This window comes from Pantherophis guttatus, chromosome 1, assembly GCF_059756535.1.
Source record: "Pantherophis guttatus breed Tessera chromosome 1, ASM5975653v1, whole genome shotgun sequence".
In the NCBI taxonomy this organism is placed as follows: Eukaryota; Metazoa; Chordata; class Lepidosauria; order Squamata; family Colubridae; genus Pantherophis; species Pantherophis guttatus.
In genome coordinates, this window is record NC_142063.1 from 163,458,476 (window position 1) to 163,572,346 (window position 113,871).

The following is a 113,871-nucleotide window of genomic DNA, read 5'->3' on the forward strand; positions in this document are numbered from 1 at the left end:
ATGTACAGTATTCCTGGTTTTAGACTGAGTGTAAATTTATCAGGTATTCATTGCCACAGTATGCTGTTAAAGCAATCATGCTCTAAAGCACTATAGCCCTCTGAAGGGAATCAGCAGGAGCAAAGAGCAGCCCCAAATTTGCGGGACACGTCTCTTGGCTCCGCTCTCGCTCTCGCTCCCCCTCCCCTCGCGCTCGCTCAGCAGGCCCAGCTCCAAGTGCGCCACATCTTCCAGTCTCTGGGTTGGGCGGGGGGGAGGAATAATAATAAAAAAAATTCCTTCTCTTAAACGAACGTGCCGGATAGCCAATCGCCTTGGAAAGCGTCCGACGGTTACAGCCGCCACCGCCCAATGGGGTGGGTCTTGAGGCGGAGTCCGTGGGGTGTGAGAGCAAAGCGCGGTCGACTGGCGGCGGCCGAGGCACTTCCCTTCTTCGCCGCCGGAGCTGCGAGACTGCCGGGAAAGGCGGAGAAGACGAAAGGGCTATTATCATGATGCGGCTCCGCAGCCCTGCGCTGCTGAGGGACCTGCTCTGGCTCAGCCAGACCGGCACCGGCGCGCTCAGCTGTTGCCATCGCTCGGCGCTGAGATGGCTCCATCCCGCTTGGGCCGGCGTGGCCGGTGGCCGCTTGCCTTTGCGGCTCATGCCCGGCGCTGCCGCCACCGCCACCCGTTCCTTGTGCACCAGCTCCGAGGGCATCTTGCAGCAGACTGGCAAGGGCCCTCCTGCCCAGCAACCGCCGGCACCCACGACATCCGCCGAGATGCCCGCCTCGCCCCCCGGCCAGAACAGCCACAACGCGGCCGCAAGCAAGGAAGCAGGCGTCTTGGGGGAAAAGTGAGTGGCGGCAGCGAGGGCGGGCTGGGGCCGTTGGCGGGACCGAAAGCCAGAAGCCTTGGGAGGCAGACAGAAGGAAGGATGCTCCTCCGGCTGCCGGCTGGTAGTGGGCGCATGCCTGCTGGTGCTGCCGGCGTCTTCCTCCCGTTGACATGTGACAGGATGCTGCTTTGTAAATGTCAGGACAGGACAGGGCTACCCCACGTGCTGGGTGGATGTCTAGGAAGGCAGAGCTGAAGATGGGACTGGGAGGTTGCCAGAACAACCGTCCCTGGCCCCGCGGAGTGGCTGGGAGGTTCTTTGCCATCCCCTCCTTCCTTCGATGCATTTTGTCCCAAAGGTGCTTTTTTTTCCCCCAAGAGGCAACTGGACTTTCTGGTTTTTACTTTGAAGACGTTTCGCTTCTCATCCAAGAAGCTTCTTCAGCTCTGACTGGATGGTGGGGAATGGAAGGATCCACCGTCCAGTCAGAGTTGAAGCTTCTTGGATGAGAAGCGAAAACGTCTTCAAAAAAAAAAAAAAAAAGACGTTTTCCAGTTGCCTCTTGGAAAAAAAAGCACCTTTGGGACAACCGTGGCTTGGATGACTGAGAATCTCCGTAGACTTCGATATATTTATTTTCCTGAGATTAAATTAGCTTTCACTCTCTATTGAAAGTAAAGTGTGAGGGGGAGGGGGAGGAAGGGATGCCTTTATTGTGTTTTGGGCATTGTAGCAGAAAAGTAACCATTGGAAGGACCCACTGGCCACTGATTTGGGTGGATTTTACTTAATCACTGGATAATTACAGTTAATTTATGTCTTAAGTTAGTGGGTGGTAAAATTGGAGTTTGGGAAAGTGTCAGCGATGCTTTAGTCTTGCTAGCTTTCATTTTTAAAATTAAATGCTGCTATTTATTTGAGAATTTATATTTGAAGCGTGATTTACTTAGAGATTTTATGTCTTTCAGCTAAGGGTCATAAGCTGATCCATGAAACAGGCCTGTGAAAGGGTTCTACTGTTTTCAGTTTTCACTTATTTTATTGGAAGTGTTTATTAAATGATGTACAATTTCCTTTTTTTGGTACATATTTATGAAATGAGATCTGGGGAGGGAGAAACATTTCTGCCATGCAATGTGTAAAAGGGAATTCAGGAAATGTTCATCTAAAATATTATGTTGGCGGAGTTTTTTAGAATTTTCCTGTCCAGCATTTATATCTAAGAATTAAAATCTAGAGTACAATTAAACAGTTACAAAGGATTGTATCTGAAATATTGAATGTAGCTTTTAAAAATCTTCTAGTTGAATTACTCATTTATTAACAGTCTCATTTACAGAAGAGATAAGTAGTGAAATACACTTAGGTGAATAGAGTCATGTTAAAAGTGCTCAGAAGTTTTCAATTTTTCTTCCCAGGAAAGCATTTTATTTCAGTCAACGTTTCTGAATCTTCAATTTAATTATTTGTCCCTTCATATAAAACCACTGACAATTGACAACATGAATACTTGTGATCAGAATTTTTTAGGTAATACAGTTTAAATTTAAAAGAAAATTGTTTTTACTACTTGCAGTGAATCTACTGAAGTATGATTGCAGCTGCTATAGGTATTTTTATGATTCATCTTTAAAATGATTTTCAGGCCAATCAATGAGCAATGTATCAGGGTGGTGGGGAGGAAGCTATAGACTCAGTTATTTCAGTGAAATTAATGATAGAAAATGGTTTGCCTGCAGTTTTGAGAAAATCATAAGGCTTAAGGAATTATGGTCTTTGATTTGATTTGGTAATTGGATGTAAAATTCTGGCAGGGAAACTTAGAATTACAAAGTTGGAAGAGGCCATTTAGGCTATTGAATCTAATTCTCTACTTGGTATGGGAATCCAGTTACTATATATATACTCAGGAATAAGGCTATCCTTAAATTTTTTTAGTGTTTTAATTTTCACAATTGGCTTATCTATGGGTAATTCATGAATTATTCATTTTTCATGGTATTTGGGTCAAAATCCACAGATGGGCTTATCCATGAATATATACAGGATATATGGATATTTTAAAAAATCTATTATAGTACTTATGTTCTTGCAGATAACTCCAATCCATTTTTGTGTGTACTTTGGCACCTAAAATTCTTAGCTGATCTGCACATGAGAAGAAGAGCATCCCATCTTTATGTTTTATTATGTTGCTTTAATAGAGAAGTGTGTATGTATGTATGTATGTATATGTATATGTATAAGGTATTTCTATTAATGATAATACTTTAGAAGCCTCGGTTTGCTACTTATATTATGGATTGTGAGTTTGTTTGGTTATCTGCCATTTAGAGTTATTTTGATAGATGGAAAACCATTTAAATGTGTTAAATAAATAAATAAAACCCAATATCAACAGAAATAATAAAAAGTGGTAATTATACAATGGAGGTCCCCCCTTTGTGCCTTCAAATCAATGTTGAGCCTGTTTTACTAATCTAGATGAAATGTTAATATATATTGCTGTTCCATGTATAACAAATCCTTTTTGCTCATGCCCAGGCTGGATAAAGCCAAACCTCTTTGTGAAACAATGACATTCAACATTGCATCAAGGTCCTTAACTATAATATTTCTTTCCAAAATTGTGTTGATATATGTAATGATTTGAAATCAAATTGAAATTGTAATTGGACGACCAAATTATATGACTTAAAGAGCTTTTGAATTTCATACAACACACACCAAATCTAATATCCAACTTTTTAAAAAACATTTTCAAAAGGGTTAATAAAAATATTTTCTGATAAATTAGTTTCCTTTTTAAATCATGTCTGTGGAGATTCTCAGTCATCCAGGTCATGGTTGTCCCAAAGGTCCTTTTTCAAGAGGCAATTGGAGTTTCTTTTTTGGGGGGGAGGGAGGGGTTCTTCTTTTTTAAATCATGCAGTTTTTCACCTGGACCCATTTATCCTCCAAAATTGAATATTCTAGTTCTTTATTCCATAATTCAGATATAAAACTAATAGAACTTTTACTTTTTAATTCCTCATAAAATTAGATTGTCAGTTTTTGTTCAAGTGCTGCATCTCTTAAACATTTTAAACTTGTTAGTACCTTGCTGCTGCTAAAGCAGCCAGGCCATTCTGTTTAATACATTTCAGTTATATATATTGCTCAGCAAATCTTGTAAAGAAATTATACTCAAAACACAACTCATTAGTAATCAATTGATTGAGAGTACTGATTTATTGTTTGGTCCAAGCATTCCAATAAAACATTTTCCCTCCTATTTTCAGATTTGGGTTATTCCACAATAGCAGTTTTTCATGGAATTTTGGATCAAAATGTACCTAGTAAGCATTTAATGACCAGATGCATTTGGCAGTTTTTGAGGCTGGAAATGAAGATACTTGTTTGATATCCTATCCTTAGACCTAAATTTCAGAAGTGTTTTACCACTCTAATCATAAGGCAATCTCATATTCTCCAAGGATATTCAATAGCATACCAATAGAGGAGAATATTTGTAGCTCAGGATTGAAATGAGGGGTCCCTAGTGCTCTCTGAGCTTGGTCATTTTTTTGCAGACATTTTATTACCCAAACTAGGTAACTCAAATGAGCAGAAATTAACACCAAGATTAACATTAGGCCAACAATCAAGAAGCAAACAATACCCTAAACAAGGAACTGTCAAAGAAGCTAACAGTAAACAGCCTAACCAAAGAACCATCAAGACCACTCCCACCAAAACTGTTAGGGCAAGCCACTAGAATATAAAATGAGAGTAAACCCCACTCCCTACTAGGAACTTTCCCTACTAGGAAATTTCATGGACAAAGAAAATTTCATGGCTTTTGAAGAAAAGCCTTAGATTTGGTGAAACGCAAACACTGCACTCCAGCATAAGAACTTTATGCCATCTGTGAAATATGGTGCTGGTATCATGGTTTGGCCTGCTTTGCTGCCTCTGTCTCAGGACAGCTTTGCCATCTTCAGTGGAACTATGAATTCTAAATTGTCTCAGCAAATTCTACAAGAAAGTGTTAGGCTATTTGTCTGTGAACATATACTCAACAGAAAATGGATCATGTAGCAAGATGACAACACAAAATACACAAGTCGTACAACCTAAGAGTGATCAACAGTTAAGAAGAAAGTTAATATTTTGGATTGGCCAAGTCAAACTCCTGACCTTTATCCTATAAAAGGGTAGAAGGACTTGAAGTAGGCAGTTCATGTGAAGAAACAAACCAACATCCCTGAGTTAAAGCTGTTTAGTTAAAGAAACAGGCTAAATTTCTTAAGTACAGGCCTGATCAACCATTATCAGAATGTTTAGTTGTAGTTATTGCTGCCCAAGGGAGGGCACACCAACAAAGATTATTTTTTTAACCTTTAGATATAACTTTAGATCATTTTCCTTAATAAATAAATAAATGAACAAATATAATATTTCGACTCATTTGTTGAATAGGGTTCTCTTTATCTAGTTTCAGAACTTGTGTGGAAAGGACATTTTAAGGTATATTTTATGCAGAAATATTGAAAATTCAAAAGGGTTCACAATGTTTAAATACTACTATATCTATCTAATCTAAGTATTTAATAGATAATACTTGTTAAACATTAATCTCAAGGTAATACTCATTTTGATAACTTTAAACTTGCCCCAGAGACTTAATGGAAGCTTTAAACATTGAATTATGTCTACTGAAATTACATCTATACATTTAAGCATGTTTTATTCAAATTATTAAGATATTTTTGAGAAAGATATACATCCAATTAGTTTATAGAATTTTTTTAAAAAAGCATAACTGCTAATCTCTTGCAGTAGTTTACGGATATACTGCGTCCTAAAGAGAGTAAATTAGTTTTGTTCCCCAGTTAATAGTATAATCAGGGTATAAACCATGTTACTTTATAAGATAAATAAGCTTTGGTAATGGCATGAAGAATATTGAGAATAGCCATAATATCAGCAAATAAGGGAAATTTATATCCATTGCCATGTGTCACCTTATCTTAATATCTTTAGGGTCACTAGTACTGTAGAAGAAAATCAGGGAGGCAAGAGGTAATTGTCAGGTCCCAATTTCAGTTGATAAATTGAGAGATAAATCTACTAGGTGAAGATAAGAATTTGAAATCCTGTGAAAAAAATATGCCCATATTTCTTGAATGGCTGTAATATAAGCCTCATAAAATGGTAAAGGTAATATGGAAATAAAATGATTGATCGTTGACCTGTAACAAGTCCTAGTTTATGAAAATTATGTACTATTCAAATGGAAATTTGTATCAATTGTTTAACATTGTTGTTAAATATAATATATGTAAAATATAATATTGAAAACTAATGCAGTTTTCAGCAGTTCAGTTCTTAGGTTACAGAAAAAGCTGTTTCTTGCAACATGATATCAGACTAATTTTTACAATTTGTTGCACATTTGTCTCTTTTTAAAAATCTGAATCAATTTACATACCGACTATTATAAGTACTATGCCTTCTTGTACGCAAAATATTTTTCAAGGCTGCTTTCCCAGGGTTACAGATGTCTGGAACTGTAATACGCTTCCTAAATAGGAAGTGCACAAAGAAAAAAAAAAGATGAATATAGGTTTAAACTGAAAGAAGCTAAATGTCCAAAAAGTGAAGTACTCAATCTAATTGTGCAAAAGAAAAGTATAATTGTTTTGAATATCCAATAAGGCTAGGGTTATTGCCCTCCACTTTCCACTTTCCAACCCTGGGAAGAATTACATAGAATATGTAGAATATGCTAGCGTTGATTATTAGAGAAAAAGTAAGATACGGATAAATCATGATTTTGAATCTATAATATTTTCAATTTGGTAGCTTTCTCAAAAGTTGTAAAAATGGTCTATAATACTGGACTTCAATAATTTAATACACCCACTCACATAAATACATGCCTGTGAAGGATTGCCGCTTGTTTTTAATCTGTAAGTATCCGTTATTTCAAATTTAAAATCAACTTGCAATAAGAAGACTTCCTGAATATATTATTCCTTATAGTTTAACAAAACCTTCTGCCACTCAGCAATTTGAAAGTAAGTTAATATTTAAATTATTTCTGGTCAATTGCCCATGCACTTGAAGTGGTTCAGTTTGTAGAGTAAAATGAAGGTCATCTAAAGTCTTAATTCTGGTTCATGAAAAGTAACAAGGAGTCTCTTCAGTGTTTTCAGATTTTTATGAAATGTAAAAGTTACCATGTATTCCATATACGCCAGTTTTTAAACTTTCAATTTTACTCTTGTTTGGAAATAGACTGTCGTTTAAATATTAATTCAAAGTTAGTTAATTGTTACTGGGAAAGCAATACATTGGAATTAATACAGAATTTTTATCCAATCTATTGGAGTTTGGAGGAGTGGCAGAAGAATGAGTCTTTAGCTCTTCTTGACTGTCTGGGATAATCCATCTTTTCCCCCTCTCCATTTTCTGGAGAGAATCACTTACCTTGAGATGATTTAGAGAGAGCCATCCTCTTCATTTTATGAGGCAGATGGCTAAAATATTACATCAATGTTATTTAAAGTAACCTAAAAGTGTTTGAGCATAAATAATTTACTATTCAGCTATTTATATGAGTAACTCCATCCATAGGATCAGAGTGGAGTAAAGAAAGCATGTAACTAGATTGCCATGAAAGCTGGAAGACACCTATTTGTCCCATAGACACGTCCCCTATTTCTTTGGGTAGTTGGTTCTGTTGTCAAAGTCTTCTTGTTAGGGTTGCCCCCCCCCAACAAAAATTGGTTGCAATCTGTCTCCTTGTATCTTAAATCCTTTTTTCTGTGCTGCGTAATGAGAGAATGCTGCAGATTTTGACCTTCTGAATGATAGTTCTCATCCTCCCATACCCAGTTGTCTTTTGTCAAGGCTAAATATTCCCAGCTCTTTTAATCCGTCTTCATAGGACTTTGTTTCTAGCCCCCTAATCATCTTTGTTGTCTTCCTTTAAATCCTTCTTAAAGTGTTGTGCCCACACAGTGTTCAAGTTGGGGACTAGTCGAACCAGAATAAAGTATAATGATTAATTCTGCAATTTTTAACTTGTATGTTTGTAGGTGGTGTCTAAGCTAGCATTTACCTTTTTACAATCACATCACACTGCTAAGTTTACAAACAAATATTAATCTGTGTACTTTTCACAAGTACTGTGACTATCCTATATTTCTCATTTTATACCTGTGCATTTCATTTTTTTACTAAGTGAAAAACTTGGGATTTGTATTTATTAAATGTAATTCAACTGGTTTCTCTGACTTGTCAAGATTATTTTGAGTATTGTTTCTGCCTTCTAATACATTCAGTTTCTTATCTAATTTTGTGCTGTATGGCAAATTTGATAAACATTCCCCTATCTGTTCATTCATGGCGGTAACAAAAATATTAAAGAATATTGAAACTATTCTCCAATGCAGAGAAAAACTACTGATGAGCATTTTTGAGTATGATTTGAACCAGCTGCAAGTTGACTGAACTATCATTCTATTAAGCTGACAAATACATAAATGGCATTTTTATTGAAGTCCAGATATACTATTTCTATAGTACATTATCCACATATGTTAAGGAAATTGGTAGCTAATTAAACATTGAAACGATTTGTCAGACAAGATTCATGATGACTCCTTTTATTTATTTATATGTTCTATTGATTATGATCTGCTGTAGAGTCTTCCCAAATACTGTTTGGATCGGGGTCCCCAAACCCCAGGCCATAGCCCACTACCAGGCCGTGGCCTATTCACAATCAGGCTGCATGAGCAGGATGCCAGCATGCGCATGCTTAATTCAACTTGCGCGAGTGTGGTGTGTGTGCACATGCAGACACAGCTGAACTTGCGCAAGTTGAGCTGCATGTGTGTGCGGGCCAGTCTGCCACTTGTGTGATTTGAACTGCACGTGTGTATGCTCTGGCCCAGTGCTTGTGTAAACTGCACCTGTGCGTGTGCCAGCCTGCTGCTCGCACGGCCCTGTTCCTCTCTCCCCCTCACCAGGATGCCAGGCTGCAAAGGTTAGACCGCTGGTTTAGATGACAGGCTGACTGACGACTAGTTTGCTGCATTTTCCTTTTCCCCGAGAGCATCTTATTTGCATTTAAAATGCATTAGTAATGAATTGTGTTTTAGATGTACAGATATTTTTAATTACCATACAATGATTTTGAAAAAAAATGAATTTTGAAATTTTCTAGTTTAATATTATATCCATATATTGATACTAAATTTTTTGAAAAAGTACACTTTTAGAAATTGACAAATTTCAATATAATTTAATAGTACCAGTGAAAGCTTTTCAATGTCTGTGAGCTCCCTAGTTTCCTTTTCCATATGTATAAGAGCCTTGGTGGCGCAGCAGACTAAAGCACTGTTAAGAAACACCAGCTGCCTGCAATTACTGCAAGTTCAAATCTCACCAGGCTCAAGGTTGACTCAGCCTTCCATCCTTTTGAGGTAGGTAAAATGAGGACCCAGTTTGTGGGGGCAATAAGCTGACTTTGTATAAAAAAGAACACCGCTTGGGAGGCCCCGAAAGCCCTACTAAGCGGGTATATACAAAAGTATGAAGGCTATTGCTTAATGCATTGTAAGTCCCCCTGAGTTTCCAGAAAAGGGCGGCATATAAATCGAACTAATAAATAAATAAATAAATAAGTAGATGTAAATGTTGTACCTACTTTGTACTGTATCCTTTGCTGTTGGTTCTATTATGTTCCTCAGTGGCAGCACGTATATAAAAATAATCTCTGCTGTGGTTTGTGGATCTCTCATTCACAAGTTCTCTAGAAAACATCCTTTTACACTTCCATTTTTGCTTTATCAAGCTTTTGTATGCACAAAGGCCAATCAAATGGATTTTATATGCAGTGGAACAAATTTGCAATGCATGGTTCTGTCTGTGCAATGGTGTTTTTTCTTCTATGGAACCCTGTGCTACTGCTCATCTTCCTCCTCCTAAAGGCAGCGATGGGAGAAAGGAAAGAGATCCTGAATTGTCCCTTAATGTTTCCTTTGTTCACGTGCTCTGCCATCTCCATGCCATTTTCTAAAGGCAAAAGTCTGATACCTTCCATTCATTTCATTTGACTAAAGTAACAATGGAAAAAACTAGCTTTCTTCTTCTTCCCCGTCCCACATATTTTTCCTGTCATATATCCATCTAGATTTAATGAACATTGCTTGAACAGCTGTCCCTTTCTTCCAAATGATCTGTTGGATTGTGGTTTCACTTTAGCAAGTTTCAGAATTAGCCTGGATTGATATTTACATTAGAATAAGCTACATCGTAAATTTTGTAATGTAGTAGTTGTTTATGGTGCCAGAAATTTATTTAGCATGTTTACTGCAAATATTTTGCATGAAATTGTACATAGATACAGTAAACAGCTAAAATATCCCCATAAAAATTATTCTAAAGTTTAAAAATAATATCACCACCAGCAACCCTTCTTGCTTACCATCAGGTGGGATCAGGAAGGGAAATTGCATTAAAAATGCTAAATTAACCAAAGAAAAAAAAAGTTGGCTTCTATGTTTGAAAGAATATGTTCTCTAGTATTGAATATGATTCAGGATTCTTTCAATTGCATTCTTTGACAAATCATTGCAATTCTAATAAAAATTTTTACAGTAATCCTTCTAGTATTCCTTCCTTTTAGTTTCATCTCAAATAATTAATTTTATGATGAAAGCCCACCACATTTTTGCTGTAAACATTCTTTTGTATGCATTTTGTTTCTTATCAATCATTTCTTGCAGTTTATCAGTCTATTAAATATCCATTTACATATTTCTCATTAATGTAACTCCACTCACTTAAGTGACCCTCTTCATTTAATTATTTTTATGCTGGTCCAGGGTATTTGTATACATTCATTACATCCTGTTTCTACTTGTTCTGTCGAAAATTGAATTCATCTTCCAATACTTTTTTTTTCTTTTGTATTTTTCATTTTCTCCAAGATCCACTCGACATTCCTAAATTACAAACTCATTGCTGTAATTCACTCATTCTTTCAGGTTTTTTTATCATAAACAGTCACATTTATTTATTTATTTATTTATTTATTTATTTATTTATTTATTTATTTATTTATAATATAAATACATAAATAAAAGCATATCTTAAAACAGCACTAAGAACAAGTTAAAACTTAGAAGTAAAATTAAATCAGGTTAAAAATTCAAAGGCTAACAAAACAGTTGGACAGTTTTCAGGTCACCAGCCATCCCCAGGGCTGTTGCAACATACCGTATTTTATACCCCCATGGTATAATAGGGAGTTTCCAAATGGCTTCATTGAGCTTTCATTCATTTCATCCTTTTGTCTCATCCAAACCCATCTATCTGTCACCTAATGTCATTTTTTCTCCAAATTGCATGTATTCAGAATGTTGCATATTTTTTCTAAAACTTAACTGTGGTTCTTTCATTATCATCATGCAACTATCATACCTCTGTGGATATGTGCTTTTATATGCATCAACTGCAACATTCTTTTTCTATTCCATAATGCTATATCGGTTTTTATTTTCTTACTTTGCCAGCAGACATCTGGAAGTGGGTAACAATTGTAGAAAAGTAAAAAAGATAAAAAAGAACATTTGTGTTATTCCACACTAAGGTTTGCTACTCTGTTTCTCATCTTTGTCCTTATAAAATGACAAGGGGAAAAGAGAATGAATGCTTTTTCATTTCGTGTTTGCTGAAGTGTCATGGAAATGTGGATAAGAGTAACATGGAATGGAGGGGACAAAGAGAAGTTAAAGTTACTCAGTTGTTGCTGCCATTAGTAAAACCGGAGAAGATGGGAAGGTAGAGGGGTATACAGTGAGAAAAGACATTTGTCTTTAATTACAGTAATTGCAGTATATATGCTGGTCTTTAACTGTAATAAATATTTGATTTGATGTGTACTTTATTAAAACATTAATAAGGTTACTCTTCTATGTAGTATTTTGAGCCAGATATCTCCTTAGAATTCCCAATGTATTTATGAGCCAATGCAGTTGTCTAAAAGCACTCAGTGTGCATGTTGTTCAGTTGCTAAGTTGTGTTTGTCTCTTTGCGGCCCAATGGACCATAGTATCCAAGACTTTGTCCTCCACTTTGTCTCTTGGAGTTTGCCCAAATTCATGTTCACTGTAGCAATGACGCTATCTAACCATTTCATCCTCTGCTGTCCCCTTCTCCTTTTGCCTTCAATCTTTCCCAACATCAGTGTCTTTTCCAACTCAGTGTGCATACTGTTTTCAAAATACAGGTCCGTATAGTTCCAGAATTTTGTAGTCTTTCCTTTTGGCTAACCTTGACAGCTTACCTACAGATCTTGCTGTCTCAGTATTAGCTTAATCAGTCTTTTGTTGCAGTCTTGTCATAGGGCACAAACTTATTACTTCTTTTCTAGCTAATGCCATACTTCAGATGCTCTCAACTTGTTTAAGCAATGTTATTTCTTAATATAAGTCAAATTTGATATTTTGGAACTTGATTTCAATGTAAAGTGTTAGGTCACGAACTTCATTCAGAACTGAGATTCAGAACTTCTTTAAAAGTCACTCTATGGCCTTGTAATAGATGTTTGAAGGACAACATTATCTTTGTTGTACCAAAGTGACTTACCGTGTCTTATGGCTTCAAATGAGCTTCTCTTTATTTTTTCAGTACAGACTTTGCAGTGAATAAACACTCACTTCCACATAGTAAAGATAATGGTGACAACGCCATGTCCACTTTCTGTCTTAGTTCTTTTTGGTTATGCTGAATATGTATTTTTCTAAGTATTTAATGACGCTAAAACGCTGCTTTTAGGCTAAACAAATATTACATAACATTATTGAGCTGTGAAATAGAGGGAGAAAAAGCTTATACCGCAGTTTAAACTGATAAGCTTTATCCAAGAATAGTCCATTTGAGATATTTTCTGTAAGTAAATTAAATGTTTGCCATGCTTTCTGTATCAGCTAGTTCAGTGCCATAGCTAAATACTGGGCTAATCTGGTTGATTTAACTGCAACAGATGTCAATGATAAATAATCTATAAAGTTATTTAAAAACTACTTTAAGAAGTTGAACTAAGCCTTAATGTTTGAACATTTTATGTTTCTTAAAAGTATAACCATGTTAAATGTTGTATGGAATATAAAGTTTGCAAATTAATCTTATATTTTTCTGATTTTTAGTCACAAATTACCACCTGTATCAGTTTTTCTTAAAATTTTTGGAGAGGAGTTTGTTAAATTTTAGTTTTAGCCTTATGTTTTCTGTAGTTGGAAAATGTATCTGAACTCTCTCTCTCTCTCTCTCCCTCCCTCCCTCCCTCCCTCCTCCCTCCCTCCCTCCCTCCCTCTCACTCGCTCTCTCTCTCTCACATACACACACACAAGCAAACACAAAATTAAGAAATATTAATACACCAAGAAGAAAACTTGTTTAGTTGTATTTTTTCAGTTATCTAGCAAGGAGGCACTGATTGAAAGATTGAATTTGTGTATTAATTGGAAATTTACTATATAGCAAAATGTTGTTATATTGGCATATACGGTTACTTGTGTCCTATTTCGATAGGAAAAATAAATAAAAATGTCCATTGAAGAACAAATACAGTGCTTAAATAATAATAATTAATGACACACTATGTGTATGTGAAACTTTCACTGTCGGATTTATATTTCATTGTGTATGTATATATGAAACTATGTTTCACTGTAAGATTTAATTAAGAATAGATTTTCATAGGAGTATATTTTATAGAATTACATTGATTTAAGATCGTGACAAACTAATACTTGGTTTCCCCCCATACCTGTGTTCTCTCCTTAGTAAAGGAGGTTTGTTGCCTAGCTTGGAAGATTTGCTCTTCTATACTATTGCAGAAGGACAAGAAAAAATACCAGTTCATAAGTTCATCACAGTAAGTTTTTTATCATGTTTCTAATAAATTATGTGCTAAGTAAATTAGCCTTATATCTTTTTATTTTTGAAAAAATACAGGTTTGGTAATGATCAGGTTATGGGAAGGTTACTAAAACTCACAGAAATTTTAAGTTTTAAAGAAGGCTGCATTATCATTTTACTCACATTTAGGGAGTGTGGCTATACGTATTTAAAACAAAGCACTGAAAACAGAAATGTCTTGTGAGCTATCTATTGCAGTCTATTGGAAAAGAAGATCAGATGGGAATCAGAACCAATGTTATGTGAATTAGTGTTCAGAAGAAGAAATATCTTTGATGCCTTTTTTATTTTACAGGCTTTAAAATCTACAGGTTTACGAACAGCTGATCCGAGACTGAAAGAATGCATGGATATGTTAAGATTGACACTTCAGACAACATCAGATGGTGTCATGCTAGATAAAGAACTCTTTAAAAAGTAAATACCTTAACTGATTTGCTACAACTTGTTTATAGTATAGAATAATGAGGCTAGTACAAAATGATGTAAATGAACACTGCTCAGAAATATTTTTCAATATGCAATTCCCCCACATCTGATTTCACGGAAGGAGGAAGAGCACAGAGGAGACCAAAAGTGTGCATTATGTCAGTAGTTGACATATTAGCTTCACTAAATAATGTCTTTGGATACAATTCTATTCTTTAGATTTCAGAAGCACTTTTATTATTTCTGTGAAAGACATATGGTATTATCACTCATGTAATAATAATTTTTTTGTATTTCACAGATGTGTCCAAAGCAACATTGTATTACTAACTCAGGCTTTCAGGCGAAAATTTGTCATTCCTGATTTTATGTCATTTGCCTCTCACATTGATGAGTTATATGAAAATGCTAAAAAACAGTCAGGAGGGAAGGTAAGTGTCTTATTAAAAATAATTGGTGGCAATATAGAGATGGCCAGCTGCAGTTCATAGTTGTTTGTGCCCTTCAAGTCATCCTGAGATCATGCCACCAATCTTGGTGGAAAGATATAGAACAGTGGTAGTCAACCTGGTCCCTACCGCCCACTAGTGGGCATTCCAGCTTTCATGGTGGGCGGTAGGGGTTTTGTCCGATACTGAAGCACTTTCCTTTTTTTTAATTTAATTGACTTTTAAAAAAAAAATTTCATAGCATTATTTAAAAACATTTTCATTAGGTTTTCATAAAATTCCCCGTGACAATTTAAATTTCTGAAAATATACTATTTTATTTATTTATTTTGCTTTAATTTATATGCTGCCCTTCTCCGGAGACTCAGGGCGGCTTACAATGCATTAAGCAATTTGTATCTATTTGTATCGCCTGCGCATAAGTTTAGTTCATGTTACGTAAGTGAAACTAAATGGCGCTATAGTGCGACCGCAAACAAAAGAGCCTTGTCCCAGAATAGCTCGCGCATCTCCCCCCACACCACCCAGCTGTAACAGACAAGCAGAACTGGTAGCCGGCGCACCCCCCCAACCCAATCCATGATGCGCGAGAGGCATGCGCAGATGACGATACACGCCACAGGCTCTTTTGTTTGCGGTCGCACTGGTCAGTACGCATCATAAAACATTATCCAATGAGGCAATGAAGCCAAGTTGATTGCGAGAACATCTTTCTACAAAGCATCCAAATGATAAGTACAATCCCATTGAATATTTTCAGGAAATATATAAAAAATTTCAAAATTGTTCAACAGTCGTTGCATAATTTAAGAAACAACATGCTGCGAACAAAGATGGATCAATTGCCGCTTATCGCATTTCACAATTAATTGCAAAAAGTGGTAAAAGCTATACTATTGGAGAAACTGTAATAATACCCTCTATAAAAGAATTTATCTCAACAGTAATGCATCAGGATATACCTGAAATTTTAAAAATGTTGCCCCTAAGTGATAGCACAGTAAAACGATGAATTGAAGAAATGGCAGTTAATGTTGAAAAAAAACCTTATAAGTATTCTCCAAAACTCTTCATTTTCCATGCAATTGGACGAGTCTACCATTGCAGATAATAATGCTTTATTGATGGCATATGTACGTTATTTTGATGAAAACAATACATTACGAGAAGAAATGCTGTTCGCAATAAATCTCAGTACAGATACAAGAGGATTATCTATATTTAATACTGTGAAATCATACTTTACAAAAAATAATATTCCTTTGAATAATATTGTTGCTGCGCTACTGATGGAGCACCATCAATGGTAGGTCGCTATCGTGGATTTGTTGCTTATCTGAAGGAAGAAGTGCCAAATGTTTTATGTATTCATTGTGTGGTGCACAGACAACATCTTGTAGGAAAACATCTAGGTACAAGTCTCCATTCATCATTAACTATAATAATTCGAGCCATAAACAAGATCAAATCCAATGCAAAAAATGATAGAAAGTTTCGACAGCTTTGCCAGGGCAATAATGAAGATTTTATTACGTTACTTTTGCACACAGAAGTTCGGTGGCTGTCAAAGGGTACATCTTTGGCTCGTTTTGTAGCATTATATGATAGTATCATACAATTTTTTGAGAGTCATAATGAGACCAATCTGTGTCAACAGTTAAAAACAGTAAAGAATGATGCCTTTTATTTGACAGATATTTTCAAGAGATTTAATGATGTCAATTTGCAGCTTCAAGGAGCTAATAAACTCTTATAGGTTGCCAAAGTATTGTGTCATTATTTATTGACAAACTTGAACTACTTCGTTATAATCTATTGAAGAGAGAATTTCATCAGTTTCCTGAATTATCATCTATAAAAGATGATATAAGTCCAGAGGATATTGACAGATTCAGTAGCCACCTCAACGAACTTAAATTGGACATGGAAAAATGATTTGAAGATATTTTGAAATTGAAGGTGTATGACTGGATGAAAAATCCTTTTACCGCAAATATTGAAGAGGCTGATACAACTTGCCAAGAAGAACTGTTAGAAATTAGATATGATGAAGAAAGTAAACATAAATTTGATAGTGGTGGATATGAAAACCTATGACAAAATAAAAAAATTCCTGTCTTATATCCAAATATGTGGAAAATGATATTCAGTTTATTGATACCTTTCCCTACCTCATATCTTGTGGAATCAGGCTTTAGTACTGTTAATCATATTATGACCAAAGAAAGAAACCGCCTGAATATTTCCGAAAGAGGAGACCTTCGTTTGTTCCTTACAAAAATTGAGCCAGATATCCAGTATTTAGTTTTGCAGCATCAGCCTCAGGGATCTCATTAATAATTTAATTAATTAAATGTAATTTCATCAGACTTCATGCTTCTATGTATGCAAAATATAAATAAAAAGATAGATTTAACTACAGTAAGTTGTTTTATAAAGATTTATTCTGCCAAACTTAGCGAAAGTCCGACATAAAGTATTTGGTAAGTAATTATTATTATATGCTTTAACTTGCTGTAACTCTGCTTTATAAATTTTATAAAGTAAAGTTACTTCCCTACTTTATAAATCACCATTACTGTAGAACCGGTGGGCGGTTAGAAAATTTTACTACTAACAGAGATACAAAAGTGAGCGGTAGGTATAAAAAGGTTGACTACCACTGATATAGAATGTTCTCCGTGTGATTTTCATTGATCTGTGGACAGAAGGTTAGTTTTAAGTACAAATAATCTTCACTTACCAATTGCTCATTCAGCTTCTGTTCAAATTTATGGCAGTACTAAAAAAAGAAAATTACAAATGATTTTCAGAGTTGTTGCCGTTCTAATGTCTTGATGGTTATGTGATTGCGATTCGGCATTTGGCAGGCAATGCATGCAATATCCCATAATCACCATTTGCTTCTTTCAGAGCTGGCTTCCAAAAGCAAAGTCAATGGGGAAGCTAACAAGTCATGTTCAAGTGACATCATTCTTGAGGACCCACAGTGATTCACTTAATAACTGCATCTAGGTTTGATAGTGTAAATCAGTACAGTCATGTGGTATTTCACTTTACAACTTTCAGTAAGTGAGGACTATCTGAATAAGTTAGTGATAGACTTCTGTGAGATAAAACACTCCCTATTTTTCACAACCTGCTAGTTCCCCAAAACGAAAAACAGATCAAATTTATTCTGTTGTCATCTGTCCAAAGCTTTCTATAGGCAAGTTCAAGCCTCTGTTAAGAGATACCTGCATTCTCTCTCTCCCTTCCTTTTTTTCTTTCTCTTTCTCTTTCTCTTTCTTTCTTTGTCTCTTTCTTCTCTCTCTCTCTCTCTCTCTCTCTCTCTCTCTTTCTTTCTTTCTTTCTTTCTTTCTTTCTTTCTTTCTTTCTTTCTTTCTCCCTCCCTTTCTCTTTTCTCCCTTTCTGTGAAAAACCCCAGAAGGTCTTTGGTAGGAGGAAGAAAAGCCAGACGTTTTGAAACTCAGAACATGCCCATTGATAATCTGGCATTCTTAGAGCTCCACTATTGATTAGCTTAGCCTGAGCAAGGATAGCTAGCAGCCACTTAACAATAAGCTCTCAACTCAAGCTCAGTGCACGTGGGGATCCCCAAACAGTGAGGATGAAGTGTGAGTAAAAGGGTTTACCCTTCCCTCCCTCCCCCCCTCTCTCTTTCTTTCTTTCTTTCTTTCTCCCTCCCTTTCTCCTTTCTCCCTTCCTGTGAACAACCCCAGAAGGTCTTTGGTAGGAGGAAGAAAAGCCACGTTTTGAAAGTTTTGTAGTTTAGCCTGAGCAAGGATTAGCTAGTGCAGGCATTTACAATAAGCTCTCAACTCAAGCTCAGTGCACATGGGGATCCCCAAACAGTGAGGAAAAACATTTTGTAGCTTAGCCTGAGCAAAGATAGCTAGTGCAGGACTTACAATAAGCTCTCAACTCAAGCTCAGTGCACCTGGGGATCTCCCTAAACAGTGAGGATTTTTTTGTTTCTTTCTCCTTTGAAAGAAGGAGCCTGTTTTTGCTTCCAGGGGGCTGCAGGGAGTCTGGCTGGGCACCCCCCTCATGCCCCATTTTGGCCTTAGCAAGCCTCCCTGCAGCCCCTGGGAGCCAAAACAGGGTGTGGGAGGGGGGACGCTGCACCCCTCCATGCCCCATTTTGGCCTTAGCAAGCCTCCCTGCAGCCCCTGGGAGCCAAAATGGGGCATGGGAGGGGGGGCGCCACACACCCCCACGCCCCATTTTGGCCTTAGCAAGCCTCCCTGCAGCCCCTGGAAGCCAAAACGGGGTCCGGGGGAGACTCCTGTAAGGGGCGGGGAAGGTAAGGTCGTGACCCTGTTGGTGGCGCAGCATGCTCTGGGGGGAGTAGCACGTCTTACCTATAGGCAGGAGGCGGCAGCTCAGTTGGGGCGCAGGGCAGGTACCACGTGGAAAGGCAGCTTAGGCAGGCAAGCCGCTCGGGTGGTAAGGAGGAAAAGGAAGTGACTGGGTGGGGTGGGGACTGGTTCGGGGGCGTGGCCAGCCAGCAATTAATACCGGTTCTGTGACCCTCGCCAATTTATCGCTACTGGTCCTCCCGAACCGGTGCGAACCCGTAGCAACCCACCACTGCCGCCCACCCTCGGGCCCCCACCCTCCGGCCTCTGCACATCCTCTCAAACGGATCATTTGGAGCCTCTCAAACAAAGAGCCTCTCAAACAGCCTCCAAAAAGTCCGTTTGCAAAGGAGCTTTTCTTTGCAAAGGTAGGCTCTCAAACGGAGCTTTTGGAGGGTGAAAAAACAAGGCGCAGAGGCCAAAATGGCAACCCGGAACAGCTGCTGCCTTGTTGGACCAGTTCTGCGCTTCCCCTGCTGTACTCACTGGAGTGCCCTGCGACGATCAGCTGCATTTTTGAAGCTGTGTATCTGCCCCAACAAGGCCCGTGCACGCTCACAATCATCAAACTTGTTGCTAAAGTTCACCTCTGGGAACAGCTGATTGGGGGTATTTCAGGAGGCAATCCACCCGCCAATCAGCTGCTCATGCTGAATCAGGCTAATGTATTGAAGCTGACCAGGCTGTTTGCTAAGGACGCTAGCCAGATGGATGCTGGTAGGCAGAGGCAGAATTTTTATTTTCTTATTTTCTTCCCCAAAACTAAGGTGCATCTTATACTCTGAAGCATCTTATACTCCGAAAAAAATGGTAACTTTGTCATTTCAGTCCTTATGTCACCAAAGTCCATTAAGATAACAACATATCCATTTTAGTTTAGATCTAATGAATCAATTTTCTATTCTTTCATTTTATTTCTAACAATTTTAGTCCATTCAAATAATGACATAGATCTTGATTTCTTTTTTTCTTTGTCCTTTCTCACAAGATTCCTCAAAACTTTAACAAATCTCTTTTGTCAATGCAATATAGGAAAATTATCCCAGTCATTCCCTTGGTTTGTTATTTTTATATAATTTTTAATTATTAAGACATCCGCTGGATTCTTTTCTAAAATCATTTTTAAGATTCATGTAGCCTATCATTTTAAAATATACTTTCAAATCAATCTCAAATGTGTTAGATAATACATGTTTCTCTTCTATAGCATTTTTAAACACTATAGAGGCAGACACTCCTAGATTAATTTCTAGGTCCATTGTTCAAAAGTATTGTTCAATATGTCCATAGTTAAAATATTTGCTTCATTCCATATTAGTCAAGTTTGATTCTTGTTCTTTAATTAATTAATTAATTAATTAATTAATTAATTAATTAATGTTTTAGTTAGTTTTTTAATTCTTTAATTAAATCCTCCCAGTTTCCTTTGGTATGCAATTTTTAAGTCTTATCTTACTATATTTTTTAAAGAATTCAAAATAAAAACAGTGTCCCAAGAAAAGGATTTTTCATAATTAATTTCAAAATCTTATTTCAAATTTATATGAACTCTTAGTCTATTTGTAATTTTCAAATCAAAGTTTTAATCACCCTTTTTGCTGTTTATTCCAGGAAAAATAAAATAAGTCCTTCAATTTGTATTTAAAACTTATTTTAAGGAAATTTACCCGTGGTGTAAAATTTGATGACCCAAAAGTATCTAATAGCTAGATTTTAAGCTATTTCCAAAAGTGATTAGAAAAGAAAATATGCAAACTTCTGTCTACATGATAACTCTGCAACTGATAATGCGTGCTTAGAGTGGTTTGGAATTAGCATGCTACATTTTTATTATGCTTTTAGGAAGCTATTTTGGTCTATTCACATAATGTTAAACTATAAATCATGCCTTATAAAATATACTAGTTGGGATCAAATATTGACAGTGCCAGTATCTAACAACATTATGGCTTACTATGTTGTGTACAGTAAAACTAGTCCTAGAGTGGCAGACCCAGTTGTGCTGATAATAGAGACCCCAGAGATTTGACCATTTGCAGATTATTCATTGATACATTTATGAAAGAAAAAGTGCAGCTAACCTTGAGTGAATTCTTAAAAATAGTTTTTATGAACTACCATTTTTTATATAAAGTGGACAAGAACAAAACTATAGTAAACCTGCTTTTTGTTTTTATTTGTTTGGTAGATCCTGTTTTTAAAAATTTGGGATAGTTTGGGGGAGAGGTTAGATAAGTGTCTGTGCCTTTTATTATTTTACTAGCTTTTTACTAGCTGGGTTTCATGTATTTATTATTTGTAGCTATATAATCTAATTCTTTTATATTGGACTTGTTTTGTATAGGTTGCGGACTATATCCCACAACTGGCTAAATTCAGTCCTGACTTATGGGCAGTATCTGTTTGCACAGTCGATGGGCAGAGGTATTGTAGCTTAAATATCTGAACTGATTAAATAATTTCAGTTGTAGAAACAGAAGCAGAGACACCCTTTGGGGGGTTAAATTACAAATACAAGATAGTTCTGCTTAATCTATGTATGTTTCTTATGGTACTAGAGAAAAGATAGGATTTTTAGTTCTGCTTAGGGCATTCCAATTTTTAGTAGAAAATAGGATGATGTTTCAGAAGTTGAGAGTTCCTTTTTTGAAATGATTCTTTTATACCCCCTGTTCCTCAAAACAACATCACTGATTATAGGCTTTTTGTGCATTGAAAAATCCTAATTTAATTACCCATACTATGTTACAATGTTAATATAAATTAGAGTTTTATAATCCATTCCTGGGTGTCATGCAAAACTCTTCACTTTTTTCACCCACCCATATATGGATTGCCATGAGCCCCTTCTTGATTTAGTGATATTATAGATATTACTGAATTTTATTGACATGCCCTGTTTCTCCAAGGCTAGAAAGTATAAAGCTACATTTTCACAAGGTAAAATCCAGTTTTGGCAAGAAATGGATTGTTGCAAATAATTACCTTTGGAAAATGTTATTCTAAAAAATAAGAGATACAATAGTATTAGAAAGTACTTGTTAATGAATAGTTATGGCAGATTTCTATGAGAAATTAAAATTTATCTTGTCCACTTAATATTTTTAGATATGACCTGATTCACAGGCCTTAAGCATGTTATCTTGGCTCATCAGAACAGGTCTTGAAAATGAAAAGGGCATCAAATATATAAGTTTAAAGGAGAAATTAAAGTAGGAATTAACATGAATCTAATATAAATGCTCAGTGTTATGCAATTCAACATATATTATGCAATTCTTGAATTGCCATTTTGAAACCACAAAGTTTTGTTTCCATAAAGATTTGAAATAGCACAAACTTTTTAGTTTGAGTAGATAATTTGTACAATTGGGAGAAATTCATTTTTTCTATAGGTTTTAATTATAATGCTTATATTTGATCTTATTTACACAATTTATTTAAAATGTTTTTGATATTTGCTGCTCCATATAATATTGACATGCATGCTTAGTAAATATAAACAACAGTCAATTTCCTCTCTGGATATGGTGCAAACAAACAAATAAATAATTGGTAACTATTGAAAGCATAACTAGTTGTCACTGAGGTTCTCCGTGGAATTGTCTGATCTTTCTTATAAAGTAAATGCTGTATCTTATGAGAGAAATTTCATATTGTACTAGAATAAGATCATATATAAAAAAATAGTTTTCATTTACTGGCTGAAGCTGTTCAGCTTCATTGAATGACCATAGTTTCTGATAATATGATAAAAAATAATAACAATAACCTTTCTCTGCATTATGCATGCTTCCATTGAATGATACAAATTCCTTATTCTGTTTACTAACATTTTTTTTTGTTTTATTACTGAATGTATACCCTGCCTTTCAATTTATACCATCCAAATACTTTGGATGTTGAAATATTTCCATATGATAGTTATATCAATTCCTTGAACATTTAGTTTGTGTAGCTATTTAATATTAAGAAGATAACTTATTTATTTCTAAACCTATTTGCTTATGTTTACTCTGAGTATTGCAAGTCTCTCAAATAACTGTTCAGGATTTGCTAAGTGGTTTTTCTTTTATTTTTAATATGGTAGAATGTGTTTTCTACCATATTAAAGATGAAATAGACTCTTAGGTGATCTTTTGTATAGCAGTGGTTCATAATAAAATCTTTTCCCAAAGCCTTTGCCTTAAGATATATATTTTTTATTTCTCAGAAAAAATGTGAGTGAATGCAATAAATAATATAGTATTTATTTTACAGGCATTCCATTGGAGATACCAAAGTTCCATTTTGTCTTCAGTCCTGTGTAAAGCCTTTGAAGTATGCTATTGCTGTTAATGATCTTGGCACTGATTATGTACACAAATATGTTGGTAAAGAACCTAGTGGATTAAGATTCAACAAACTGTTCCTCAATGAAGATGGTAAGTTATGTGTGCAATTATCATTTCTTAATATGGTATCTAGTGAAATAGATTTGTGTGACAGAGAAGTTAGTAGGTCTGGGCATCACACGTTAAACTATTATTTTATGCCTTACAAGTCATTGTTGACTCCTGGTCATTACCAGGACAAGTCTCTGCAGTTTTCTTGGTGAAATTTCAGAAGTGGTTTGCCGTTGCCTGCTAACTAGGGCTGAAAGCGATTGATTGGCCCAAAATCACCTGATTGGTTTTGCCTAAGGTGGGACTAAACTTCACAATCTCTTGGTTTCAGGCATCTTATCCAAATTGGCTGTCTACACCTTAAGAAGAATTTAGCAAATTGAAACAGGTCTATAAAGGATAATTGGGGGGCTAAAAATAAATCCTATAAGGAGAGATGGAAGCAATGGGGAATGCTTAATATTTACCAGAGAAGACTTGAGGGAGTGACAACATTTTTAAATAGCTGGAAGGATGCTGCGCAAAAGAAGGTCACAGGAGGGAAGATTCTGATTGAATGCTAGAAAAAAATCTTGAACAGTAAGAGCAGTTACTGAGCAGGTACTAGTGGAATCTAATACCCAGAGAAGTAGTCAGTTCTCCTTTGCTGGATGTGTTCAGCTAGAAGCTAAATGAACTTTTGTCAGAGATGTTTAATATAGATTCCAGCACCCACCAAGGGTTTGGACTCGGTGGCCCCAAATGGCCCATTTCAGTTCTCATTCAGATTAATTGGTTACAGTTATGACAACACAGTGTTTCAGAAGAAGGAGGGAGTCTGTGGCTGGTCATATTTCCTAACTACCACCTTAGCAACCCAGGCCAGAATGGCAAATGGTTGGGAATGCTAGGTTATTTTCTTTATAACATGTGAGGGGGCAGACATAAATCATTCCAAATGAAACGCAAACATAGATTTGCGTTTGAGAACTAGCATTTGAGAATGCATTGCCACATAGCATGTCATGTTGTTGCTGTTCTAAAATCAATGGGTATTGTGTATGGTATATACCCGTGATGGCGAACCTATGGCATGCATGCCCAAAGTGGCACATGAAGTCAAACGCCTGGCACGTGTGGCCTTGCCTGTTTGTCTTCTGGGTTTCTGGTGATGATCAGCTGTCCTTCGCGCACACAGCAGTGCCAAAAATAGGTGTGCGCATACACGCCGGCCAGCTGATTGTTGGGTGCGCATGCGGGCCAGAACCAGGAAGTTTGGCTTTTCCAGAGTGTGATCCCTTTGTGCACAAGGCAGTGCCGAAAACCAGCCTGCGCAAGCTGAAGTAAGAAAATAAACCAGGAACTAAAATTGTGATAAATAGAACTGTGTCTAGCCACACCTGTGATTATTTATACATATATGTTCTTAAAAATGTATTTGTGTTTAATGTGAAGAAAATCACATTTTTTTAAAAAAAAAAATCTTACTGTCAGCACTTTTCCCCACTAATTCATCCACTGCAGAGAACAGTACCAAATTAAAGCATTGTAAATGTTTTTGTAGTTGTTTGGAAACTGGTTCTGCTGTTCTGCAATTATTTCATAAAGTTAATTTGGGATCTCATTTGGTTCTGTTCAGTATAATTCTGAATAGTATATTGAATGGGATGGTGAAAAAATGTGCATACAGTATTTCCTATAATTTTAATAGGATAAAATTAAGAGACTGCATTGGAAGATTATGCAGTGTTCCACCATGCAGTGGATTTCATTGTATATTTAACAGGAAATACTGCTGATTCAGAACATTAAAATGACTCTTATATTAGGTATTTGATCTAATAATAAAATTAATTCAATGAGTTGCTACCTGCATTTTACATCAATTTTATTTATGCTCTGTAAATACTGTAAAGGCTCAAGAAATGTTTTTGGATTTTTAATGGATGTGTAGTATTAGAAATATTTTCTTCCTTTCCTGATGACTTTCTCTTTTTGTGTGAGAGAATTTTCCTATACTTTGAAATATGCGATGTATCGATTTAATGGAACACTGGAAATTTTCATGAATTAGCTTCCAGAGATATCCCCATACTGGTAAAATGAATCTGCCACTTCTTTTTTTTTGTAACACTGTATATGTATTCTTGGCAGATATTCACTAGTTCTATATTTTCTTTCTTTTCCTTTACCCCATACCTACTCTAAGGGTATCATTAGCTGTTGAATATAAACAACTGTTCCAAGCCTTGAGTTCCAAGTCATTAGTTTCATATAACTAACTAAGCTTTTGAAAGCTAGGATACAGTGACACCCTTGGCAAGATTCCATGTGTGCAAAGGTTTGCAGTCTGTTCCAAAAGACATATGCTTCAAATGTTATGTCTAAAAATTACTGCCACATGCTAGCTCATAATTTCATTCAGACTAGCATGCATACTCTTTTATTGACTAAATAAAGTATATTGGTATTTCTATATTGAAATGTCACCTTAGTTTTCAAAATACTGACCAAGAACGCAATCTTAAAAGCAGCTGAAACTCAATTTCTCTGCATTTGAAACCCTTTTAAATATTTTTGAACCCTTTGATATTTTTTTTCAAGGATCCTTGAACCCATTTTGTACGTGCTCTCATCTTAACTATTGATTACCAGCATTTTTATAGGAAAACTAGAAGACAATAAGTTTTGTACTTGATATTGTGTTCTAGGTCAGTAGGAGCTCTTTTTTTGCATACAGAATCATGTCTAATTGGTACAATAAAGCTCCTTCACATTGTACCTTAACTGATCCTTAGCAGACATTCCCTAGTTGACTGGGTAGGGACAGGCAGAAACAGTTTGGAGAACTAGTGATCCCCAAGATGCCCTAAGCCACATATAAATAGTGACAGCACTTTGGATTACATTTGGAAATCTACTGCTCACCAGTGCAATTTCTGCAGCAGAGCTCTGACATGGCAGTTCTATGACTAACCAGTGAGCACTCATGCCACTGCATTTTGGATGAGCTGCTATTTCCAGATGGTTGTCAAGGGTAGACTCATGAACAGCAAATAATGATTAGTAATCTAATCAAAAGTTAGCAGGGGGATATCTTGTACCATGAAAGGCTGTAGTTGGCGCACTAGCCAAAGTTATGCAAAAGCCTAGCCATGATCACCATCTGCTCTTTCTGAGGGAGCACAGCTTCTACAAAAGCCAGAGATGGTACAGATGGCCTCTGACTCAACAGCCATTCCACCTTATTTGGACTGAGTTTGTGTAAAAGATAAATCAGAAAATCGATTGAGTTTTCAAACAGCAAATTTTCATTGTTGATTTCAGATGATGAATGTTAGTAGAAATTGGATGGTGAGAATTGCCACATTTGATCTTTTAAATGAGCCTATAGTGTCCTGGCCGTATGTGTTTGCATAATCATGTGCAAGTACCTAATGTAATGGAGAAAAAAAATTGTAGATATTTAATTATCTAAAGGTGAAGCATTATTAAATTTAAGTGTATCTGCAAGAAAATGTACATCTGAGAAGTGGATTAAGTGTTTCCCTTCACATTTGTGATTTCAGGTTTTTTTTAAAAAAAACCTAGTAAAATATGGGATAGTATGTGGAGATGATTTAGGTTAGTGACCCCAAACTTTTGGGCACCAGGGACCGGTTCTGCGGAGAAAGTTTTTTCTGCGGACTGGAGGGTGTGTGGTTTAATGTGCTACTGCATCCTGCAGATGGGGCTTCATTAGTTTGTGTGGTCTGGATTCTGGCATGCCATGGACCAGTGACGGTCCACATACCAGGGGTTGGTGACCCCTGATTTAGGTTGCCATTACCATGACCTGAGTTTGATAACAACCTCCCTTATTTTAACCAAATGACAAAATTAAAAGGAAAAAAATGTATGAATTTGAAATATTTATGAAAACCTGAATTGGATTGAAGTTGTCCAACTAATTGTTATGAACAATCATAGTTGCTATTTCAGGTTGGGATTGGATATACAGTAATATAAATGATAGAATAAAACTGGAAGATGATGTAAAGAATGGGCAGAAGTTCATGCGATATTGGAAATCAGGTTAGTATTAAGCAAAGAAGGAAAACATCAGTATTCAACATCTTATTTAGATGGAATATATGGCATCAGCTGACTATGAAAAAGATAGCCATAAATAGTACGACTAATTTGTGCTGAAGCTTTGTTCGTTTAATTTATTGGAAGATACATTCCTGTGATTAGATCCTTTTTTATTATTTTACAGACAAACCTCATAATCCTATGGTGAATGCTGGAGCAATTGTGATCACCTCTTTGATCAAGGTAAAATATGTACAGTGAATATTTTTGACAGCTGCACTGTAAATAGTTTGTAAGAAATTATAATCAGAATTAGATTACATATAGACATGGGAATTTTTCCTATATTGCTTCTTGCAGACCATAGAAGCATGTAGTCATTATCACTTGTGTGCCTCTGAAATTGTTTTCAGTGCTTGTTTTTCAGCTGCCTGTTGCTCCCCAAATTCAAAAAGGAGTTTTGGGATACGGAGCAAGATAATGTTTAAGGGGGAATGTTGCTGGTATGTTTCTATTTCTCTTTCCCCACCTCCTTCCCTTTTACTTTACAGTTTGAAACACTTTAATAAAATCCCAAGCTGCTTTTGAAATTGGGTTTGATAAAAGTTTCTTTCTTTGAAAAAAATTAAGATAAATATACCTTTCTAGATTGTGGAATGAGATATTTTGATGTGAAAATATTGTATTAGACAAACTTGGGAGGTTTTTTTTAATAAAGAACACCACTCACTGATAAAGTTATGAATATTTTAGCAGTTTTAATATGTAGTGTCATGTTTTGGTAAATTTATTTTAAGAATGAGTTAGAGTTATGCTTCCATTGAGAGAACTATTTTTTCATTAAATAATTCATTTTATATTTCAATTTATGCATTCACCAGATATAAAGTTAAATCCCCTGGCATTTCTTTAATATTAAATATTGTTACTTTTGGAAGTAATACTTTTTTCCTTAGAAAAATATATTTTTAAAATGTTTGGCTTAATAATTAACAGTGTAGAGTTTTTAGACAGATTTCCACAATTAAAGAATACATAGTTGGAATTGCAAGTTATTGTTAATCCTTAAAAGTATATATTTATATACATTTATATATCATTAAGCTATCTCAGAAAGAGTTTTAAAGAAAATTGTCCCTTCTCCTTAATTTTGCAATAGAGAAATCAAAATTGAGATTTTAAATATTTGATTACATCATATCCTTATAGCTTTAATTATGAACGGCTATTTCATTTTTGGCTCATGGTTTTCTGCTTCTGTGTAAAAAAAATTCCTGCTTTAAACATTTATCTTTAATAGCTGTAGGTGAAGGAAAATGGCCTTAAATTCGACAGGTAAATTTATTCATGCTTATTTTTTTTTCTGGAGGTTTAAATAATTTAAAATTCAGCTTGGCAATAAGATTTTAAGATAAGCGGTTGATAGTTCATCAAACAGCTCAGTGCATTTCTTGTTCACACAATAGCCTTTTATACAGTACCCAATATATCATATGAAGTGCACACGTTTGGAAATTCATTTTATTAAAATTAATGAATTGCCAATCAAATGCATATTTTATTGGCAGGCAAAACCCCACTTTAGGTTTCAGGCCATTACACTATATTGCAGTTTTCCTTTTTACTGCATGCAGTCGTAATATAAAAACACAGCAACAATGTTACAAGTCAGTATTGATTGCATTGAAACTTTGCATGTAGTATCTGCATGTCTAGCAGACATGAACCACCATATTGCATCATTATTTGTTTATAGTGATTGTAAGACATTTATGTGTTACATCTTCTGGGAAGCTATTTTATTAAAATAGTTTTATGAATTGGGAAATCCAAGAAATTAAATTAAAATTAAAGTTTCTAATCTTTCCCCTAAATTGATTTAAATCTTACTCTCATAAATTAGATATATTTTGAAGTGCTGTAATGTGTGCGACATTTTAACGGCCTCACAAAGTTATAGAACTTAGTTGTCTATTTTCATAGGAAACACCTTTGTAAATCTTCTCTTTTTAATTAATTAGCTGAAAGTATTTCTGTCATGTTCATGCACTGGACAAGTAAACAGTTATGTACATTTTGCATCTTCAATTGAAGATTAAATCCTAGAAATTCAGTAATTTACCTGGAAGAAAGGCAATCCTGAATTTATACCAATCCTTCCCAAAAGAAAGAGTAGACTCTGTGTATGTGTATGTGCACACATACACACACATACATAAATTCTGTGCAATACTGTGTCTTCTCATTGTATCGACCTAAGGTCCATTTTCTGTGACCCTTCCTCCCTAAAGCCTTATTCCAAAAAAAGGTCTAGACAGGAGAAAATGAAATTCCTGCAAACGAAATTAATTATTTGTTTAAAAAATATGGTCATGTATAAAATTTACTTACTGCCATCTACATATAGAACCATTTCCTTTTTCACACTGAAATTGCGGTTATACATGCAAATAGAATTTAGGTGAGGTGAACTTGTGCCAGAAAGCAAAGACCTCCTCCCCCCTCCCCCCTCCCTGCAAGCAGTGGGATAAATTTTAGGCTTATCTCCAAAGGTATTCATGTTTTTAGCAGGAACTTCTGCTATTATTTATATCTTCTGCTTTTCATATTTTATTTCATTCTTATCACTAGAAAGTTGGAAAATCCCCTTAATTCACAGATATGCAAGAAACCTGCGACCATTAGCTATGTCACAAATACAGATGAAATTCTTAGGTGTGCACAAATATTTGATACTAATTCTTACCATATTAGTGCAACTTATTTTTATTTCATGATAGTTTTTTCAATCAACTGATATTTAAAAATAGCAAAACGAGGCCTGTTAATTCTATTCATTTTGAATTGCAATCCAAATAGTTATACAAAGACTTTAAACATGAATAGCTAAATCATATTCACCTATGGCTCTTTTATTTGTATTCCATAATATTACTAAAGAAAAAAATAAGAATACATTATGTAGGGCATGGGTGAGGAATCTTGTGGTTTCTCACTTTTGGATTATGCTTTCATCAACTTCCATAGTGACCAAGGCTAACAGGATATGGAGAGCCACAGGTTACCCCCACTGTTCTATAACATTATTCTTGTCTGTTAAAGTGAGGCTTACATGCAGAGACACATCTTCTCCCTTACATGTTTCTTGCTACTATTCTGGAAAAGGGAGTTTAAGATTTCTTTCTGGCAGCTTGCCAACTAGCTGCCTGGCAGTCTTTTGGTGAATGATATAACTGGTGAATGATATCACCGGGATAGTGGTACTAAACGTCTCATTAAGGCTACAGCAGAAACCTCCTTTTTCCAATGCAATTTGAGCCAAAATACCAATTGTAATTGGCATGTGGAGGATGTCCCATTGGTGCCAATAGCATTGCTTCTGTTTAGGATTGTAGCTGAGACAGGCATAAAAGTCCCTCTTTTCTAAGTAATCTTTTAGAGATTACTTAGATGGGCCTTTGATTTTAATCTGGAAAGATGTTCTTATTCTTTTAGTGTTCGGCATGCTCTGTATCATTTATTGGTTAGTTATGGTAGTACATGGTTTCAGTCAATTAAGAGATTTGGATAATAAAAGAGCTCAATAACATAGAACATAACTTTTATATTGGCATTTGAATTCCAAAGTTTAATATATAAGCAGCCTCACATTCCTTGTGACAACTGTTAACAAAACAATATGAGGTGGTCCAGAGAAGATGAACACGTGTGAGGTAGAAAAAAGTATTACTCTTAAGGATTTCTGCTGAATAGAATTACAAAACAAATATTGGCAAGGAATGCCATCTTAACTAGCATTAAGAGTACATTACCCATAATATTACAGATGAATCCTTCCTTTGATTTGGCTTTACAACTCTCTTTTAGTTGCGATTTATACATATAAATTTATTCATTCATTCAATTTGTGTCACTCCCCCTCCCCATCTAAACAAGTGACTCTGGGTGGTGAACATTCTTAAAAGAATTCCTGTCATAAATACAAAATTAAAATGCACAGCAGCCAAGGAAGATATCACAATTGACTATTGTTAACACAACCAGAAGAAGGGATCCTTCATACACTCTGGGCCCTGGGCCCCAGACTTGGGCATTGAATCAGGCCTTTAGGGCCTTATTGATGGGCCAGCAGGGTTGGGGCCATTGTAATCTCTGCAGGGAGATTTTCCATAGTCCAGGTGCTATGGCAGAAAAGGCTCATGTCCTGGTCCTGCTAATTGTCATTTCCTGGCCAATGGTACCCAGAATATGCCCATTCTGCTGAAAAGAAACACCTGGGAAAAAATGGTCCCATGGATAATGTGGTCCAAAGCCATAAATGACTTTAAAGATGACAACCAGCACTGATATATTTGATATATAGTTGAGTTTTTTTTCTTTATCTGTGTTACTAGGTAAACAAAGTTGAGAGTATTTAATATTTTTATTCTTGGCTTCTTAGCATACAGTTATGTTATGGCCATAGAGTTATGCCCATTGCTACCATCTCAGAATATAATTTCCTATTTTTTTGAACAGGGCTTTTAAGATTTTCTTTTCAGTCTCTGGAACCTGTGAACTATCTTTCTTGTGGTCAAACATTAGTACAAAATAAATTTCAGTAATTAAAAAAAGCAGATTGCATATAAAAAAGAACAAGTTGTAAAATTAACTGGGCTTATCAATCAATCATCTGTACATTTTGCATATGAAGTAGCAGAATTTAGCTACACTTAGGGTAACAGTCAGGAGTATCCAAAAGGAGAATTTGTAATAAAATTTCTGGAATGACCATTTAAGCAGGAAATACGTTTAAATGTGGGGTTATGAACTCTGGCTATGTACCAGGATAAAACAGGTAATATATTATAGTTTAGTTTAACCATTTCAATAACCCCTTTGCCACATGGGCAAAACCTTAGAAAGCCATGCAATTTTTTTTCTTAAAAAATCCCAGAACCTCTGATCAAGAGTCAAAGCTGTATTGATAGAAGATTGGCTGTGCTTAAGTTAACTTCTTTTACCCTAAGTCTCTCATAGAATCCATCAAGTTTTCATGGGACCATACAGTATTATGGAACTGAGTTTGAAAAAAACATTCTTCTAAGATGTTCACCTCTTAATTCATATGTGGAATCCCAAGCTATACACTGCATATATGTGCCCTAATCAACTCTGTGCTCTGTGCTCTTGGTGAATTCACTGTGTTATCTCTAGCTATATACAGCTTAAATGAATGTGAAATAATCACTAGCTTTAAACACAAATATTGTAATTAAAAAGAGCAGTTGGAGGTAAACCACTGTTGCTAAACACAACACTTTCTAAGTGAGATTGTAGAATAATGTGTTGACTAAATCAAAGTGTCTGAAATATGGTGGCAGAAAAATAATTTCTTGCAATGTTCTGCAATGGTATTCAAGTATGATATGACATAGTACTCTATAAAAATCATGGGATATATGATGCTATTAGAGAAAAAATTTCGGCACTTTCCGTCAAGTCTTAAAATATGGTGACTCCATATACTTATCTATATAGCTTTCTTGTGATAATAAGGAAGTGGGTTTGCCATTTTTATAATTTTTGTCTTAAAATTATGTTAATAATAATATTTGATGTAGTGAATTAATGTATACCCTCCCTTTAAAATATATTACTTTTTCATTGTACTTGCAACCAATAAAGGAACTGTTGCTTTACACTATATATTTTCTCTCTATATATTTTCTTATATAGACGTAAGTACATCTGTATAGAATTGAATCAAATGGAATGGTATAAATTATATAATAAGACATGGGGTTTTAAAGCTGTTCTTCATTGAACAAATCATTGTGGTTCAAATATAGCAAGTCATAAATAATAATTTAGAAACAATGGGAAATAGATCCATAGCTGAAGTGATACTCAACCTAAATTTAGACACACAAATTTTAAATGCATGTAAAAAAAGTGTTTATAGTATTAAAGGTGAAATACAGTACAAAAATGACACAATGTAGTCTTGTGTTATTGAAATGTTCTAGCCCATAGCTACAAAACCATTTTTAATTGGATTTGAGGCTTATTTCTATGCTTTAAATGTCCCAGCCAAATCCTGAACATAGGTCATCTTATATAGTATAAAGTGTTGGTGTCATTTTTGCGGAAAGCACCAGTTCATACACTGTTTTTGAGACAACCTTCTGATACTGAAATACTACCAGTATCACATAACTCCATTATGCCTTTTTATTAGAGTGGTGATTTAAAATAGGGTAGGATATACACTATTTTACTATAATAAAACTAATTTGTTGAATAAGTAACTCTTCAAAAATAAGTTGACAATTTAGAAAATCCACACAAACAAATCATATGAATTGCTTAAATCAGCAGTTCTAAGCTCAGATCTTAATATAATTTAATGTTTGGTATGTCTATATTAGTGACCTAATATCTTAAAATTGAAACATATACAATTATTTTATGATTTTTAAGTTTCGATTGCATGCTGGTAGAATTTTGGCATACATAAAATATGATCCCAACTTCTTATTTAATGTTGATATGTGTATAATTATATAAAATATGCATGTGTGATGTGTCATTGGATTGTTACAGTCTTAAAATATTTTGTGTTCCAAGGCTTATATTTTGTATATACGCAATAGTGTGCATATACACATAAATATACATGCAAGCATGCACACTATAAGTGTATATATGTATATATTATGTTTGTGAAGTTAAATATTGCATGGAACATTTGTAGACAGATTAATTGCTTATAATTTTATAAGTAAGTCTCAACAGATTGGAAAAGTAGCCCTTTCAAAATAAAAGTTGCTTTTGTTCTATCTCATATTCCATCTTCAAACTGAAGACATATTTTCCATATTGTTAAGGCGGGGATGTGGAAAAATAACTTGCAATATTTAGTATCTTGTTTTAACGCTGACTTTACTTTTATGTTTTCTTAAAGAAAAATGTGTCATGACCAAATGAAATGACATTGTTAAGAACATGGATTTTAAATGCTATTGGAAAAAATCCAGTATTTAAATGTTTAAGTATTCTTATTCATAGTTTTATTAATGGAATTGTAAAAAATATTGTTTTCTTGGGTATCAAAATACTCTGGAGCTTAAAGCCAAGAAAATTCTGAATATGATAAATGCTGAAATAAGTTTGCTTTGCTTATATGCTCAGACTCTTGCTTAGTTTATTGATTCTGCTAATGGTGTCAAAATAGTGAAAGCTTTGGGTTTTATTCTGGTTTTGTTTTGTTTTTTTGGAGGGGCGGGGAGAGGATGAGATGTTACTACTGTCTTGCATTAAGCATCTTTCTCCTTTTGTCAGATGTAGGGGAGAAATGCAAAACTTGTTTCAGTTTAACTGTTTTAACCATGCAACAATGATCAGTATAGCATCCCATAACTAATGCCGACCCCCTCCCACTTTCCCAAGCAACATTCACTGTGCATTTAAAAGGTTTTTGTGGTTTAAATGTTGTTACATATTTTACAGCATTAGGATCTATGGAATATTTTGACAACTGCAACAGTTCAATGAAGTTGGTAATTTCTTCTTTTAATTATTTTTCATTGAACAGATTTGGAGTTACACTTTTTTTTAAAAAAAGTTTGTTTTTCTAATGCTTTTCAACACATTGCATAATCTTTTAGCATATTAAATAGCCTTTGACTCTATGGGTAGCAGCATTTTAACTTGATTGATGTTGACACAATAGTATGGTATTCTTTCAGCTGGTGATCATACGTGAATGACTGTACATCACTAGATGAGCTGGTGCTTGTGGCTTCACGGATTGTCTGCAAGGTCCTAATCCACTGTAGAATGGGAAATGAGGCTGGCTTTATACATTTCATTGAGTAGAATGCTGGTACATACAGGCTTTAAGGTTTTTTCCCCCCTTAAACTAACATTGTGAAAGTAATGTTTCGTGGATTGTTTAGCTGAGGCCTTTAAATTTGAATTTGTCTGCTTTAAAAAAATGGCAATTCCAGTAAATACTTGTTTAAATATCTAGCAGTTTAAACATTAGGGATACAGATAAAACTGCCAGAATATTCTTATAATAATAAACAAAGTTTGTTTGCTGTGTCACCGTAATCTCATTAAAAAAAACCCCACATCTGCCTTGTTCAGTCTCATCTTTATAGAACCTTTTAGCTATGATTTCATATTACTTATTTTTGAAATTTTGGATCTGGAAACCTAAATGTTTCTGAAATTAAAATACCAAATGTAGAAAAAAAATTGCACATGCTCTTTAGGGTATATTTTTTTTACTTGAAGAAGTATCCTTTTCAGTATCCAGGTACAAATATAACAAGATTTTGATCTTCTGACCTCAATGTAGGCATTTAAGCCCTTTCCCACTTTCTGTTAAAGGCTTGCTCCCTCCCAGCATATATTTTATGCAGACTCTTTGCTTCAGTCAAGGTTCATTAATACACAAGCATGCTTATATGCACACAATTTTAAACTTTACACGTTTACTATAGCAATAATCAATTTGTAATGTTTTCTTAATATAATCCTTTGAATTTAAGAACAGCAGTATGTTAAGTATACCAGTCTCTGTGGTACCAAACTGGCAGTCAGTAAATATCCATTACGTTGTGTTATTCTTTCTACTCTTAAGTGTTCAGTTTTGCGAACTAAAAAAAATGAGCATTTTTGTTATCCCAGTTTGTTAACACTGATGGCTGAAATATAAAGATACTAATGGAGGTTTTTTTTAAAGTGTGAGAAGCATGCACATGCAGATGCTCCTATCAGCACATTTAGCCATACCCAAACTTTATTTTAATGCAGTTGTCTTTTTATTAGTTCTACCTAGCATTTAAAATTGTTCTACCTAGCATTTAAAAGCTACCTCCACAAAGCAGTATTAACAGTATTAATTACAAATAGCTTGAAATTCAGCAATTTTTTAAAAAAAAATCATGGAAAATTAATGGATTCACTAATTACATTTTAAATAAAACTAAGTTCAGCTCTATTGTTTTACATGGTAACGTTTTTAACAGACAATGTTAAAGTATTGTAATGCTTTGTATAACAATTCAGTAATCTAACTCTAGGAATATAGACTAACAAATAAAACTCTAGTCTAATAATACATAATAGCATTTAAGTAACAATGAAACAAATTAGTCTATAATTAAAGTTCCCTAGTATTAATAAACTTTGTAAATGTTTCTTCTTTCCTTTCAGCAAGGAGTAAATAATGCTGAGAAGTTTGACTATGTAAGCAAACCTTTTGTTACAATTTATTTTCTATAATTTTACAAAATAGAGTGTTGCTGTTTCCCATATTTTCACTTCACATCTTTTTATTAACTGAACTCAAAATCACTTGAATTGGAATTGGACTCTACTACTGATTGTAAGAAACAATTTAATTATCTGTTTTATATTTTAAAAATATTATAGTAAATATATTTTATATTTATAAACTATAATGTAGCAACACTGGAGACACGCCTCACTCATTTTTACAAGTGTTTTTTCTCTTCTGTGAAATTTAGAAGCATTTGCTCTCCAGTTTTAAACTAACTGCAGAATGTCATTGAATTTCAACTAGACTAAAAATGTATGTAATATTTTAACTGAAGTTAACATAAAAAAATACTAATTTTCTTATTTAAACGAACTATAATTTTATTTTAGACATTGCAGTAAATAGTAAGTTATATTAAAGCAGAAAATCTCTTCCTGCTTTCTTGTGGAATACATTTGTTCTTATAAAATGACAGCATAGCTTAATATCTAAATCTAGCTTGGTTATTTGCACTGAATACTTAGTGCTTATGAAGTGCTTTTTGGTACATTTTGAAAAAAATAATCATGCTTTCCTTAGGTGATGCAGTTCATGAATAAAATGGCTGGAAACGAATATGTCGGTTTCAGTAATGCCACGTAAGTATGTTTCCTAGATTAATTTTGATACTATGAGCAATAGTTAATATTAATGCTATACATACGGTATTTTATTTTATTAGTTAGATCTTTGCTTCAGCTAAGATTTTGGGTATAGGAGAAATGTTTTCCTTTATGCTGGATTTCTGTAGAAATACTGCACCGTATGGCACTGTCTTCCAAAAACCAAGGGAAAAGGGAAGAAAAAAATCTTGCTCCTTTCCTCCACTAAGAGTTGAGGATATAGGAGAAAGAGAGGTTATTTCTCTTCTACAGGTTTGATAAAAACATCAGTTTTGCCTCACCATTGTTGCCCCCTTCAAACAACCACAGTTCTCTGTAGAAAGTACAGACAAGGCATGCTTGTCTGTAACAGCTCAGCTTGTAACACAGCAGTATGAATTTGCTGTGTAGTTTCTATCTATTGGAGTGATGATGGTTAACTTTCTGACCTACATTGCATTCCTATGTTTCACTTAACATCTAAATAATTTCTATTGTATTCTCAAGTAGTTACGACAGATATATTATCAATATTTTAGTTCCATTGCCAAGTTGTAACTTTATTTACAAAAATTATTTAGTTTAATACTGAATAGCGAATGCAATGTCCTTTGTGTTGAGGCTTATAATATGCTACAGCAGTAATTCGTTCTTTTTAAGATAATTTCTACACAACAATAGTCTGTGCCTTCCCAAACTACACACATTGCTAGAGTTAACAACAATTTTAAAAAAAATATCTTACCAATAGTATTGTTAATAAGTATTTAGTGTTTTGATATCCATTTCTGTTCCTTTTCTTCTTTAGATTCCAGTCTGAAAGAGAGAGTGGAGACAGAAACTTTGCAATAGGCTATTATCTGAAAGAGAAAAAGGTATGCTTTTCCATTATATTTACTCCGCTCCCTTAAATGTATGTAATGTCAGTTGAACAAACTACAAATAACATTTTATTTCTTCATCATGACAGTAAAGGTAAATACAATATTGATATAATAAAAATGCAGCGAAAGTGTTATCCTTCCATTTTGGTCTCTGTGATTTACACAAATGGATTGATGTGGCCTGTACAAAGCCTCATGTGGAACAGAAACATTTGATGTGTATACCACTTCTTGCATATCATGTTACTTAGCATGGCTTGCACTGAAGCCTTCAGTCTGCTTTCAACCGATGTGTTTCCCAATCTTTCTGGATCTGCATAGAGTTGTTTTTGCACCTGGTTGCAGGTTCTCTATATTCAGCATTATGATCTTTAGCAACATCTTTATAAATGCCGGTACTGAGGGAGTAAGCTTTCCTTTTCAGATAGACATAAATTGTGTCTTTTTGCTTCAGCAAATATCTCTTGTTTTGGGTATTCCTTCAAGAGAGATCTTGCATCCAAAGTCTAGCCTGACTCACTACTCTACCTCAGAAGTATCAGCATTCTCCGGCAAATTTACCCAACTTTCCTGGTTCTGGTGACTTCTGGTAAACAACTAAATAGATGACCTCTTTAAAACATCACAATTGCAAGCAAGCAACTTGTCATATATCTACAAAGAGAAATCTGTGGGTGATGCTTTTTAATATGCAGGCATGAAACAAAAGATGGATGTTCCCATTAGCTTCATAGAGATAATTACTGAAATCCTTGTAATATTACTCATTATATTAATAGTAGTTAATGTAATATTACTTTAAAATTAACACAATGACATTATGTCTTCATTAGATGTTTTAGTCCCATTTGGATTACCGAGAAGTAGCGTGTGTGTGGTGGTGGTGGTGGTGGTGTGGGGAGAGATCATCGTATTCATCTTACTTCCTTCTCCGTCTGGTTTTAATGACCAAGGAAATAGGAATGGGACAAAGATGGAAAAGAAATGAAGTATCTTCATATTGTAATCCACTCCTACTTCTCTGGCCAAAAGCATGTAATAATCTTTTACTAAACTACTTGTCAGAAGTACACATTGATAGTTTGTAATAGAGCTAAAATATTTTAAGGTAGACTTAAATGTCTGGAAGTCTTATTTTATTTCTCAATAATTATTATTTTAAGTCTTATTTTAATTCTAAATAATTCTTCTTTTCTTAAATCATCCTCAACTGAATTTTCAGAACTAAGATTTTTTCATCTTCTTTATCAGTTTTAGTTTACATATGATAACTTTACTGTATCATGATGTATTAAAATATTCTATTATTTTCAAGTGTTTTCCAGAGGGCACGGATATGGTTGGCATATTGGACTTCTATTTCCAGGTAGCTAATTAATCTCTAGAATATTTGTTATCCTTGAAGAAGAAAAGAGAAATACATTGAATTATAGGTTAAATTTTTATTTATATAAATTTTGCACAGCAGAGGATCCGATCCTTTGTTTGGGGCAAGTATGTTAACTAAATGATTTTCCAATTGTATATGTTTTAATAAATCAGCATTTCTCATTCTCTGATCTTAATGCAAATTAAGAGTTGATTGCAATCCTTGACCGAAGAATTATATATTTTTTATAATCAGAATGGAATATGTTTGGCAGCCAATTTTGTAGTACTATTCAGAAAAGAAATAGTTAATCATATCCTTAGTGCTTTCACACTGGTTAGGTTAACTAAAACATACTTTCTTATCAGTAATCTTGTTACTGATTAAAATATGAGATTTTTTCCCCACTCATTAAGTTAAACGTAAGGTAGCTTTGAATTTTACACACTAGTAAATAATATAAATTGTCCTGATTCTGTCACATGATTGTTTGTACTGTTCATCTCTACAGTAACAGGATCATGTAGCTTTTAAATGTTTCTTTTAAAAATATCAGTCTTTCATCACAACAAGCTGCACTATTACACTGATTAGAGAACATGTTTTTTTTAAAAAATCTTACCAAGTTGTTTTATGAGTTAATCTTGTACCATGATAATCACTTTCATTAAAAAACGTTGCTAGCATCAGATGCCCACTTCATGCTCACTCAAATAGGCCTTTATTCCCCTAATCTGGAAACAGTCTATCTTCACATGCTGTATTGTTCATAGGGTAATAGGCTCTTTATGGGTTCAGGCTCCCTTTTATAAAGTAGTTCTTTCATCCATTTACTTACATAGCCTTTTGTTTGCATAGGTTGATCAACGTTTTCTTGTTCTTATTGTCTTCATTTTTCCTAAGCTGTGCTCCATAGAAGTGACATGTGAATCTGCTAGTGTCATGGCAGCCACCCTTGCCAATGGCGGGTTTTGCCCCATCACTGGTGAGAGAGTCCTAAGTCCTGAAGCAGTTCGGAACACTTTAAGTTTGATGCATTCATGTGGCATGTATGACTTCTCGGGACAATTTGCCTTCCATGTAAGTGTTTATTTAAAGGGATCTGTTATAAAAAAATGTTTAGTTGTTCTTTTAAAAAAAGAATTAACTTCTTATTAAAATCAGTGCTAACAGCAATTAGCAAATTTACCATGGGTGGTAAAAGGCATTCCATGCCATATAGGCTAGTTAGAACTCAAATGACAGAAATGAATCGAGAAAAACAAATGTATTTTGAGGTATCAACTAAATAATTCCTGGGATCTAAATGTACTCTAATTGATACATTTTGGAAAACTATTATTACCTTGACAGATAATATGGATATTCAGTGAATACCATTTAAATGTTAATAGGTATATATTAACAGCTTAAATTGTACATTCATTTAGGTGGGTCTTCCTGCAAAATCTGGAGTTGCTGGTGGCATTCTCTTGGTTGTTCCTAACGTTATGGGCATGATGTGCTGGTCACCTCCACTAGACAAGATGGGCAACAGCGTTAAGGGGATACACTTTTGTCATGTGAGCAAGTCTTCTTACTTGAATTGTTGCTAGTCTGTAGCACAAGTACATCGATCATTAATGTTACACCTATTTCAGTGAAGTAGGGAGGTTTGCATTTTTCTTGAGCAGAAATGCTTATGTCTTCATTGTTAGGATCAAAGCAGATAAAGATGGAAGATTTTTAAAGCAAAAGGATGGATAATTACATACCCCAACAAGCTACACACTAAGCAAAGATAGAAAGTGCATTTTGAAAGTGGAAGAAATGTTGACAAAATGCATGCATTTCTTTTCAATCCTGATTGCCAAAATATTTTTTTTCTTTTTGTTCCCCTAAATTTATAAGACGCTTACTATTCATTGTGACAAAGGACTTTACTTAGAGTTATGTGTATCAGTAATATCAGAGTGTAGCTGAATGAAACAATCAGTTGTAAATTGTGATAGCAATAGCAATAGCACTTAGCTTATATACTGCTTCACAGTGCTTTACAGCCCTCTCTAAGCAGTTTTACAGAGTCAGCATATTGGCCCCAACAATCTGGGTCCTCATTTTACCGACCTTGGAAGGATGGAAGGCTGAGTCAACCCTGAGCTGGTGAGAATCGAACTGTCAAATTGCAGTCAGTCAGCAGAAGTAGCCTGCAGTACTGCATTCTAACCACTGAGCCACCACGGCTCTTGATAGTATACATGAGTATAAATATAACACAATTATGTTTTTACTATTGCAGGAACTGGTTTCTTTATGCAACTTTCATAATTATGATAACCTGAGGCATTTTGCAAAGAAGCTTGATCCTCGGAGAGAAGGTGGTGATCAACGAGTAAGTTGAAAGTATTTTATACAATTAATGTGTAACATGCATAACAACATCCAAATAGGATTGGTCAATGACATGTATTACATCAATACTCTGAGTTGTGAGTGTTCAGATACAATTCAGACCATATCTGGAAATGCTAAGCTATATTACATTATTCACTGGTTTTTACTGGTTTGCTTACTTGCAGGTAGCCCTCGACTTACAAACCATGATTGAGCCAGAATTATGGTTGTAAGTCATGCCAATCATTAAGGAACCTATTGTGTGATTGCACCCAATTTTACAACCTTCTTTGTGGAAGGTGTTAAGTAAATGCCATGGTCATTAAGCAGATGCTATGGCTGTTAAGTGAATCTATTGTACCCAATGGGCATTATTTTGCTGGAAACTGGAAGCAAATGTTAGTTTCTGGCAAAAATCAGAAATTGTGGTCATATGACTGCAGAACACTGCAAATGGCCATGAATGTGGGCCAGTTGCCAAGCAGCCAAAATGCAATTGTACTGCAACTTTGAAACCTGGTTATAAGTAGGATCTGGGGAGGTCTGCCATAACTTCAAATGTAAGTTGAAGACTACCTGTCTAATAATAATGTGGCATTTAATTGAAACTTAGTTTAGTTTAGTGAAATAATTGGCATTATATAATATACCAAGCGTAATATATTTAAACTATCCTCAAACAAATCTGAGAACAGTTTATGTATCTGTTCTAGATGGATTTAAAATCATCCTGGATAAAATACCATGATGTAAACCTAGCATATTCAGTGGTATATTTTCATTTTATAAAAATTATGGGACAAAGTTTTTTGTTACAGATTTTGATCTTACAAAAACAATAAAAATGTATATTTAATACAGATTACTTTTATTTTGGTAACACGTTTGATCCACATATTAATGAGACAATATCTCCAATACTGTTCTTGACTCTCAGAGTAGCAGTGGGTAATTTCTTGCTTGTTGTTGAGAGGCTTCTTTGTCAACATTTTTTTAAAAGTGTACTGCTTGAGATACAGAGCTTGTATTAACTTTCAAACGTGTCAGTCAGCTTACTGTTCTGACCATGGCTCTGATCCTCATTGAGAAGAAATCTGTGTTTTTAATGGCATTAATACTATTCAAAATACCAGCAGTAGTCATTACTTAGACTTTGGAATTCCATTTGCACTGTAGAATTTGTAAGTTCACTGACAATTTTTATGTTTTGCCCCTTGGGTCAAGTTTGGGCTGTGAAAAAGATTGGAGCTTAGAATGTTGGCCTTGTACAGTTAACATGTTTCAGTCCTTTACTCATTTCTCTAACATTTTTGATAAAGCTTTGGCATAAATAATTATTGCCATAGCAGTTTGAAAACCATCTTTTTCTAAGATAGAGGGAAGGCTGAATTGTCCGACTTGAATTAAACTGGGAAAAGCTGGATTATAGGAGTGCTGTTAGCAACTCAGTAATTAGTAGAACCTCAGGAATTCTACTTTAACATGAAAGTTGCTGTATGGCTAATTAATACAATCAGCATCCTGTTATGAATGAAGTGGGTTAAAGGAGTCTTTCTTCCCTTTCACCAAATTAAATAAATTATTTCCTGTGGTTTGAAATTAAAAACTGTGTGACATAATAATGTCAGGTTGAGAGAGATCTCTGAGAACCAGCAAGTGCTAACTGATGAATAAAAATAATGCTAGAACGTTTTATTTCATTGGTAATTTAATACATACTATATGTTGCTTAAACAATTAGCATTCCTTTGGACCACTGGACTATGAGAGTCTTCAGCACGAACTTGCATTAAAAGAGACTGTGTGGAAAAAAGTGTCACCCGAATCAAACGAGGACATCTCCACAACTGTAGTGTATAGAATGGAAGGTCTGGGAGAACAAAACTAGTGCACTGGGCTCTAGTTTCAGAGAGTTTGAATTCATTTTTAAACACACTCCAGTTTGTCTAGATTACACTCTGGTTTGTCTAGATTTTAGATTTATTATTTTGACTTCAGGGGTTGTAAATATACTTGAGACACCCCAAATTGGTATACCAATCATTTTATATTGATTGCTTTAATAATTTTTTTTCACAAAGCAGTTTGAAACAAAACTGAATGTGTGCTATTTAAACTTGTATCATACTTAAGGAATGAATTGTAAAATGGGAATTTTAAGGGGTGTTGTAAAAGTGAGAAATCTTGCAATGCAATCAAGATGCATTTGTTAACCAAGAACATGAGAGCCAAGGATATAGGAAAATTTAAGTCCTGGATCACAAGTAGATATTTCTTTTTATTGTTAATATATTCTAAAAATTACCTTTTGTCTTTTTCATGAACAGTGTAAAAACTTGATCCCATTTATTCCAATTAAGTTCAGTTAATTTCAGTGTAACTGAATGTAAATGAATTTAACTGTTCATGTACTGTTTTGCAACACTGACAAAAAAATTCACAATTTTTATATAAAGCATATTGGTAAACTTATTTAAGTTTGTGTAAAAATACTATATAAGGTAAGAAAGTCATGTTGGATTAGACAGAAATTCTAATTCTAGGATTCTGCTTTTTCAATGGCCACTTGGCATCCTTTTGCTGTTTTTCCACCAGCAGTTGATGTTGTAAGTCATGCTACTTCTGATATAGAAGGTAGTGTATAGCCATTAGGACTAGCATCCAGCTGATAGCCTCATTCTTCATGAATGTTTCTAATTCATTTTTAAAACCATAACAAGTTTATGACCACCCTTATATCTTAAGAAATAAATTCCATGATACAAGTGCTCTGTGAGGAATCACTTCCTTGTGTGATTGGTGATCTTGGTTTCTGATATTATAAAAAGGAAGAAATAAAGTTTTTATTTCACTGATTTTTATACCCTCTTTATTTTTTACACCCTTTTATTTTTCTAAGCTAAAAAAACTTACATTAATATAATATTTTATACATATTAGACTATTTCTTTGTATAGTATATCTAGTAGTGCGTTAGAAAAATATACTTTTATTGAGCCTTCAGTTTCTGAAAAGAATGATTGTTTGATTTGTTTAGGCATCAAAAATCAGGTACAAAGTGTAGTTTCCACTACTCAGTCATTTGTGATTTCAGTAGCCTACAACCCTAGAAAATTAGCACCCAACTATAGATGAGGTATGGATATGCTCAGGATCCACTGCCAAAAAACTCAATTTATTTATTAAATTTATATGCTAACCATCTCTTCATGGGACAGAATTTTAATACAGTTGCTTCTCTGTTAGAAGCCTATTGTACTGTTGAAGGATAGGTTTCCTCTGTCAGCCAAGCAAAATATGAATTACTGTGTCAAACTTTAATTTCAGCACAATTTGAGGGAAGAATCATAAATTCAATAGGCTAGAAAAGAGATTTCCCTCTCTCCCTACCACTTCCTAGCATTTTTCTGCAAATGCAGGGATTGATTTTTTTCTTTTTTTGCATAAACTGAATATTAATGCATTTGGTTATGACAGAGTTGACCAGCTGGCTTGTCACTTGATCCTAATGTGGACTGAGAGAGAATGAATGGCTCAAGCTCATACAGCCTTATGTTTTCATGCCTAAACCAGGATTAGCACTCATAGTCCCCTGGTTTCCAGCCTGGTGCTTTAACCACTAGTTCAAACTGGATATATTTCGGTCAGAAAACAAGTTACGCTCAATATAGATAATGCTGTGTTATATGGACCAACAGTCTTGATATGAGTAAATATTCAATATACTCATATAATAAATGGTACCTATTCTCATATCAGGTTCTTTCTGTATTTTCTGACAAGGCTTTTATTCAACAATATTTTCTTCTGCAAATGAAAACTTGTACTCAAACTCAGTATTATTATTGGCTTTAAAAAATCAACATGGCTATGGCATTGGTGGCCTTTTCTTAATTAGACTACTAAATATCTCAGAAAAATTCTAGGAAGAAAAATAATATTAGCATGTTCTAACCCAGGAGTGGGGAATCTGTGAACCCTTTAGGTGTTGCTGAATTATAACTTCAACATACCTTACAATGAGTAATGCTGCCTTTGTTTGGGGGAATTGTAAACCAGTAATTTGGAGGCAGCAAAGTTTCTCTATTCATAGCATGATAGATTTGGAAGGGATGAGAAGGATCCTGTAGTACAGTCTCTACAGTTGCAGCTCCAAGATCCTTGAGCGAGAGCTGTCTGACTAAGAGCTCATAACCTTCATAGGCAAACTATTCCATTATTGTACAAATTTTATTTTCAGGAATTTTTCCCTTACATTTAAATAACAGTTGGAAGTGCAACTTCTATCTAGTCCTGATTTTTGTGGCAGTGGACCATCTTCCCTAAAGCAATCTAGAATCCTCTTTTTTGAGTCTGCCCTAATAGGAATGCCCTCCATTCCTTGCATTGTATCTTTTGTTTTTCTCCTCTTAACATGTTTGAACCTCTCAATATCCTGGAAATAGGATGCCCAGATTTGTGCACAGTAGTCAGATTGGTTTCGTACCATTGCAGAGTAGAGGAGATTAAGGATGTCATGTGCCTTGGGTACAGTGCTTCTTCTAATATACCCAGACATACCTTGGCCTTGGTAACAACTGTTTCACATTGTTGTCTCATGTTCATCCTGTTTTCAGTTACCATCCCTAAGCCCTTTTTGATGGGATTTTTCCGCATTGTATATATATGCTCTGCATTTTTATTCCCCAAATATAATAACCTACATTTTTCACTATTGAAGGGTATTTTGTTCATTTCAGCCCAGTCCTCCAGCCTTTTGCAATCTCCTTCTCTCATCCTGGGTGGTGGCCATTTTGTGTCATCTGGAAATTTGATCTACATGAGGAAAGTTTGGTCAATACCAGCACTAGAATGTGCTCTTGAAGCACTGAGGAATATAGGAAACAAAACCGCAGTGCTAAATTACGTTTAAAGAAGTTACGATTTATCAATCTCTACAATTCGTGCTCTTAGAAAAGTATCCATATTATAATGACTGTAATGTCCAGATTATCATGTTATTGGATTGCAAGTGATCCAGACAGATTGATAAAGGTGAAGTTGATCTGATTGGTTGATTTTGAATGGTGTCTTCATACTAGTAAAACTGCTTTTAAACAGAATTAAGCTTATACTGACATATTGCTGCCCCCATAAAATTTTTAACTTGGTTTTTTATTTTGGCTATGGTAAAATAATTTATGAGTCCTTGTTATAAAAGGCATGGTAATTGGAGGGGTGGGTTATTTTTAGCATCAAACTATCAAAATGCTATTTATGGTCCAAGGCCAAAACCAGGAAACAAATTAACAATACAATATAGTAAGAGGGAATTTTAAAAAGGGAGAAAACAGCCAAGAATTAATAAAATGTGGACATTACATTGGACTAAGATGGGCAAATGATTGGGCCATCTGATGTTACTAAAATTCTGTCCTCATAGTGCTTACTGTAAATGACCTGGCTAAAAGTGACCAATGATGGGAATGGTGATAAATAAGTTCTGGTTTTTTTGAAATGAGAAAACCTGTCTGAGTTTAAAGTTAAAGTACTCCATTTTAAGCTTGAAATACTTCCTATTAAAACAGTCCATTTCAAACTTGATATGGGGTGTTTTGAATTCAGAGGAGTTCAGATTTGAAACATTTTACATCTTTCAGTTTAGAGTCTTCTAAATTATACCCACCAGAGAAATGACTACATTCCAGGAGAAATCAACATTAAGGGCAAGGCCTCAAAAATTGACAGAATATTATTGTATTTAATCTGTAATTAGTAGTTTAGTGCATATGTGTTCATAGCAGAATTAGTTGTTCATAGTCAAGCATTTATCTTGTATTCACCACTGTGCCCTTTGACATACTTAAGTAATGTTTCATTAAAAAATACAATGTATTTAAACTTCGTTTGATCAACTTTCTATGATTTTTACCTCAGTTTAAATGATTTGTTATGTGTTCCCATTTTTCATTTAAATTGTATGTTATTTATGTACTTTGAGCCCATACGCTTTGTATTATAATAAATTTTTATTTTAAGCAGATTATTTTGCATTTTTGTTCTTTTTCATTTGCAATTTAAGGCATAATTTGATTCTGAGAATGAAAAGAAGTCTTGTAATGATTTTGAATAAAAATGGGTAAAGGTGAAGGCCCCCCTTATTGTTTGAATACATTATAGGTTTGGGGTGTTTTGTATAAATAGAGCTGATTTTTGTTTTTATTTTGGCAGTGCCTGCTGCCTTTCTTATCTTGCCACTTTCCATCAGCTTTGGAGGGTGACTTGAAAACACATTTGTTTGGGCCTATAACACAGCATGCTCTTGCTAGGTGCAAAACTCCCCATCCCCACTAACTGTTGCTGTTTCCTGGGCATGGGCAGAATGTTTGAAGCATAGCTTGTCCAGGCAGAGAAAAAATATCCTTGCAAAGGATTAGAGAAGCATATATTCACACACACAATCACAATGCTCAAGTAAAAATGCCTTACATACAGGTACCTATTGAATACTTTATATCTGAACCTATACATCGATCTTAATTCATACATTTCTGAGACCAAATGCACAAGCTTTAGACCATCTTTGTAAGGTATGATTTGTCAAAGGCATTTGCATGAGTAGGTAAGAGCTTATCTCTCATGGATAAGTTTCTTTTGTTTTTAACCAAGTGGTTTCCAACAGTTGATTTTCTCTTTTTGGCAGTGAGTTTTCCTTTGTAAATCTTTTTTTTAAAAAGATTTTGTCTGCCTATGTATTTTTGTGTGTAGATACAGTATGATTCTTTTGATTCATAATCTTAGAACAAAACAAAGAGAGTTGTCAATACTTACATTGCTTTGAAACTACTCTAATAAATCAGTGTAATTGCAGTTAAATTTGAATATGACATATTTTCTGAATTAAATATTCTGCTTTTTATGGCTTCTTCATAGTTCTGTCTATTAATTATGTTTTACTTTCACTTTGGAAAATATAAGGTGTAGAAAAAGGACATGGGGTGGTGGTGGATGAAGTCAATATAAACACCTTGTAGCAACTACAGTTTATCTTTTTCATGTCTTGATTCATACATGTCATTGAGATTACAATCCTCTCTCTACCCCCTTATCCAAGAACTTCTATGCAGTTTATAACTAGGAAGGCAATATCAATTATGACACAGAGTATTTTATGATATTACTCTCTTTATTTCAATAAATACTTGAATTTACTCTATATTAGTTTAATTATTTTGTTACTTTGGTTTCTTAAATTATTTGTTTGTTACAATGAGGAGGCATTTATGAAATGTTATAAGCACAGAGAAAGATCCAGTATGGTGTAATGGTTAAGGCATCAGACTAGAAATTGGGAGACAGTAAATTCTAGTCCTATGTTAGATACAAAGCCAATTGGGAGATTTCGGGCCAGTCATTTTTCAGCCCTAGAAGACAGTGGCAAATCACTTCTGAAAAAATACTTTGCCAAGAAGACTACCTCAACCTATCCAGACAGTCTCCAAAAATTGTGCCTAACATAGGACTAGACACAAGTGTACAGAAAAGGGGAAACAAAACTTTAGAACTCTTCCCCCCCCCCAAATTAGTTATGATAAAACAAATGATTATTTATTTTGTACTGAGGTCATTGTTGCTTTAATTATTTATGCTGTGCCAAGTGCAACAAGATTCATTGGGTACTGATTGTATGCCAAGAGATTGGGGTAAAGAAGCAGGGTATAATCAACTAGATCAGCAGCATTGGTTTGCAGTGCAGAATTCCATATATAGAAATCCATATTGCTTCCATATGCTGGATTTCTGTCCTTATACGTGCTTGGAAAATATTGGATGTTTATGGCAGAGATTTCATCATGTGTTTTCTTTCCTTCATCTGGTTTTCCTTTGTTGCTACTTTATTTAAGAGACAACTCGTGGATCACAATATTTAATTTTTAACAATACTCTTATTGAAGACAAAAGTAGGAAATTTATCCCAAACCAGCTTTAAATCATATGACACCCAAGGATATTGGCTTAATTACTGGATACAGATTTAACATAAAACTAGGCAATGCTTGCAGCATATTTTTTATGTTGACATTTACCCCTGGAGATGACATCTGTAAAAGTCCAAAGAGTTTTCAGCTATTTTTAAAAAAAATATTAAAAATACTCTTCTACGTAGTCACCAAATTGCAAGTTCAAAGTGGTATGTAAAGCCCTGCTTAGCACGTTTAATCAGCATCATAGATACTTGTTTGAATTAGGCAGCGTTTTTAAATACAAAGAATTTGCATATTCTTAGCACCACAATCATTGCATTGAGCTCTCAAGACAAAAAAGGGATGTGAATAATCCTAAACAATTATAGCATCATAATAACAGCTTTCTTTCAATACAAAGTACAAAATCATTTTTGAATAAGAAATTAATTTGAAAATAATTTATCATATATCTTTAGTGCCCATTAAACGTGTTTGTTAACTTGAACAATTCTACCATATTTTAAGACAACTTTCAACTAAAGGAAGAATTACAGATTCTTGCAATGCAGAATAAATTGTTAAATCTAATAGTTCATATTCAGTTAGACATTCACTTATTTCAGTAGAGAGATGTGGATGGTCATATATTGCTTGCCCAATATATCTCTATGTGCTTAAGGTACATGCTGCTACATTAATTTGATTCTTGCTTTTATTACCAACAGCTATATCTCTATTCTTGCTTAAATTGCCAACAGCACTATATATCTCTAGATATCTTTCTTTATTAAAATTTTTAAGAAAAAAGATAAAAATTAACAAGAACTGATGTTTAGAATAAAGGAAGAGAAAAAGACAAAGACAAAAGTGCAGAAAAAGAAAGAAAATATTAAAAATGATTTTATTATTTTCTTTTACATAAGTTATAAATGTATATTAACATCTTACTCTACTACATTTTTCTATAATTTTTTTTCTAATTATGAAAACCATCTCATAATTTCATTTTTCTGTTTCACCCAAAAAGTCAGGAGTTTTCAGTCAACATTAAACTTAAACAATATTTTGTCTCTAATTAAAGTTGTCTATTTGGCCACCTCAGCAAGTTCCATCATTTTCACCATCCATTTCTCCATTGTGGGTAAAATTGACTCTTTCCACCTTTGTGAATATAATAATTTTGCTGCAGTTGTCATATATAAAAAACACTCCCATGTTTTTCTCCAGATATTAATCAATTGGTCCCAAAAGAAAATTCAATTCAACTGCATATTAATCTTTAAAATCTTCTGTATATAATTATAATTATATATAATTGTCCAAAAGTTTCCAGCTTTTTTGCACTGCATGATAAAACGTCCCTTCTTATATTTATATTTCCAGCATAAATTCATAATACCTTTATACATTCTATACATTTTTTCCAGTATCATTTATCAACAATACATGATTTTATAAAAAATTTCTTTAAGCCATATATTCTCCCATTGTTCCATTTGTAACCAACATGTTTAGCTTCATAGTTGTCCAACCTTTTGGCTTTCCTGGACTGCATTGAATGAATTGTTTTGGGATCACAAATAAAATATGCAATCTAGTTAATGTATATAAATAACAGACTTCCTTTATTTTTAAATATTTTTTATTTTCTTGTGGTGCTGCATTACTAGTTGTCCAGGACCACATGCAGGCCATGGGTTGGGCATACCTGGTTTAGCCCATTTTGTCATACATTCTTTCATTTGTTCTTTTTCTGTTTCAAAGTTTAATAGAAGTTCATATGTTTTATCAATAACATGTTTATAATGTAGTGTTTGTACACATTTCTGTTTCAAATTCAGCCTTACAATATTCAAAACCAAAAGTTATCTACTTTAAATCTTTCTAATTACTGTACATAAGAAAACAATTGACATGAATATTCTTCTATCTCTAGCTGTTCTTTTGATTTTATTTTACATTTATCCTTGTCAAAATTCTAGTATAGCCAGCAGTAAATATCTTCTGGCTAATGAAATTGTATTCCTTTATGTGGTCTCAAAAATTGAATGAACTTTTATATTCACATCAGTGGTTTCATATTGATTAATGCCATCACTTGCCACCAGGCATTTATGTTTACCAAACAATTCATTTCTGTATTCTTTAGAATTAGGTGGGACTTTAAACACAGAGGCAAACAAATTCATGTGTGAATTTGTGTATTGTGTGGAAGAAGATGCGGAAGAAACGAACCAACATTAATTGAAAGTACAAAACCATTTAAATAATTTCAGGGAAACCCAAAGGTGCTTTTCAAAAGGCATTGGACTTTTTTGGGTTTTTCTTTGAAACATTTCGCTTCTCATCCAAGAAGTTTCTTCCATTGGGGAAATTTACTGTGGATTGGAGTCAAAATTATGAGATTTCTTAGAAAGTGCTTTCAGAGAACATTTTTCTCCCTAATAATTCTCATGTACCTTGTTATATGTGTGTTGATAATATATGTGCTTAGTTATTGTATTTTCATGAAATTGCTTTAAACTGCAAGTAGGTAGATGTTCTGTTAGGAAATTCATTCTCCCCTCTCTCAAATCAACACACATGTTTAAAACAAACACTGCTGGAGTCATGAGAGGATCTCTGAACTTGGTATGAGATAGCAAGTATAAAAATATTTGCAAGCTAAATTGAGGCAATGGATCAAACCTGCTCATCACAACAACAACTGACATAGTCTGGTCTCTATGTTAGGAATGAACTGGGTTTGATCTATCTACTGCTGAATCCTAATTACATATACAGACTTGTAAATAATCTTTTTAGGTTCCAAGCTAGAGAATAATTATTTCAGGAAATAGCACTTGATTTATAACATAGCCGGCCATTATAATCTGGACCAAACTTGTTTTCTAAACAGAGTAACAGTGAATTTTTGCAGTGCCACCAGGTATTTCTCATGCACTATCTTTGACCTTAGTTTCCTTACATAATTCCTTAAATTCCAGGTTTTGATTTAAGAGGTTTGGTAGAATTTTCTTTTGTCTTTCTATATGGAGGTATTTTTAATCACAGCTATCCTTCCAGATTTCCATAAAATTTAATGCTAAAACTGTATGTGAAATAATATTTTCCCTTTGTCAGTATGTTTAATAATCAACAACTTTTTTTATTTCGCCTCCCATTAATATGAAAGCAATTGGTTGTCCTGTTTGGTACCACAAAATAATTATGCATTTTCCCAACAGCTAAAGGGACACTTGTTTTTCTGCTGCACTATAAAAATATAGTGTATATTGCTCATTTACATATGTTATTTTCAGGATATTTTGTCATATTTACATGGAGTAATTCTTCAGGGCATTCTTTAGGCATACAAAAATTGGGACTGATCAGCACTTGAGTGCTCTGGAGAGACCCTGCGGACCTATTCAAGAGATAAGCTTTTCCTGAAGATGTTCACAGAGGAAATACAAATGTCTGCAGAAGAAAAAGCTTTGAACAAGTATGCATGCATTGGGACTATTTGCAACACAGTAGCAGTCATTTGAATGATGTTATTTGAATTATGGCATAAGCCATAGTTAATTGTATATTCACACATAAACACTCACTGAACATTTATTAAGTTTATTGAAATACTGACAACTGGGATATCTACAACATACAGTAAAATGAAAAAACAAAACAAAAACAAAAGTAAAATCAAACTTATTAAAGCTAATGGAAACAAATTAAGAATTTGTTTTTTAAAAATCTGTTGTTGCCATTTTAAAAGACAAGCTAAAACCTTCAAACAGACAGTATGGTGAAAAAAGTAAGATGGTGGCCACCATTGTGCAATTGAAGCTCCACCCACTTTTTAAACACGCAGTGTAGTTGTTCTCTGGACATTTTTAGTACACACTGGACACCCACATCCTCAACTTGATAAAGCACATGTTACAAAAAATTCATAGCTAAAAAAGGAGTCTCACCCCTAACTTGGGAGTTGAACTAATACAGGGAAACCTCAATCTCAAACAGCAGGCAGTGTGACCCCGGGGGAGGGGGGGCAGGGGGAGGAGGGAACAGGGAGCCTAACTGATAGAGGCCACCTAAGTCTTGAAGACTCTGGGTGGGTTGCAAATAAAAAGGATCAGAGATACAATAAAAAAGAATCTGGCTAACAAGAAAAATAGTCCACTGGTATGTTCAACAGATATAATACTGAAAAAGACCCCACAACCTCATAACCTACCCTAATACAAGGCCTGGGAGAACAACTGGGTTTTTAACCATTTCCTAAACATCACAAGGATGGGAATTATCAAACGTAAACTTACTATGTATTTCTGGGCAGATCTGCAGAAACTAATGGTTGTAAAAAAAAATCACAGAGATGCTTGGAACTCTCATCTGTTGGGAGTGTGATTTTACTTATATTGACTTCAAGAACATAAGCATTGATAAAAATATAGTCAAAAAATGACATGCTTTGAGAAAGAGATATTTCAGGTTATCCCTTGGTGACCATCTGTCAAATGTGAAACAGATAACTAAGTGAATAATGGGATTAAGGAAAGGAAGTTACACAGAGCTATTTCAGGAATCTGAAAAGGAAAGCTCATTCTTATTCTCACGCACTTGTTCTGATGGTTCTTCATACAAGATCAATTACTTAACTGTGTGAGGGCTGGTCTATGATAATCTTCTGGTTAAATCCTGAAATTATCTTAGCATCTTTGAACCTGTAATAAACTTGTATTTAGTAAAAGAGAGAATGGCATTACAGGTAGCCCTTGCTTAACCACCACATTTGGAACAGGCAGCTTCATTGCTAAACATGTGACTTGCCATTTTCTGCCAGCTTTTCCATTGACTGCTTGTTGAAAGCTGGCTATGAAGAACGCAAATGGTAGTCAGGTGCTCACAGGACACTCTGAGAATTGTAAATGTCCGCTGGTTGCAAAGCACCCAAATCTGGATAATGTTACTGAAGGCGCTACAATGACAATAAATGTGAGGACCAGTCAAAAAATTAGTTTTTCAGTGCCATTATAAATTTTAACAAGGCGGTTGTTAAGTGAGGATTACCTATATTTACCTTTTATTTTTAAAAATTGCATCCAAGATCCCTGTCCTAGAGAAGTGCTACATTTGTCACATCCTTTGTAACCTAACAGCTTGACTAAAAGACATACGTATTTTTGGATAAAGAACAATAATTTCCAAGGAGGGAGGAGGTGTTATGGAAAGAAGCAATGAAGTAGCCTGGGTCCAAGCTTTATAGGTTTTAAAGGTAATCTGCAGTTTATTTCATCACAAACAGCTCAATAGGCAACACAGCACTTTTAAGATAATTTGTAATGGGATATCTGACCTCTTCAAGAGACTATTCTATAGCAACCGGGTTTTAAGAAAAGGAATACATCATATCTTTCTGGAACTGTGGCTTCTGAATCTAATTCCAATTTCATCCCCTCCATTATTGACTCAATAAGGTATTCATGGGTTCTCATCTGCATATTGACAACATCCTGACTAATCTCATGATTTTCTTGTAGAAACTTAAGTACCATTTGAGACAAAATGAAGCTCTGATGGACAACATCTTAGTGCCTGTTTAAAACAAACTCCACCCTGAAAGATAAAAATGGAACCACTCAAAGCAATACCTCCTCTTATTTTGAAATCTTTCAGGTAGCCTGGAAGGATAGTATGATCAATGACATTGAAAGCTGTTGAGAAAATCAGAGTTACCAACTCCTCTGATACTGACAGGCAATCCATCAGGTCAGCCAAGGATACTTCAGTCCTGAAACCCACAAAGTCAGTTTGAAATAGATCAAGATAATCTGCTTTTTCCAGCCCTGCCCACAGCTCACAAGACTAACCCTCTTGTCACTTTACCTAGCCATGGATGTTTAGATATTGGTTTATCATTTCCTGGCTCTGAAATATCCAATGTAACTGCTATAGAAGAGAACTAACAATTGCCGCAAGTATGCCTTCTCTTGCTTTCTCTTAGGGAGGTGCTTATGATACTACCCAATACATCTGTAATAATTCCCTAGTAAGAAGCTACAAGTCAGATTAGAGCCCTACAGGACAAGTAATCAAAAGTACCGCTCTGTCCTTATCTCACCAAATTTGAATCCAGTGCAACTATACAAGGGTTGTGAGGTTAGCCCTTGAATTAACCATTCATTGGTGGCATCCAAACTGACTCATCAATCAGTTACATCACAATCTGTACCAACTCACAGACATAAGGCTCTGGGAGCAAAATACAGAGAAAAATGCTTTGTGCTGCATATTATAATGTGAGTTTCCCCAAAGTGGTCAATTTTGGGAATACAAGGATTAATGGGACTATCCGAGGGGTCAATTATTATTGTCATTGTTAGTGGTGGCACTATTAGTTGAACTAGTATTTATTAATACTATATTTATATAAAAGTTTTTATATAAAACTTTATATAAAAGTATATAAAAGTTTGAGGATTGATGAACAATCTGAAACTTCATGAGGGGATTGATAAACTGTAAAAAATGGGAATCCCTGTGCTAATAGCATATGCCTTCAAAAATCTTTGTATTGCACCTCAACTAAATGCATGGTAATTCTTTCTCCACCTGCAATCTTTTTGTAAGCCTTGCTGTTCCACTCCTGAAGCTCATGGGGCCATCTTTAACACAGGTCAGAGAAAGTGCTTAGAAACAATAATGTAGCAAATCCTAAAAAAAATTCTCCACTTTCATTTATCAACCAGGGCAACTTTACTGTAGCTGTCCTGCCTGCACTCCTACCTGGTTATTCACTGGTAAATATTTAATATTTATCTAAACCTCCACAATAGTGAGACTTGTATTTCTAATACATTGAGAAGACAGATGACATAAAAACACTTTTTAACATGCTATTTAAATTTGCAGTTGTTATTGGAGATACAACATTGTTTACAGTAACTTTTGCTTTTTTGAGAGCAACGACAAGCAATGGTTTGGCTGACAGGTTATTTGTATTCGTTTCTAATTGCTATTTCTGTGGCTGCCCAAACATGTTAGATTCTATGTGCCAAAAAGAATCAATACCAGCAACCTGGATAGTTAAAGCAGTGCAAGATCAGAAGTTGTGAAGATATCTGACCCATAAAATCGCCAAGAGTAGGACACGATTGAATGGATAACATCATCATCATGGATAATTAAGACAACAATAAAGATGGCGATATTGAGAGATAAAACCACAAGAATACACAAGAACCCATTCAGATTGAATAGTGGACTCCCTTGTGTCCAGGGAATGTTTTCTTAGAAGACACAGCAACTATGACAGCTTGTATAATATGCTCAATATATGACCACTGTTGTTGGGTATTTTAGATTGTAAAACATAATTTCTTTCTGAGTCCAAAACTGAAACTATATTAATGTAATGCAGTGTTTCCCAAACTTGACCCTTTGAAGATGTATGGACTTCAACTCCCAGAATTCCTCAACCAGGCATACTGGTTGGGGAATTCTGGGAATTGAAGTCCATGCATCTTAAAATAGCCAAGTTTGGGAAACACTGAAATTGTAATGTATTGAAAAATATGTGAAGCTAAAGGCATTCACTCCAATAATGATATATTATTTAATAGTTGCAATCAGCAGTTTGCAAGGCAACATAATGCAAAGTCTAACCATAGAGATCTTAGACTTCCAATAGTCAAAGCTCTAGATCTGGTCTGTCCAAATAACAGACCATGGCCTGCCAAGAAGCTTTGTGTGGCATACTAGTGCTCTTTAAAAAATAAATCCACTGCTGCCAATCATCAGCACTATCAAGAAGAATCTACAGCCTTGAAAAACTGCCAATTCCTCCAGGCCTCAACACAACACTGCCAGCTCCATTGCTACTATAGCATCACTACAGCTGATCAGTACTCCATTCTTTGTGACCCACAGTTATTTTTAATTTGTCATTGTGTCCCACTTTTTTCTTTCATGTTGTGCAGGATTGTTTTAGATGGACAAGAAAAACCAGACAAGGTAGAGAGCAAGTTAAGTGAAAAATGAGAGCTTTTTGCAGAAGACAAATTCATTAGGAAAGCTTAAGAAAATGACATTCAGGGAAAAACTTAGTTTCTGCATCAATCTGCTTCAGCTTCTTTTGATTTTGAAAGACTGTGTACATTCCTTCTGAAATTGAATTTGATAAATCAGTAGATGTCAGTCAATAAAATGGGGTGGGAGAAAATCTTTCTGGAACACCTGATTGAGAGACTATGATCCCTTGTTGGATATTAAAATCAAGAATATTTTTTCCACAGTTCCCATGACTGTAGTTATTCTTGGCTGCCAACATTTTGCATCAATAGTGGCAATTGTTGATACCCTTGAAATTCAACCTGACTTTTTTCCCTTGATGATTCTGAGTATATGTAATGAGGATCACATTAACAATAACAGAACAGCACTGTATCACTATTAATGACCCAGATTTTACTTAACTGCTTAAACTTCAAAGACCCTCTGGAAAAGCCAGACTTGGAGGATAAGCCATTCCAAAAAAGGGGAATGGCCACCAGAAATGCTCACCTGTCACCTCCTTGCCTTCTTCCATTGTATATATGGATAATTTAATTAATTTAATTTAATTAAGTCAATTTATATGCCGCCCCTCTCCGAAGACTCAGGGCGACTCACAATACATTTTTAAAAAATCCTTATAAAAAAACATTTAAAAATTTAAAACATTAAAAACATTAAAAACTCATTCACGCCATTCATGGCCGGATCTCGTGAGATCAATGGCCCCAGGCCTGCCGGAAAAGCCAGGTCTTCACCGCTTTTCGGAAGGCCAATAGAGTGGGGATGGTCCGGACCTCAGGAGGTAACTGGTTCCAGAGAGCTGGGCAGCCACAGAGAAGGCCCTCCCCCGCGGGCCCACCAGCCAGCATTGTTTAGCTGATGGGACCCAGAGGAGACCAACTCTGGGATCTTACTCTGGGAGCTATGCGAAGACAGGAACTTCCCTAGTCACTTGGATCAAACAAAGTTTTAAGACTAACCTGTGCAGAAGTCTCAAGTACTATAGGCTATTAATTCCTATGATATGATTCCTGAAGTATGTAATAGTAACAGCTTTCATTCTAACTGATGAGGCAGACACACTTGAGGATGGAGCTTCTTTACATAAATAAATAGGGGCTTGTCCCTCTAAAACATCATCTTCATCCTTTCATCATCAATAGTTCATCAGTTCTCAAGAGAAGTTTGGAACAAGCAAGAAAAATGTTACTATCTTCTGGCCTTAATAACTAGCAGGACATTCAAGAGATTTAGAAATCAAAAGTGCTACAATCTCATCTTCCTGTCAGATATTCTTGGCTTCCAGAAATTCTGCTCTACTTTCATTAATCTTATTGGACTGAAGGCCAGAAATAGCTCTATAATCTACTGTGGCTGATTTTACTGCATCTCTTCAACTGGCTTTCTGTTTTCAAAACTTTATTAAAACCACAGTGAGCTAAATAACTTGTTCTCATTTTCTGACAGATAAATGCTAGACAAACTTAATTTCCAACTAATTATTTAAAAAAAACCTCTATAGACATTTCCAACAAATTCTGAAGTGTCTGTTTCCAAAATATTTCCTCCTGAATAGTGCAGCCAGCAATGAGAAATAAAAGCCCCCCCCCCAAAAAAAACCCACAGCATTTTAAAGTGATATCTAGCACATTTGAGGGGGGGAGAATCAGACTCCCAGCCCTTATTGAGAGTCTCTGAATAGATGTCCCCAGGCCAGCAGAATGTCAGAATCCCACCAGACCACTTGAAAGGGCTCGGGAGCCTTTCCTGATTTAGCATTCATTCAGCTTCCCCAGCTAAACATTCCAGGAATGAAGAGATAGTGTGTGTAAATCCCTGCTTTAGACAGCCCATTGAAACAATGGAGGAAAAAAATAGACCCCAAAAGCCTTTTGGATGAAGTCATTGGTTTTCAATGAACAGGCAGCAAAGGTTTTCCTGTTTTGTTCTTCCAGTCTTTGTAGCATTGCAAACAAATCCATGCATGAAGAAGCTGAATGTTAGGCTAGCAAGGTTTTTTTTTTTTAGCTACTCTACGGATGAAATTTAATCCAGGTTATTAAATGCACTGGAAGATAAATTCTTTCCGACTTTTTTTTTTTTTTTTAAAGAAACCCAAAGTAGGTATGGTATTGCTCATTAATATCCTGGAATTCTTGGGGATTGCCTTTATTCACTATGGGACAGAGAGACTTAATTACAAAGGTGGAATATTCATAGCCGACCCTTTGGTCCAACTCCACGGGAAACACATTCATCTCAGAAAGGATAGGATCTATTCTTTGCATATCTGAGTTAATCCCACTTTGAGCTGGATTATGAAAGGCATCTCCTGTTAATAATAGGTGCAAAGTTCTTGAGAGGGCATCAGCTGTTGAAGCAGTTTCTACTTTTGGTTGCTTGCTCCCAACGGAGTTCATTAGATCACTTGATAGCTAATGAATTGGGATGTGGGCTTCATATGCCACTGAAATCAAGGATGGTTTTGTGAAAGCGATGCCTTTAAAAAAAGGCCACTGTTTTAGTTAGAGCCAGTTTCTGTTTCCCCAGTTGTTCTACCTGGGTTTGTAGCCCAAAGAGAAAGTTAAGGGTAAATGAAGTGAGGCTACAGCCTGCTCTCTTGTCCTGCTTGGCTTTAGTTTCCAAAAGAGACTTTCGGTACTTTTTTTAAAAAAAAAAAGGAAATTGGAGTCTGCAAAACAAAATAGTAATTTAACGTTGTGTTGATTTACAAGAATGCTTCTGGAACCCACAGAAGTGGCTCATAAGCCTCTGTGAAGAGGTCAAGAAAGCAGCTGAAACCCCACAATTGAAACCCTGCCTCTTTTTTACATATATTGTGTATGCAACATACGTTAAACAGGGTCAGAACTGACTGCATGGCCATGGCCATCATCTTCATTGTTTGACTATTCCTCCCTGCAAAACCTTCTTCCCACTTGTGTGGCTGGGGAGCTCCAGAGGAGCTAGTTCGCCTTCTGATAAATGGTGTTGTGATTCACTACGCTTAATCCCAATTGTTTTGTGAATAGGTAAAGCCGCTCACAGCAGCCATTTTGGAATCTCAGCCACCAGATCCCTTCAGAATTCCCAAAGGTGCCCCAGCCCAAAACAACAGTATGTGCTTGCTCAATGAATTTAGTAAATCGGGACAAATTATAAATTTTTAGAGAATTAATGTTCAGGAACAACACACTTTCTTATTAATATTAAATATTTGGCATGGATTAGGATTCCTTTGTATCAAGAAAATTCTAGTGAATGCTATGCCAGTCTGTGAGATAAGTATAAATTCCTCTAATCAGACATTTATTTGTTCTGCTTCCCTTCATTTGACAGAGTGATGAAATGGAAAATCTAGTTTCTGTGTTTAATCTGAAATCTAAAGGACTGGAACATTTTCTAAGAGCCAAAAGTGGAGTTGGCAAGAAAGCAAAGCAAAGGTTAAATGGCTGAGATGGCAGACATTAAATTGTTAGAAAAGTGATTCAGCTTTAAGAAAGACAAATCCATTCTAGGGATTTCTTTTTATCTATGTAGAACTTCAGATTGGGAAAAAGAAAGGGATAATTCAGTTTTGAACACAACAGGGAAGTGTGTTCTAAGGACATTATAAAGACCAGCTGACCACATTAGAAAATACAGTCATACCTTGAGACTTGATTGCTTTAAAAGTCATCAGATTTGATAGTTGACATGCAAGGTAGAACTTATCAGTGTGGGCCAGTGCAGTGGTGAAATTCAATTATTTTTATTACCGGTTCTGTGGGCATGGCTTGGTGGGCATGGTGTGGCTTGGTGGGCGTGGCAGGGGAAGGATACTGCAAAATCTCCATTCCCACCCCACTCCAGGGGAAGGATACTGCAAAATCCCCATTCCCTCACCACTCCTGGGGGAAGGACATTGCAAAATCTCCATTCCCACCCCACTCTGGTGCCAGCCAGAGGTATTTGCCGGTTCTCCGAACTACTCAAAATTTCTGCTACCAGTTCTCCAGAACCTGTCAGAACCTGCTGGATTTCACCCCTGGTGTGGGCTGCCTCATGACTCACTACCCTTTTCGGCTGAAACAAAGGTCATGTATTAAGTCATGTGGTTTGTTTCATACTCGTCATTTTTAGTACTCGTCATGCCTCCTGGAACCAATTAACAATGACTACCAAGGTACCACTGCATTCATTTGAGAATTTCTGAGCAGCTTCTTGGAAGAAAGTAACAGGAAAAACTAGTGCTTTCTTGGATCAATTGTAGTCTGCCTTATTTATTTAATTCTGTTTTATTTAAAATATTTATATCGCCACCTATCTTCTAATTATAACATCCATTAATTTTTCAAAAAACACCTGTGCAGTAACTATATCATAGAAATATTAAGAAGAGATATATTGAAAAAGCAAAAAAATTAACTTGCTGATTGATAATTGGCTTTGTATATCATACTTCAATAACTCAGTTTGTCTCAATTTCTTGTTTAACGTCTTACTTCCCATATCTTTTTGAACTCCTTTGTCTGTTATTCCCTTGCAAATTTAAGTAGCCTGCCAGACAATGGTTTTGGTTCTTCTGTGCATGTATGCATTCTGATTATGAGAGGTAAATGCATTTCTGAGCGCCATTTCAGTTGAACTAATTAACATTAATTCTGGGACTAATTTATTTATTTATTCAATTTCTATAAAATTTAATCCTGAGTTTTCAAATAATATTATTCAAAACCTGTCTCTTTTTATAGCTTACACTTTTACAACACCTTTAGTATTGTGGGTTGGTTTGAATTTCTTCTTTAGGGGTTTGTTCAACATTATTTTATAAATGTCCTAGATGAGATGATTCCTATAAAATTCGTGTTTCATAAAAACTTCCAGCTTTTTATAGCTTCTGTTCTCTGAGCAATGTAAGTAAAGAAGCTACTAGGTTGCAATTCCAGAAGGTTAGAAAAGGTTGAAATACTGGGCCAAGATTATTTTAATTAACTTGCTTTCTGGGAAACACTAAACCTTTGTGAATGTATTGTTATCTCATATGTCTCTACTAATTTCTCATTGACTTTGGCTATCTAAGGAAAATGGTCAAGGACTGTTTTATCGCCCATGCAAATAAATAAGCCACATTTTGAATCATGTTTACAAATACATCTGATTTTGGTAGTGACTGTAATTTCCCACATCCTTGGATCTCATTCATGGTTGCAAATTCTTCAATATATGAGGTATAAGACAAAGAACTGAGCTGTTTAGGAGCTACGAATTGTTTATGATAGGAGCTGAATGCAGGCCATAACAACTGGCAATTTGACAGCAATCATGTAGCATTTTGTAGAAATGCCAGAAAAAAGACCAGCTCCAAAACCAAGTCATTAGAAGGAAGTCTAGGACAGAATTCCTTCCAGCCTCTCTTGTCCCCACATTGGGGGAGATGTCCCAAAGGTGCTTTTTCAATAGGCAACTGTTTTTTCTTTGAAGACGTTTCACTTCTCATCCAAGAAGCTTATTCAACTGAAGAAGCTTCTTGGATGAGAAGTGAAACCTCTTCAAAGAAAAAACAGTTGCCTATTGAAAAAGCACCTTTGGGACAACCATGACCTGGATGACTGAGAATCTCCATAGACATTTAAGCAAATAGATATTGCTTATTTGAATGATCATGATTTTCATGGAAACTATTGGAGTTTCTTTGACAACCACAGTAGACTCTATTAAATATATAATAATGGAGGTGAGCTCAATCACAGAAAAATTGGCCTTTTTCGTTCTCAAACTCCTCCACTCAGTCTAGATGGCTTCATGTCTCTGTATATGGAGAAGGGGATTGTCCCTTTGTCTGTGCAAAGAGAAGCAGAGAGTGATCTGGCATTAAGGACAAGGCTTCACAATAGGGAAGGAGAGAAATCAGGAGACCATGAGTTCTAGTCCCACTTTTGACATGAGAGCTGACTGATGACTTTGAGCCTGTCACTGTCAACCAAATCCACCTCACAGGGTGGTGGTTGTTGTGAGGAAAATTGAGGGAGAAGGATTAGGTATGTTCCTTTCCTTGAGTTATTTTTTAAAATAATAAAAAGTGAGATAAAAAAAATGAATAAAGCAGATATTTCTGACCTCGCAAAGAAGTTCTACAAGACCATTTTTCCAACTTTGATACTGCATGGGGCTTTTAAATCTCTCACCTGGAGCAAAGGTCTCCCCTGATTTTCACAGGCTTATGCAAGCTCTCAGAAAACTTAATGAACTCTCACAAGATCATTTAAAGATATTTGGTGATTCAGCATGTGATTTTCTTTTTTTAATGCCCAGGCCCTCGCTGGATGTTATCTAGGAACGGGAATAGCTGCTGAGGGTGGGGAGCTCTACTTGCATACAATATTTTATTTTGTGAAAGGAAAAATATTGTCATAATTTAGATCATAAAATTGTTTTGAAGCACAAAATGGCCAAAGTTAAGTAGATCAGTTGTCATCATAAGAAAAACCAACTCTAGACCTAAAGTTTACATTCTGTCCCAGAAACAATTTGCATTTGAAGAGTGAATGGCTTTTGTTTTTTCAAATTTATGGGAAGGTAGAAAGGATGACTACTTTGTATAATTTATACATAGCTCTGTATCTGAAATAGATAGAATTACGGCAAAGTTCATCTATATTGGGCATTTCCAACCCACAGCCTATGGGCTGCATGAGGCCCTGGACCAGGGGTGGGTTCTACTTACCTTTACTACCGGTTTGTAATGGGACCACATGCACACATGCACAGAAGCTTCCTGACGACGTCCGGGTTGGTGGGCAGAGCCTCCCGCCGGTTTTACTACCGGTTCTTGCGAACCGGTCTGAACTGGGAGCAACCCACCACTGCCCTGGACAGCTAGTAATGTGACCCCACTAGATTATAAACGTTTAATATCATGTGATTTATATACATGGATGAAAGCGTTTATTTTATATGTGGCCCAGGACAATTCCTCTTCACTCAGTGAGATCCAGGCAAGCCAAAAGGATGGACACCCATGATCTATGTATATGCAAGGAGGTCTTTTTGAAATGTATCACTCTTTTAAATGCAATTTGAGGACAGCTCAGTTGGGTGGCTTTGAAGTTGTCCAGTCTTTCTGAAATATTTATTTATTTTAGAAAAATTTATATTACTGCCAACTCGTCCATGGCGACTCAAAGCGGCTTACAATAATATAAAAACAGTACAAAAACAATAGTAGAATATGTATAACCCTAAATTGGCCTGAAGGCCCAATCAGGTTGACAGAACGGTTTTAGGCATTTCTCACAATGGTTATACTGTATCTCCTTTCAAATCTCCCCACCACCACAAAAGCCTGTCCCAAATCCCTGCCCCAACACCAGAAGTTTCTGTTACAAATAGAATGATAGCAAAATGACACACCTTTTAATATAAGTATGTAAGCCACAAACTTTTGGGGATGACATTATCACCCACACATTTTCCCCCTATGCCAATAACTTGGTAAATATTTTTTTTCTTTCCTTTCTTTCAGGTGAAGTCTGTCATAAATCTTTTGTTTGCTGCATATACAGGAGACGTGTCTGCCCTTAGAAGGTAAAACCAATCATAGAAGGAAATGTTTGCTTGAGACGTTTACACTTAAATAAAACGTGTGTCTGCTGTAATTCTGTGTGCATGTATCAGGCTTTCTCAATTCATATGTGCATGTGCACTTCTCAAAATAAATATGGAATCAAAGGGACCTTTTTCCTCAGAATTAAAGCAGCTCCTTTCCCCTCCCTGCTGCCCTCCCTCCCAAATTCGGATTCAGTGAAGTAGAGAATCTTTTCTTCCCATGGAGAAGATTAATCCAAGCAATTGGTCAAAACAAATAGGACAAACTTTATTTTATCCCAGTTCCCTTGCAAAAGGGAGTTACGATTTCTTAACATGCCCATGTATCTCTCCCGCTCCCCAAAAGTTTTCCTCCACTGTGAAGACAGAAAGACTCTCCAAGTCAAGCTTGACTACTGCTAACAGCAGACACACACACACACACATATACACTGCTGATTTTCTTGGCAGCAGTTCAGAAGTTGTTTGCATTTTTGGGGCATTTTAATTTCCTTCTCAATCTACTACCTTGCTCAAATTGCCTAGGGCTTTTCCATTCAAGCACTGTCTGGATTTGATCTGCCTTGCTTTGGAGGAATCCTGTCAGCCTTAGCCTAGACAGAAAGCACAACCAGATGGACTAATTTTACTTTATTGCAAGGTTATATTAACAGAATCCTGTGAGTCTCAAAATACATCTCTCTCTCCCACACCCACACCCATTTTTACAATTAGGGAGGGTCCCTTCTGAGATGTTTGCCATGCCCACATTCCTTTTGCATGCTAAGCTGCTTCTTGTCTGGTCATACTCTGGTTGTGGCTCTTCCCCCCGTCTCCTAAGGTCATTTCCACATATTATCTCAATATGCTGTCCATAGACTGCTTGTTTAGTGGGGAAATCAGTTCAAAATATATGTCAAGTGCGCTCGAAGTTGGAGGTGTGAAGTGGGACATTTGAGGAGCAGAACAGTCAGAGCAGAGGAAAATCTAAGGAAATGGGCCATGGTAAAAATGATATGGTGGTTCTGCCTTTATTTTAGCGCCTTAGTTGATCAGGCTGCCTCTGTCTTATCCAGTGATTGAAATAAATAAAAATTGATTGCTTGGTTGCTCTGGAATGCTTGGAAACTTACTGTGGACTCAGTCTGCCCAAGGCCCTCAGATTTTGCTGAGTTCCAAATAGAGTAAATGCCTTTAAGCTGTCTTTCTATATATGGCTGTCTGATGGCTGGATAAGCCATTATTAGTTAAAGAAAAAGAGGATTTGATAGCAAAAGGACACTTTGAAAAAAGGAGAATTTGTAGATAGATGATAGACGCAATGTGACGGGGAAAGAAAGCATAAGAGAGAACTACACTGAAGAATTAAAATTTCATTTTATTTCATTTCATTTGATTTGATTTATATACCGCCCTACTCCCGAAGGACTCAGGGCGGTGAACAGACACAAGATAAAACACATAGAATACAAAAATTTAAGAGCAGAAGTAAAATCGAATTAAATCAATTTAGCCCAAGACAAATTTAAAACCCCAGGTTAAGAACAAATTAAAATTTACATTAAAATTTACATTAAAAAAATTAATTCAATGCTTGATTCAGTTCTTCAATTTTCCTCTATTCCAGCTCAATTATAGTTAAGCATAATTCTAATCCTGGAGTCCTAGCATAACATAAGAGTGAAGAAGACTTCCAATTTTAATCAGGACTGAACAATAGTCCAAATATTGTGACCGAGGACCATGCTACAATGCAGTTCCCACCAAGGGGCCGGTGGAAACAGAGATTTTCTTGGCATCCTGTGCACTCCATGCCCACCTGACATTTTTTGTTTGTTTGCTGTCTCTGACAACGTGGCAGTTCTTTTCCTAGTGGGCAAGTGCTCCATCTCATGGCAACCAGCTTTAAACAATCCTGATGTGTTTGCTGGGCCAAATGTTTAGGCGCAGCTGATAGTTTAACTCAAATGTTATTTGTGATTAGGTTCTTCTCCTTCCATTTTTTCAGATTTGCCTTGTCGGGTATGGATATGGAACAAAGAGACTATGATTCTCGAACAGCGTTGCATGTAGCAGCTGCAGAAGGTTAGGACCATGAATACTATCTAAACTAGCTGTTACATTTGGTATGGGGAGTATAATGAGTTTATGCACTTATCTCTCTTTGTATTTTAGGTCATGTAGAGGTAGTTAAATTTTTGCTGGAAGCTTGCAAAGTGAATCCTTTCCCCAAAGACAGGTGAGGATCTGCATGAAAGGTATAGTCGAGAATTAATTAAGTTTATTAAAAGTGATGCACGCTAGCACTGGCTTCATAAGCGGTATGTTCCAAGAAATTCATACCCTAAAATTTTGATATTTTTCACAAAATGTAATGAAACTTCTGCCCCTTTACGTTAGCCATCGATTAAATCTTCTAGGTCAAGATGTGGAAATGGAATAAGCATCGGGCTTCTTTGCAGAGCAAAATGTAGAGTCCTTGGGGTGGGCGATGTCAATGGATCAAGGCAACAGTAAAATAATATGCAGTATGTACATATGTGGGCTTGTGTTGACTCCTGTTGGCTGCCAATTAAGTCCCTGCGGTTTTCTTGGCAAGATCTCAAAAGTGGTTTGCAATTGCCCTCTTCTAGGGCTGAGTGAGAGTGACTGCCCCAAAGTCCCCCAGATAATATAGTACAGTGATGGCTAACCTTTTTGCCATCGCGTGCCAAAGGCGGGGCAGCGTGGGGGGAGGGTCGCCCACGCACGTGCCCACACCCATAATCTTATGCACTCTGCCCCTCTGCGCTCCCCCCGTTTTTAGCACGTGATTGCACAGAGGGCCTGGTAGGCCCATTTTTCACTCTCCCCAGGCTCCAGAGCCTTTCTAGGAGCCTGGGGAGGGTGAAAATGGAATTCCCGACCCTCCATGGAGGCCCTCCGGAGGCTGAAAGCAGCCTGTTTCCTGACTTCCGGTGGGCCCCAAAGGCCCAAAAATCAGCTGGCTGGCGCATGCATGCATGCTGAAGCTGAGCTTGCGTGCCCACCGATATGGCTCTGTGTGCCACCTGTGGCACATGTGCCATAGGTTTGCCATCACGGATCCAGATTATTATTTTGTCAGCATACATGCCTCTCCTTACAAATCAACACAGTTACCCCATTTTTATTGAGTACAGGAGGCAAGTCTTAACCGCCTGAGTTCACTGGATTTAAGTTCATCTAAATGAAACACTGAGTTGGAATGCCTCACAGTTAACATTCCTGAGATGTGTATGTGTACTTACACCATTCTTGGTTTACAAAAATTAATCATTAACTTTAATTTGAATTTCTCCTTTAGTTTTATGGCTTTTCAAGACTGCTGCAGACGGAACTGTCTCGTCTAGCATCAATTCATTTAGCAAATAGAGTTAAAAGAAACAAACTTGGAGACCTTAGAATTGGGTCATATTAAGTGATAGTAAGACTTCTGTTGGTGATAGAACACCACTTTGGATGGAACAAAAATTAATCAGTAGTGGGAATTGTACAGTGGGATATTCAGGCCTGGTGCAGTTCACTTCCCCCCCACCCCCATCTGTCTCTCTATTTAGCCATGAACAGGAGCTATTTCTTAAATGCCTGCTTCCAAATTATATACCATAATTTTCCTAGAAAGGCAAGGTATTTTAAGACGCTTCCATTTTAAGCTCAATTGCTATTTACTATTTAAGAATATTCTTCCTGTCCCTATTCTTTACAAAAAATACAAAATATGGATAAATTAAGGTGTTGGTTTTTTTTGCAAAGACAGTGAATGCCAGCTCAGATATTTTCCAAGACTAGTAATTCTGGGCAATTGTAGTCTTCATGAAGCCAACCAGCTGAGGTTTCTGGATAGGATGACAATCATTAAGCTATCCCAAATAATATCTGGAGCCAGTTTGGTATAGTGGTGTAGGCTAGAAATTGGGAGACTATGTTCCAGTCCTGCCTTAAGCACAAGGCCAGCTGGGTGACTTTGGGCCAGTTCTTCTCGCTCAGTCCTAGGAAGCAGGCAATGACAAACCTCTTCTGAAAATCCTTGCTAAGAAAACTGCAGGGACTTGCCCAGACAGTTGCCAGGAGTTGACAATGATTCGAAGCTACAAAAACAATTAATAAAAGTACCCTAGATTTAATAATAGTTGGTAAGAAAGACCCAAAAAAAGAAATCTAGATAGTGGATGTTGCAGTACCAAAAGACATCAAAAGAAAAGAGAAAGAACTGGAGAAAATCCCAAAGTACAAAGACCTGCAAATAGAAGTAGAATGACTATGGCAAAAGAAAGCAAAGATGGTAGTAAAAGTAATAGGCACTTTGGGTGCAATCCCAAATCATCTGAAGCACCACTTGAACACCATTGGCACTGACAAAATGCCCATCAGTCCATTGCAAAATCAGCTTTACCTGGAACAGCTTACATCCTTGCGATGATACTTTTATCCCAGGTTTTGGGGAAGGATTTGATAGATCGATAAAAATGCCAAATCTAGTCTAAAACTCTGGTAGCAATATCTGGCCTTGTCAAATGACAGGCCACATTGTTGATTTGCTTCATTGTCCAGGAGAGGAAGACAGTGATCTAGCTTTAGAAAGGCAGTATGGGGTTGGCTAGTAAATCTGTTAGAATAGGCTGCCCTCAAAATTAGAATCAGATAGTTTTCTTGGCTGCTGTGGGGCTTTTTCATTCACAGTCAATGATATCATTGAAACCCCGATAGATATCTGGGGTAGAGAAATAATCTGAGTAATTTCTCCTGCTTGCTAAGTCAAATGGGTTCTTTGATTTTCCAAGGGGTCAAGACCATAAAGCAGCAGGACCAACTAATAGACAGTAGAATAAGATTCAGAGGAATCCAGTCAAGCAACAGACAAAGCTCATGTTAAAGCACATGCTTTGTCTTTAGGGCAGAAAAACCAGTTGTTCTTGGTTGTTACCATTGTATCCATTAATCATCCCACTGTAAGAAGTCGCTTACATCAAAGGCCTAGTAAAGCGCCAGTTAGCTTCAACCTGGATTGTTTGGTAAAACCCTGTTTCTCCGAAAATAAGCATCCCCTGATAATAAACCCAGTCGGGCTTTTGAGTGCATGCACTAAAATAAGCCCCCCCCCTGAAAATAAGCCCTCCCCGAAACTATTTAAACACATGCACAGCCCGTCCCCACCATTACCTCTGGTTAGGTTTAGAGTGACAGAGTGGGAAATCAGGTAAGACAGCAAGAGGAGCCCCGTCTTGCTCCACGTGCCCCAAAATAATAAGCCCCCCCCTGAAAATAAGGCCAAGCGCTTATTTTGGGGTTCAAAAAAATATAAGACAGGCTCTTATTTTTTGGGAAATACTGTAGCAATAGCACTTAGACTTATATACCACTTCACAGTGCTTTATAGCCCTCTCTAAGCGGTTTACAGAGTCAGCCTACTGCCCCCAACAATCTGGCTCCTCTTATTACCGACCTCGGAAGGATGGAAGGCTGAGTCAACCTTGAGCCGGTCAGAATCAAACTGCCGAACTGCTGGCAGCCAGCATACTGGGACTACATTCTAACCACTGCACCACCATAGTAATAGCGGGTCTTATGGTACACCTATGGTGTTTGCTTGTCCTTCCATCATATTAAAATAGGACTTGACATGCATTCATTCAGACTGAAGATGAAGACAGGATACTTGGTAGTAGGAGAAAACAAATTAAGTATGATTTACCCTGATTACCCAGACTGGTCTGGCCAAGTGACTACAGAGTGTTTCACTGAAGGAAGGAGCTGAATCATCAGATTTTAAGAGATCTACTGTAAAGAAGCCCATCAAACAGCATTAACTTCCAGTCAGTCTCTAATATGTAGAGAGACAAGCTCAGCTGAAACTCCATTTTGGGGAGCCAGGTGGGCACCCACTTTTCAGGAGGGGGTTTTCTCTAGAGGCAGCATTCATTTTAGAAGCTAAACAGAGAGATGTTAGTTCATTAGAAAGGGAGGATGGAAATCTTCGTATAAATGCATCAGTGTCAATTTAGAGCCTGTTAGAAATTGTGATGTCTTTAACATACCTACCACCTCTTGTTAAATTTTCTTCCAGATGGAACAATACACCTATGGATGAAGCTTTGCATTTTGGACATCATGATGTATTCAAAATTCTTCAAGAATATCAAGTTCAGTACACTCCTCCAGACAACTCTAGTAATGGAAAAGAAAACCAAACTGTACAGAAAAACCTGGATGGCTTACTATAACACTCTTCTGACTGAGATTCAAAGTTAATGATCTATTTAATTGTGGAAAATGATTATGAAGAGTGTTGAGTGTTTCTGTTGGATAGTGATATATATTTTCCAGAGTACTGCTTTGTTCCAATGTTACAGCAGCTTAGTTTGTTGCACACAAAAGACAATAGTTTCTTTTTCAGAAAAAACAACTATTCATGTGAGCAATATTACCTTGTGCTACGTGCAAGTGATAGAAATTATTGTTGGCTATACGCACAGGGGTATTTGGGGGGGGGGGGGAGGGAAAGGGTTATCTCCATGAAGCTTTACTCTATGGTCAAATTCATGAAGCTTTTTTGTCCTGCTTGCTGTGTATACATGGATAATTGTAAGAAAGCTGTCTGCGAGTATACCTGAGCCAACATAGTTGTCGTCTTGCTAGATTTCGAGATCTGTTGCTCTTGTGGATTCAATCTGGCATCTTGGAACATAAAGCACTCAAAATGTTTTCCCACCATACCTGCTTACATCATGTAATTTCTTACATATGGACTGACGGATGCTGCCTAGGCTTAACTCTTGTTCCAAGTGTTTTTATCAGGGAATCTCTTCCAAGATTTATTTGACCAAACAATGTAGGAGAATGTAAGTAGAGAATACTGCACCTGTAGACTCTTTGTCCTGCTTCCCATCTCACCCTCCCTCATTCAACTGGTTGAACGTTTTCCCCATGGTGAACTGTGACCTATGGCAAAACATTGTGATCACACCACATTTAGTTTGGTCATAAACTGTATGTATACATGCTAAACTGGATGTTGCTCAGTGAACATGCTAAAATTCATTTATGCTAAGACGATTTTTCAACTGGGGATTCACCTTTTAAGTAGATGGCATCACAAGGTCTTTTTTTTTTTTTTGCCTTTTGCCCTACCATTTCATTCACAGCGACACCCTCCTTCACATTTGTCCTTTCAGTTAAAAGTTTGGCCATATTGACCCTGTAGGATTAACCTCTAGAAAGTTCACTTGCAGCTGATCAGTTTTTCACTAGAGCAGAACATTGGCCAACCCTCATATCCCAAATGCCATTATGGAAAACTCACTAATTCATACCTCCTCTGGCCAGCACATAAATAGTTATTTTAAAAAATGTTGTCTATATAGGGAATGTTGCTCCAGACACACGGCCCCATTTTAAAGTGCTAGAATGTTTGTTGACCAGTCAACATTTTAGTACTTTGCATTTTACTTTATTATTTTTGCTTTAAAACCAAATAAAAATGGTGAACAAAATAACCAACACATAAAAAATGGCCATATTACCCAACAGCTTATTTTTCTCTTAGCCATTACAACCCCCCCCCCAAAAAACCCACCCTTACTTAGCAGCTACCAATCTTTTGCAAGTATAGTATAGCATTTCCTTCTTATGAGTTGTATTTCATAAGTCTTTGTAACTCCTGGAGTTAGTTTATTTATGTGTATATTTACATTATCTTCAGTTCAGTTCTGCTGTTGCCTTCCATGGTTTTATTCCAAAAATAATGCAACAGTGAACTTTAAACATTTTATTTATTACATCTAAAAGTGAGCTTTATTTGTACCTTAGTACTACAGTCATTTTATTCTATCTCATTTGTGTGTGCGTGGGTGTGCGTGTTTGTGTTGCAGTGGACTGGCACCATTTTTAGCTTCAGGGCAGGATTATCAGTGACTTTACTGACCTGATGAGCAATTGTGACTGATTTGGCTTGACATTTGGCTTTATTATAGGGAATAAACCATGATGAATGTATTCTTTGCTTGTCACCATTTTCCCATAATTTAAACTTGAGTGTAACCATTCTGAAGGTAAGATTTATTTTCAGGATTACAAATCCAAATGCATTGCATTTTAAAATAATAAACAGGCCAAATAAAATAAAGTTAAATAAATAAAAGTAGAAAGCTTGGATTTTTTTTTTTCATATCCAGTCTGCATTCTGTGAAAAGCGTACTGTGTTATAAGGTTGTCAATTGTGGCACCATTGCCCTAAAACTTAGAAGTCTATTCTTCTGTTCTTAATATATAGGTGGGCAATGTTTGTTTTCCTAAATATGGTTGGTAAATATGGAAGGGAGTTACGTGCACCGTGTTGCTGTTAATGGGACCAGCATGAAAAAAGTCCATAGAAGACTACAATAAATGCCCTTTATTAATTACTTAGCAATAGCTACGATCATTACAGGCAACATGTCACAAAATATACTGTCTTGAATTTCCTAGTATTCTGATGACATTTGTGGGAAGAACCTTCTTTCCCTCAATAATAAAGATCACATTACACGCAATTTAATACTATAACAAACGCCAGCGGTGCTTACTCGGATTGTTTTTGCCAATTTCTGTAACAGCATGGGAAGCAGTTGCTGGGGTGCCTAGACTAGGAAAAATAAGTTATGCCTACCAGTTCTGACCAGTTTGATATGTGGTTAAAACGATTGAAATGCTCCCGGTTCGGATCAGATCGCCCAATCCGACAGCGATGGCAGCGGGTGGTTCGGAGAACTGGTAGCAAAAATCCCTACCCCACCCAATCACCAGTGGCTTTTTTTTTTTTTTACTTTTAAAAGCATTTTTTCTTCGGCCAAAAAAATGCTTTTAAAAGTAAAAAAAAAGCCTCTGACGATCGTGCGGCTCAGCTGGGATCGTCCGAGCCTTTTAAAAGCATTTTTTCTACAACCTCTTTGGCCGAAGAGGTTGTAAAAAAAAAAATGCTTTTAAAAGGCTCAGACAATCCCAGCTGAGTTGCCTGATCGTCAGAGCCTTTTAAAAGCATTTTTTAATAACCTCTTCGGCCGAAGAGGTTGTAGAAAAAATGCTTTTAAAAGTTTAAAAAAAAAAAGGTTGGCCACGCCCACCTAGTCACATTACCCCCACCCCCTACCAAGCCACACCCACAGAACCGGTAGTAACAAATTTTACATTTCATCACTGGGTTAAAATTATCTGAAGAGGCCACAAAAATCTAGGGACACTTTCCTTTACCTCTAAGGAACAGGTAATTGCTCTGATTAGACTTTGCCTTTAAAATCATAATTATTTTTGTGCATGTGAGAACCCTTATTCTCTTATTCCTATTCTCTGCAAACATAGGGCTTTCTGTGCAATTTCAGAGATTTCAAGAGTTGCTTTTCTCTTTTAATATTTCTTGGGAGCGAGTAACTTGACCAGCAGTCTTTCTCCTGAGATCACTGATTACAGTGAGCCAGCACCATCCTATGATCTGCCAAAATAAGTGCATGCAGTTTTGTAAACTGGAATTAATTGCAGTATTTGAGAGTTATTGTAAAAAGGAATGTTAACTTAGATTTTAATGCTTGAGAGGAACGTGGGAAGAAGGTTGAAATTATTACAGTCTCACAAGGAAACTGTGTTATAGAAATCAATTCATTTTTACCTTTTATTTATCAGAAGGGCAGCAGAGGTTGTTGAAATGTACTGACCAACTAGTGTTAGGGGGAGGGCCCAGCAACCTCCCCCTAACAGTGGTGTGGCAGCAATAACTACCAAGCATCTAACCCAAGATATAAGGATAATCCTAGATTGTTCAGACCCAGAGGCTCTCCAGAGGAGTCGGAGACCTGTAGCTTTTCACACACAGGTCCAACTGAACCTAAGCAACCTTATATATAAAAACTGGAAATATTATTGAACACGACACCACGAAAACAGCTACGTACAGGATTACTAGATAAATATTTTTAGCAGCAAGTAAGCATTTCCGAAGATTCAAGCCACCCTTGCTGTAAACCAGAGTAAACACCATACTACAAGATATAGAGCTCTTAAGAGACTTAAGTGATGAGACTCCTACAGATTCTAGGAAGTGCAGGTAAAGAGGACACATTTGGATTTTATGCCAGCTGGCCTAGCCAGAGTTCACGGCGTACATTCGGTACACATCTGTAAGAGAGAAAACATAGATGAGCTACCAGGTTAAAAAAATCGCACCACTCCATGCAATCAGTGTTGCAGGCAAGATACAAGCTTTCAGGATAACTTAGATCACAACTGCACTTAACATACAAGCTGGGTTGTTGTAATTTTGACTTCAGATGGAAGGCCCAAACTGGCAAGAAGAGATAGATGGCTGAAACAATGTACCTGCAAAATTCATCATTTGCCTTGTAACAAGGAGGACGTACCTTTATCATAGACTGTACTATTTATCAAGGATAGCTATAGCATCTCTTGGCTGGAGATGACAGGCTTGTTACAAAAGCGGCTTAATGCATTGTTAGACCACAAAGCAATCCAATTGTCAATTACTCACCATAATTTCTGCAGAAGTTACTTCTTGCACTACCTGATCAAATTCTTCCGGGGACATAGGCAGAAGGGCCTCGGGGCCAGGCAGTCTGGAAGGGTGGCTGAAGGATAGCAAAGGACAAAAACAATTAGTTTCTAATGAATTGGGACATGATCCATTAGTCCAGGCACAACAATTGTCTCCACATCACTATTTCTAGGCTTAGCCTGCGGATAACCATCACTATTGCCTACAAACCATTCTCAATTCAATGACAGAGCCTTCTCGCCACACTGAAACACAAATGACTTGCTTTGAGCCCAACAGCCTATTCAGCCTGTTAGTCAACATCAGCCCAAGTTCATACTGAAATCTATTGAACTTCTATTAAAGGAGCAGGGCAGGCACATATGCATTTCCTGCTTGAGGCAACACAGAACTTGCACTTTAGGATTTTCACAAATAAATTCAGCAAGGAGGCAGCAAGGACAAGTACCTTTATTCCAGAGGTATCACTATTTTGGCCAATTCAATTTTGAAAAAATGAAATGCTATGTTTAAATATTTTATCCCCAAAGCCCATCATGGACAAAACGTGCAGGTGAAGACAGCTGGATTCTAAGGTTGCTCCATTTGGGATAGAACTTCTCTTCCCTGCTAGCTTAAAGACCCTGCAATACTAAACCTGTCCACAACTCATGGGAATGCATTACTCCAAAGGAGCTGCAAAATAAACATATTAAACGTATGATTCAATACACCTGTTTAGGTTTTCTTCCTTCACCGTCAAATAGCAAAAGGTTCCTTTTTTCTAAAACATTGCCGACTGTAGATTATTCATACAACCCCTTCCCAAATTGGAGAACTAATCTTTTCTCTCTAAACCAGTTAAAATCGTATGCAAATTTGATAGATTAAATTTCCTTTTGGTTTTCCTGGCAGATTTAGAGGAGGTGGAATTTAAGGAACATTCTTAATTGAAATCTCTCTGCCCACCTACAGCCAACAAGATCATCCAAGACCTGTAAAGAGCTATATCGTTCTTCTTCTACTCCCCAAATCTATACAATGCACATGATACTGAGAGAAATAATTTCCTGTACAGGTAATCTTCAATTTAAGAGTCCATTTAGTGGCCATTCAAAGTTACAATGGCACAGAAAAACGTGACTTCAGACCATTTTTCACACTTATGACCATTGCAATGTCCTGGGGATCCCCTTTTGCAAACATCTGACAAGCAAAGTCAATGGGGAAGACAGATTCACTTAACAACTGTGTTACTGATTTAACAACTGCAGTGATTCACTTAACAAATCTGGCAAGGAAGGTCACGAAATGGGGCAAAACTCAATGTATTTCTCATTTAGTCACGTAAATTTTCGGCTCAATTGTGCTCTTAAGTTGAGGACTACCTATATACTAGTCAGATCTATTTGCAGGCCAATTGTTTTAAGGGTCTTTTATGATAGAAAACCAACTTACAATACAAACTGGACAAGGTACAAATGCATAAGCGTTGTACATAAGCCCTGTCAATATGCTTAACATCTAATTTAGGGAAGGGTTAAAAACATTGGCAGGAAGGGAAGTTTTATTTGGTTGCTGTGAAGAGGACATTGCAAAAAGCCAAGGATGATGCAGCATGTAAGAAACATAAAGCCAACAACTGAATTGGGAGGGAAGCAGAATAGAGACTTAACATGGGAGAATAGCATGCAGCAGTCAAGCAGGAGTAGAAAGTAGAAAGGAAGGCTATGTGAAAGCAATCAGCCAGCCTTTTCACTGTGAATGCTCTGTTCACCAACCTCCTCCCCTTTAAGGACCCTGAGCTGGGACAACTCTTCTGTCATTTCAATTCCTCCTCTTCATCCTCCCCCCCCACAACCCACCTCTTCCAGCCAATAAATTATAATACTGCCGCCAACCTTATCACACACTCAGACACCTCCAATAAACTGAGGAAGTCTGCTGGGTTCCTCCCCCCTCCGATAAAAACTCTATTAAAAACCAAAGAGGCACATTATATCATTATCCAAAATCTACAACTTTATTTTGACATACGATGCAAGAACAAAGTGTGGGCAAGCAGAAGTTGTGTCCTGCAAACTTGATTATCGGTGCTGGTGGTGGTGGGGGGGGAGGGGAAGGGAAGGTGGTTCAATCTTAGGTTTCAGAATCAGTACAGGCATAAACCAAGACCACCATTCGGCTATGGTGGTTCCCAGAGGCCACGTTGAAGGTTTGCTTGAGCAAACTTGGGAAGAATGCTTCTATTCTGTCACAGTGTGATATTGGCCAGTGCTAAAGATGACACCCCAGTACTTTCAAAGTGTACTCTCTTCTCTTCTTGGCAAACTCACACTTCAGATACAGAGATTAGTTCAGTTCTGATGTATCCTTTGCCTTTGCCATCCACATCCATGGGCTCCGAAGCTAGAAAGAAGCACACAAAAAGTTTTATTTTTGCATCTGGAAAACAGAAAACATCCAGACTAAGCTAATCTCTAGGCCAGATGTTCTCAACTGGAAGCCATATGATCCGTTGATATTTCAAGGGGCCACTGATGAAAAACATGTAACATCTGTGTGTACATCAAGTGCCAAGGGACCCCCAAATAGGCAACGTGTATTATACTGCAAGTAGTGTCTTGTTGACACCAAAAAATGCACCTCTTACTGTCCCATATTTGTGGAGGTGGCACCGATGCAAAATGATTGAGAAACCCTGGTCTAGACATCTCTCTCAACTTCCATTTATATCAATTTAGATGAGTGCAAAAAGGAAAAAAAAAATCTTAATAGAAAGAATTCTGGTTATGAGGCAAACATCTTTCAAACTGTTATCAATGTAGACATGAGCCAAACCCACTTTTGAAAAACAAAAACTGAAGCCGCTTGTGTGTAAGCAATGCTTTCAAATGAAGGCCAGTGGCATGTTTCAGATGGCACCAAACTTACTCCCTGCCCAAGATTCTAGTTCTACCCTAGAATCTAGTTCTAGATTCCAAAGAATTATTGTCGCATTCAGGAGTAGAAGAAAGGAAAGCTGAGATTTCTAATGTAGTCTCTGAGGGTATGCCAAGATTGAGGCACACAAGCATGCACATCTGGACACGAGAACGTTGTCCTTGTGACAAAGCAGGTTGTAGAGAGAAAACTACTCACACTCTTTGTGCCTGGAATAGTATTTTCCGAACGCATTGTCTTTGAGAGTGGCTGGATACAGGTACTTCAGTGGGTTCTCGGGAAAATTCTCTGCCGCCATCACTTTGTAATTGCGAATGATATCTGGCAGGCTGACTGCAGAGAGTTCCTTTCTTGTATAGGGCTCCACAGAGTGGAAGGAACGATCTGGGGCAAGGTGAGATGGGGTGGCGGAAAGAAACGGGAGAAGATAAGTGTTATCAGTTTTTCAATATACAACAAACATATTTTTCAATTGTCCCAAAGGTGCTTTTTTTCAAGAGGCAACGGGAGTTTCTTGCTTTTTCTTTGAAGACGTTTCGCTTTTCATCCAAGAAGCTTCTTCAGCTCAATATTTTTCAATTGTTTTATTGGGGGCTGCTTTTAACAGAAGCTTGAAAATGTAGAAATTTATCAAAAACTTTTGTCAGAATTGGATCAATGGAGGTTTTTTTCCCCCTTTACTGTTATTTCCATACTATATCCCTACCTACCCCCTAGTATTATTTCCATACTACATCCCCTCCCCCAATAGTATAGAAGTTGCTAGAAAGCTTGTATAGATGGAAGCTGGGAAAATTACAGGATTACCATTGTTCCTTCTAGTTCCTGATTTACACTTTATAATCTCTTTAGAATTTCTTGTAATCTGTAATAATTTGAATCCTCTCCAGGATCCTTTCTGAAATTCTTTCAGAGAGCAATTTGTCTGTAGCAGACCACTGCCATCTTGTGGCCTGTCCAGAAATTGTATTTTCTTTTTAATTAATTTGCCATCTATTGTATTACTGTGATCTGAGCAGAATATATTTATATCCTTGGGCATTGAATTGTTTGCATGTTAATATTTAAACATAGTTTTATTTTTTTAAAGAAAAAGTTGTATTAAATTTATGTTCTGAGAGATGTGGTCAATTTCCTGGGGGAAAAGGTAGAGAAAGTGCTGAAATTTACTCATCAACCCTCAATGCTATAGAACCAGGGAATAACTCTAAGCACATTATTTAAACTTCTGCACTTTGACTTTTTAATGGACAGAAAGGCATAGAAGGATATCAATCTAATCTCTTTTCTTGTAAGTAGGGTTCTCAATCTCCCAGAAGTTGGCAGTAGCAGGAACAACAAAGTTGGTATTTCAGTGCAGGTGAGGCCAGTGTGAAGACCAAGAGGACTTCTGACAAAGAAGCTGTGAGATCTCCAATCCTTCACCCTATGGGCCTAAGCATTTTACTGCAATCTCAAACATTTGCTTAAACATATATTTATGCAATTCAGGCAACCATGAATTGAGAATAATTTTGGATTCATGCAGTTTACATGCACAAGCATACATTAAGGACTGCATTTGGGATTGTTACAGATTTTCCTCCTATACAATATTCTATTAGGGAAGTCTCAGAACCTAGTAGTATTTTCATTCAAACGATATAATTAATTAAGTAGCTCTGTGGATTTTAATTTGCTGTTTTTCCTTCGGTAGTTTTATTTTTATTTTTCCTTCAGTAAGTATTCTGAGGTGGTCCTTGCTATTTTTCAAAAAACTGAATACACTATCTTCTGTTGAGGGGCTCCTGGAACTCAAATTGTCATGGTGGCATGTAAAACAGTTTGTTGGTCTGAATGCCTTTGAATGTCCACCTAACCAGTGGTGAAATCCAATTTTTTTTTACTATCGGTTCTGTGGGTGTGGCTTGGTGGGCGTGGTGGGCATGGCAGGGGAAGGATACTGCAAAATCTCCATTCCCACCCCACTCTGGGGCCAGCCAGAGATGGTATTTGCCGGTTCTCTGAAGTACTCAAAATTTCCGCTGCCGGTCCTCCAGAACCTGTCAGAACCTGCTGGATTTCACCCCTGCGCCTAACCTTTGCTGGAAAAGCAAGGCTGGGCTCTCCTAGTGCTCCTGCCCTTCTTGTTGGCACAAAGTAGGCCAGGACAGCATCCTTGCCTGAATTTTTGGAAGAAAGTTGTGCTCCTTTTCATAACCTCTGCCAGTCACTCTAGAGAGCTCACGAGCCCTGGCCTGACTCAATACTTATTTGATACGATTTTTATATACGAGTAAAATATATGAGAGAGCGATTGAGGGACAGAGAAAGATGAAAGACACCAAATTTAGTTATCTCCAATTTTATAGAAAGAAAATCCACTCATCAACCTTGAGTAGATAAAGAGAATGCTATTGCATTATTCCCCTATACCCGTGATGGCAAACCTATGGCACATGTGCCAGAGGTGGCACGCAGAGCCCTCTCTGTAGCCACCCGCACCATAGCCAGCTGCTCTTCCGGGTTCTGTTGTGTGCATGCATGCTGGCCAGCTGGTCCGGCACACATGTGCACCAGCCAGCTGCTCTCTTCCGGGTTCCGGTGCACGCATGTGCGTCAGCCAGATGTCTGGCGCATGATGGAACCCGGAACAGCAACTGGCCGCTGTGCACATGTGCACTGGCCAGCTACTCTCTTCCGGGTTCCAGTGTCTGGTTCGTGTGCATGCACACGCGCACACTCTGGTTTCGGCACTCAGTGCCGAAAAGGTTAGCCATCAGTGCCCTATACTGTATAGTATGAGATTTTATTAAACAAAGCCAACTGGGTTCTTATATTCCATAGAATTGCAGAAATTAATAGGGATTTAACTTACTGGGAGAAACCAGACCAGAGCTCGTTAAACTGTGATTTTTTTCCAAGTCGGAGACACAGAATCTCCTTTCTAAAGCACAAGAGCTCCCAGCATAAAGGGCATTGGCAGGCTGGTCACAACACAAAGCCTTTCCTCCAGATTTTGCTTACCATTTTCTGGCCCTTCCACCCAGGTGAAAGTGATCGCTCCTTCTCGACTACTTTCACTGAACCTCAAAAGAAACGTCCCAGGCTCCATATCCTTAAGCAGGATGCGCTCTTGCTCCTTGCTGACAAAGCCCATGATGTGCCTGCAATATGGGGAAGAAGAATATTCATATCAAAGGAGGGGCCCCTGTTTTTTAAGTGCAGAACTAGGATCTTCCAGAGTCTTTCTGCCAAAAGGAGAAAGTGGGACCTTAAATATTGAAGGACTGCATGACCCCAGTGGCAGGCCTCCCAGCCCCCTTACTATAAAGCTATGAGAAAATACCTCTCCTCATGTACACAGAAAGATTTTGGTTCTTAGAGGGAAATCAGAAGAATTCCAGCAAGGGAACTAGAGGTAATCCTCCACTTGCAACAGTTTGCTTAGTGACCATTCAAAGTTACAATAGCACTGGAAAAAGTGACATGACCGTTTTTTTACACATGATCGTTGCAGCATCCCCATGGGCACGTGATTTACATTCGGATGCTTGACAACTGACTCATATTTATGACAGTTGCAGTGTCCCGGGGTCATGTGATCCCCTTTTGCGACCTTCTGACAAGTCAATGGGGAAGCCAGATTCGCTTAACAACCATGTTACTAACTCAGCATCTGCAGTGATTCACTTGACAAATGTGGCAAGAAAAGACGTAAAATGGGCCAAAACTCATTTAACAAACATAGCAACATAAATTTTGGGCTCGATTGTGGTCGTAACATGAGGACTTACATCTAACCAACCTTGCTACTGGAAACTCTGCAAGATTAATGCTGGGTAAAATAATTTACTTTTCCTTCAGGCAGCTGCCTACATCCTGACAATAGGTTTTATGCTGCACCATTAAAAAAGCATTTGGCAGCGCTTGTTGGTTTCATAATAGAGAAAGATTAGAAAATGGTCTTTTAGGCTTTGCTGAAATCTAGAAGCACTTTAAAAGAACAGTGGAAAAACACTATAATGGTTCTTTCATGGCAACATTAACTTTATAATCCATCCCAGATTAGTCTGAAACTCCCATATTGTTTCTCTATTCCTTCTTAAGCCTTTTTACATGCAGCAGGCATAGGGAACAATGCTCTTTCTTAAACACTATCATAACATCATATTGAAACTGCACAGGTTCCAAGTATGGAAGAACCCGGTAAGTTGCCATTAGCGATGCAGTTTCTATTAAGGGAAAGAAAGCAGAAGAAACGTTCCCTTTCCTTGCAACAGCATTGCAGACGCTCTCTAAATCTGCTTTGAAGCCTCGAGTCTGAAGTACAGATTTTCAAAGCTAACAGGGGTATGATGGGAAAGAGAAAGAAATCACATTGTGCAGAAGAAAAGAAAAAACAGATTTCATTCACACACTACAGGATTCTTCCTTTTAGGGTTCTAAAGTTAATAGAGTCCAAGAGAGTCATTTTTTTGTTGTATTACCAACTTTAAATATTGCTTGACTTCAATATGCTGTGAAGTCCAACTGAAATCAATCTAGACTTGTCTGGATTCTATTTGGGCCCTGAGCAAAAGATGCTTACCCATCGTTCCAGAGGAAGAGCAAGTGTTTCCTAATCAGTTCAAGGATCCCTTCGATCCACAGCCAAAAGGAAAAATTTTTATCATTCAGGTTTTCCTGAAATCAAGAAAAGACAAAAAACTGAGATGGTAAAAATTGCCCACTGATCTAGCATCAATCATCTCAAGGTGTTAGTCTTTAATTTAATTTTCACTTCTTGTCACTTGCTTGGTGTTTTCACATTTGTTTGCTGTACTCATTTTTCTGAATATTTAAAATAGGGGTGTCTAAATGATTAGAGTGGATAAGTTGCAGCTTCAAGGCCTCCATTATCCCATAATTCCTGTCCTTCCGTTTTTCAAACCCTGCTTCCTAGAATGAATATTAGATTGTGGAGTCCTTGGTGCTCTCTCAAGTTTGGTTGTTGTTTTTTGTAGACTTTTTGTTACTTGAATAGATAACATCTTCATTGAATTAAACCACCACAAACACATACACAAACCCCAGAGTGCATCTAAGAGCTAAAAGCTTTCTTACCCTTTGTTTACTGTTTGCAAAAGACACCTTCTATACACTGGGTTTTTTGGGGAGGGGGTTGTTTCTCCTGAGAAATCCCCAGTAAAGGCTTTATTAACAAGTCGTGGGAAACAACTATTTGCCACACAGGAGGTCATGTGGAACACCAACTTCTGTTCTAGGTATCTTCTTCCATGGCAAGCAACCTCTAGTCTGGAAGACAATTCAGCAGTCCCAATGGAAGGGCTGGGAAACCAGTGCTCCTCCAGATAGTATTAGATTCCCATCTCCAATCAGCTCAAGGTGGTATGGATGCTTGTAAGGACTGTGAATTATGGTAGGTGTTCCTCCCAATTTCAGCTCTGTTCTTTTGTCATCCATTAATTTGTTCCAGAGTCAGGATCCCATTTCTTGCTGTTAACACTAAACCATAATGGGTGGATCTATACATCACATGAAGCCTAAAGGAAAGTCCATCGTAGAGACTACTGCACTGTACATAAACTGGAACAGCCTATGATCATGTCTACATTGATGGAATGTAAACAGTTAAACTATTCAAGAACAACATTTTTGTTCTTACCCCAGGCATGATTCAGCCAGAACCAAGAATAATTCAGATGCACTCTTTTATAGTAGGAAGAAAATCCAATGAGCAATGCTTTATATTAAATTACATTGATCCCCATAACATTAGCTGAGGAACAGCAACTCATACCTTGCAGAATCTTGCCCATGAAATAAGGCCATCTGGAGTACATCCATTTGCTAAAAGAAGAAAAAAAAACCCCAAGACATTTCCATCAGGTTACTGACATTTATGCATTTATACTGTACCAACATAGAATGCAATCCTGAGATTAAATCCCATGCAAAAATTATGTTTTGAATTTTAAGTATCACCATCTAGAAAAGGTCTTAGGAACATGCAGCTTAAGGACCGCTTTTCTCAAATTGTTCCCATCCAAATGTGCTGGACTACCCAATACCCAAAAGCCATAAGACGTCTGTTCAATTATTAGTGAATTGTTCATGATTGATTTTGAAGGATATATGGAATTGGATTTAAAATTTATGTTTCATACATTTGGAATCTTCACTTCAGCATTTCCTTGGCTTATGTGTTTTGTTCTGTTATTATCCTGAGAGGAGGTCTACATTCTCCATCCAAAAAAATTAAATAAAATTAAAACCACATGATTAAGAAGCCAGGGACAGCTAAAATCTCTCATCACCATGCCTCTATGCCAGGGGTGTCAAACTCAATTTCATTGAGGGCTGCATCAGGCTTGTGTTTGATCTTGGGGGGCTTGGCCAGGGTAGGCGTGGTCAGCTCAACGTCGGGGGCAACTGTGGTGACCCGAGCGGTCTGCCAGCGAAAACAGAGCTCAGGAGGGCCATGTGTGTCTCTCCCTAGCTCCGTTTTTGCTGGCAGACACACCATGGGCAGGTCCTTCACTGTTTTCAGGGCAGCCTCATGGGCCAAATCTAAGTACCCCGCGGCCCAGATTCGGCCCACGGGCCTTGAGTTTGACACCCCTGCTCTATGCTATACAGCCAAGAAGTTCCACTACTGAAATTATTTTCATCTTTTGCATTTTGATCTTTTAATCTCTCAAAAGTGGACAAAAGATGAGAGGCTAACTGAAAAATAGGTGGTAGGCGGCAGGAACAATCAAGCACTAACTCTAAAACCAGAGGAAATGTGAAGATTCAGAGGGCTTCTGGACATAATGATTTGAGCCCTTCCAGTTTTCACCCTACAGAGAATTTATAATGCCACTTACGAAGCAACTTCTCTCCGATCATTTCCAGCTGATCTGTACTGAGTCCCCTTTTTGTGACAGAAGAAAACTGCCAGCTCAGCACTTCAGAAAGCTGTGACCATCTTGCACACAGTGGATTAAGGAAGAAGGACAAATTCTAAAATGGAAGCAGATTAGGATATGTAGAGCAAATATCCCCCACTTTTCTTTCAAGGAGCTCAGATGACATCTCCACTTTCCTGCACTTCTGTGAGGTGGTACAGTTGACAGATTGTCTACTGAGCTTATGCTTCATAACTGGGCAAGGAGAAGGCCTTTTTTGGTAGCTGTGTCTGGGCCCATGAAAGACCTATCCCACCTGCTTATCCATCACCCTCCAGAAGCTACTTTTTAGGAATGTCATTTGGAAAGATATTACTCATTTAAATATGGTGCCTTTAACAGATGCCGATAGGTTTTATGTTTCTAATAGGTTTTAAAGCAACTGCTTTGAACTGAACAGATCTGAATGAAGAGTAAGCTGGATATATAAGGCTTGAAAGGAGTAACAAATAAATGGGGACACCTGAAGGTCACTCAATGAGCTTCAGGAATGAGATGGGATCTGAATCTACAACAGCACCATCCTGCTCTGAAATTCTTTGAGGCACTCCCAACTGAAAATCTCCAACGTCTCTGGTTTTTAACTTCCATTGTTTGAAAAAAACAAACAAACACACAGGTGAAGGGCACTCTTAACTACCACACAGTGGTGCTTGCAACTGGCTGAGATTTGATGTTTAAATAGGAAGTTTTGCCACGCAAAATGCTGGCACCCAGATGCTACAAGAAGCACTGTTAACTTGGCAAAAAACAGTCTAGGATTGCATAAAAATCCTAAGAAGTATGTTGGCCACTCAATAAGTCTAAACCAGAGGTCCCCAACCCCTAAGTCATGGCCCGGAACTGAGCCATGCAAGCGGCAGGCCCAAACTCCATTGAGCCCGCCCACCACTTGTGCAGAACCATCCTGTCCCTCCCCCCCCCCGCTACCACTGGTCCGCAGAACTGAAAAGATTGGGTGTGGACCTCTGGTCTAAACCAACCCATGATGCCAAAAGAAGCAGTATTAACAAGCTTAAAAACAGACACTAACACTCAGTAATCAGACAGTTGTACTTGTAGGGGGGAAAAAAATCAGTAGAAATTTCTAAAATTTCTTGTATTCCATTGCAAAATCAGAAAACTCCATTCTTATTAAGCAGTATCAAAGATTTGAAGGTTCCTGTATTAATTTTCATTTTTTTTTCCTCAAACAGAAACCCAGGATATTTGTGTTGGCTTTTTTCAAAAACATTTCAAATTTTGAAAATATAAATGATTTGATAGGAATAGGCGTTATCTTCCCTCTTCCAGAAAACAACCATTTTTACCTACATAATTATAAATCAAGACTTTTTCAATATCTCCTCAAAAAGCCATATAAACATCCATTTTGTAATAAACAGATGAGTGTAATAAGCTGTATTTCTTTTGGTGAACTGAAAAAAAAGCAACCATAACAATAGTGCATCTATTTGATCTGATTAGAGAATGCATATTTGCTACCAAAGATTAAAACATTTTTATAATATAAAATGCTTCCAGTGCAATGTCATGAATTCCCTTATGTTCAACAAGACTACCGCATTTTTCAGACTATAAGACGCACCGGAGTATAAGACGCACCTTAGTTTATGGGGAGGAAAATAAGAAAAAAGCTTTAGCAACAGGTTCGTTGGTTGTGAGCTCTGCGCCTTGCTTTTTTACCCAGCCTCTGAAACTTCCGTGGGGCTACGTTCAGTGTATAAGATGCACCCAAATTTTCACCCTCTTTTGTGGGGGGGAAAGATGCGTCTTATAGTCCAAAAAATACGGTAATTTTCTTCTATCTTGTCTATTTAAGTAGTATACATCCTTGTAAAGGCATTTATGACGGATGCTTTAAAGGGAGCCAGTCTGAATGGTAGGGATTCTTAGCAATTTCAATCTTAGAAAAGGTGCTTGTTAAGTTACCTTGGGTTCATTCATCAACATATTGTACCATAAAATGGAAGCCCATCCATTCGGTAATTGGCTGACGTTTGAGATCACAACAATTGGAAGGGAAGGGGTCTGGAAAGGGAAAATTGCAGAGACAAGTTAAGCAAATATTCATAAATGACGAATTCTACCTAAAGGCAGAAAAAATGAAGCTAGGGTCACATATCACATGGTCGTGGCTTTTTAAATAGTTTTGGATAAACTAGGAATGCAATTATAATCCCTATATGTAAACTGTGAATTCAGCCAAAGCTTCAATCCAGCCTTCTCCAAGTATTACACTTTTAATTCCATCCTCCTCTGCCATGCAGACAAGATGAGTTATGGCTCTAAACCAGAGGTGTCAAACTCAATTTCATTGAGAGCTGCATCAGAGTTGTGTTTGACCTCGGGGGGGGGGGGGGCAGTTTGGTGGGCGTGGCCAGGGTGGGCATCCGGGCTCCATTTTCGGCCACGACGACCTCCTGCAGCCTTCTGCTAGTGAAAATGCACACAGTCCCCCTGAGCTCCATTTTTGCTGGCAGAGGCCTGCAGGAGGCTGTTGCGGCCAAAAACGGAGCCTGGGGGTGCCGCATGTGGCTCACCCAAGCTCCGTTTTCCCTGGCAGAGGCCAGTTCTTTGCTGTTTTCAGGGTGGCTCCGTGGGCTAGATCTAAGCACCACATGGGCCAGATTCAGCCAACGAGCCTTGAGTTTGACACCCCTGCTCTAAACCAACAGAATTGAATGGTATAAGTTTCACATCAGACTGTTAACTTCACACTATACAATGGTGTCATTTTATCATTAGAGTGATTCAGGATTTAAACAAAGCACAGATCTTCGCATCATCCAAAGATCTGAGCAACAGCTACAAAGAATAGGGTAATGAAATAATGAAAACTAATTAGAAGGTCACATTGAGCACTTTTAGTCTAGCCCCAAAGTAGAAACAGAGGTTTGGGCTTTAGCTCCAAAACATCCTACACCAATCAATTCAATAAACCAGGCAAGGACAATCTGACTTTAGATGTAAGGCTGCTTTAACCACTGAGGACCATTTTTCCTAAATCACCACATGCCAAACTTTTCTTTATTTTACTTAAGACTTGTATCAGCATCATAGAATACAGCAACATGTGCATTGCAGAAGCAATGATTATAGCCACTATCACTTCAATTTCCATTTATCAATTCAGTGAAATGGACAATGGATGAAAGCAGCCAAGTGAGCAAAGAGTCATCATCCAATTGCTTTTGAGGTATGACGACATCATCTCACAAACATGATCATTAATTGGTACCATTTACATTAAGACATTTGACACAATAACTTCTCCTGTCATTTGTATGGTAACACTTGACATGCACACCATCACTTCCGGTAATAAAACAGCCTCCAAAATATTGCATTCAATGGTACCAATGGTACCAGTGGTGAAAGGTAAAATTTGTTGCTACCGGTCGGTGGGTGTGGCTTGGTGGAGAATCATGACTGGGTGGGTGTGGCCAACTTTTTTAAAAAAACTTTTTTAAAGCATTTTTTTACTATCCGTTAGGGTGAATAGGTAGTAAAAAATGCTTTAAAAAAGTGAAAAAAAGAGGTTCCAATGATCACAGCTGTGCCGCACAATTGTTGGAACCCTTTTTTTTTTTTAACTTTTTAAAAAGCATTTTTAACTACCTATTCGCCAGAACCGGTAGTAAAAAAAAAATGCTTTAAAAAAGAAAAAAGGATTGTCAGAACCTTTTTAAAGCATTTTTTCACTACCGGTTCGCCCAAACTGGTAATTTTTATCACTACCAATTTGCCCGAACCAGAGCGAACTGGTAACATTTCACCCCTGAATGGTACACTGCAGCAAACATTTCGGTGCTTTTTACTCATGAATATTCACTGGGTAATTCCCAGTATTTGCAGGCAACATCAAAGGAATAAAAGTTTTTAGGCTACCTTTGTGGAAAGGATTGTTTGGAAATGACCTATAATGCTCTACACATCATGGGGCCGGGTCAGATGAGGATGTCTCCTCAGTTACATTTACCTCTCCCATCGAGTCCAACAGAAGAGGCATGTTATGGGTGCTGTCTGATAAGGAATTTATTGGGACACTTCAGACCCAGGAGGGCAGCACTTGCCCTCTGAGGTTACATTGGCCCCATCCTATTGGTTTTTGAAAGGGTATGATGATGGGTTTGCTATGGTGCCTAGGGATCTGGTAGTGGAATACAGCCCATGAAATGATTACAACACTGTTTTTAAGATGGATTGCCCTCGCCTGCAGATGAGGTTATGTTTTAATGTTTTTTTAGAATAGAATTCTATATTGACCTAGTGTGATTGGACATACAAAGAATTTGTCTCTAGTGCATACAAACAACCAAGCGATAAGTCATGGATCATATTGGTTAAGATCCAATCATAAATCATAAGATGCAAACAACAATTGATAAATCATAATATACCAATAGGAGAAGGTTGTGGGAAAGATGATAGGTGAGAAAGGTGACAATTTTAATTAATCTTTTAAATTAAAAAAATTGTTTGAATTCTTTTATTCGTTTTCATTTTTACCGTATGAGCCACTCACAGACAAAAATGTGAGATGGCCAACTATACAAATTGAACAAATGAACAAACCTGCGCCCTAAAGCCTGCACATTGCGTTTTGCAGCCCTTGGAAACTCCTTTGACCAAAAGTTTTGATTGTTAGTCAAAACCTTTGAGTCTTTGACTGTGGAAAATTGGTAGCACACCTTCCTGGTATTTTGAGCTGAGAAACTAATAAATGTTGTAATAATTCTATTAGAGATGTGTCACTGCAAGTGAAATGACCATCCTTACTTTGTGATCTTCGATCTTCCTTCAAATGTTAAGTGTGGCCCTTGGCCACAAAAAGATTACCCATTTCTTCTGAAATGAAGTTATTGATATACTACTCTATGCCTTTAATTTTTTAATCTACTTACTTCCAAATCAATTACAAGGCCATTCTGTTCCAATTTTGTCTCAAAACAGAGCGAATGGAGTTCTTCAGTTACAATCAGAGGGCCCTTAAAAAATAAGAGAGGCACTTTAGTTTAATGTATTTAACTTTAGCGATTTGACAGCCTTCTATTTTATTCTTTCTAATATTGCAGCATATCTATAAAATAGCTTATCTATAAAAAGAGAAAAAATGCAATCCCAAATGAATTTAATTACAGAAATTAAACAACCCCTTCTAAACTATTAAAGCAGCAGTTATAATCTGGAACTTTAGAAAGAAGAATGAGACTTATTAAGAGGGAACCTGGGCTAATAAATTGACATTTATTTATTTATTTATTTATTTATTTATTTATTTATTTATTTTTAAATTTGTATACCGCCCTTCTCCCTGAGGACTCAGGGCGGTGAACAGCGAGGTAAAAACATAAACTACAAACATTAAAATACAATTAAAAAGATATATATAAATTTGGCCCCATTATTAAAAACAATAACAAACAATTAAAAACATTTTAAAAAGTGTTAGGCCAGCCTGGCTTGCTGGAAAAAGGTTTTAAGGGCACGGCGGAAGGCACCAAGGTCTTGGATTCTCCTTATCTCTGGGGGCAGCTGATTCCAGAGGGTAGGTGCCCCCACAGAGAAGGCCCTCCTCCTGGGGTCACCAGCCTACATTGTTTGGCTGATGGCACCCCAAGGAGGCCCTCTCTGTGGGAGCACACAGGTCGATGGGAGGCCGTCGGTAGCAGCAGGCGGTCTCGAAGGTAATTATGTCCTATGCCATGGGCTTTTAGGGCTTTCTTTAAGCGCTAGCTCTGATAGCACCAAATCAATTTCACGTAACAAGGCATTCTATCACCTATGGAGGGTCATTAATCAGTTACTTTGTTAAAATTTATTAGATCTGGAGTCATTACAAGGAAATCCCTTTCATTTGATGCATTAGGTATCAAAGAAAGTGAGAAAGAACCACTTTGTTTCTAAAAGTGTGAACATTTTGATACTAATGCAAGATGCCCTTAAAGAAATTTGAATGACTTTTAAAATGGAATTTTTAAAAAATCCCAATTCCTATTTGGCTAAGAATTTATATCTACATCAAAACTTGGGTTTGCCTTAATTCAGATGAGAATTCCACTTAGCAATTTCACTCTGTGCCAACTGGAGTATTAAAATTTTGCATCTCCTTCCTGAGATGGACCTCAGAATTCCTGCAAACCTCATCGCTGATCACTCCTCTTCTAATCTATTTACAGGTTCAAAACAGATAGTTTAAATCCTTATTCTGCATTGGGGTTTCCAAACTTGGCAACTTTAAGACTTGTGGACTTTAAGCCTCTCAGAATTCTCCATCCAGTATAGCTGGCTGAGAAATTGGGAGTTGAAATTGGGAAATGAAGTCTACAAGTCTTACGAGACCCCTGTTCTATGTGACAAGTTGAAAAACAAGAAGCAGTGAACCTGTTGCTATTACACAATTAGTGATGCAGTTATTTTGTTTCTGCAGCATGGAAGTCTAAAACACAGATTTCTGATTGAGGACTTTTTAAATAAGCTATACAGATTCACTGATGTTTTCTTTACCTCATTAGATCTTGAAGTATTCTTTTGCTCTTTTAATTGCTAGAAAAGAAGAGAATTTGGTTAAACCACATACCTATGAACATTTTTTGATGTATGGTTCAAACATTTCTTGCTCAGGGTAGCCCCTTTCACTATCTTCCATATGTTATGGCTCCATTTCTTTCTTTTTGAAAAGTTTTTTCAGTTTTATTTCTTATATGCATAATATAAAATGTACATTTTCTTATACATAAGAACCCATTTCTTCATATAGGAGTATCCCACATAAATCCATTCCAACTATATAGGCAACTTTTAACAATTTCCCTATAAACCCGCCAGGGTGAGATTCACCAAGAGGCTTCTAATAGAAAACTGAACTGCAGATGATCCTATTGATTACTGGTATTTTAAAAGTGTATCGTGGAGATTTTGATTTTCAAACCTTTTAAACTGCAGAAAGAAGAATGGGAAGTATCTTAACAGTAACTCCCTCTCCCACTATTTGAACTGGCAGATAATATTAATAAATCAGATTCTTTTCAAAAAGATTGTACTTTATCTCAAAAATTAATGTGTTCAACTCTGGGGGCCTTGGGTATGGATTAAACTCTGTCTCCTGAAAGATTAGATGATGCCAGGCTGCTATGTGTTTTTATCTTTGTTTTATATTGTGTATGTTGTGTTTTATTGTAAACTGCCTCAAGCCACATAAAAGTGAGATGGACAGCTATATATAAAGTAAATAAATGTCACACATGAGATATGAATTATGCAAATGACAGTTAAAAAAACTACAGGAGTCTTTATCTATTATCTCAGCTATTCCCTTTGCTTGTAAATATTAGACCTGCTAAGTATTTTTAAAGTCACGATATAGAAAATGTCAGCAGTTTGATTATCTGTGCATACACTGCAATACCCTTACAGCCGTTAAGTTTTACTTCAGCCTATCTCTAAATTATAACAAATTGGTAAGTTATCAAAAAGAATGAAAGACACTTTCATTTAGAGAATGATTTAAAGATAAATACTATGCATTTCAGATACCAGGCAAAATCTGTTCCCTAAAGGTTTGACAGAGTACTTAAAAAATAACTGTAAATGTGTCCAATAACTGATAAATTGCTAAGAGAATCATATTATGAAATTTTTGAACAATGAATTCTGAACCAAATTAATTCCCATTATTAGATCTCAGCTGGATTCCATTGCAAAATGGTCGCTCTGGGTCTAATTCTACAAAATGGTAAAAAGTACTAAAACTTAAAGCACGACAAAAGGAAGAATGACAGAAGGGCAGAGCGAACTTGAAAGAATCTTTGAGTCCATTCAAAGAAGGATGAACTGTCATCCCTATTCAAAGTTATATGAGACTGCATGAAATAGTTCTTACTTCACAGCCAAAATCTTAAATCATGAACTTCTCCCCCATGTCTTCATGAATGGAAAGCATGGTCAAAAACCATTTGTAGTATAAACTGACATCCTTGTCTCAGTCAGGGATCACTAGAATAAAGTGCTTTCAACTGAAGTTGAGTTCATGGTAGGTTATTATTTTTCTTATTACGGTTTGTATTTCTTGTTGCCATTTCTCTCTACATTTGTATTATTACTCTGCTCAGTGCTATCCAGAGTCTAAAGGATTGGGATAGGCTTCAAAAGGCATAAATAGCTGTATAAAAAAGCAACATTAAGTGCAAAAAGATAACTAGCAAGGAGACAAAGAAACTTCAGCATATCAAATCACACAGAGATACCACAAACACCTCACCAGGTGTCTAAATTCTGCTGATAGGCTCCCATTTGACTCTTCCATGTTCAATACTTTGGTATTTGTTCCCAAGATGTTGAATTTTCTAAATCTATAAATGAGACAAGTAAAAACAACTGACATAACCCTATTTGTTGTTCAACAAAAAATGCAAGAACAGGCACAAACTGATTGAACGTACCCTTTCACTGTGTCTTTCTCACTGACGTCTCTGCAAAAGGAAAAAAAAAAGTCAGTTTATGAAGTGACAAGGCAGCCATTGTTCTATAGCAGGGGTGTCAAGACCCGGGGGCCAGATCCGGCCCATGGGGTGCTTAGATCTGGACTGTGGGGAAACAGTGAAGGACTGGCCCGTGGGGCCTCTGCCAGCAAAAATGGAGTTTGGGAGGACCGTGAGCGGCCCTCCTGAGCTCTGTTTTCGCTGGCAGAGGGTTGCAGGAGGCCGTTGCAGCCAAAAATGGAGCTTGCAAGGGGCACAGGCAGCCCTACCAAGCTCCATTTTTGCTGGCAGAGTTGCAGGAGGCCGTCGCAGATGAAAACGGAACTTGGGAGCCCATTTTCACTGGCTGAGCGCTCTGGGCATCACAGGCGCCCCTGATACAAATGACATCGAGCTGGCCACACCCCTCCCACCCTGCCAAAGTCAAACACAACCCTGATGTGACCCTCAATGAAATTGAATTTGACACCCCTTCTATAGGATTTCACAATTATACTTCAGCATTTTCCAAAAAACGTTCCATTAAACTTTTTATCAAGTTATCTCTATGTAATCTGGAAAAATCTCCACCTTTTTCCTTTCATACTCAACTGCTCAGATTAAGGACACTGTGAACTCTGCAGTTGTAAGAGTTTTCTGTAAGCCAATTCACACATCATTCTCACTTAAAAGCCTGCTGTGAAGATGGAGCTTCTTCCACTTGTCTACAAGGGTCATTTTTGAAATATTTGGCATCCAGTACGGAGTGTGGTTACTTTTAAATAAATTCATGAATTGCTATTAATGCAAATAACAAACTGGCCCATTATTTATGGCCCACGTATTTATATATTCTCCAACCTAGGATGGACTTACCCCCATTCTAAAGAAAGCCTCAAGGGCTTCCTTAAGATCCTAGCATTGCAAGGTGGAATGGGAATGGGACAGAGAATGGGGTTTTCTGTGGGTTCCCCAACATTACGGCACTTGTTACCCCAAGTACAATTCTTGGTGTCCCAGAAAATCGGAAGACTCTCTTTTTAAGACCGCTTTAAATTTGAGATGAGTGACCGAGTAGCCATTTTTAGTTATGATATGCTGGTTTGAGCGTGGATCAAATCTTCATTTAGAGATTGCATTGCTGTTAAGCACCCAAAATCAATTATCTTATTATTTATTTTCACCAAATAAAAACTTACACATGGAGCAAAACTAGTCCCGCTTACCAATGATAATTGTGACCAGAATTGCTAAGCAAAGCATTTGTAAGCTGCAATGTTACATGACCTGGCCAATTTGTAATAGCAGTCCCAGTTGTTGTGTAGTTGTGCAGCTGTGTAGTGAGGCAAATCCAGCCCAGCAGCAGCATCTCTTGTCATGAGATGGCCATTTGTGACCTCCTGTCTCCTTCTGCATTGACTTTGCTTGTCAAAAATTGACAGGGAAGGTTGCAAATGGTCGTCGTGTGATTGCAGGATGTTACAACAGCTGCAACTGTGAGGCTGCAACTAATTCACGGCCATTATAACTTTGAACAATTGCTGAATGAGTAGATGTGAACAAGAATTACTTGTAGTTTCTGAACAGGTATACTTTGACAGATGAAGTAGAAGTAAGGGCTAGGACCTTCGATTGAACCTTCTTCTACTTACTCTGGGTTGTATTTTTTGTTCCTTAGCTCACTGCAATCAGAACAAGAGCCGCAGAGTCTATAGCTATGATTGTTACATTGATGGGTGAAATGCTATTTCTGTTATAGTTTCCAAATCACATAACATATATAAAGGTATTTTTCTTCAAAGCAATGGAGTCATCATGACACCGGAGCTCTCAGCAGCAAATATTTTATTTTCATTTAAACAATGGAAAATAACATTTTTATGGGACATTAGGAAAAAGGTTAAGATCTGTTCAGCAATGCCTTGAGAATTAATAGATTCTTCCTAAATGGATGTATTTAAACAGAGGCTAGAGGGCCATCTGTCAAGAATGCTATAGTACTGAATTCCTTAACTGAGCAAGGAAAGTACTAAATAAGGGCACGTAAGCAGCCAGCCAAAGCATGCACATCTGCATGTCCCTACTTACACAAGTGTTGTGGGTATTCGCATTCCCTTGTGCGAACCTTGTCATGGGCGTTCAGGGTCCCACTCGCACAAGCCTCGTTGCAATCACTTGTGGCCCACTCGCACGAGCCTCATCACAAACATCACAGGCACCCCCACTCCAGGTCACCAACCCAGAAAGATTGGGGAACTCTGTACTAGATGATCTCAAAGCTCACTACAAATCCTTATATTCAAGATCTTTTCTCAGATTCTCTTGTTTAAAAATAAATTTAGTAATATTTCACCTTGATGAGTAACCAATGAAAGCAGGTAATCAGAAGTCTTAGATACTATAACTAACTACATAAAAACTGTACAACTGTAAGAACCCATGGAAATCATGGGAGTTCTCTACCTGCCAGACAGAGGTTGCAACAGAGTGTAGTGTCTAAGTTTAGAAAGTGTGGAAATCAAGATCAGGGATCATTCATCTGAATGGTGATAACAGATCACTTACTTATCAAACTGAACTTGCACTTTCAATTTGTAATTCAGCTCTTGGAGCTTCACCAGCAATCTGGAAGTTCAAGCAACACAAAAGTAAGAATAAAGAAAAAATATTTTTTCTGTCTTGATTATCTTCCTTAAGCCCTTCAACAAAAGCATTTTTCTTATATATCAGCATAAGGTCAAATTTGGATCTTTGTAATTCTTGAAGATCACAGTAAACAGAAATGGGAGCAAGTGAAATGATCCTTTTTTGGGGCTGGGGGTGTTAAACACCAAGAGCCTTGGTAGTACAGTGTTCTAAAGCACCCTGTTATTAAGAACAGCTGCCTGCAATTACTGCAGGTTCGAATCTTGCCAAGGCTCAAGGTTGACTCAGCCTTCCATCCTTTCTAAGGTAGGTAAAATGAGGACCCAGTTTAAGCTGACTTTGTATAAATATACAAAAGAATGAAGGCTATTGCTTAACGCATTGTAAGCCGCCCTGAGTCTCCGGAGAAGGGCGGCATATAAATCAAATTAAAAAACAAAACAAAAAACAGATGGTGTAAATTATGGGGAGGGCTGCAGAAAGATTGCCCCTCCCCTTCTGCTCAAATTCTTTCAAGATTAAAAGACTTAATAAAGGAGACTATTTGTAGCTCAGGGTTGATATGAGGGGTCCTTGGTGCTCTGAGCTTGTTTTCTTGCAGATGTTTCATTACCCAAACTAGGTAATATCTAGCACTTATGGATGTTACCTAGTTTGGGTAATGAAACATATGCAAGAAAACAAGCTCAGAGCACCAAGGACCCCTCAGGATTAAAAGAAGCATCTGTCATCAGAGGAGGACCACCAACCATAACGTGCACACCAACCTAATATTTTACTTATGAGATAACTGCAGGAGCCAATCCTAGTTTGAGCTAGCATGGGTAAGAGCTCTGCCCGCAAATTCATTCAATGCAATCCTACATGCATCTACTAAAAACATATGGAAGACAATTGAGTCTTGTTCCCATATAATTAAAGATTTGTATCCCATGTATCCCGGATAAGGTTCACCTATCGTACTAAGCCATAATATGTTTCATTTTGGTTTCATGTGTTTTGTAAAATCCAGCCTTTGTGATTCCAAGTTAAGATCTATGACCTATCTCTGCTTGAGGTGTGGAGCCAATCATGAAATGAGCCTAGGAACTTCAGTTACTTCAATATTCTCAATAGAAGAAACAGCAGAATGCAGAATCAGGTCTGCAGCAAAATCTACATCTAAGTAAATGTTAACATGCCCTAAAACAGTGGTTCTCAACCTGTGGGTCGGGACCCCTTTGGGGGTCGAACAACCTTTTCACAGGGGTCGCCTAAGACCATCCAAAAACACATATTTTCAATGGACAATGGAATAATTTTATGGTTGAGGGTCACCACAACATGAGGGACTGTATTAAAGGGGAAGGTTTAGGAAGGTTGAGACCCACTGCCCTAAAATATTGGCAATTCGATTTAAAATGATATTCTGCCAAGAAACCCTTGTTCTTCAGTATGTTGTTAAGATGCGGCATATTTTTTCTTCCTAATTGACCAAACTAGGAAATCATAAAAATATTATGAAAGAAAGCAGTAGCAAACTACTCCGGTAAACGTGCATGGATCAAATTTGCCTTGAGGGAGTCTTTCCTTTTACTTTAGTTTCAATTAATCACTTCCTTTAAAGTTCTTTTAAAAAACCACCATACACGAATCACATCAGGTATAAAACAAATTACCTCAACTTTACTGTAAATTGTACTCCAGTCTTCAGAACCAATGGTCTCTGAGGATGCGTAGGCATGCAAGGCTGTCTTTCTACAACAAAGGAGCTGGACAGGAAAAAAAAAGAAAAAAAAGGGGGGGAATAGAACATTATGCCAAAAATGAACAGATCCTTAATCTTCTATAATGCAAACGTGAACATTAAAAAAATCACAGGCAAAAGGTTTTCTTTTCAATTTATTCATTTGGAACAAACATCTGGCATGCTAGGAACAAAATTTGTACACAATAATCTCTAAATAGTTAAAAATAAAAATCTAATTTAAAATCAAATTGTATTAATACATTTCCTAAAAATTTCTTAAAATCAAATTGTATTTAATACATTCTCTAAACCAGCTCTTCTCAATTTTTTCAGCTGGGTGGCTCTGCTGGGTGTTGGAGGAAGAGGGGGGAACCGGTCTTTGCAAGCAGGGGGCTGGCCTGCACATAGCTCGACTCACATGAGAGGCATGTTGACGTGCATGCACATGTGTGCCGGCCCAGCACTCACACGAGTTGAGCTGGGCATACATGCCGGCCTGTGCCCATTTGGCCCGTGGCCTGGGGGTGGTTGGGTGCCCCTGCTCTAAACAAATCTTCCAAATCCACAAATTTTTGTCTAGGTTGGGGAAGCCTGGTCGATCCCATCACAGCTCTTTGGCATTTTTCTTCTAGCCTTCTGAGATTTTGAAGACTCTCTGTAGTTTGTGAGGAAATCACCGACAGTAGGAGACACCCTTCCATTTCTTTTAAATGTGATTCAAATATAAACTAATCTAATTTAAACAAAACTGCAAAAATTATTTCACTAGAGTGGTCTGCGCAGACCTTCTGGTAATAATGCGACTGCTCACAGTTCAAGCAAATAATTTAATCAGCAAGATAAGAGAAAAGATTCTTCAGCTTAGATGGGAAGATGAAATATGCTTTTCTAAACAAGGGCAAAAGAAGAATGGGACGGCAGAGAGTGAGGTGGCTGGATGAAGTCACTGAAGCAGTCAGTGTGAGTTTAAATGGAATCCGGGGGATGGTAGAGGACAGAAAGGCCTGGAGGAATGTTGTCCATGAGGTTGCGATGGGTGGAACCTGACTTCAAAACTAACAACAACAACAAAACAAGAAAATGCCCATTCTGACCCATCTAACACAAGAAAAAAAAATACCTTTGAATGAGTTGCTTGAAGAGAGTCCATGTCCGCTCACACAGCCCTTTCTTCTGTTGGGTAATGGGATCAGTTTCATAGGTGAATTTCTGCTCCAGCTCCTCCAGTTTTTTAAGCTGTTGAAGAATCTGCTGAAGACTCTCAGCCACTGTAGTAAACCTATCATTACAATGAGTGTATGTGAAGATTGCTACATTTCTCCTTGGGGTAAAAAGCACAGAAACCAGCAGTCTTAATTGTTTAGGGGCAACACTAACTTTACGAGGCTCTTGAGGCACATGTCTCAGAGCATTCATGATATGCTTGAATCCATATGCAACCGTTTGGACCCCGGATTCCACTTCTAAATCAGTAGTATTCCCCAAGTCTTCCAACCATTAGTAATGCCCACTTCTTAGGGACATGAGTCACTTAGGAAATTTGCCCAGCTGCAGAAATGGAACATTTGCTGAGAAGTTTTAGACCTGGTAGCATTCGAGGTGTGTTGGAATCAAAGTGTCATAATTCTCAAACAGCACACAGTGCATTTTATCAACAGGAGGTAACCCACATGTTTTAAAAAATGTGGAAAACTCACAAACATGACAAGAAGAGAGGAATAGCAGAATTCCAACACTTCAGGAAGGTATTAGTTTTCAGATCAGATAGTTTTCTGTGAAAATTTTCAGGTACTTTCCCCCTTCTGGTTGAATGAATTCTGAAAATTCCTGATTGTACTTGCCATGCTTCAGAGACCTACCAGTTTTGAAGCTGATCTAGACAGGCGTTGGGTGGGCCGCCAATACAAGCCATCTGTTGTCGATGCTTCCATTCAACCAACTCTTCTGTTATCAGAGCATTTTGGGTATTTTCAATCACAGGCAACGAAGAGGATATCAAGCGTAGCACATCCTAGAGAGAATCCAGTAAGAAACATATTCAAGCTATTACCCCCTACTTTTAAATCGATCCTGGCAAGATCCTTTTGAAATGTCAAGGAATGTATCTCTTCAATTAAAAAAAAAGAGCTCTAACATTCACATGATGCACAGTGGGAATTTCCTAGAATACAGGAGGAAGTTGTAGTCCAACTTGATTGTCAAACTTGATTTCATGTCATTCAATTTCATTGATTGTCAAACTTGATTTCATTGAGGGTCGCATCAGAGTTGTTTGACTTGAGGGGCCGGGGTGGGCGTGGCCAGCTTGACGTCACTCGTGTCAGGGGCACCTGTGGTGGCCCAAGCGCTCTGCCAGCGAAAACAAGCTCCCGAGCTGAGATTTCAGCTGCGACGGACTCCTGCAGCCCTCTGTCAGTGAAAACTGAGCTCGGGGGGAGGGGGGGCATGCTAGCTCTGGTTTTGTTGACAGAGGCACTGCGGGCTTGTCCTTCGCTGTTTCCAGGGCAGCTCCATGGGCCAGATCTAAGCACCCCGCAGGCCAGATCTGGCCTGTGGGCTTTGAGATTGACACCCCTGTTGTAGTCTTTAGCCAAGGGACATACTTGTGTTGCAATAAATGCATCCTAAAGGCAGGATGCAGATTCAACCCTCCACAGCCTACCTGATAGAACTGTTGTGTAGAAATAACACAAGGAAGAAGCACCATGTATAATATATCTTCTAAGTTCTTGATTGAATTGTGAAATACATAGCTAACAAATAACTAAGAGGAACTAGAGGTCAGCCTACAAAGTAAGGAACCTTTCAATTTTTTTTAAAGCTGTGGCAGCCAAAAGCAGCAGTGGATAGTGCAGTGACATCAATAAACAAGGCAGGAATGGAAATCAGAGGGAAGCCTAAAAGAATGACTGTTAAATTTCTAGTCAACCCTACCATGTAGAGCAAAGCAAGAAATCAATGCCACAGGAAGGCTAAATTACTTTTTAAAATACTGGCTATAGGTAATAGAATACTATAAGTTTGATTGAGCTTTATTGCCCCGTCCCTATCTTCAAATGAATTAGGGAGCTGAACAGCCTGAACTGCTTTCACATTACCTTCTGCTTGTTTTGGACTTAAGCCTTGTTTTTTCATTTGTTGCTTTGATCTGGCTTATCTCAGTCAAGGACAACTTACCCTCTACACCAGTGGTTCTCAACCTGTGGTCTGCAGAGTGTGTGTGTGTGTGTGATCACAGGGGGGTCTGCGAAGGATTGAAGAAATGTTATGATTTAAATCTTGAGTTAAGTCTTGGAGGTCCTTGGCTGGGGTCTGTGGCCACAAAAGGTATTTATTTAAAGGGGGTCCATGGTGAAGTAAAGGTTGACAATCACTGCTCTACACTAAACTGGAGAACAGCAATGATGGTGTATTGCACTACGGTGGCATATGGATTTTAGTGGCCTGATGTAGCTGTTGTTTTGCTGGTGTGAGTGAGTACAAGGGGAGAAGCTGCTCAATGCTGGCTTTGAATGGCAGCTGTGCTATCAAAGAGCTGATGAACCAACCTTGCTGCTAGGCAGGGCTGTTGTGGCGAGATGCTAAGACAGCAGTTTCAGTAGTCAAGCCTGCTCTATAGATCTTGGGGACTAGATCCTTGGGAGTGGGGGGGGGGACAACACCCATCTCCTCAGTTTCTGTGGAGCATGCTGTTGGCCTAACTAAAAATTGGAATGAGACAAGAGGATTGCATGGAGTGAATCAAGTGGCTACAGAATTAAGATGGAGAGAGAAGTTAAGTGTGAGGAGCAGTTTTTGGTTCCTGGTTGGGAAAGGAGAAAAAAAGATTCACAGGTGGCTTCAAAAAGGAAAGTGAAGACCCAGAGGGGTAAGACCTCTACCCAAGAAGGGAAGGAGACCTGGCTGTCTCTGGGGAAGGATTGGGCAGAAGACTTAGAGAAGTTTTTTCCTCCATGGAGAACAAGTAGAAGTTCTACTGAGCAGGACAAGCTGTCAAACTAATGCAAGCACATGACGGCAAAATTCCAGCCAATTCTTTTTACCTGCTCTCTTGTTAAACTCAGAAGAGGGGGGAGAGAGTTGAAATGAAAGGGGAAGAAAACAAAACAGCTAGCAGGAGAATTATAGGGAGATAGTCTCTGGGAGTGAAACCTAGGAGAAAAACTGGTTATCAGGTGAACACCAAAACTATATTGTTAATACTTGTGATAAAAGCCCCCACTGTAATAATAAAAAAGGCCTCCACTGGCTTGTTTATCTGTGCCAATTGTCAGCCTTTTAAAACACAAGCTAATCTTCAGTTCAAAAAGAACCCTGTTACACTGTGGCAACCACGTCTAAATGAATTTCGTTGTCTGTATGTTCTCTTTTTCCTTGAGCTGAAGGTGACAATCATAGTTGTCTACATTCTCTAAGACAGGGGTGTCAAACTCGATTTCATTGAGGGCCGCATCAGGGTTGTTTGACCTTGGGGAGTCCTGGGGGGCGTGGCCAGGGTGGGCATGGCCAGCTCGATGTCACCCATGTCGGGGGTGCTTGTGGTGGTCTGAGCACTCTGGGAACAAAAATGGGCTCCCGAGCTCTGTTTCTGGCTGCGACGGCCTCCTGCCACCCTCTGCCAGCGAAAACAGAGTTCGGGAGAACCATTTTTAGCTGCGACGGCCTCCTGCAACCCTCTTGAGCTCCGTTTTCACTGGCAGAGGCATTGCGGGTAGTCCTTCCCTGTTTCCAGAGTGGCCCTGTGGGCCAGATTTAAGCACCCTGCAGGCTGAAACAAGCTCATGGGCCTTGAATTTGACACCCCTGCTCTAAGATCATCTTTTCCAAATAATGCTTAGGTTGAACTGAGAGGCAGTGACTGCTTTAAAGGCACCCAGTAACTTCCAAAGCTCATGATAAATTATAATTTCCCTGGTCCTATCCTCTAACTATAATTACAACCCTGTCTCACAAGCACTTTGGACTCCATCCATCTGTTCTTCAAATCCTTTAAAGGGAAGGGAAACAAAAACAAAAAAGTGCCTGCTATTTAGACCAATGAACAACCTCAGCTCTCCAAAGAAACTAGCTGCATCACCTGTCTCTTACTGTGAAGCTGCAAATACATGGTGTGGAGCTGTACTTTTTCCTTTTTATAGTCATCCTGGCTCATGCCGTTGGGTTCACATTCTGCAAAAGAAATCATGTATGCCAGAACTTTACATATCTTTTATATATAAAATGGCAGAACTGTAAAAAGAAAGGAAATAATCCAATAAACAATATCAAAGTGGTATAAAGGGAGTGAGGCATTACATGACCACACACAGTTTTACTTTTGTTGGCCAGAGTCTTTAGGCAAGACATGGTGTAATCACAACTCGTAACCTTCCCTGCCAACTTCGCCATTGATTTTGCTTGTTGAAAGCTGGCTGGGCAAGGTTGCAACTGATGATCATGTGACCACAGGATGATGCAATTGTCATGTTGAGCTGGTTGCCAAGCACCCAGATCTCAACCATGAAGTGCAAGGACTGGTCATAAGTCACTTTTTCAGCATCATCATAACTTTTAACGGTCACTAAATAAATGGTCGAAAGTCAAGGACTACTTATAAGGCTACCTGGCCAAAGGACAAGACACTAGGAATGTCTATGTACAAAAGCAATGCATTAGGGGAGAAACGTACTTAAATCTAGGCCAAGTATAGGCAATTTGCAGCACTTCAGATACTGATGATCTGCAACTCCCTGACATGTGATCTTCTTCACAAGAGGATCTAGAACATGGTATTCCAAACATTAAAGATCCAGGGCCTAAAATTAGCAACAAAAGGCAAGATCCCATGGATTCTGACAAGCTGGAACCAGGGATTAGATACAATGTCTCCCATCCTGGTAACGATGGGAGCCAAAGCTCTGCAGGGTCAGACCCCAGCAAAATCCAAGCTGCAGACCATCAACTGAAACTGGAGGGAGATGGAATACAGGAAACCACTGGATTCAATACTGTTTAGAAGGGTTACACCTTGCTGGGTTAACTTTTGATGACAATGTTACTTAGATCTGCCATCTTCTGCTTCTTCTCTTTGCTGGCCTCCTGCCATAGATGCAGGAGAAGAGAAAAGGAATTTGGGGTAGTAAAGTTCGGGCATGGAAATAAGACAACAAATGGCAAGAGAGGAGACACATTGTCAAATATCAGAGGTGCCAAATCGGAATAAGTCAGCTGCCAAGACACCTGGTCTGGGAACAGAAAATGAAACTACATTGAGGAGTACCAAGCAGTTCCCAAAACATCAAAACGGCATACCATTGGGCACCAATGAACTGGTCAAGGGAGGGAGGGCCAGGGAAAGGGTATTTCTTTGCACAGGAATACTCAGATCTAGCTTTACTTTCACTACAACCACTTAACGTTAGTAAAAGAACCTATCACTTCAACCAAATGGAGTCGAGGGTCTTTCTTTCCTAGAGATCTAAGTTGGTGCAGGTCTGACACGGCTCATTCTTTGTGCTTAAATTCTTTTGCCTGTTTTATGTTATCCAAAACCTGGTTATCCTTCATCAAAACCTTTGGGGCTTTGATGAGAATGGATGCTGTAACTCTGAAGGGTACTTTGGCTTAGCTCTAGTAGCACTAGTGAAACTGTTTGAACTGAACTCCCATTTTATAACCTGGATTGGCCAATATGTAAATTGCTTTACCGCACCTCTAACTGCTTGCTGGGATCTTCTTAGGCAATGAAAACTTTCGACAAAAGGAGCTTAGCTACTGCTTCTGTTGTTTGCTTTGAGGATGAAAAATAAATGAAAAGCTTGTTTGGAATTCTCCTTCGAAGAGTATTAAGAATTCAAATTTCATTCCAGTTGAACATAGAACACTCAAAACTGGGATGTTTTGAGTTGTTTTATTCTAAGCTCAAAAGAAAATGTTGGGAATTTGTATCAACTCTACTTCGGTCAATCTATCCCCAGGTAACATACAACTGGGAGAGGATGGGAGTTGCAATATAACATAAGTAGACATGGAGGGGAACCAAGTGAGGATAGGATGATTTTGGGTAATATGAGCACAAGATCTTGATGTTTGTAAGATCTGGACTTTCACAAAATGGAAATCAAGTCTGTAATAAATGTTTAACAGACTAAGATTTCAACTGAGCTTCGACTGGACATGATTTTATTGTCAGGGAACAATGTCTATCATAGGAAACAACAGAAGGCTAGAAACTCCTCACCTCTGACTTGAAAGGTTTTACATTTGAAATCATATTCATCTTGAACATCCTCGAGATTTTTTATCATTTGCTCTATTTCCTACAAAACAAATAAGCTCATCAGACATTCAAAATCACTTAATGCAAAATGGTGGTATTTATGAAAAGAAATTTAATGACTTCAATGATTCATTTCACAACAGTGTTATCAAAACAGGCCTTTGCTTCCCTATTTTATCTTTATGACAAAGTCTTAAGATAGGTTCAGTCAAAAAATATGACCAAAGCAAGGCTGACCAGTGAATCTTCAGGCTTAGCAGAGTAATAGATATGAACCAAAGGGTCCTTTGTCCCAGTTAAACCAGAATATTCACTGGAATAGTCAGGAATAGAAACCTGCTGCTGTCTAAATATCAACCACTGATCACACTGAGATTTGGATAGATTTTAATTCAAGATATTTGGCAAATGCTATCTTGTAATAGGCATCAACTAAGTTCATCAGGCTGGAGAAGGCTATGTTACATGTATCCCTTTCTTACCTATGTGAGTGTCCCGTGCTCAACTGGTGCTAAAAAATATGACTACTCAACAAGTTTTGTCATGTGACAATAGTAATAGCAAAATTTTGATAATAGCGTTAAGAGACTAAAATCTGTCCATTGTTCCCAGACAGCCACTCAATCCTCCTCCAATGTAGCTTATCTTTGCACGTTCCCCAATGTCTGCATCTGAACCAACAATGTGTTCCTCTTTGGTTTATGATATGGCAGAAAATAAAAAGTTTCCAAGGGCCAACGTACTATGACACGATTCTTCACGTGTGTGACTTTTGCATCCAACTCTTTCACTTTGCCCAGCACCGCAGTATTTTGCTCATTGTCCATTTGCATCTGGAATTTGAAATGAGAAAAAAAAAATTCAAGAATTAAATATATCATGATGTAGAATCCCCCCCTAATAAGGAAAATCTCCACAGCAGGAATATTTCATGACCTTTCTTGGATTAGTTCTTTCCATTCTGAGAAAATGCTAAATTGGGTAGACATGTTAACATTTGAAAGTGAAGTCCATGATCTATTCTGAGGCTGCACAATGTTCAATACAGAATGCTCTTTTCCAGACATACAGAGGATAACCTACCCGATCTGTGGACTCTGCAGATTTAAGGATCTTCCTTTCTTCTTGGAGACATTTGGAGATCATCAAGGCCATATACATGGGTTCTTCCACAAAAGTATTCTGGATTATAGCAAAAACAATTGGGTTTTTTTTTCATTTAAATTGGATTTTTAAATTTTTTTATCAAATTTATTTTAATAAAATGCTTCTGGAGTAAAAAATATATCTAAAGCAGGGGTGAAATCTAAAATTTGTTACTACCGGTTCTGTGGGTGTGGCTTGGTGGCGGGGGTAATGTGACTGGGTGGGCATGGCCAACTTTTTTTTTTTTTAACTTTTAAAAGCATTTTTTCTACAACCTTAAGAGGTTGCAGAAAAAAATGCTTTTAAAAGCCTCTGCCGATCAGGCAACTCAGCTGGGATTGCCAGAGGCTTTTAAAGGCTTTTTTTTTCTACAACCTCTTCGGCCGAAGAGGTTGTAGAAAAAATGCTTTTAAAAGCCTCTGACAATCCCAGCTGAGCTGCACGATCATCAGAAGCTTTTTTTTTTTTTTTTTTAACTTTTAAAAGCATTTTTTCGGCCAAAGAGGTTGTAGAAAAAAATGCTTTTAAAAGTAAAAAATACAGCCTCTGATGATCGCGCGGCTCAGCTCGGCATGGGGGAGTGGGGGCGCAGGGATTTTTGCTACCGGTTCTCCGAACCACCCGCCGCCATCGCTACCGGATCAGGCGATCCAGTCCGAACCGGGAGCATTTCATCCCTGATCTAAAGATAGTTTTCTATTTAAGATACATTAATAATTTAGTTTATTCAGCATGAAATGGAGCTTAGTTATGTAGCATTCTGCAATATTTACATTTTTGGTAAACTCATTCAATGAAGCCAAGCTCTGCAAGCTGAGATAACATGCACTGCATTGATGCATTCACACAATTTCGCAGTAACCATAAGATAAATCATAAAACAAAGTTCAGGAATATCCCATTGTTTTGCAAATCTATGTACACTACAAACTGTATGATTGTTTGAAGAGAAATGCATCTGTACCACCAGGCTCTAAGTGTGAGGAGGAAAGGCAAGCAGTAAAAATGAAAGTGAAACCTTCTAAGCAGCTTATAAATATAATATTAAAGAGCACCTGTCATTTCAGATCCATCATGGCAGTGCCTGTTAGTGTGCATCCACTCATCTGCTGTCTGTCACGTCCCTCACCTTGTTGTGTCACTGCTGCATCACCAGCTGTCCCATTAAAGTGAATGGGACTGTTGGTGAGTCAACAGTGGGTCAGAAGAGGAGCAGCTGCGGGACAGAGATGACAGTTGCTCTTTTAAAAATTATGATTTAAATCGAGTTGATTTAAATCAAATCCACCCTGGGGACTGCCAATATTTTTTTCAATATGCTCACTACCACACCGTGAAAGCACGTCTCTATCCTACACTCTCCATTATTTATTTCCATTAAAGAAATGGGAGTCAAAATTCGATCACAAATCACATATTTGTAAATCCTAGTATCACTTTTTTCACTTCTAAGCTAAGACATCCTTCAAACCTCAGAAGTGATACTTGTTATTCAACTGCTGCATACTAAGAAATGCTTTCTGTTACTGCATTTATTAAAAAGCAGCTGCTCAAATATAAGGCTGAAAAAGGAGTGTGTCCATCATACCAGAAAAAAATTAATAGAGACAAAAGCCCTGTCTGTGTAAGATCTATCTTCCCACCGTCCAGCCAATTCAGCTGGAATTTCCTTCTTCATAATAATAATAATATATGTGTGTATCACACATGGAGATATCGTTATTAGAAGTTATACTGCAAAAGATGTCAAACAAAAATGACATAAAAGAATAAATCACTGAAGACTCAGAAGCTTACAACTGTAACGAACAATATAAGCTATATGAACACATGTGTTCCCTTTCTTCTTCCAGAAAAAATTATGATAGAAGATAAAAGATAGTAGCCACAATGGGAATGCTAACAAGAATTGGGTGTGGGAAGGGAAGGGAGGGGGGGGGGAAGGACTCATTCACAGGCTTATTGTTATAATCTGTTTAGGATGGCATAGCAGAAATTTTTTAAAAGCTTCCTTTCATTAGAAAGGAAAGAAATAATCCACACACAATCAACATAATTATTCTAAGATATTTTCATAAAGGAAAATTAGAAAATGCTGTTGTAGACTGACCTGGAGGTTTCGTTTACTCTTTCTGATGTTGTGTTGCAATAAAAAATTGTTCTCCTGAGTAAAACGGCTATATTGATCATCCAGCTGTGACAGGAGATTCTGGAAGAGCAACGTAGCCATTGAAAAGTCTTCAGCAGCATAGTCCCTAGAAGAGGAAGCATGCGAACAACAGCATTAGCATATCTTCCATCTCTTTATACTGCACAAACCCCAACATGCTTGAAAAACCCAATTTATTTTTCTTTGCCCTTCTGCTTAGGTTAGCAGTCACAAACTGACCCAACTTTCCAATAATCCCCAAGGTACTCTACATCTGGCAGGGGAAACCCATAGCGAATACACATGAACAATATGGGCTACTGTGCCAATAACAGAACCCAGCTGGTGAGCGGCAATGGAATATCATGATGGACAAGGGCAGTATTTCCAATTCAGTTGCATCTATGTTTTTGCTATTATTATGGCTGTATTCTTCTGCATTTTCAAGATATGAATTTGGAGGTTTGCCTATGAAGAGAAATTACATGCGCGAACTGTAACTCCAGACAAATTCTAAAATGCCAGACAAGCCACAAGAGTCCAAGGGTTAAAGTGGAATTGCAGGGTAACCAGTGGTGGGATTCAAGTAATTTAACAACTGGTTCTCTGCCCTAATGATTTCTTCCAACAACCAGTTTGCCAAACCGATCAGAAACTTAACAACCAGTTCTCCCGAAGTGGTGCGAACTGGCTGAATCCCACCACTGAGTGTAACTAAATATACGGTAATTTATTTTAAATATGCTGCTCTTAGAGTTCTTGCGTGAAACAAAATGCTGATTTATACCAGTTGCTCAAGCTGAGCAGTCTCCTCAACCTGCACATGGTTCAGAATTTTTGTTATGTGCTGTTATGAAATTGAGAATGTAGCTTTCCATTTCTTTATTCACAATATTTGGTTTAAGAATATAAAATACAATATGAGATTGCATTATCCAGAGTAATTTACTTTCTCAGCAAACAGTTTAGCCAAAGTTCCATTAGTTTCGAGAGTAATAATTTAACGTCTCACGATTGCTGCCTGCATCCTACTCCTGCTTAGAATCAAAGTCTTATTTTTTTGATAGCTTACACAAATTAAGCCTCTTACCAATCTTGGCTTTCTAGCCACTGTGCCAAGTATTGCCTGATCTCCATAGGAAAAGTATCATCGTAGAGCTGATGCACATGTTCCAAGAATTTAGAATCCAGCTGTTGCAGTTTGCACCACTGACTCATCCTGTGGAATCAAATGCCCAGTTATGTAATTAAATGTAGGTCCTATTTATTCTTCCATGCAATCAGTCAAATTTTCAGTTAGTTAAGAAATTGCATTATCTGAAAGCACATTTCCTCCTTTCCTATTTATATAATGCCATATCACACCAACACACAAATCCTCTTTCTCTTTCATTAATGTCAACCACCGTTTGTGTGTGTCTGTCAGCATACATTACCACATTTGTTTTCAGAATTAGCCTATTTGGAAATAAGACTAAGGACTCAGGGTAGCAAATTAGCTCTGAAAGTTCTTATTAATACAAGAGAAGTGTAAGATACAGGAAAAATAACTATTAAAAATCCAATCAATTTAATGTTATTCTCAGTGGACCAAGGACAAACTTTACTTAATGTGAGATAAAGATGTGTCCAAATCAAAGTTATAAGAACATGGTTGTAAGCCGCATGCAGTGAAATAAAAGTCGAATAAATGAATGATAAACATGCCCTGTGAATTTTGTGTTTATATGCTACTTCCAATGCATCCGAAGAACACATACTACAACCCAGATTATGATTGCTTCAGGGTTTATATAAACTGTAGTTCATCAAACTGTCTGGTTTGTACCAGAGGAAAGAATTCAAGAAGGTTGGCTTCTCAACATTCATACAAAAACAAAACTGTGTTATACTTATGTCATATTGATCCAGCCAGGATCTTTGCTTCATTTACCATACAAACTGTATCAATTTTAATTTAATATATACTACACATTTAAACAGTGGCATGCACTGTTGCTTACATACAGATAAGGCTTGTTCCTGCAATGAAAACCACATATATTAGTCTCTGCCATATGGATCAAGTTACAGGCTGTCCTCAATTTATGACCGTAATTGGGACAATTGCTAAGCAAGGCAGTGGTAATGAGTCCAGCTCAATTTTATGAACTTTTCCATCATGGTTGTTAAGTGAATCGTGCAGTCTTTAAGCAAATACGGCTTCCTCCCTTGACATTGCTGGCCAGAAGTTGGCTGGGAAGGTCACAAATGATGAACACATGACCCCAGGATCCTGCAACCATCATAAATATATGCTGGTTGCCAAGCACTCAAATTTTGATTATGGGGGATGCTGCAATGGTTATAAGTGTGAGGACCAGTCATAAGTCACTTTTTTCAGTGCCGTTGTAACATTGAATGGTGGCTAGTTGAGGAGTACCTGTATTCAGGAATTACAGATATGGATGTCAATGTAAACTACAATAATCTATTAGGCTTCAAGTACTGATTGTTCCTCCTACAACCAAGAAATCCATATACTGGTACTCCAACAAGCTGCAAGCCATCCTTACAGCTACCAAATGGGAACCAGTTGGTCCAATAGTCATTAAGTGCAAAGGCTATAGTCAAATATCAGGTTTTGGATTCCCCTTAGTAGCTTAGTAGCTAAAGAGCACTAAATGTTACCATGCTTTCTCCCAAATTATTCTAAATGCCCCCACCTTTCCCCCCAAAATGCCACTTTCAAAAATAACCTGCAAAACTCAGCTGCAGAATAGCCTGATGAAAATGTCTCAACTAAGCTTTGGATTTTAACAGTTCACCAGGAGTGACCCAGTTATTTCACGTAGGCGAGTAAAAAATTAATTTTATTTTCTTGGGCTTCAAGATCACTCAGACTGCGACTGCATCCATGAAATTAAAAGATAGCTTGCTCCTTGGGAGGAAAGGGATGGAAAACCTAGACAGCATATTAAAAAGCAGAGATATCACCTTGTTGACAAAGGTACATATAATAGAAACTTTTTCCCCAGTGGTAATGTATGGCTGTGAGATTTGGACCAAAAGGGAGGTTGAGCGCCAAAGAACTGAATTATAGAGTTGAAGATGACTCTTGAGAGATCAAATCAGTCAATCTTAAAGGAAATCAACCCTGGCTGTCCTTTGGAAGGATTAAATACTGAAGCTCAAATACTTTGGTCACTTAAATGACAGAAGAGGCTCATTGGAAAAGACCCTGATGTTGGGAAAGATTGAAGGCAAAAGGAGAAGGGGCCGGTGAAGAATGAGACGGTTAGATCTCATCAACGCAATGGATATACATTTGGGCAAACTCCAGGAGACAGTGGAGGGCGAGGTATGATCATGGATCACCAAGAATCGGTCACAAGGCAAAGCGACCCTTCTGTCCCGTTTGGCAAGGAGGGGTCTCAACTCGGGCGTGGACAAGGCAGTTCTTCTTCACAGTCAGCATTTTTCAGCCCAGGCTGCAAATCCAGTGCAAACGTCACACAACCGTCTGTGCCCCTGGCCCTAACCCGCAACAGCCCATCTGACAAATAACAAGTTTAGCAATCCTAACGGGGAAAGAAAAAAAGAAAGAAAGAAACGATCACCTGGCGACCGAGAATAGGATTTTGAGGTCTTGAGATTCCAGGTCTTAAGAGGCAACCCGTGAAAGATCTTGGAGGGAGGCATGCAAAGCCTCCTGCCCGAAGGCCACACCTAAGAACACCGACTTAATGCAGACCTACCTGGCGCGTCCCAGAACCTTCAAAAGAACCGGAGATCCCGAACCGTCTCCCGCCTACTTGCTTTCTGCTAAAACGAAAGTACCGTACCTTTAAACGGGAAGTAGCAAAGCACGACCGGAGGGCGCGGACCAATCCGCGACAAGCTATTTGAGGGAGTAGCCAATCAGAACCGAAGGGGGGGGAAATGGCTGTTACGGAGAGGTGTCCTCCTCCCTGTTCTCTAAAAATTGGCACAAGGAGGGGGGGAAAGAGCGAGAGATGCGGTGGGGGGGAGAAGATCGCGGGGTTTATAACTTTTGAGCCCAGAGATCGTTTTCATTTCCGTTTGAGAAGTAAACTGTGTTTATTCTCGATTTGAAAAGGTCTTCGGCCTGCATTGTTATTATATACACCATTAGCTGGGCGTAAATCCTATTGAGTTCTATGGCATTACCTTCTACGACTGACTTGGTGAATGTTGATTTTAGAAAGATGCGCGCAGGAAACGGGCACAGATGCAAGACAGTTCCAAGCAGGCAGGCAGGCAGGCAGGCACGAACTTGGATGGTAAATAGTATCCGGAATATTTTCAGAGGCGCTAAGGGCTTCCAAAATGAACGTCCACTATATCAACACATTGGCGCCTCTAAGGAGTTATCATCATCAATCATGTCTTTAAATGCTTTGGTTTTCTATTCTGAACAGAGTGGAGCTTCCTCTCCGACTTTTGTGTCTGAGGCGGGATATTTATGTTACGCTCGGAAGCCTTTTGTAATTTTTTT

At 37.3% G+C, this 113,871-nt stretch overlaps 2 protein-coding genes across 8 annotated transcripts; one reads left to right on the forward strand and one right to left on the reverse strand.

The window, feature by feature from the left end:
* The first annotated feature begins 358 nt into the window (after positions 1-358).
* On the forward strand, positions 359-73,729 carry GLS (glutaminase). 6 transcript variants are annotated; one of them, XM_034429582.2, is made up of 18 exons: positions 359-838; positions 13,667-13,757; positions 14,097-14,218; positions 14,532-14,661; positions 21,385-21,464; positions 23,301-23,464; positions 27,663-27,721; positions 36,686-36,718; positions 37,332-37,390; positions 38,202-38,268; positions 39,593-39,643; positions 40,550-40,726; positions 41,077-41,208; positions 41,925-42,017; positions 65,510-65,571; positions 67,580-67,656; positions 67,747-67,810; positions 71,657-73,729. In XM_034429582.2, exons 1-18 carry the CDS (start codon positions 492-494, stop codon positions 71,811-71,813), a joined length of 1,965 nt encoding a protein of 654 aa, XP_034285473.2. In that variant the 5' UTR covers positions 359-491; the 3' UTR covers positions 71,814-73,729. The 6 variants fall into 6 exon arrangements, with proteins under 6 accessions (XP_034285473.2, XP_034285490.2, XP_034285480.2 ...); XM_034429599.3 differs by lacking the exons at positions 65,510-65,571; positions 67,580-67,656; positions 67,747-67,810; positions 71,657-73,729 and adding an exon at positions 46,759-48,041; XM_034429589.3 differs by lacking the exons at positions 65,510-65,571; positions 67,580-67,656; positions 67,747-67,810; positions 71,657-73,729 and adding an exon at positions 43,761-44,874.
* Positions 73,730-73,966: 237 nt separating this feature from the next.
* STAT1 (signal transducer and activator of transcription 1) lies at positions 73,967-113,227 on the reverse strand. 2 transcript variants are annotated; one of them, XM_034429619.3, is made up of 24 exons: positions 113,111-113,227; positions 110,464-110,592; positions 109,335-109,479; positions 107,162-107,260; positions 106,822-106,911; positions 106,040-106,118; positions 103,898-103,989; positions 100,680-100,831; positions 99,941-100,099; positions 98,750-98,842; positions 97,011-97,070; positions 94,428-94,457; positions 94,247-94,337; positions 92,494-92,532; positions 90,891-90,974; positions 87,916-88,014; positions 85,903-86,038; positions 84,834-84,883; positions 83,622-83,716; positions 82,058-82,197; positions 79,250-79,435; positions 78,445-78,517; positions 76,106-76,202; positions 73,967-75,735 (listed from the first exon to the last, which is right to left on the reverse strand). In XM_034429619.3, exons 2-24 carry the CDS (start codon positions 110,589-110,591, stop codon positions 75,712-75,714), a joined length of 2,241 nt encoding a protein of 746 aa, XP_034285510.1. In that variant the 5' UTR covers position 110,592; positions 113,111-113,227; the 3' UTR covers positions 73,967-75,711. The 2 variants fall into 2 exon arrangements, with proteins under 2 accessions (XP_034285510.1, XP_087738241.1); XM_087882115.1 differs by having other exon boundaries at positions 112,973-113,184.
* Positions 113,228-113,871: the final 644 nt, after the last annotated feature.

Excerpts from the sequence above, each read along its gene's own strand:
- GLS (XM_034429582.2), top strand. The coding sequence starts at position 492 with ATGATGCGGCTCCGCAGCCCTGCGCTGCTGAGGGACCTGCTCTGGCTC. Across the intron at positions 13,758-14,096 it reads CAGTTCATAAGTTCATCACA|GCTTTAAAATCTACAGGTTT; the intron begins GTAAGTTTTTTA and ends TTTATTTTACAG. Across the intron at positions 27,722-36,685 it reads TGATCACCTCTTTGATCAAG|CAAGGAGTAAATAATGCTGA; the intron begins GTAAAATATGTA and ends CTTTCCTTTCAG.
- STAT1 (XM_034429619.3), bottom strand. The coding sequence starts at position 110,591 with ATGAGTCAGTGGTGCAAACTGCAACAGCTGGATTCTAAATTCTTGGAA. Across the intron at positions 109,480-110,463 it reads TGGCTAGAAAGCCAAGATTG|GGACTATGCTGCTGAAGACT; the intron begins GTAAGAGGCTTA and ends TTCCTCTTCTAG. Across the intron at positions 92,533-94,246 it reads CAGCAGAATTTAGACACCTG|CAATTAAAAGAGCAAAAGAA; the intron begins GTGAGGTGTTTG and ends CTTCTTTTCTAG.